Source organism: Lepisma saccharinum, chromosome 5 (assembly GCF_977018435.1).
Source record: "Lepisma saccharinum chromosome 5, izLepSacc3.1, whole genome shotgun sequence".
NCBI classification, from domain to species: Eukaryota; Metazoa; Arthropoda; class Insecta; order Zygentoma; family Lepismatidae; genus Lepisma; species Lepisma saccharinum.
The window spans coordinates 50888859-51033037 of NC_139233.1; the positions used below are offsets into that span (position 1 = coordinate 50888859).

General features: G+C 37.9%; 1 protein-coding gene across 4 annotated transcripts; it reads left to right on the forward strand.

Annotated features, from left to right (window-relative positions):
- Nucleotides 1-23253: 23253 nt before the first annotated feature.
- On the forward strand, nucleotides 23254-88100 carry LOC145987812 (protein decapentaplegic-like). Of its 4 annotated transcripts, none has more exons than XM_083122531.1 (3): nucleotides 23254-23953; nucleotides 82335-82712; nucleotides 85220-88100. In XM_083122531.1, exons 2-3 carry the CDS (start codon nucleotides 82349-82351, stop codon nucleotides 86068-86070), a joined length of 1215 nt encoding a protein of 404 aa, XP_082978657.1. In that variant the 5' UTR covers nucleotides 23254-23953; nucleotides 82335-82348; the 3' UTR covers nucleotides 86071-88100. The 4 variants fall into 4 exon arrangements, with proteins under 4 accessions (XP_082978657.1, XP_082978656.1, XP_082978658.1 ...); XM_083122530.1 differs by lacking the exon at nucleotides 23254-23953 and adding an exon at nucleotides 42266-42432; XM_083122532.1 differs by lacking the exon at nucleotides 23254-23953 and adding an exon at nucleotides 42266-42428.
- Nucleotides 88101-144179: the final 56079 nt, after the last annotated feature.

The following is a 144179-nucleotide window of genomic DNA, read 5'->3' on the forward strand; positions in this document are numbered from 1 at the left end:
TAGTGCCCCTGACATAACACTCGTGGCAGAGAATATAGTTGCCGATATTAACTGGAGAGTTCTGCAAAATCCAAATAATAGTAATCATCTTCCAATTTTGATATCATTTGATTCAAATATGGATACACCACTTACTTATATCTAGTAATCTTCCGGAAAGACCAACACGTCCATACTATACTAAAAATATTAACTGGAACGAATTTTCAATTTCTCTACTGAAAATTACCAACAACAAACTTTAGGGAAAGATTACGAAAACTATACTTCACTAATTAAAGAGGATTTGAACAGATCTACAATTAACCGTCAACGTGACTCGAAAAGAAGATTGCTCCGTGGTGGACGACAAACTGCCAGAAATTGATAAACGCTAGACAAAATGCATTCATCAAATATAAAGAAAACCCAACAATGAACCATTTCTTGAAGTACAAAGAAACGGAAGCCAAAACTCAAAGGTACTTACGGCAAATTAAGGCACAGTTTTGGAAAAAGTTTTTCCTCATTAACAAATGAATCATCCTTAACCACAACGTGGAAAGTTATTAACAGAATGTCTAATGCCAATAATATTAGTAGATATCATGGAGGCGACATAAGAAATGGATAACAGAATTTCATCAAACCCTAACACCAGAGTCAGCGACTGTGATTTTAACGCCATATTAAATTCAGTGAATGAATCCACTCCATCAACATTGGAATGTCCATATACCAGTGCAGAATTAAGAAAAGTTATAAGTGAAAGGAAACCTTCGTCGTCACCAGGAATGGATGGCATATCATATGAATATATACAAAACTTACCGCAACTGGGGATAGATAAATTATTAGAACTTTATAACGTGATATGGAATAGCGGACAAGTTCCCCTTCAATGGAAGGAAATTGTTATAATTTCAATCCTTAAACCAGGAAAAACACCAGGATGTTCTAAAAATTATCGGCCAATAGCATTAGCGTCATGCTTATCAAAAATTTATGAACATCTTAAATACTTAATAGAATTACTTGGTGGATTGAATATAACAATATATTACCAAAATATCAAATGGGATTCAGAAGAGGAATGGGGACAATAGATGTTTTGACTATACTTATTTTAGACATATGGTTGTCAATTGTTCGTCGCGAATTTTGTATAGTTGTTTTTCTGGTTCTTTCTAGTTCATATGATGCAGTCCTTATAGATTTGCTTGTTAAAAAACTAAAAAATCTCAATTTTCCTAAGCAATTTATTAAAAGTATAGTTGGATTATTACTACAGAGAAAAAAATATGTTATTTACGGTCATCAACTTTCGAATGCTCGCACAACTAATCAAGGACTTCCGCAAGGTGCGGTGTTAAGTCCAACATTATTTAATTTGTATACTTATGATCTTGGTAAACAAGTATTGAAGTATGCTAGATTATTGCAATATGCAGATGATATTGTTATATACAAAAGCAGCAAGAATCTATCTGATGGTAAAGAGAAAACACAACTGGGTTTAAACGAATTATATTATGCACATGGTGTGATAACAATGGCATAAACATTAACGTAGAAAAATCATCTGTAATTGTGTTCCATACAAGAAGATTACAAACTCCAGTTGTGTTAGACATTAATGGATCACATATAAAACAAACTAGGACATACAAATTTCTTGGCATTATGTTGGATGATAAATTGAAATGGAAAGCCCATGTAGAACACATGGAAGAAAAGACGCTTAAGACGTTTAACATTATAAAATGTCTCAGAGTCAAGAAAAAGTGGGGAGCAGATCCTAGACTACTCCACATTGTTTACAAGCAAATGCTTAACTCAAGATTAGAACATGGCTCATTCTTGATTAACAATAATCTAAATTGGGCATTTAGGAAAATATCTTCAATACAATATCATAGTTTATGTAGAATCTTTGGTCTATGGAAAGGAACACCGAAACAGGCTACGTTTGTTGAAGTAGGAGAACCACAATTTCAGCTACGGGCACAATATCTTGCGAGAAAATTCTTAATGAAAAAGATGTCTTCCATATCCAGTCCGATAATACCAAAATTATCACTTTTACAAGCCTTAATGTTATCAAACCGTACAGCTAAATATAAATTAAATCTTCCAATCTTATTCACAGCATACAAGTCGATTAAGAATTTCATACCGAAAGTTATTAGATTTTCAACGTCTCCGTGCTTTACGACAGACTATTTTAAATTAGCAACAATACTACCCGTTCACTTTCCTCCATATCCAGATAAAGATACACGAACGTCAATGCCAAGTATGGTGAATAAGATATTCATGGAATATGTACACTCTGTAGTGCATGAAGATTTTTATATAGTGTATACAGACGCATCAAAGTCCTCAGCTGGTAACACTGGAGCTGCAATATATTGCAATAATCTAATGGAATACAAAATCTACTCATTACCAGCAGAATTTTCAATATTCACGGAGGAAGCGTTTGCTATTCGTCAAGCATTATTGTATATACAGGAGAAAAACCTCAAGAGGGTAGTGATCGCCACTGATACAGCATCAGTCTTACACTCCCTGGGATTGACAACAGCTGATTACTGTGTAGACTGGTACATTGTTAACATAAAAATTTTGTATCACAAACTAACCAACTCAGGATACAGTATTTATTTTGTCTGGACTCCTGGGCATACATCCATAGAAGGGAACCACATAGCAGACGCATTAGCCAAGTACGCAGCTGAAGAATCAAGTCACCGATCGCTTCGGATTAAATTTTCTGCAAAAGCGCTTGAGTCGCATTCTAAAACAGAATTGTTGGAAAGTTGTCAGAAACAATGGACAATTACAGGGAAGACTAATGGGAAAAAATATTATTCAATTCAACCAATTATACCTAAAGAACCTTGGTATCAAGACATTAACCTTTCAAGAAACTCTTTAACAAGTCTTCTTAGATGTCGACTAAATTACACCCTAGCCCCTAAAGATTTGTACACTAGGAAGATTGTACAATCCCCAATCTGTCAGTGTGGTTCACCTGAAGGAACACCTGATCATATTATATTTGAATGTCATCTTAATGCAACCACGAGTGATTATTTCTTAAGAGATCTAAAAGAAGCAGTGCCATACGCCTTGTCAACACTTTTGAGGAACTCAACTAAGAAAATAATATATGTACTTACCAACTACATTCTGAGAGAAAATACTGTATTATAAAATTATGAAATTGTAAAATTATGAAATGTAAAACAAATGTAACTGGTGCATAGCAGAAAAGCTACAACCAAATATACATTTATAAAAAAATTAAAAATAAAATAGAAGATATTCACGAAATTTATTGTGTGCGAAAATGAATAAGTATACCCCACAACAACGTGGAAAAATTGTAACAATATTTTTAAGGAATGATCTATCTGTAATCTTGACACAACGAGATTTTAGACGACATTTTCCAATTTGACCGCTCCAGATTTTTTCCTTTGGGATATTTGAAGTCATTGGTTTATGTGAATAGAAGTCAGAGACGTTACAGCAACTATAGGAAAATATTCAGCATGAAATTGAAAACATTTGCCTGTTGATTCTTTCCAACACCATGAAAAACGCAAAAGAAAAGAATAAGAGTCCAGATTTGCATCAATTTGAATGCTGGTCATTTATTGGATGTTATCTTTGAAAATTGAGGACATGAAACTTACAAGTATCAATAAAAGTTTAACACAAAAAAACCTACTTTGTTTAATTTAAAACCGAAGCTATAGGTTAAGAAAATCAGGTGATGACTTTTGCGCCACCTTGTACGTACATGTACACACACACTCATACATAGGTCTACTATATACACAACAAATATTTATTAAACATGTTTTATTTATAATTACTTGACCAAAACAAAAAATCGAACCAGGAATAAGAGTATGTAGCAACACTCCATAAAACTTTCTCTTAATCTTCGCTTGAAGATACCTATTGAATTTGATTTTCTCATTTCATGTGCGAGTGCATTCCAGTCCCTAACCACTGATACAGTAAAAGAGTTACTAAAAAATTCAGTTTTGTAAGTTTTAATTGTTAAAAGATTAGAACTTTGAGATCTTGTGTATGATAACTCTGGATTTTGTAAAGGAAGCAATCTGTCAGTGAGATACAAAGAACTTCCTGTATGAAGTAACTTATAACTATAGCAAGACTAGTTTCCTGTACCAGGGTCTTTCTTTCATTTTAATCCAGCCTAATTTATTATAATATTCAGTTAAATGGTCATACCTCTTAAGGTTAAATATATATCTTATGCATGAGTTCTGAATTTTTTGAATTTTCACTATAGCAGTAGTCAAGATGTGAGAGGACCAAAGCTTGTACAAGTCGCTCTTTAATAACAGGCGGAAGACTTTTTTATTTGTATAATACATGTAAGGAGGCATAGGCCTTCTTACATATATTATTAATGTGTTCAGACCAGATCTGGTTTGTATCTATTTTCACCCCTAGATTATTTACAGATTTAGAAAATGGTATACCTACGAGGGGCGATCAGGTTGCTCCGACCCTAACATAGAAGGAATGACGTCACGATTGATTTTTTATTTTGTTATTGTTTAGTGATCCTTTATATGCATTCAATCTGAATTGCAAGTCTAAGTAACGCACAGTTTTCTTTTTACAGGGGTTTAACTGAGTGAAGTTGTGTCAATGTGCCAGAATGGAGAAAACTGAGGTGAGAGCGGTGATCAAATATTTTGTGAAGAAGAAGTGGACGGTATCCAAAATTCATGAGGACTTGGTGGATACATTAGGGGACAGTGCTCCTTCATACAGTATGGTGAAGAGATTGTGTCGTGAGTTTCATTGTGGGAGAGAGTCGTATGAGGAGGAACATGCAGGTGGAGCGCCAAAAACTGTCATGACGACCGAAAACATTAACAAAGTCCACAATATCGTGCTGAAGGATCGTCGAGTCACTGTCCGTCATGTTGCTGAGATGTGTGGCCTGTCATATGGCACTGTGCAACACATAATTACCCAGGAATTGCAAATGAAAAAAATTGCTGCAAGATGGGTCCCTCGAAACCTCACCCCAGATCAGAAGCGCACCCGAGTGCTCATCAGTCAAGAACTTCTTGACAAGTTTCGTGCTGATATTGACGATTTCCTTGTCCGATTTGTAACTATGGATGAAACATGGGTCCATCACTTCGACCCAGAAACAAAATCACAGAGCATGGAGTGGAAACACCCACATTCTCCACCAACGAAGAAGTTCTAGGTGCAAACGTTAGCCTAGAAGGTAATGGCCTCAATTTTCTCGGACTGCAAGTGTGTCCTTCTTCTGGACTATCTACAAAGAGGCCAAACCATCACTGGCACATACTACAGTGACCTAATCAAGAAATTACGTGATTCAATCACGAAAAAGAGGCGTGGGATGTTGACCCGTGGTGTGCTTCTTCACCAGGACAATGCACCTGTCCACACTCACGCATTGCGAGGGCCGCTATCGCAGATGCATCGTTCGAATTGCTGCCCCACCCACCCTATTCCCCAGATTTGGCCCCCAGTGATTTCCATTTGTTCAAACATTTGAAGAATGACATTCGTGGGCAAAAAAAAATCTGATGATTCTGAGGTGATAAGGGCTGTGGACTCATGGTTGGAGGAACAGTCAAAATATTTTTTTTTTGCAAGGTATCCAGGCGTTGGAGCACCGATGGGAGAAGTGCATTGGAGTTGCAGGGGAGTATGTTGAAAAATAAAATAAAAATTGAAACCCTATTGCCGCTCTTTCTATGTTAGGGGCAGAGCAAACTGATCGCCCCTCGTACACCGTTTAGTTGTACAGTAGGCATATTAGCCGAATTTATACGTGCTAAAAGCTGATGTGATCCAATTCCCTTTGTACACAATCAAAACCTCTTCATAAAGGATGGAAAAACACACTCTATTCTTATACAATTCGTAGTTAGAAAGACCCTTCACAGAGCTATCCGATAACATCTTGACCTCAGTTTGGCTAAAAATGGACAAAGCACGTTCTTTCCCTCTGGTCTTCATTTGAGATGCATCGCGCTCCCCCCCCCCTTCTCTCTCTCTCTCTCTCTCTCCCTCTCTCTCTCTCTCTCTCTCTCTCTCTCTCACACTCGTTTTTCCAAGTGGATAATAAAATTTATCAGCGCTGATACGATATAATAATAACCCGTGGTTCTACAGCCCGTAAGGGCCTTGACCTACCTCCCTACTGCCAGCCTCCCTTCCACAATCCTACCTAGAGGTGTGGAGATCTTTAACCAGTAATGGGAGTGACGTGGGGTCAGCACGTCGAACCCCCAGCCGTTATAGGAGAAATCCGTGACCGGGTTACGCCACTCACTCGCAGCTTCCCAATTTCCTCACGATGGTGGGTTGCACAGGCCGAAAACCCAGATACTGAACCCAGGCGGACTCGAACCCATGCCGTCCCGCAGTCGGGGCCCAAAGCACAGCGCCTTAGAACGCACGGCCACGGTCTCTGAAAGGCAGTCTTAAGTATGTTTTTAAAAAAGTATGCCGTTGTCGGTTGATTGATTGATTGGTATTGGTTGGTTTGCTTTATTTTACTTCGCTTCTTGTGCCACTTTTGGCTAATTTGCGAAGATGGGGATGAGTAATGACATTATAAAATTGATGAATGGACACTCACAAACATCCATGCCCACGCCGGAATTCGAACCCGGGACCCCTGGCGTCGTAGCGCGGGGGCCGTTATCGAGTTAACTCCGGACGGGTGAATCAATTGCGGCCCCAGCTGGCAATCACCTGGAAAGACCTTACGTTCGGGGTTTACGGAAGTAACCCCTGTTTCGCTGAGGTATTTTGCGCGAAAATTTTAAATTTGTACACTTATTTCGAAAAAACGTTATAACTTGTAGACTATTGGACCAATCTGCTTCGGGTAAGTTTTGTTTTCAAGCTAAGATACCAGGGCATGCAACTGTGTACAATTAAGAACGCCAAAATGAAAAGACGGGGTAATGTGGGCCGTGTCCCCAAATTTCCATGAAAAAATAATAAACATCTGGACTTCGCCCCATCTTTCCCCACTCCTATGGGAAAAGGAAGCAAACTTTAGCTTTATTTTATAGTAATAGACCTTTCGCATTGAAATGAAAGTTGTTTCATGTTCCTAGCTGGCACACAAAATGTAATATGAGCCGATATGTTGAAGTCTGCATGCACAGTTCGAAAAACAAGGTTAACATGGACTCGAACACGTGACCTGGGCGTGTTGAAAGGGGGAAAAATTGCTCCAACCTTGACGAAAGCTTTTCCCAGAAAGCCTATTAGTGTTTCCACCACAATATAGAAGTATCAAGGTGCAAATAGCGTGAGAATTTTACCTAATTCGTCTTGACACACATATGTGACAAGAGCCTTATTTTGCGTGACACACACATGTGACAACGGCGGTTTAAAGGCGGTTGCGTCTTTCTCGAGTTTGGGTCCGAAGGGTGAAGCAATTTGCAGTGGCGGAACATTTTAAGTTTCAAATATATCCATTAGCGATTAGCCTATTTGTGCTAAACTTTTTATTTGTATTGTTTGATATCCTGAAGAAAAATATTGTTGAAGAAGAATATTATTCAAGAAAAATATTATTGAAGAAATCTATTTTATGCATGTAGAACATTTCTTGTTCCTTGTTCCTTGTCATCACTTTTCATAATAGGCAGTCATGGCTTTTGGAGGGAGCACGTGCCCCTGTGTTCCTCTACTAAATCCACCAATGGTAATTTCTAACATTGTATAAATATTATCCAATAGTGTATAGTAATACATGTGAAAAATTTCTATGAATGAATGAGATCGTAAAAATAATTTTAAATTTCTGATGGTGGAGAACTGCTACTTGTTGGAATGTCTTCCTGTCTGGGAAGCAGAAAGAAAGCACTTTCAGACCAATTTGCTGTCGGAGCTACTGAAATTCTATGCATTTTCGGTCTCCATATTTTAAAGTAATAACTTTATGTTTTTAACATTATGTATAATTTGTATTCATTAACTGATTGTAAATACATATTACTATTAAAATTGTTCTGGAATCCTGGATGTAGGATTCAATAGAACATCGATTATTTTTTTTAATGCAGTGTATCCATATTATAAGATTATCTGTAACGATATTGATCGGTGAAGTTGTTAACACTATTCATAAAGAAGGCTACTTGCAGGCACCAAATGTCTCAGAAATAATAATAATAATAACAATCGAATGTTTAAATTGGAATAATTATCTTATAAAATAAAATTAAAATAATATTAATTAAAATATGTAGATTAATTAATATTGGTTGTTATTATTACATGAGGTAATAGAAACAATAGGTAAAATACAGTATGCCTAGTTAAGATCTCCAAAATGTGTATATAAAAAAACTGCTGTCAAGGAAATTAATGTTAAATGGATAAAGAATTGAATATTTATTGAATTTGAATTTGAATTTAAAATTTTGGGTACGTCAGCACTTAGGCTATTTTGCACCCGTCGCATTATACGGGGTTCAGCCCCTTACCGAAACTAAAATAACAGAACTGTAATGTCTTATAACTAAAATATTCTGACTTCGGTTAGAAGCTGAGGCTGTAAAGGAGCACTCAGCACACATAAGGGCAAAACTCAGGATAACGCACACACAGTCCTACGAAAATTATACTGGCCGTTTGTCCAGACGCCAAAGCCTCGTTAGTCTGCAAAATACAGTCCAGGGTGTACTACGTAAAAGATGAGGTTGACAATTGGGTGTACTACGTGGAAGGTTCACCCCTTACACTCCTAATATGTATTGAATAACGAAATAGATGCGAGATCCAGTTGACGATAAGTAAAGTTCTTGATTAATATTAAACCATTGATCATACAAGAAATATTAAACAAGTATATTTTTATTATGTAATTTTAGTACTTGATAAGTACCAATACGTTCTTGGCCACTTCTTTTCAGACAAGTTATTCTAGCATCTGGACTACTTTGTTCGGCTTATATGAAAACGTGCCATTTGATTATATGTCTCCATTTTGTATTTTTTTCAACACTGACATGTTTAGTGTAAATTTAATCCACAATTCAATGAACATTTCATTAAAAAAAAAAACAAGATCGACACTTGTTTGCTAAGAATTCCAACATTAACATTTTATGAATTCTAAGGCAATGCTTGATATACAGTATCAGTAAATGCATGATGCACAAAGTAAATATTAGAGTAACATCATGCCCATACACATCACCAGCTTTAAGTTATAGGAATTTGCGTTCATTATAATTCCATGCCTGTTCGACTGCTTTGAGCAATTTCACAACTAATTAGAATTTTTATTTTAAGAAAATACGAGCATTCATATGCACAATACAGAATAAATTAGTTATCTTAATTTCATTAGTTGGTAGTGTATTGTTAAAAGAAAACTGCTATAGAAGAGTTTCAAACTCGCGCCCCTCAGAGTGGTGGGCAGTTATACAAGGATTGGACTACCCCGCCAAGCTTTTATCATGCTTCTGCCCATTTAATTTCTTGAAACCATATTATGCCATATAATGTGTTATTAGGAGAATATTATTATAGATTGTAAAGTCCTTTGCGTATTAAAATTAAATTGGTGTTTTTCGAAACTAGGAAACATTATATATTTTTGTGAGTTCTTCACATTGAAAACGAGTGAGTCTGAGAATTCAGCCACAGGTGAGGTAACGTATCTCGTGTGATTTAAAAATCTGCCCAGATGCAAAAGGCTGTGAACTTGCGCAGATCTACGGTTGGCATGTCCACCTGTGGAAAGTAGCTCAATAGCTCAGTGAGTTTGGAGACCTCTGGGTTAAGACAACAGACAAACTGTAAAACCATTCATCATTAAAGTGTTTATTTAACCTATCGGCAAACAACCAGCACAACACACACTAAACAGCGTCTAAAATAAGATGGGTAACAAAACCAAAATATCTATTTTCTGTCAGGTTTTAGTGCTAGCGTAATAATAATAATAATAATAATAATAATAACACTGGTCTACAAAAAAAATATTTGTGAATGTTACAAGAACAAAACAAGCTGTTTCTAGAAGTTGCTGAGCCCCTGAATGCAGATCTGATTTCAGAATTTCTCCATCGGGCTCAGATTTCCTGTAAAAATGTTTTTTGTATTTTCCTACCTCAGCCTATGTTCTATATGTATTGGTCGAAAGGACTCGCTTTCACAAAAGTGCTACAAACGTAAAAGGTAATAAATCTGTTTCAGTATACAAAGGAATGAAGTAAATGATTAACATGAAAGTGTATAAACGTACCTAAAAATGTTTCCTTCCCGATTTCCTACGAAACTTTGCCTCAGGAACATCTCTTCGTAAGATCCAGCAGTAGTAGGACAGCATTGCGGCACTCCATTTGCCTTGATACCGCTTTTCCATTAGAGCAATGTCTTGGTGAAACTGTACACCGTGTTCGTCACTAACAGCACCAAGGTTAGTTGGGAAGAAGTCCAGGTGATCATTCAATAAATGTAATTTTAGAGACATGTTGCATCCCATACGTTGGTATGATCTAATTAGTCCATGTACAATATCACGATACTTCTCTGATTTATGGTTGCCTAAAAAGTTTTTACATACCCTTGTAAAATACAACCATGCCATTTTTTCAACATCTGTTAATTGTTGAATGAAATTCTCGTCATTCATCAATTCCCTTATTTGAGGCCCTACAAATATTCCTATCTTTAATTTTGGCATCGCTGATTCTTGGGAATTTCTGTTGCAAGTACATGGATCCACGTGAAGTTCTGTCCATGGCTTTCACGAAGTTTTTAATTAGTGCCAATTTTATGTGCAGAGGAGGGAGATACACATTTTTGGGGTCAACAAGAGGAGTGTTCGCCGCATTCTTCTGTCCAGGAACTAATTCACTACGAAGAGGCCATTTTTCCCCACAATAGTGATTTTTTTCTGTCTCTGCTGTCCCACTCGCATAAGAAGCAGCAATGCTTTGTGTACCCAAGCTGCATGCCAAGCAGAATTGCAATTACCTTCAGATCTCCGCATATATTCCATTTGTATTTCTCATATTGGATATTTGTCAGAAGCTGTTTCAAGTTCTCATACGTCTCCTTCATTTTAACAGCATGAGCAATTGGTACTGATGGGAATTTGTTTCCATTATGGAGAAGTACAGCTTTCATACTAACTTTGCTGGAATCGATGAAAAGACACCAATCGTGTGAACTGTATTCATGGCCAAGACAATTCATAACGGATGAGATGTCATTACAAAAAAACATGTCTCCTTCGTGGGAGAAATATTCTGAGAAAATTATATGGCGGTCACGAAAAAAAAAAAACACTTTTGTATCGCAAGCGAGGAGATTCCAACCTTTCAGTTGCGATGCTAAAAGTTCAGACTGTTGCTTAGACAAATTTAAATCCCGCGTAAGGTTGATCAGATCCCCTTGTGACAATAAGTGTGGCTCCATTGATGAACTGGACACTTTAAATGTTGGGTCGGCAGATTCTTCACCTCTTGCACTTTCTTCCCCGTGTTGGTCACGACAATCATTTTCACTCACAGTCACATTCTCAGGAGGTTTTGGTACCGGCAATTCTTGATTGTGACATACAGGTCTCATGGCTGATAGTAAATTTGGGTACTGCACAGTGTTCCTTGTTTTCGACGTGTTCGGGCATGACTCATCGACAGTGTTGCCATGCCTCTCTCTTATTCACAATTTGGTTTGTTGCAATTGGAAGAAGGTCCCTGGCCTTAGGAACGTGCTGGCCATTCTATGGTCATATAATGACTGTTATTCAACAATATCTGTAGAGTAAATATAGGTTAAGCCACAGCCCAATAGGCAGAATTTTCATGAATTGCATTAGGTACAGGTTAGTGTATAACAAGAAAACTGAGCCCGATAGGAAAAAACTGATTTCATTTTTGAATTCAGCACCATCGACTTACCATAGAACACCATTCACAGTCCTTGTAACAAATTTCATGTTGACCAGTGTAATCGGAGGTGAAAGATTTCTTACTCACCGGGTCTTTCGGGAAAGGTGTTTCTATGGTTTACTTGGTTTGGATGATAAAATTGAAGCTTTAACTTTTCTGCTAGTATACCTCATTATGTAAATACAAACCAATATCGGTATTCACAAGCATTTGTGTCTGCCTCGGTTTTTAAGTCGGCGTCAAGAATAATCATCTAGGGGTGCTAAGGGGGTGAGGAGAGATAAAAGTAAGAGTTGCCAGCGCATTTTCTTCACTGTCGTCTACTCTTCCGCAACGTAATCAATGACTTGAACTATTCAGCTAACGAAGGTTTTCTTCTAACCTGATAATTTACTTTCTGCTTTTCTAGTGATAAACATTTTCTGTTTGCAGTTGTAGGGCATATAACATAATATGTTTCGTTGAAATATATTTTAATGCCGAAAGGAAAACTTTTGTGAACTATCGGTATTTCGTAATTTATCATTCCTACTGCGCCCCCCTCCCCCGCACCGCGGAGGTTGCGGGGGTGCTATTTACGCCACTGTACTTATGTTTATCCAACAACATTGTTAATTGGCGGAATATTAAGAATATAAATAATAATAAGCAGCTAATGAAATTATAGGTGATTATCAATGTGGATTTAAACGTAACAGATCAACTACAGATCAAATTTTTCACATCAGACAGGCACTTGAAAAAAAATGGGAATATAATCAAAATGTCCATCAGCTATTCATTGATTAAAAAAAGCATATGATTCGGTCAAAAGAGATAAATTATATAATATATTAGTAGAGTTTGGAATACCTAAGAAGCTTGTTAGTATGATAAACGTATGCACCAGTGAAACAGAAAGTAAAATTCGTGTGGGTATTAATGTGTCTGACAAATGTACAATTCATGATGGGTTAAAACAAGGAGATGAATTATCTCCATTGCTCTTTAAGTTTGCCTTAGAATATGCTGTTAGGAAGGTAAAAGAAACTAAAGAAGGGCTAAAATTAAATGGTGTGACTCAGTTGTTAGCATATGCAGATGATGTAGACTTATTAGAGGATGATATAAATACAATTAAGAATAATGCTAAAATATTTTTCAAAACTGCTAAAGAGATAGGTTTGGAAGTTAACAAAGAGAAAACTAAATATATGCTTACAGGCCGAAACCAAGTGTTAGGTAATAATCAAAATCTAATTATTGATAACAACTCGTTTGAACCAGTTTCCAAATTCAAATACTTAGGAGTAATATTAACAAATGAAAATTATATTAAAGATGAAATAAAAAGTAGGCTTAATTCAGGAAATGCATGTTACTTCTCTCTTCATAAACTTTTATGTTCTCGTTTAATATCTAAGAAACTAAAAGTTAAAATATACAAAACAGTAATTTTGCCTGTAGTATTATATGGGTGTGAAACTTGGTCCCTTACATTGAAAGAGGAACATTAATTGAGAGTATTTAAAAATAAGATCCTTGGGAAAATATTTGGACCTAAAAGGGATGAGGATACAGGTGAGTGTAGAAGATTACATAATTTAGAACTACATAATTTGTATTCATGTCCAGATATTATTAGAATGATTAAATCAAGAAGACTTTTGTGGGCAGGCCATGTGGCACGAATGGGAGAGGAAAGAGGAGTTTACAGGATTCTTGTTGGGAAACCTGATGGTAAGAGACCTGTAGGAAGGTCAAGACGAAGATGGAGGGACAACGTTGAGATGGTACTAAAGGAAATCGGTAGGGATAGAAAAGAGTATATAGATCTTGCTCAAGATAGGGACAGATGGAAGGCCTGTGTAGCTGCAGCCATGAACCTTCGGGGTTAAGAAGGCTGGAGAGTTAGTTAGTTAGTTAGTTTAGCCCATCACACACAGTGGAGCATCTCTCTCCGTAATCATGATCGACATTGAATCCGGAAACTGTTGTGACAGTTTCTCAGTTTTACTCTGTGCTGTAATTATGGTTATTTCATTAATTACTTTAAACGCATGTGACGTAAAATGGCGAGGTAATTTTTTGGTTGCGAAAAAAATTTGCTTCCTAACAAAATAAAGAAAAACAAACTTAGAATTCCTCAGAAATAGGGCAGCAAATTTCCTCGTTTGTTGAAATGGAAGTCTTTTCGGGGCATTTGAAACGAGGGGGGGGGATGTAATGTTAATTAAAATTTTTCACGGTTTCTCATTTATTCGATGTTTACAGCAGTTGACTCAAGGGTAGAAAGTAAAGAAGCAATGATAGGAGGAATGATACAGATTTCAACAGGATAGTAGAAAAAAATGGAGTCCACTGAACTATATGTGCCTGCAGTAGCGTTGTATGGATTTCGAGACGTGTATTTTATATATCTACGTATATGAATTTATGCATGTATGCATTGTGTTTATAAATACGTAGTTGGACAATACAAACACTTTTGAAGCAACAATGTTCATGTATATATGAATGCATATTGAGAGAGAATGAGAGAGTGGTGTATTGAATACTGTTATCGAGTTTGAACCCAAAATATGTAAATCTACCAAGTGAATTACACTATCAGCTTTTCGGGATGTAAGGTGTGACTTTCCGTAACCACTCAAATGTCAATTTTTCAGGTAGTACACAACGGACTGCATTCTCGAGAACTAACGAGGCTCTGGCATCCTCTGTGGAGCTCCTTTTGTGTCCTGTTCATGTGTGTTTGTGATTGTCCTTCATCAATTTCATCTTATCACCATTCTTCCTCATCTTCACGATTAGCGAAAGGAGCAGAAAAGGGAATTGAAATAAAACAAATTAAAGCTATCGACCTTTCAATTACTATCAGAAAAAATGGATCGATATTTCTTGATCATTTGCTGATTAATCAACTTTTGTTTGCAAATATGCCGAAAATTGTCTCTTTATCCAAGGTCTGGACCGCACACCTCCATATCAAACATGAAATTACCATACACGTGCGGCGAGGACCGTATGGTTGGCAACACTGCTGCAGATAAGTGAAAGGCTGCGTGTAGCTCCAGCATTTCTCGCCTCTATTGCAGCTCCAGAACTGTATAGTGCCAGTGTTGTGTACACAAGATAGTAGAATCAGACGTCTCTTAACAGTAATAATAATCCCTTCCGCCTGGGTTAATGAGTATGAATGTATGAGTGTAGTAATAACAACTTTTTGTTTCAAGACCAGAGTTATATGCAACACTTCTCTCCGGTTTATATTAGGTAACCAAGAAAGTTCTATCGAAGTTCACACACTCCTTATACTGCAAAGTTTCAAGGCTAGACGAACAAGATGATAATCAGTTGTTGGTGAGCATATACACGTTCCACGAGCAGGTAAAAGCCAGTGCAGTTCAAAGTAAACATCAGTGACGACAGGTGAAGCATGGGTACTCCAAACAGTGTGATAAAAGCTGTAAGAGTTTAAACTTGGAACAAATTCGACAGCAGGGCGAAAGAAAATATGTAAGGTTTCGACGGTGATGTACTGAATGAGCGGACTTCGCAACGGCGGTTTCAAAAATTGAAGGACGGCGATGAACTCCTAGAAGATGCTCCACATGCTGGAAGACCAACAGCCGTAGACGCCGGCGCTCTGAAGATGGCTACTGTGGCGAACAATGGTCTAACACAGTGGTTTCCAACTTCAAAAGGTCCGAGGGCCAAAATTATATCTAACAGTTGATTGGCGGGCCGCATTTTTTTGGGGGGGGGATTAAAAATTACAAAAATTGTAAGTACTGAACTGAGAATGTAGTACTTATTTTCGCATGACCTAAATTTCTAAAATCAGGCATTAAAAACAATGGAATCACAAATCAAAATTTTATAATTACAATTTATTTCATAAAAACCCAATACTTATGGATGAGTTGAAAGAAATTAAAAACACACCATACAAATAAGAATCCTTCATACTAAGTGTTCAATATGAAAATTGACTTGGAATATTCACTTCAATTTCTGTATTTGAAAGTCTCAGAAGGTGAAGCAGTGAAGAATCTACCAATCGACTTCTGTAGCGGTTCTTGACGAACTTCATTGAAGAAGAAACCCTTTCACACGTGTATGTGCTGCCGAACATCCATGTCATTCTTTGTCCAAAACTACGAAGGTTTGGAAAGCGTTTGTTTGAAAGGTGTTTGAGAAACTTTGGCCCCTTTTCTTGGCCAGTTTGAAGGAACACGTCGCCTTGCAAATCACACAATTCAAGTTGGAGAGAAGCTTCTTGTTCTTCGATGTTAACGCCAAGAGGATTGCTAAATAGCTGGATGCTGCTTTAAGTTCTTCAAAATCCTTAATCTGGAGTCAAACTCATCCATTATTCCTTTAATATTTGCACTGAATTAAAAAATGTCCAGTGTTTCTTCATCATCTGCTAGCCGCCGACAGCTTGGAAAATGGACCAGGTTATTCCTCTCCAAAGTAACGTTGAAAATCTTCTGTTTATTACGAAACCCATTTATGTTTCCCATTAAATCTGACACCAGCTGGTTTCTTTGCTGCAGCTTCAAGTTCAGTTCGTTCAGATGACCTGTGATATCTGTTATAAACGCCAGTTGTTTAAGGAAGTCCTTACTCTGAAACTGTTCCTTCAGTAAAAATAGAACGTATTTTAATAAAAACACATAAACTTAATGTATTTTCCAAACTGGCTTCGCGGGCCGCAAAAAAAGGCATCGCGGGCCGCCAGTTGGAAACCCCTGGTCTAACATGTGGCGACTTGCGAGAAGAATTCCATATCAGTGAAGAAACCATCCGACAACACCTCCATCAACTTTGAATAAGGTGGATCGATAGCCACACGTGGCTAAGGCCATCCATGACGTGACACCATTCTCTGCCTTGATTGGGGAACACTGCTAGTGTTGCCCACGAGACGAGACTTCGGCCTATCTCGTCTCGTGGAAATGCTGTGAAATGCTGTTTCGTCTCGAAAATATTCGTTTGTCTCGGGACACATGATCAATCTCGTCTCGTCTCGAATTTTTAAAAGCCTGTCCCGTCTCGTCCCGTGGGCAACACTAAACACTGCATCCACCTTATTTCCCAGACATCGCCCCATTCGATTACTATCCGTTCCGCCGTTGACAACCACCTTAGAGGACGACGGTTCCGAAACCAAGACGAGGTGCACACCGATTACTTATTTGGTCCACGTTCCGCAGAGTTCTACCACAGTGGGTGTCATGTCTTCCAGAACGTTGGAGACAGGTCATTGATGCTGATGGGGACTATGTTTGGCCTGCCAGATCCGTTACACGTCCCTTTTTGGCGTTTGAAGGTATCGGGTGCAAATCCAACAGAACTTTATTGGTTACCTAATAAATCCTCTTTACCAATCTTAGGTTTTCTATTCAAGGTAGATCGTAAGTCGGGTAGAATAGCTTCTACTAACACTATTTTGTTACACGATCTTCAGGCTTGAATTACCTTACTTTCCCATCCCGACCCTCCCTGGCGTTATGGCTTCGTTAAGGTTAGGAACCGATAGAAGGTGTGTTTTTCCCCACCCTTCCCCGTGGGGTATTTCACACATCAGCATGCTAGTGGTGTCCCAGCCGAGGTTTACATGCTTGCTTGGTTTGCCCTCTGAACTTCCCTGCTATTGTGTTCTTGTAGTCTTCTTTTTATATTCTTAGTGCGTTGATTGATGGTTGACTTGGTTTATTTTACTTTGCTTTTCTGCCAATTTTGGCTAATCGCGAAGATGAGGATGAAGAGACATACACTGAAGAGAATTACACTGGCTGTGACTGCAGACGCCAGACCCTCGTTAGTCGGCAAACATGCAGTTGAGGGTGTACCTTGAACAGGGGTTGGCATTTAGGTGTCTTCACTAAGGGACATCTCTTACACCTCTTTCTATTACGATTATGAAACCTGTTAAAATTCCCTACCAGTAGACACAACATAAGCTGTGAGTGTTCATCTCTTACTTGCATTTTCAGACAATGAATCAGAGAGAGACTGCTGGACGTGGACATAGACAGACAAGAAATACTAGCCGACTGTCAGACGTAGATTTCAATAAGTGATCAATTGAAAACAAAGGAATGGGGGAAAGCAAGATACATAAATTTGGTAGGCAAAAAAGAAAGGGGAGGGTTAGCGTGGTTCACACTAGGGGGTTGGAAACAAGTAAAAATGCCGAATGAAGCAGGGGAAACGATATGCTCTTTATGCTGGGGGAGAGACTGACGAGCATCTATCTGCCTGCCCCTCTACGCGTGATTTGCGAGACAAGTGGGTTAAGAACGTAATAGGGAGGGAAATAATGGAAGTGGTAGAAGATAGAAGAGGAATCAAAAGTGAAACAGTGCAACGAGTGGGAAGGTATTGGTGGGAAGTGAGGGATCGACGAGGAAAGGCGATAGCGGACAGCAATAAGAACGAAGAAACTGCACAAAGTGACCCCGAGCTTATAATACGTGTAATGTGGAATCCGTATGTACAATATATATGTGGGGTTTTTCCCTTTCTTATTCATACATGTATCAAAAGAGACAATGGTTGTAAAATATACCAATGTGTGTCAATATGTAGTGCGTACAGCTCACTGCTCGCACAAGGAAATACAAATAAATACAAAATGCAAGAATACACAACATAAGCCTATAATATCCAATCCCATGCATCAATGTGACTATAGTGGGACCATAGGCAAAAAGACCTGCGCAGAACCGCGTGTGTTGTGCATCGTACTCGCGCGTGGAGGGGAGGGCTAGAGTGGAGCAGGCATCCTTATGGCCCTCTTTGAGAACGAAGGAAGGGCAAGATGCGCGAAGGATTTTGGCCCAAGATTATTTTGTTTGTGAACACTCTATAATGCATGCTTGCATTATTGGAAGGGAGGGTCCCTCTGAAAGTTTCGTATACTCCAAGATATTATGAGGGGGAATGGGTTTAACTCTGCAGGGTAACCTACCGCTCTATGCGTTGGGCTTCTGGAGGCTGCCTTTTCACTATTTTTCTTCTTGCTACATTCTCTCTATTCCCCCTTCAGGATTATATATATACACGTAAAATATAAAGTTCAGATATGTCGTATTCTGAAAATATGATATCCTTAACATATATGGAGAGATATAAAAGAGATAAAGTTATAAAAATACAAAAATCGGGTACTTTCTGAACAGAGTCGGACTGCGAGAACAAATAGGAACATCATCAGTACAAAAATATTCCGCTCCCTACAAAGAAAGTTAGTCGATCAGCAATGGTTAGGGCCTGTTCACAGGGAGCAGTAAATGATTTGTTTGTAGATCATTTCTGGACCGCCTGTGACACGTGTGGTAAGCATACATTTGTGGAGACAATCACGCTCAATAGACGCTGGACGAATGCACCACTTAGTGGAACTCAAAGTAACTAGATTGGCTACGTGCGAAATCATTCTTTCAGTTGCAAATCTGGTTTGACGGCTGGTGTAATCGTCACTTCCGCTTGTGACATATCGCAAGATGTCCCTCAGTTTATATTACAAAACTATACTAAAATCCATTGTAGAAATCAACGCTAAATATAGCAGAATTGTGAGAGAGATAATTTATATATTCGCTGAACACTTGAAAAAGATCGATGCAGTGATCTATTTTCACAAGGTGTCGTTTAGTAGCGTCATCTGTGACCTCAGGATCCGGTTTAGGCCAAACTTCATACACTAGTGTACAGTCTGATGCGTAAGTATTAATGGGCAAAGTGTTCCACGTCATTTTCATTCACTTTGTTTTACGCAATGCGAGGTTCAAGAAATGAAATAAATCTCCATCAAAGCAGTTGGCAACCTCTGCAGTCTGCACTATAGTATTGGTATTTGGTACAATCCCAGTCCTTAAAAACACATAGGATTAAGAGAAAATTGAATGAAAAATATCGGTGGACAATTTGTCTGGCAATTATTCTGTATCTCACTGTACACGGGCAAAAAGCGGCAGACCAAACAATACCATGCAAATAAGTGTGGTCGGTCGGTCACAATGGCACAGAGGTGAGAACGACCGTGTTTCACCGACTACCCAATGAAAGGAAATCTTTTTTCTTCTTGGTCGAACGTGTGGTTCCATGCAGTCTTTATTCTTGACGTCTTGCCTTGTTTACGTGACAATAATGGACAATAAAATGTTTATTTACTTGATTTACGAACGTAAACCATTAGATACACATCAATCGAAAATTATCACAATCGTGAGCCAGGAAAACGTCGTGTATTTTTTTTCTTTAATAAAAATACGGACATTATTAAAAATCTTTCAAAATCTCATTAAGTCATTCCGATAATATTTTCAATAAGGGTTCTCCAACATAAACATGAGCGTCCGAAAGGGAGCAACGGGGCAAGGCCATCCCTAGAATATTAATGTCAACCTAAAATTATATATTTAACACATATAATTTTATTTCACTCACAGGATAGTTTATAGATTATAAGGGCTTTGTAGGAACATGATGTGTATGTGTGAGCGGGATGTATACCTCGTTTGCTTGCATCCATCCCTGGAAAAAAAAATCCTGCGCTCATCAATGAACAGTAACATTTTATCGGTCATTTCCATACAGTCTGAACATGAACTCTACCCGCACAATGACGATTTTCCTAATGCAATGTGACCACCACATCACCAAAATGACCGTTAGTCGAACACGCAGTTCGGCCGAAACAGGATCCAATGTGACCACGAGGTAAGTTTTTTGATACTATGTGACTTATGGCGCCACACACCCTTGGTGGACGGAGTGAATCTACCTTACCAATTTTGTGTGTAATTTGGCTCAACCGAGCATCTATATTGGTAATAGGTAGAGTCACATATTTTTGATAAGTAAAAAAGCAAAATTTCGGTACATAAACAGAGTCAATTTCGAGTAAATAAACAAAAATTTTGGTGTTATGGCGGTGAAAACTCGGATCAAAGCGGTATATATAAAATTACATTTTGGATTTAAAATTGTGAATATTATCCTAAAAACTGCACTTATTACACAAAATCAACATATCCCTTCTAATAGCACATTTATGTAGTTACCGGTGCCGCAACCGAATTGCGCACAAATCTCACTGACCTGTTTTGCGCACAGATTTTGATCCAACGTTGCCACTTTGATAGCTTTAAAGTCTGTGCGCAAAACTGTTTTTTCCTTTAGACAAGAAGAGAGAGAGAAATTAGAAATAAAATAGTAAATCTCTTAAGGATTAAATAAAGAATATAATTTGACCAGTAAATGTAGCAAGTCAAGATACAATTTTCATACCAATTTACTCAAACTCAAGAGTTAGGTTAGGTTAGGTTAGGTTAATGACTGCACAACAAACACTTCTGTCAATCAAAGCTCGTGACCTTCGGTATAAATACGGAGATACACCGACCATTACATTCTAGCCCACCAATCAGGTTCATCCTCAATGCCTATCTAATGCTATCCTTCCAGCAAAAATACGTGTAAGTCCACACACACACACAAACAAACACAACAGAAGTGAGAACGCCTTGAGAACATTTTACATCTGACAACATCGCCTCATTTTTTTGTGCGCAATCCTGTACATTGTGACAACTTGTCAACGGCTTATCAGATAGCACTGATAAAACCGGAAAAGTGTGCCAATCCGGCTGTAGCCAGTTACCAGATTATTAACTTTATTCCTGTATAAAGGGGTCCACTTTTGCTTCTCAAATATTTACAGCAGAATTTTATCAATTTTCCATGTGCATAACTCGCAGCATAATTCAAACTTCAGAAAGTGTCGCGTCGGTAAATAAACTTTAAATTTTGTGTTTGAGTCTCATTTTGAAGTTCATTTCGCATCATTTCGTGACAAAAAAGGGTAGGAAAATGCACCTTTCAGAAACATGAAAAATTAACATTATAATGTGTTATTTCACATTTCGTGCTTTCGTCAAAAACGAAATATGCATACCTTTAGTAATAGGGTATAATTCCAGGATAGATGCCACATATTTTGTATTTTTAGATACAATTTCCTCCAGAACATGTGAATTCGGTTGAAATTTCAGGCACTAAAAATTCATTATATTAATACTTATTAGTAATTTAGAAGTCAAATCGGAATAATAATGCTGGCGGCAATTTCATTGGGTGACGAAATGAAGTTGTAAATGCAACGTGTGAGAGATACGAATTGGTTTATTTTACTTCGTTTTTCTGCCACCATCGGATAATTGCGAAGATTTGAAGAGATAAAATTCCTGTCCCACAAAGTTGGCCGCACTGCGATATTAAATTACTGCAAATTAACCATTCACTTCAGATTTCTTCAAACATTTGATCTGAAGATTGTATATACTATCAGAACATACCTAATTTGAAACATGTTACAAGAAAATGGGCGTCTTTCACATACTTTTACTAAGAATGAAAAGAAACACTATAACAAATTAGAAATATTAGACTACATCGATATCAATTGGTGCAAGAAAGAAATGTATTGCAAACACGATAGTGAGTAGTCCTGTGCGAAAGGATCCTTAGTAAGCAAAGTTGGTTGCTTTGGAGTAAATTTAGCCCAGTTATAAATACGGAAAATACAAACCAAGTGTAGAGGGTATTTTGTTCTGTTTAAGTCCAGGTAGGCAATAAGATTACTCTTAGTAATTTCTATTTCTTCACATAATTATAACTATTGAACTAACGGTCGACATACAGAGATTACTGAGCATTCCGTTGTCTTAGAACTTTCTTTATGAATTTGTAGCGATGTTGTACATTTGAGGGGTTCAAATTAAACTTTCAATTAATATTAACTACTTTAATTATTCATTCAAAATTTTTCTTGTGTCACTTGAACTCAATTATTCTGCATAAAATAAGTAGATATAATATGTGATCAACTTTTTAACTTAACGTGATTTTTGCAAATAATAAAATTAATAAACGTACGTTCCATCTGTGAACGAATAATACAAGCTATTTCAAGGTGAATTTCATTGGAATTAAGAGTGTGTCTATAATTTACGTGTCAAAGATATACTGTTCTTACAGCACGGCACCATTCTCAGAGGATTTTTGCCTAGGATCCGGGTGGGACAATCAGACCCTGATTGTGCATCAGTTAGTAAAATTCACGCTGATAATGATGTTATCTCTATTATTTTTCATTTGACAGTCCACAAAAATAAATCGAGTAGCGGGAAATAATAAAGTGGAAAAACGGGAATTTTTCTAAGGTTGGAGTTGGCAACAGTGTATCGACTGGGGGTAAAGCCTGTTCCAGGAGCGGAGAGCAGATTTGAGGAGCATGTTGCGGGAATTCGCGGACGTCAATGTAATTCTCGTTGTCCGCTTCGTGGCGTGAGGAGTGTTTTTCCAAGGATTTTTGCTGTACCAGCGGAATAAGTAGGAGTGTGTGGCCGTGTTTGGGGAAAGATTTTCGCGGTGTCTTTCACAAAGGTACCGGTCGAGAGTGCGCAGTCGGCAGGGGTTGACAAGAACACAAACCTTGATGGACTGTCATTGTCCGCGCTTGCCGCTTTTGCTGTCTTTTGTCCGTTCCAGGTCTTCTGGGAACCCGGCAGCCATCAAAACGGAGTGTTATTGAGGAATTGGGAAAACGACCACGCCGGAAATTCCTCCAGTGACGTCATGACAAGAAGGAAAGGCAACACTTTGGCGGGGTGAACCTTTTTTTTTTCCTTTTTTTTTTTAGTTTCCCAGTTTTGTGTTGTGTTGAGAGGTCGCTGCAGTGGTGGTGCGCGCCGTGGCGAGTTATGTCACTGCAAGAGGATACAAGAACTTACTATCTGCGGGAGTGTGTATCCCGATTCACCGATTCTGGCGTCTCCTGTTGAAAAAGCGAACCTACCCGCCTGTTGTAATGCCTGATTGCAGGCGCATGGCCAACATTCGTGTGCTTCTGCCAACTTACGTGAGAAATAGCATCCAACCGTCTTATGCATTGGTTTCGACAGCGTGCCTGGGAAGCTCCGAGGACCACAAAAAAGAGACAGGTCAGTTATTTACCATTATCATTATATTTGACACTGCACCATTCCGTTACATTCGTTCTCGTGTACTTGTAAATCCTAGTACGCCAAAGGCGGTTGCCTTATTTGGAACCTTGACGACAATCCTAGTTGTTGCGTTCTAGCAGGATTTTATCCAGAGGGTGGGTGTAATGGTAAATTAAGAGCCATGACCATAAATTTTGCCTTTGTGACAAAATGTAGAGTGTGTTCAGCAAATTGTGGAAGCTCTGTGGGCAGTCACTGCGTTCTATCAATACTCAATTCAATGTTACTCCAGTATCTCATCCGTGACAATCATTATGCTACTACATCTGTGACTTACTTTCTTTACAATCGAAGTTAGGTTTTTGCTTGGCTCAACTATATAGCTGTAGGTGTAGCGGACCTCCATGGAGGAGTGATGAGCAGAGCACACTACGCCGCCAGGGTTTGGATCCTGGGTTCCTTCAACAAATTCATCTTAACCATCGCTCATCCTCATCTTCGCGATTAGCCAAAAGTGACAGAAGAGCAAAGCATAATAAACCATATCAATTAATGAACTATATACTTGAATTGGTGTTCGAAATTAGTGTTAGTTTGGCGCCTGTCCTTTTAGGTCGCCAATTCTAAACCACTTTTATTGATTTGAGATAATTGGCAATTTTATTTATATTCCAAGGACAACCGATTTGTGTTTTGGTAATTTTGTGTTGCTTTCTTGTCTCTCCAGTTTGTTTTGTTGTAGACAACGAGGGCAGAGTAGATGAAATGCAGCAACAACAGCAAAAATTCGCGACTTCTTGTTTCGCAATAAGGCTGCCAAATTTGACAAAGACAGTTTACAAGACAACAACAAAAAAGTGAAGAATATCTTTGACTTACTCTCCTGTGCTGCGTCTCCTAAAAAGAACAGAACTATATAGCTGATTTATGCTTTTCGTATAGGATTATTTAGTTTTGACTTTTGACATTTCTTTATTAAACCAGATGGCACTTAAAGATCGAAGCCCAGTTTCGAATATTTTACGTCATTGGACTCGCAGGCATACGTCTCTAACATCAACAGCTTATTGCAAATTACAATGCATCTTGCACGTAAGAATCAGGATAATATTCTAATTTCTTTAAGTTAGATCTGTACTGACTTTCCCCTATACCACTCGGGATAATCTTAATACGTAATATGTTGCCTTTGCTATGTGTTTCAACGGAATGTCAGCGAGGCTCTTTGCAAACGACTATTTTCCCCCTTCAAATTGTCGTTATTAACATAGGTCCAAAATCTATGAGTCTACAACGTGCATGGCCAGTTAAATAGTTATACCTCCTATCATCAGAAAACATAGCATTAACCTTTGTACTAACAAAACTGCAATATTTTAATTTTTCTTCTCTTCCAAGCAATGTTATCACTGATTTGCCATAGTTCCCCGTTTCCATTGCTTAGTCATTATCGTGTCACAATGCGAATTATAGAGAAGTCGAAATAAAATATTTACATTTTTACAATTTGTTTCATAGTTTCATTTTGTACCTGGAGTTTTACTTAAAAATTAAAAGCAAATTTGGCATTTTAAGTGCACGTTTTGCAATTTTCCGAACATAATAATAAATACTTGTATTTTAAGTACCCTCCCTTTTTTGTTTCAAAAACAATCCTCCCCATGAATACTTGATTCGTCTTGTAATCAAGGTGTCCCGGGTTCGACATCTCACTTTAAACTGTAGGTCCAGTCCCGATTAGCCTTACTGTGCATAAAGTGGACTTAAAACACCAAATCAATAAATACAAAACTATTGAATACTTGATCATAACCACGTAACCACTTTAAACTGTAGGTCCAGTCTCGATTAGCCTTACTGTGCATAAAGTGGACTTAGGTCCAGTCCCGATTAGCCTTATTGTGCATAAAGTGGACTAAAATCACCAAATCAGTAAATAAGCAACTATTGAATACTTGATCATAACCACGTAACATATAGTGTTTGTTGTAACACTTGCAAGTAGAACTATCAGAAAGTTATTCAACCCTTAATCCTCTTAGGAAATTTTCCCTTCTAGTAAATCAAATCATCTTACAAGTAGGCAAGAAACATTCAAGAATAACGTTTTATCAATGCTTGGACATTTTCTTTCTTTTTTAATAAGACACAACTAATTATCTATTATATAATTAGTTACACAAATGTAATTAAATTGCTTGAATCACACAAGAACGATTTCATTAATCTTTTTTTAAACAAGATATATTTACGTTCACCTATCAAAAATTATTATTCAAATAATTTGTTACACAAACGTAACTAAATTGCTCCAACACAATAATTCAAGGATTTCCGATGATGACACTTTTAATTTTATTGCAAAGCTCAACAAGTCAACCGTAACACTATAAAGTGAATAACGATGTGATAAATTTATAATCAATTCTCTAATTAATATAAATAGATAGACGAACACGTATCTATCGTGACATCTATCTTACCCGAAATTTTACAAACCTTTAAAAAATATATGTTGCAAAATAATTTAAAATAAATATGTGTCAAAAGAGCTTTAAGATATATATAAAACAATGTGAGAATTATGAGCATGAAATCAATTTTGGAGTTTTAGTCATAAGTTGAAAAAACGTCGAAATTTTGTAATCTCGCAATGTTTTGAATTTTTTTAGAAACAATGATATGTAATACAACTAAACGACGAAACGGTGGTTTCCTCTCATTTGTATAATGCTAATACTGTGAGATTTACTCTTTTGAAAATTCATATCTGTGTCATTTTGTTATTTAAACTTTGAGCTGTGTAGCAATTAGGACTGACTGTTTGGTACGGACTACAGATATAGATATTTTGTAATTTATTTATTTTTTGCCTTTGCGAGCCGTTGGCTGCAAATACTGCATCATTTTTAAACTCCCTCCTTGTAACTGTATTATCATAATTATTGCATGTATATTCATATATTCGATATTTCTTGCATAGTAACGACGCATTGTTAAATTAGATTTGATAGGTAGATTCTCTAACATGTAGGAACTCTAAATAAAACTACAGGGAAATGTTATATAAAACTATTTTTATATAGGTCTCTTATTCAATTCTGCGGGGGCCTGAGTCCAGTATGACCGCTGCTGAATGTGAATAAGGTTTTCATCAAATTATGTAACTCCCTCCTCCCCCAGCGAGCTAAATGAGAACCATCGATAGTGACATCACACTACTTAATTTATACGGAAAAGGAGCCTTTATATGGTTCATGAACTGGTCAAGCAAGTAATAACAATAACGGAAATGAATTTTCACAAAGTGTGCCATTTGTCACACAATATGCAAGACGTTTTACACTCAAGTAACACACATCGAAGTGCTGGTTATGCACTTGTGACCATCATAGTAAAATTTGCCTCAAGAGAAATGATGTCATTGTAATCAAAGCGTCATGAGTTCAGTACCCGGAGGAGGTACGTATATTGATTCGGATCCGACTTTCAACTATCGGCCCATTCCCGATTGGGCTAAAGGAGACTGAGCGAACTTCAGATACTGTAGAAACAAATCGATAATAAACGCACCTATAGATGGCGCTATTTTGCTTTGTGCAGGTAGTCCAACCATAATCAACTGCAAGTTACCAAAATTACATTATTTAACTACTCGGAATGGTGCATCCAAAATCTATCTTTGTGCTTTGATGCGCATTTTTAGTTCTGTGATCGTCAAATAGTCGCTTATCTGACGATAAAACGTAAAGAGCAATGCCAATTTTTGGCTATTGCTGTATTTCAATTTGTGTCCTAACCATTATTGTCAGGTTATTTGCCTTTTGACAGAACATTGTTATTTTTCCAATTACGTTTTGTACGTTTACAAAGTAAATAAAATTTTAGGTTACTAAAAATATAAATAAAATATGATATATGTAATGTAATCTGTGTGTGTTACGAGCAAATGTTTTGCGTCGCGTAATTAATTTTTTTAATTATAAGGATACACTTTGAATTTTCATAATGTTATATTTCCATATTTACACTTATGATTTTATTGTAATTTAATAAAAATTAATGTTAATTTTAATGTCCATTAGTAAAGAAAAGACCAGTCCACTCGCAGTCCCTTATTCCATTCATGCAACAAGTTATAACTTATCTACGTGTAGAAGGCTGAGACACAATTCGGCAAGAGTAACTGTAACTCTAACTCAGTTATTTTCCGGAAATAACTTTCCCAATACTGGAATAGAGCTGGAAAATCTCTCTGGGTGACATGCACTGCAGGTGGACCATCACTCGGACTTCCACTCTCAGAAACTGGTTCAGAAATCACAATTAAAAGTCATTAAATTTTGACGAAGATTTTATTCTTTGTATCAATATAACGATTTGTTGATTTTTGTTATTTAGCGTTTTTCAACTTTTGGCTAATCGCGACGATGTGTGATCATATGATGAAACTGATGAAGGGAAACTTACAAAAAACACCGATGCTCCTGGATTCAAACCCGGAACCCCTGGCGTCGTAACGCGCCGCGCTAACCACTCCGCCACCGGGGTCGGCCATATCAATAGAAAGATTAGAACTGTGTAGAATGAACGGATATTTTATTATTTACGATGTTGATGTATTTTTAGATTGTGACGTAAATTAATTAAATTAGCACATAAACTTAGTTGGGGAAAAAAAGGTCTCGAGACTTGTATGTATAACATGTGTCACATAAATGTCATGCCGGTAGCTAATTGAGGAAATATGTCTTCGCTGAAGTAGAAAAGTATAACAGTGCAATAATTGGGTAATACCTGTAACGGAATGAGAAGAAAGAGAGAAAACAGATTACTGTAAAATAGAGAATGACAACCGTTTATTTGTAAGAGCTTGCCAGAAATTTTTGTTGGAACAATCAGGTAGTTGATATAAAATTGAAATGTTGCAATAATAATTATTAAAATAAATTCATTATTATAAACAAATAATTTGATTACTAAATTATTCTAACTATGCCCTTAGAGCGACTGTTCGACTCGATCCATCAACACAATTATTTTTATTTATTTTTTCAAGTTAATATACTGAAAGGGTTGCTGTACTATCTTGAAATTAAATTTTACTTTACTTTTTCAAGATTAGGTTAGTCGTAAACATTATGTTGTGTAACGCCTCATATAAAAATCATTGTTGGAATTTTGAAAAACAATTTATTCTTTGGATTAAATGAATGCATACGGTGGCGGCGATTGGGTTCCAAAACCAGGGGGCAAGGTGCCAAAAGTGGGAGGCAAAGACAGTATATTTCCCTTTTTAGATAAGGTTTAGCATAGTGCGAGAACATAAGTGGCGAAAAGTGGGGGGATGCCCCCCCCCTAATCGCCGTCACTGAATACATATTAAGTATGAAAATATAAAATTCTAACCAGGTTCCTGCATTTTACACTTAATCTTTCGAGAGACCGACCCTATCTGTTGGAGTAATAATTATCTGAACTTTATTATTGCTATGGAATATCAAAGCAATATGATATTTTTTTCTCTATTTTGAAATGAAAGAATCCAGTCCTCGATGGGGAAATAGACACACAGTTTGCAACACTCATGATTATTTGTATTTGAAATATTTGTTGTTATTTTCTTATAGGCAGAGAGAAAATTAAATGAATGCAAGAATAATGAGATGGGGGAAGGAATTATATACGTTGGGATATTATAAGAATGATGTATAATGGACATATAGGCACGGATTGTGTTAATTGCATTGGAGAAATATTAAGTCAAATTATTGTATTTGTTTTAGAAGAGAAAGTGTGATGTATATTCACATTCAGCAGCGGCCATACTGGACTCGGGCTCTCGCAGAATTGAATAAGAGCCCATATAAAAATAGTTTTTTGTAACATTTCCCTGTAGTTTCCTGTAGAGTTCCTACATGTCAAAAAATCTACCTATCAAATCTAATTTAAAAATGCGTCGATAGTATGCAAGAAATATCGAATAAATGAAATAATAATATTAATCATTATTAAATGGCTATATCTCACGTACACTGTGATGAATACTACAGAACTAGTAAGGTAGAATTTATTTTTACTTAATATATTTGTCTCGGACTCGACTTCGTATCCTACTTACTATTGAAGAGAGGTTCTGAGGACACCAATACATGCATTGCACTGGCCAATTGTTAGAAAAATGTCAATATTTTTATTCGTCCAAAACGTTTGACACAAAATAACAGCCCCGTAATTAATGTATTTCAGGCTTGAGCAACTTTCGCCTACGGTCACCGACAATAAAAATGGGACAGCTAGATCCTGAAATACTCGCTTCCCTGCAAGGCAGTGGTAGAGGTTGCCATCGAAAAATTACTCTTAAAATCCACTTATCGCCGTAGAGTTAGGCAACACACATAATGCGTTGCAGGGAAGCTAGTATTTCAGGATCTAGCTGTCCCATTTTTATTGCCGGTGAGTGTACTTGTGGAGGGGCAACGAGTGATCCGAAAAATGCGAGCATTGAGCGGTAAAAATACTGCGGAGAAGCTATAGGACTGAAAAAGTTTTTTTATAGCTAAACAATAGCAAAAATATTCTGGATATGAATGGAAATTTTTTTAAATATTCTCTACCCTGTAAAATAAATATCGATTCTAAGGATGATATCGAGATGAGATATCTCGGTCTCTTCTCGAATCTCGTAATATGTGGTAGTATAAACAACGTATAAACTAAAGTAAACAAAACTCCGTGGCGCAACAGACCTCGAGGGGCGAGGGCCTGCCAGAGCAGCTTTTCATTGGTTGACGCGTGGTCAGCGCATCAGAACCCATCGCCGATGTTTTTCTGGCTTTCGTCACCGGAGCCCTTCTTAAAGTAGCTTCCAAATTGTCCTCACGACACTGGGTCAACGCCGAAATTTTGGGGGCACCCACCGGGACCGGTCGCACCAAAGGCGATAGCGCTAACCACTTTTTTTCTTCTTATTATTATTAAAAGGAAAGCCCCTAAGCGGAAGCCTCCCCCATCACACTTCATTTACTCATATCATTTCACTCAATCTCTATTTCAGGACTTTCAGGACAGACAGAGCCCATAAACAACGTATACAGTGTGTCAACCACTGAAGCCATTAAGAGGCCAATTAGATAAACAAGTTTTCTTGATAATGATAACGTTTCTTTGTTTGACACCTCATTTTGACGATACAAGCCCTATAAGAACTTCCCGGTTTGGTGGCCGAGGGTGTCGAACACGCAACTATGTTCCTGAATTTTCATCTCGGCCTGGCCCTTCATCAATTCCATTTAATCATCACTCTTGCTCATCGTCGTGATTAGCCAAAAGTGACGCTTAATAACAAAAATACGATATACCTCGGAAAATCTTACCTTTATCCTGAATCTCGTATATGCAACCACGCAGCACAGGCTCACAATTGTCGCTAATAGATTGCTGTAACCTAATGTGTGACTTATCTAGGCAAAATCGTGGAGATATCCGCTTGGTATGTATGAAGAATCACCTGGGTAAGTCAATTTTTTGACTTCGGTAATTTTCCCAGTCTCAGACACTATGCTTTGGTCTAGTCTCGTCTCGGTAAGTTTCACGCTTCGATTGCCCAGCGCGTTGATTGGTCGACTCTCGATGTCGCCACCGCAGCCTTTGGGTTCGAATCCCAGTTCCTTTCTTAATGTTCTCTCAGTAATTTCATCTAATCATTATTGAAGTGGAGAATACCTCCCAGTTAAGAATATTTGCGACAGTGCGCCCTACCCACTATAGATAAGCGAGAAATTGGCTCAGAGGGATTTTTCTTTCTGTTTTTATTTTTCAGGTATCAGGTATCAAATAAAGTGAAAAAATGCCTAGTAATTGTTACATTTCGTCATAAAAGCGTCAAGTTCTGATGTTTCATTCAAAGTTTCTAGATAACTGAGCTATTTGGATGGTAGTCGCTCTCATCCACTTTTATAAAGTTTCAGTCTTTTGGAAGTTGTTGCTTGTAACGATCATCATAATGTTCTATATTTACTAATCATTCAACACCTAAACTTTTACGTCCTTGCCTTAGTCTTTTCTCAATTCTGTAATTTACTTCCTTACATTAGAGACGTCAGAGTTAAACTCCAATTATAATCTAGATTAAAGTCACATGACCTGGCCACCCCTCATTTTATCTAATCAAATTACTATATATGCTACATTTAGTATTTGAAAAAAAATCACGATACAGAGATACGTATTCAGCCGAATAAATGAACTTATCTAATATCAAGTTTCCTGCAGTTTATATTGGGGATTAGGTAGGGTTACCATTCGTCCGTATTTAATAAGGACAGTTTGTATTTTGACCATAGCGTTAAAATACAAACTGCAAAAGATGTTAACACGTCCGTACTTTTCCGAAGGATGTTATAGAGGATGTATAAAATGTATAAGATTTGTTCTGTGAAGTATATTCGTTCTGAGTTCCTTTTTCGGTGTACTGGCAATCCTGAATTGTGATTACTGATTTTGAATTTGAAATGGTTTATTCCGTCACCGTTTCCATTGTTGTTCACGCCACACGATCTGACGGTTACTCGCTTTGGCTTTGTCTTACTTCAGTCAGTACAGTGGTTACTTGTTATGTGGATGTGCCGTAAACCGGTGATCGGTAGTTCTGCTTTTCTGCAACATTGAAAACTGTAGTTTTATATTGTGTGCGAAAACATTGTACGGCATATATTTATATTTAATTCTATATAGACTATATAGGTTTTCAAAATTTCGGTTGTCCGTATTTTCACTTCCCAATTTATGGCAACCCTATTAGGGGAAATGAAAATTATTGAAAAAATAATCAACAACTATACTTCAGCTTAACGGTTTGTTTCTGTAATAAATTATTTGGTCGTATATCTTGTTAAATTTATCTTACATGTTTTCTTGTTGTCATAAACTCCAAATAATACGCACAAAACGCCATGACATGCCGAAATGTAGCAAAACACTTCAAGTGTGATAGCCATTTGAAGCATGTAGTGTTAGCATGTTCCAAAATTCCAAAAAGGTGAGAATTTAGCAAGTCAGATCCCGGTTGGGTGTCAATGGACCTAAAAACACCCCACACTAAGTTTTGGACGCGAGCGAAATTTTCCGGCCGTGCCTCACGCGTTCCGGAGAATGTTGCTCGGGTCTCAAATTTCGTGTTGGGTATTTTAGGTCAATTGACACCCAACTGGAGGAGGACTTGCTTTACCCTTAAAAAAAGGGGTATTACAAATTTGAAGTGTTGGCACCCAAAATTGCCACCATGAACGATACTTGTTGTCCAGATCATTCAGTTGCAATGAAGATGACTCTTTTACGCAGGTGTTGAGTGTGCATATTTTGGTTGAATATCAATAAAGGTTGAAGCACCAACCTGTATGTAACAACCATAGAGTACGCAGGTGTTACGTTTGCCCAGGCCAATCTCTTTTGTTATGTGGGACATCGTTTTCCAATCTCTTTATTTACGAACTGCTCAAAGCCTTCCCATGGACATCACTTTTTTTATTCTCATGAACTGTCTACGAGGAAAATCAATTACCGTGAAATATGGCGAGAAAATATCTACACTTGTATCTTTTGGCAAGTAGAAAGATTTGAGAATAGACATAAAATATTGCCAGTGGATTTTTTGTTTAATGTTTGCATCCGAGGTCAATGTTCTTGTAAATGTCTTTTGGTCATACGTACTTGCCTGAACAACTAGCATATAATATATAGTAGGGTCAGTTCGCGGACGGATAGTTGGGTTTTATGACTTCTTTCACAACAGTGAATTTGTGTGTTTTGATGAGTTATATCCATAGGGTGATGATACAAGTCATATAATATCTCCCAGTCCATGCAGGTGTACCTAGCACTACAGTACGTATACGGAATGCAAAACACATTTTGACAAATTCGTTTCGACTTTACATTTTTACCTACAGAAGCAGATGTATCGAATTTCTGAAACTCCTAGAATGAAAAGTGAAAGCTCAAGATTCATAATTGTTTCTGATTTTTTACAGCTATAGAGTATACTGTACAAAGAAAGCAGTCAAATGAACGAAGTTGTAACTAACAAACTTCTTCACAGATAAAATACATCAATCAGTCAGAATTTTCTAAGGGGTTAATGTGAACTGAAATAAAAGAAATAATTCTAATAAGAAAGTCTAATCCGTTAACATTTTACACAAATTTTTCGAGTTAATTCATTTTTCCTTCGGGGGAAGGGATAATAATTAACTGAGTTTTATTTCTGTTATGGAATATAAAATATTAAGTTTTCATTTTTTTTTAAAAAAAATTGAATTCGACGGGATCAGTTCGGTCCCCTTGGACGCCCATGGCTATGTTGCTTACTCTGACAAGTTTTCCTTCCAAATGGAGATTTCACAATGTAGAGGAGGTATCTATCTGTCTATTTATATAAAGTGCAACTAATGCCACTACCATTGTCTCGAAGCTAAATATTTTTTCTAGGCCTGAGCCGATACCACTTTGAACCGATACCGATACGATAACCACACTTGAAAATTGTAATAATTTAAAGCTGTTCAAAATATTGATCAATATTGATGTGTAAATTCTCTTCTCCAATTATATGCATAAATTTACCAAACATTTTCCTTTAAAATATTCCACAAAATCCATTTTTTTTTACGTCAAATCGATGAAGAATAAAAAGTAAGTTCGAATTTTGAATAATTTCCAGGATACTACGAAAGTGTCTTGCAGCATTTTTGTAGACCCCATGAAAGACCAAAATGCCGCAAAAGTATCGGCTCTTATCGCTAAAATAAATTCCAACCGATTGATAATAATGATATCGGCAGACACATCGGTATCGGCTCAGTCCTAAATTTTTCCCCCATCGTGATATGAATGTCGTCTAAAACGTTGGTTAGTCAACAACCTTGTTCGTGTGACCGAAAGTATGGCGTAAATAAAGCAATTAGCTTCACTTTTGACGAATACTTTGCTGTAAAGACGTTACTCCCATGTCAATCGATATGTGCAGTGGCGCAACCACCAGGAAGGCGGCATTGCCCCCCCCCCTCAACCTTCCACGGAAGTCAATTCGGGGGGGGGGAAGGTGTGAGCAAATATTGACGGCCAAGGGCACCTACAGGGGGGCACAAAGGAGCAATTGCCCCCTATTTTTTTTTATTTAAGGCAAATAAAAATACATTTCGTACAATTTTCTTGCTCGCTTCGCTCGCAATGCCTGCTTTTCTCAGTGTCGTCAAGTTCAGAGCCGTAGCTAGGAGGCGGCGGGAGTCGGCCATGGATACCAAGTGATCTAAATGGGAAAAAAATGTAAAATAGAGAATGCCATGTCGCCCCGTGAAATTATTTGCGCCCTATTAAATCAATATAGTTTTTAGTTGCAAAAATTGGACCTAAAAATGTTCTTGCTTGCTTCGCTCGCAATATGATTGTTTTCTTTAATGTTTTTAAATAATATGTGTTGTATATATGTATTAAATAAACTTTGAATACGTACACAATTTAGTGTTAGCATGTTGCATATGTATTTTTCTTATTTTATGTCGCTCCATGTTGCATATCTGAAGATAAAAGTTATACATGTTATGTACAAAAAGAATTATCTTCGAAATGCATTCATCATTCATTTTCTGCTTTTAAAAAATACACTTTGTGTGCTTGTTTTCCATTATTAGCTAATGTGAAATTTAACGTGTTGACAAAATAATTCAAATCGTTTGTTCCAAACAAATGCTTTAGCACCGACTTCTACCCCTTTTTGCGTAATTTATGAGGATAATCACGTCTTTGATACTATTACTACCACTAATAATAATAATAATAATAATAATGTCATTATTATTATTATTATTATTATTATTATTATTATTATTATTATTGGTACGTTTATACTGGTACTTGCCCCCCCCTTCCAGACAGAAATTCGTGGTTGCGCCTCTGCTTGTGTGTCAGTGTGTGCATTTTATTTTTTCTAAAATGCTTTTTGGTATGTACTGCAGCACAAATTCAGCAAACTCCGAACAAAAGTGAGCATATTGGCCCATCGCCCTATTCTGATTCTTTTTTTTAGTATCTGTTTGCAATAATCACAGTTCCGATTTTGAACTAATCCGGTCTGATACTAGTTGTCTGTGATAATAAAGAATACAAACGTCTCGAACCGAACCTTTTTAATCTAGCCTATTCGCTGAAACTTCATTTCATTATTTACAAGTGGAATATTTTACATAAAACTACACACAGACTAAAACAAAACATCCGAAACTGTGAAAACGAAATCGGAGCACTGTCAAAAGCTTCAAGTATTTCAAGAAAATGAATGAAATTTTTCGCTATGTATAGCGCAAAGATTGGCAAATGTAACACAATCTATACAGAATGCTATGAAATAGGTTTATCAAGCCTACTTTTCTATCTTAGGGTCCCATGAGTTTCGTAGTTGGGAACGAGCGAAGTGGCAATTTCGCACAGAACTTTGTCACTTTGTTCGTAATCAAAGGTTTTGACTCCACTAGGTACCTTTTACTGATACAGTTTTGTTATAAAAGATAACACAAGAGTCAAAAAATATTTGTGTTCCCAAACTTCACGGTTGGGTGGAAACGATATCCTCATTATAGAACTAGAGTAGCCTATATGCTATTTGTCTTGTCCCCATTGTAAAGAAAATGTGGATATGCAATTTCTATTAAGTTTCCAAATGAGAAAAAGCCAATTATCATGTACAGGGGTAGAAAAAACTAAAACTAATTCAGATGGTGCCAGTCCCTTTTTCTCAGGAGACAGCTTTTTTTTTTCAAATTAAGATAAAGCTACATGTTTTGCAATATATCTTAAAACATTTAATTTATTAATTAATACAAGATTCGATTGAAAATAATTCTTACGCGGGGGTGGCCTTCCTAAAGGAGGCTTAACTAGTAACAGCATGAATAACTATGAAATACATTCTAATATATGACCGACTGTACCATATCGCCGAAGATTTTAAAATTCGGGTAGCAACAGTGAAAAAATGTGTAATGGATTGTTTATTATTCTGATGTAATGATACAAGTTATAGAGAAAACACACAAACATTAAAAAAAAACATTCTGTACTCATTATTTTAAAGAAAGGTAATGGACATTTCCATAAGCAAACTCGTAATATTAGAAAAATATATTGTTTTAGCGCTGAAATTGAAAATTCAAACGCCATGGCGACAGGGCCCTCTGAAATTTTCTACCCCTGATAATGTATCAATTCTGCGTAAAGGGCTCAACATTTATAGGCTCTTTGGGCAAACCTAGTTGCTAGGAATACAAACATTTCTGATTCTATATGGGCTTACTCATGTACGGTGGGATGCATAAGTATTGTCAAGCAAATTGTCCATTACTGTGTTCATGTACTTTATTTTTACCAAATGAGAGCTTCAAGAATTTAAACCAAATGCCAAATAAGCATCTGACAACACCAGCATACCTGAACATCTATTCTTTAAAAAACACAGAATAAAAAAGAAACATTGATAAATATAGCCATGGACTGCCGAGCAATACTTGTACATCCCACTGTACACCGATGGTAATAAGTTGCTTTGTCTTGGGTCAGGTTATGTTATGCTCATATTAATATTCATAACATGACTCTTGGGTGATGACTTCACTGGCGAGCGATTGATCAAGACAGAATACGTTCCTAAAAGTTGTCTTGTAGAGCCTGGTTTCAGATGATTTAACGGGAATTTGGACAAGTGAACATCGCACGACTTCGCGCCAACGCATTGGAATTGCTTTACACCCGGACTCTGTGTGCATAACTTGCGGCGCGTTAAAATTTGCTTTCGCTCGCGTATCGAATTGCAAATTGACGTTCCCGATGTCTAAGTGTCAGTGTAAATATACACTTGTCACCTCATACGCGCACATGTTTGAACAATCTTGTGGTTTCGATTTGCATTTGATTTTTTTTTTTTAGTTTAATTGATGTGTTGAATTTTATCCTATTTTCCCCTCATAGTGAAAGATTTTTTTAAAATTTTATTTTACTTCGCGTTTTGTGCCTCTTGGCTAATTTGCGAAGATGGGGATGAGTGATGAAATGATGAAATTCATGAATGGACATTCAGAAACTACAATGCCCGAGTGGGATTCGAACCCGGGACCCTTGGCGTCGCAGCGCGATGTGCTAACCACTCAGCCACAGGGTCCGGCTCCATAGTGAAAGAAAATATTCTCTGACCTAGTTTTGTTCCAAGCTTTTCTAACATAGCACTGTTAAAAATTACACGATATATAGTAAAGAAAAGTAAAGTGCTCTCCTGTGCTTTGCACTTGCACCACACTATGAAGGCATGTAGAGGGGTGTGGAGTTAGGACCCCACACTTTCTCGATCACGGCCGAAGGTGAGGGTGATGTGGTCAGCACCACGCCCCTGGCCGCCTTTACCCCCCAGAGTTTCCTCTAGGCACTCACTTTATACGACGCTGGGTGGGCGCCGGAACAGGTGGACAAAATCCCGGATCTCTCCAGCCGGGGATCGAATCCGGGTCTCGCATGGTAGTCAAACGCCCTTAACGACTTTTTATTTTATTTAAAAGGAATGCCCCTAAGCGGTAGTATATCCCGTTATTCACTTTTCCTTAATTGTCAATTTTTACTACATTCTCATTTTTTCTCATTTTTGGGACAAACACGAACATCCATGTCCGAAGCAGGATTCGAATCCGTAACTCCCTGTTTCGTAGCGCGCTGCGATGACCACTCCGCTACCGAGGCCGACAAACGACCGAGCTACCATTTGACATACCGAGCAACGAATTTTTACAAATATGCATCAAATATTATACTTTTGTTTCTATTGTTGTAATAATGTAATAATTTTAATCGACTTTTGCATTATTAGGCAGATTTAAAGAAATTGCTAAAAAAGTACCATATTACAAGTTACTTGATTTTTCTTCTAAAGTTAACACATCACTTTGTAATGCAATATAGACAGAAATTTCAGATAATTAATTTATATGCACCGTATTACCTCAACACACATCAAATACCGAGCAGGTCATGGGCAATCCATTACACACACACTGTTCCGTAACACGGACAAGCCAATACAAGCATTAGAATTCTACATTATATTTCCCAAAGGTTTCTCAACCTGGAAATGTTGGTGATGATGATGATGAATTAGGGCTCGGAAGTTGATGAAAAATCATTTTTTTCTGAGCCCTGAAAACAATGCTAAACCTGATATCAGTTCAGTTAGAACCAGAAAACATTGTTTTTATTTTGCATTTAAAAGAAAAAAATTGCTTTTTTGGGTTTTGTAGGTCATTTTTAAGTATATTTTGCCGGTTTTGTTGCATTTTTCTTCATTTTTTGGGTTTATTTTTCTCCTCCTCTGTTGTTTAGTGAATTTTAAATGCATTTGCTAGCATATCTTACATATTTTTATCAAGTTCGTCATTGATCGAAAATACGGTCAATGAAAAAGCACAATGTTATTTTTAACTGAAATATTTGGCAATGGATTAAAAAATAATTGACGTAAATTTATTTTTCCTCCAGCAAACTTAAAATACTTTGTATGAAGCCTACTTTGAGGTTCTCTTCCAAGCAACTACTATCGCTTTAATCTGTGTTTTTAAAGTGAACTTAGTCACACATAAAGAAAAAAAATATTATCTGATGCACGCGAAACACAATTGTATTTTCAGATGCTGACCGACTACTGTATCGTGCAAGTTCCACTCTGTCTACGTAACTAATCTTTTGTAATTTGGAAAAATCGAGCTTTCATTTTAAGGTCATTCTATGGGTCACTTTTCGAGATTTTTTAGGTCATCAACTTCCGAGCCCCCGCAAGCATGAAAACATTACACCCGCCTCAGACACCAATTCAGATAACATAACAGTGCTTCTAGTCTCCAAACGCTGGCAACTCGTAGTTTGTTACATTTTCATACACGGGCAAAGACCACGCCCCTAAAAGTCAGCAACAGGTAACCATTGTTGCCAGTCTACTGTTTTTCTATCATCTACCTGGTAGAATTTACATATAACAGAGCTATCGGTGGGGGAGGTGGTTGTAATGTTGTTAGAAACAGAAAAAGGGACCCTAAAAAACTCTTAAATCAAACTATGTATAAGTTCCTGCCTATGGGAGAGAACGTGAAGCAACGGTTCAATAACAATAAGCAACGGTTTAATAACAATAAACATTCGTCGATGTGGCTACACGTGAAACTATACAGGGACAAATTTTACAATTAAGCATTGCATATTTCCTGTATAATGATATAAAATTGTCATTTGACTGTGAATATATTTATATAAATGCATTTAGTTAGTCACAATGGACGATTGGATCAAATAAGAATCACTACTATGCTACTGGCAACATTGCATCCAAGCCACTGTGTTCGGAGGAGAAGTAGAAAGAACGGAGAGACCCAAGGTGGGGGAGGGGTAGTGGCTTGACCTTGAGCCGTCTATACTCACGTAACCCGGTATAACCGTCCCCATCGTTGAAGTCCTGACCCGATCCTGATGACACGTGACGGGGTTGTGTAGATTAATTCACTCATCTCTGTTATACAGTCGTGTAAAGAAATACTTCCCCCATAAGACTACTGGTATTAAGGCTCTTTGGGGGAAGTATATTTTTCCATGACTACATCCAACGGCAAAAGTAATAGTAGGTAAATTGTCAGCATGTAATATTAATTGGGCATTATACAGTGTTTGGTGCTTTATTCTATTCTTATTCCAAAACTACGTTTCGAGAGAACATCTCTTTCAGGTGCTCCCCAGAAACGCAGTGTTATAGCCTGACAAGTTAAGTCCCGATATGCGCAGATCGCTGCGGAGCACTTCCTATTGCGTCATCCTCCCCACCACTCTTCTACTCACTGGTCTGGCGTTGAGAGTACCAGTGGTGCCAACTCAGCAAAATTAAGCTAAAAAAAATAACAAACAATCTTCACTGTTTAGCGTGACGGTGCATGCAGGCTCCTATTATATCAGTGGTTCATTTTATTTAATCCGGCCTTTGAAAATGCGTGCGGTGCGCCGATCGTAAACTGTAGTATTATGCACATGCGTTAAGGTTTATAACGAAGAGAAACTACAGGGCGAATTACTTCATTTTCTGAATGCGACATCGAGCAGTGGCCGGTTTTTTTTTATTTATTTATTTATAAACTAGTGGGGTGGTGGTTCGTTTGTTTATCGTACAACAATCACTACGAGAATGCAATCTGATAACACGCTTGCCTGTGCTCTTTTCTAAAGCATTGAATGTCCATGCTCTTTACTCTTGGCTGCAAGATTCTTACTTTGAAAGAGATGGACTTATGGACGAGCGTGTAGATGAACTGAATTAGACTTGGTGAAGCCGATTCAGACACGGACACAGATTCATCGTTTAGAATTTAGCGTAATCAATAGGTAGCGTAGGTGACGGGATACTTATTCATGCCTTTCACATTCAAATTTCGTTGAAAATTCTCAGACAATTCCGCTCCTCCAGGTTGCAACACTGCGAACGAACGTCGCCGTAGACAATGGAGTGGGGAAATGTGATGTGAGGTGCGCAAACAATGGATTGCAGCGTCTTGTTTTTAAACTTGTCAAGTTATAGTAGATCTAGATAAAAGACAATGAATAATGTCCAATTAACATTGCATGCTAATAAAGAAACATTGCCACTAACATTCAGAGAATTATCAGGCGAATTGTCCATCATTTTCCTCTAGTCTGTTTTCCACAATATGATGACTATGAATTAAAATAAAAACGTCAAAAAGCAGAGGACAACATCTGCTTCGCATCAACATACTATCATTCATTAAAACAACGCAGGATGTAGAATAAAAAAGAATGAAAATAGTGATGGACAATTTACTTTATCTTTGACGTTGTCCGTACTAATTGTGAACCTGCTCTAAAACGTGTGGCTAAACTGTAATTGAATTATCATTCATTCTCAGCGTCGCGATTAAACTAGAGCAGAAGATGAGGTACCATTTTAAATATATGGAAATGGAAATGCAAGAATTCTGGTCCTTTTCCCATTATATTTTTGTTCAGTTTGAATTTGAACACTGCTTTGCACGCGGTGAAGTACACGTTTTTGGCTGAAGGTAACGCTGAAAGGACATCTGGTGTCTGATATTCTAAGCAAGGTAGAGGAAGGAAGAAGACTGATTGGAAATCGGTTGTAAATATTGTCCTTGACAGGCCTCCCCTCCCTCCCCCTTCCGCAACTCACCACCTGAGGAGTTTTGAGGGCCTGTGGACTGATGTTGACGTTATGCATTTCCAGGAAATGCAAAGGCCATCAGGGTTAGGAATGTGTCAAGAGCGATCAGGTCGTTCTTGCAAGAGCTTGCGATCATGCCTGTGTATTGAGTGTGGTTCTTCATAATGTGTGTTCTCTTTAGTCGAAGGTTGTGGAGTTTTGTGAAACGTGGGTACGTAAATCTTTCAATTGTGGTGTTCAGTAGTTTGTTGTTTCATATTGACAAGTGTTTGTGCGTACATTGAGCTGGTTTCTGCATGATTCTGTGTGTGCTTGTCTTGTGAAACCAGTGCTATATTTCTAAACGTGTACTCACACTGATAAAGAAGGTCATGTTATTCTGGCAGAAGTGGTGGTCGTATAGTTTTGTACAACAGAATCACGAGATTCTTAAACTCTGCTCTAACATCATATTTATTAAAGCTGTTTGGACCAATTTCGCGTTGACAAGGAAAACTTATTCGTCTGTGCAGTAGTGTTGCTTTATGCACAGCTTATACGTATAATAAATCGCACAGAAATGCTTGTTCCTTGATGATCACTATCTTTCTTTGTTATAACTAAACTAATAAACCCAGTAGAGTTTCTCAATTAATATAATTCACGTTTTTCGTGTTGTGCATTACGTGTGTTTCGAGGTAACAGCTGTTTCTCGTGTATTTAGGCGTTTATCTCCATACTGAAACATTGTTTCACAATTCGTTACTAACCTCATATGCATATCACGTAAGGTTGCCTTATTTCTGTACGTTAACAAACAGTAGTGATATATTATATGTATATTCTAATACACACAGTACATAGAAACAGATTGTAGAATACAGGACGTTCTCAAAAACTAAAAATCGTAAGACTACCTCTGGTCTCACAACTTCATTAGTTTTGTGCACTACAGCAGACTATGTGCACATGAACAAATAAAACTCAGACTTACGTAGTCTATTGTATGAAGGGAGAATTGGATATATTTCATTGTATTTTTTCATATACAAAATTATATAATGATTAATTTATAATGATAGCTAAATGCCCATAATCTTTGTTATAGATCAAGTTTATTTTCCACTCGTGCGTGTTAGAACTCAGTTGATTGGCACTTTTGTTTTCAGATTAGTGAGCAAGGGCGGACGCAGAAATTGGTATCGTATCAGAGGTGCGCGGCCACTAGAGGTTTCCATTTGTCTTGTTGTGGTAGTGTGAGAATGGCTCACATTTTTGTTTATTTCCACATGATGGATGAAATTTCCGATGAAGACACCACATTCAATTATTTTCAAATTAAAACTTGCAGTATCATGTGGATTTTTTCATTCTGAAATATTCAGTGTAAAATGAATATTATCGGAATATTTGTTAGAGAATGGGAGTAATTTCACTTACGCCGGGAATCGAAGCCGAAACCCCTTGATTGCAAGGCAATAGCGTTACCATTGGTTTCTTTTATGTAATTCGTACATTGATTCGTAAACAACAAACGCACATGACTGAGAATTAAAGACGTCATTTTTAATTTATTTGAAAATATATAAAACTATAACATATTGTGATAAAGTAAAATATATTTTTTATTTCTTAAATTTAACCTAGATAATATTGAAATACAATTTCAGCATTATTGAGATATGCCTCTGTTCCACCCGTCACTTTATCTACAGTTATATGCGACCATGCTGTTTCAGCGGTTCACGTTTCATTTTATTTTCTCATGTTCAACATTTGAAAACTATTTGGAATTTTATGGTGTTTGATGGTTCAAAAATTTAGTATTTTTTACATCATCATAGAAAGTAATGCTTATTTCTAGAATGCAGAGGGCAAATTATGATGCGATGAACTCAAACCCAGGATAAGGAGTGCTTATTGAATTTAACCGAATTTACTTTATTGCTGCACTAGGTTCAGCTGTTGCTTGTCTAACACTTAAAGACTTAACGCCCCGAAAAAGTACACATTTATAAGTAAAAAATTAAAGATTGCAAATAAATTAAAGGACTAACACTACAATATGAGTAAAATGATAAGACAATAGAAACAATACGAGCAGTCAATTAGAAGCTGAAAAAAAGTTGATATGAACATATTTTCTGACAACTCATAGGAAATTTAAGTTAGTCATGTTTGAATTTATCGTGCTTCTGATCGTTGATCAGCGAATCACGGAGCATTTTGCGATTCATTGTTTGATTTGGTTTATTTTGTTTCGCTTTTCTGCCATTTTTGGCTAGTCGCGAAAATGAGGATTAGTGATGATATTATGAAGGGACCCACAAAGAACACCCAGGCTGGGATTCGAAACAGAGATCTCTGGCTTAGTAGAGCACTGTGCTCACCACTCCACCAAGGAGGTCAGAAAGCCCCTTTATCAATTTCATCTAATGATACGATAATTCGTTCTCATCGTTGCAAATGGCCTCAATTGGAAGGAAATCAATGTAAAATAGAAGAAAAAAAAGTACAAATTACATTTGGCTTCAAGGTGTTTTTTTGTTATTTTAAAATTTAAACTTAATCCTACGTTAATTACAATAAACAGCTAGCAACTAAAGTGATACATACAGTCCAGAAAAGTACCACGCTCTGAAATGCCTGAAACACAAACTTGAATCGCACGTTACCTCTGGGTTATATATATATATATATATATATATATATATATATATATATATATATATATATATATATATATATATATATATATATATATATATATATATTGTTTTAATGATTTCATAACAACGCGAATTTTTCCATACTGTAGGCCTGCAACACATCGACAAGTTCATGCTTTACTCTGGATTCGAACCTTGAGACTTAGGTACTGCGTGTTAACCAGAGATAGTACAGAGTGTAATTGACGCATGTTTTCACACGAATCTTGCGTAAGGCAAGGTGCTAAGGGCGACCATTAGAGGGCATTTACATCGTGCTTTCAGTGCCACTTGCGGTTTTCGCGTGACATCGACTGTACTTTCGCAACACCCTGTTGCAAGCGGCAAAGACCCGGGCGATTTTCAACTGTTGGATTTTTCTTTGTCCTCCTTTTGTCTTGGGAGCTGTTCTAGTCAGACAATTTGCCGCCAAGACGTCCCCCTCCCAAAGACGAGAAAAGCAGAGGTCGGGTGTTCCGTTGGTGTTTGGGTTGCTGGACAACGTTTCGAAAGATGGCGTGATTCTCGGAAGCAAACAAAGTTGGCAAAGCATTTTACCTGTTGAAAACATGGGCTTTTTAGAACGCACCGAAATTACTATACTTGAAGAGCACGTTTTTGAAGGTTAACCAACACCGGTGTCTGTTGCAAAATTTACATGCACATTTCAATTTCAAGGACGTCCACAGGATTTTCTCTGTTAGAGAGAGTGGGAAAACAAGGTATTCTCCTCCCCCTCCCACAACTAGGACTGCCGTATTTTCAGAATGTGAAATCAGGACATTTTATTTTGGATATTCAAAAACGGTAAATGACTAGAGTACTGGAAGCAAGGCGTTACTCTGGAAGCAACAGTTACTTTCTAGTAATTATGAGTTAGTTACTTTTTCGTGTAAGACTTAACAATTTATTTACGAACGAAAGAAACAGGCATGCATCAAATAATATAAGTATTGTCACACACTCTATAGTTAACTAGAACTAGAGTAATAAAGGCACAAAAAAGTTCCTGTTTAACACATATTTGTTCCACTATACATTGATGTTTTAGTTTTTATCAATTCAAGTCTAGAGTGTTGAACACATCTTTCCGGTATGTGGTATATTTTATTTTGTTACAGTGAAGTAGACACCAGTGGGGAGTGTCTTAGAGTTAGGTACACGTAGTGTAGGCTATCTGTTGGAGTATGTTTTGCATCTGAATATCTTATTTTCCATAGAAAGTAGAGTCGTTTTATATTATTTTCTTGCAGAGAGAAACGAGATTTTGAAGTTTTAAGCAGGGTTGTTGAAGGTCCAGGAATTTTACATAAATTCAATTCCGGTCCAGGAGAGAAAATCAGCAAGCGTAAATTGGTTCTGGACCGTAAAGAACCTTTTTATCTGTAAAGTATTTCAATTCGGTCCAGGAACCTTTTTTCCGGGTCAATTTAAATTCGGCCCAGGAACCTCTTTTCAATGAAACGATACGCAACTTGTACCAAATTTAAATTGTGTGAGGAAAAGGGTTCCAGTCATGCAGCGGAACGCATTAGAATTTATGGGCTCTTGGACCTTTAAGGACCCTGGTTTTAAGAAGGAAGTGTGCGATTCATGTTAAATGATATGATCTAGTTTCCGATGCTTATTCTGTTTTTGTTCTGACGAATGAATCAAATATTGTTTTCATTATTTTCTTACTTGTAAAATCATAACCAGGTCTGATTCAAGAATTCTGCTACTTCGCTTACGATTCCTTTCTTCAAGGTGCGTTAAAAATGTAATTTCTGTGTTAATTTGATATTTGAATTCAATTAGTTTTTTCATTACGCCAGTATGTAATACAGGTATGATATTCCAAAACCTGAAAAATTCCAATCTTTCTAAGATATTCTCAATAGCCTCGCAGCTACGTATATCTATTAAAGTATTGAATGTATCTAGACAACAGAGAAAGCAAACCACACGAACATTCGCGTGAATGATGTATTTGTAATTTTTCAGAATTTGGAATAGCCTATCATATAGGTTTTTTCGAAAACAGCTTTCCTGGTGTCGACCAATGGTCCACCTGAGCCTTAATATTAAAATCGTTTAGTCGACGCAACTTTATTAGCGCATTAATCTAATTTTGTAAAGTTTTACCATCGTCAGTACTTTTCTGTACGTTCAACACAAATGAACAAAATTATGGTTTGCTAAAAAAGTTGAAAAATTCTAGTCTTCATATGTAATCTGTTGCGAGCAAATATTTTGCGTCTTGTGATTTTTAAAAGTATAACTGAGTAACTTTTACAGTTACTATATTCTACATAAAATGCAAATCGTAAAACATGTTTCATGCAGGAATTATAAGCAGATCTTTTTTTTTACACTAAAGACATAAACAAAGTTATATTTATTATCTTCATTACATTCTAATTCATTACACTATTTTTTTAAAATATAAAAATATAGACGTAATAAATTCTAAAATGAACACATATATTTCATGATGAATAAGACCCGGATTTTTATGTACATAAGTAAATATTAACGAAAAATAGACTTCTGTCATTTCCTTCATTCTTGTGCTTTATTTAGATTCTAGTGTATTTCTCAGAAATTCCTCCTGGACACCATCTCAACGGCTTCAGTCGGATTGCGCACACTTTTCCCGTTTTATCAGTGATATCTGATAAGCCGTTGACAAGCTTTCAGAATGTACAGGATTGCTCACAAAAAAATGAGGCGATGTCAGATGTAAAATGTTCTGAAGCCGTTCTCACTTCTGTTCTCTTTGTTTGTGTGTGTGGACTTACACGTGTTTTTGCAGTCATTAACCTAACCTAACCTAATTTTTGAGTTTGAGTATATTGGTATGATTTACTATTTTATTTCTAATTTCTCTCTCTCTTCTTGTCTAAAGAAAAAAAAAAAACAGTTTTGCGCACTGACTTTAAAGCTATCAAAGTGGCAACGTTCGATCAAAATCTGTGCGCAAAACAGGTCAGTGAGATTTGTGTGCAATCCTGGATCTAAAGTGTGCGCAATTCGGTTGCGGCGATCTGAACTTGTGATCTGCTGTCACTCTTCACAGAGTCATCTGAGGTAATTTGCGAAATGCGGCAGAAGTGAAAAATAAAGTACAGACGGAGCTTTGATTTTTGCAGTGTGACTTTCATGACTTAAAAAAATACTAGGTAAAGCAAGGTGGCGGCCCTGTCACGATAAGATAAAAGATTACGTTTTCTTTTAGACAAATTATATTTTGAATGTTTGTTCCCCAAATATGTATGTCTTACTGAATGTAAATTATAGAAATGGTGCAAATACCACATTTTTATGTAAAAATGTGTACTACTCTAAATCAGTGTTTCTCAAAAGCCTTGCCGAGGTCCGGTACCGGGCCCTTGCATCAGTTATACAGGTCGGAAGAGGTTCTCCTGAAATTCGTTATTTCCGTTTGCGCAGCAACTTTCATTCGCAAATAATAATAGCAATCGATTTCCCAATTAGTTCTAATTGTAATTTTTCGGGGTTCAAAATGAAACATGCCAAAATCAGCACTCACCAAATTAATTCACCTGAGGAAACTACAAAATTTTATTACATCCAGTGGTTGACAACTAATTTCACCATAATTTTATATTTTCCAACAAGCTTAATCGAACTATTACCCTTTATGGTTATGTCACCGGTGGCAACCCACCATCGTGAGGAAATTGGGGAGCTACGAGTAACCCGGTCACGGATATCTCCTATAACGGCTGGGGGTTCGACGTGCTGACTCCACGTCACCCCATTACTGGTTCAAGATCTCCACACCTCTAGGTAGGATTGTGGAAGGGAGGCTGGCAGTCGGGAGATAGGCCAAGGCCCTTCCAGGCTGTAGAGCCACGTGTTATTATGTTATATTATTATAATTAAGCTCATGTACTGTTGAATTTGTGATTATTGTCTCATATGTTCTAGGTCTTATAAAGAGAGATTTCACACAAGAGCGACAAGCGACACATGCAACTTGTCAACGAGCAAATGAACAGCAACATTGCACACCGTATCGGCATGACAGGCGCATAAGCCTGCGTTCGATTGGCGTAATCTCTCTAATATAAACACACCTTGGGGCACAGTGTCGATTATAGCGATAAAGGTACATTTTTTTATCACAATTTTAATATTCATCAACTTGCCCTAACTGTGTGTGTCTAGTCAGTGAGCCAACCAACATTGGAGAGCGTTAGGAAGAGGATTAGCGATTTGTGCTGGGCGAGATGTCGTTACCAGCTCGCTTCCTGATAGGTGGTTTCGGGAGTTATGACTCGCTCCCAAGCTGCAAATGCAGAAAAGTAAGGAGGATGTTAAGATAATCTCACTCGGTTACTTGAAAAGTTAGCTCAATATAGTTACTAATCCCGGGACAAAAAATAATTAAAAAGTTTCTTCTTACTTATTTCCATGAGATGAGTTGGTAACATTATCTGGTTCAGTGTACAAGGTGGACGGTAATTTTTTTTTTCTTTTTCCAAAAATCTTCCTCAAATGTGAAACAATATTGTTAGTCAATCCAGGCAAGCAACAATGTGGAATGAAACAATGATGCATCCTCTGACTGTTGGTGGGCGAGATAGCCCTCTCTCTTCGCAAGCAGGTGTGTTAAAGTCCACCGAACGTGACTCCAATCTCAAATGGGTCCCGTCATCCTCCATGACTCTCGTTTTTGGGGGGAACTCGGAGCTTAGAAGAAGTCCACAAACAATCGCTACACACGCTGGTGTGCGCGTGTTGGAATGCCATGGCACCACAGGACCATTGAGGTCTCCAGAGATGAAGATGGAATGCTTTTGGTCATCGGTGGGAAGATGGTGGCCAACATTAGCTGTCTTTAAGTATCGGATTATTATTATTTTCATTCTGCACCGTGTATGCAAAAATATAGTCTTCTCCTCTTTTCGAAGATCTATATTGGAAATGTGTTCCGATTCCAAGAACTTTAGTGATGTTCTGTATGCTGTAAGTCCGTAGACTTATAGGAGTTATAACGCCGTATTGTCTACGTCTACATGTTGTCATCACGTAGATTTCATTCCTTTATAGTTTACATCAGGGTTTATCCAGACTTTTTTCATACGAGGAAGGGTACAAGGGTAAATTTATGGCCAAAATGACCATAAATTGGGCCTTTGTAACAAATTTTAAGGAGTGTTCAGGAACGGGAGCATGGCCATATATAAGGGTAGGGTTTAACGGATCCAAATTCTTCCCATTGGTTTAGTAAATATTTTGCATTAATTACATACTGAAATCAACAATCATTTCATTGTATTACTTGGAAGAATTTTGAAAAAATATTTATAGTGGCTAGTCATTATTCTTCAATTACAATAATGTTATTTTCATATGTTTCAGAATTTGTTATGGAATAATTATACTGTAACTGGCATTAATTAAGTGTCTCAAAAGTGAAAGTTCAGACATATTTTGATATATTTCTTAGTTGAAAATACAAATATGAATGTACTCCTACAATAAACATAATTAAGACTAATAATGTTGCTGTTAATAGATGCGCACTTGGTATATACAATGAGAGTGTTTAAAAGAGAAAATATTATGGATTAATTTAAACTTTTTCATTAACATCATGCAATAGCTATTACTTTTATTGGTAGTGGTTTATAACTATTAAAATGTTATTATCCTTGGGCTGCTGAAAGTTGAACACATCTCATTATTTAGGCCTCCCGATGGTGCAGTGGTAGCGTCGTCGCTTTGTAATCAAGGGGTCTCGGGTTCGATACCCGGTGAAGGTACATAGTGGTTCGGATCCCACTTTAAACTGTAAGTCCAGTCCCGATTAGCCTTACTGTGCATAAAGTGGACTTAAAACACCAAATCAATCAAAACCTCTTATTATTTCTCTATGTACGGCCATGGGCGGGGATATTAGGGGAGTGTTAAGAGTGTATGTATAAATAACAGGCTTACACAATGCAAGTACATACCTAGCAATAAAATGCAGTCCAGGGAGGTGGAATGAAGGGAGGTTGACATTTGGGTCTATTCCCAAAGAGTCACCCCTTACACCCCGGGACAAGGATATATCTAGATTGGCCTGGTTCAGATCGAGGGATGGACACAATTCAAACGCAAACAGGACGGCAGCGCAGAGCGTCCGTTATGCTGGATAGAAGAGACTTTTAGAGTGCAAGAAACGGGAAAGGCAAGATAAAAATTTATCAAGGTATAAAAATACAGTAGAAAGGAGGGAGGGGGCCGATGAGAGAAAATTAGCAAATAGGAATGTGGGAACTATCTTACTTTGTGTCTGAACAAAGAGGGGGGGTGGAAGTTGAGAAGGTAGTGAGAAAATGAATGAAAAACACTAAGAACAATTATTTAATATATTAATGATAATGCTAAAATAGTAGTGAAAGCATGAAACGGAAAAGATGGTACAGCTGACCGCTCAGGAGAAGATCCCGACGGAAGCGAATTGTAGCGACAGGCGATTGCACCCTGAGTCGGAAACACATGCTGGCCTCGCTGTAACAGGTGCGGGGACGCAAGTCATTGCCGTATATTCTTTTTGGGCTTTTTGAAATACAGGCTAAATAATGTACAGGATAAGCAATTCAAAACTATGCTGGACACTGGGGAGGGGGGGGGGAGCAGCAAGTTGTTGCCGCAGCGATGTGTATTTGACACAAATCGACTCCTACGCACTTCTAAAAGGACACTGGCCGCAGCGGAAGACTTTCTGCTACCCCGAAAATCTGCAAATGAATCGGTCCTTCCCTTTACCCCCGCACACCGTCGCCCCTCGTTTGGGGATCTTCTCGTGAGCTGACTGCTGTAGTTCTGGTCTCGTAATAAGCGAAAAAGTGGAACGGGTCAAATAGAAAGAGCAGATGTAGAAATTTGTACTATTCAGTGCCGGCGATTAGGGAGGCATGGGGGGTATGGTCCCCTTCCCACCCACCTTTTGTCATTTTTTGTCTACCTAGAGAAAGTAAACTGTCCTTGCTCCATATCCCAGTTTTGGCACCCAATCGCCGCCACTGGTACTATTACTGTATGATATGTACAGCTGTAAAGACTCATACTTGAAATACATTTTATTCTATATTATAATCCTGTGATACACTTTTCTCGCACACCACACAGATGCAGTGTGTTTGGTAAGTCGCTGGACATCCACTTCTTCCTCTGACAGGCGCTGACAAAGAATGGATATACATGCGTGTGTTGCACAGATTCAAGTCAGTGGGTTGTACTTTCGAAATCTCGCGGCTTACATGAAAGGATACTGGTCTTATCCCAGTGACAAACCATAATTACAGGTTTCTGGAAGAAGAAACAAAACACCGACACAATATTTCAACCAAGTGGAAGCGGTGAGGCCTTCGTTTTTTTCTTCTCCTCTGGACTCCTCATCAATGACGGGGAAGGGGGGAACGAACATGAACGCCTGTTCTTCCCAGATTCCTCCAGAAACAAACAAAAAGCGGCAAGCTAGACGTGTAATTTGCACAGGCAAGTGGGCGGGGCTTAGAATAATCCCGCTAGAAAACATAAAAAAAAGATGGCCGTTGAAAGACATACGAGACACTTGCAGCTAAGCCTCACATCGGACAATGATTATTGCATGACGGTCGGTTCTCTCTGCTACACCCATTCACTGTGATTATCTCGACCAGAGCAGGTCTCGAATCCTTCCATTGAATCGTAATAAATACCAGAGGATCTGGGAAGGAATGCAGCTTATGAAAGAGGCTTGCCACCCTCGCAAGATGGCGATGCTATTACTGGAAATAGTCCTATAAAAAGCACCTGCTCGTCACGGCAAAGAAAAAAAAAGGAGCACGGCCATTTTTATATGTGATTACTGGGCACTATATTAGAAGGACGGGCAAATGCAGCTTTGGCCTTCATACAAATCATGGTGTTGAATCGACATTCGAATTAGGTGCCATTCAACTATGTTGCAGTTCAGAGCTTCAACTAACGCGTTAATAGTCTTCATTGTTAGTAGTTGCCGTAAAATTTACAATATTCTACCGTTAAAATTTAACAGTCTGGCTGTTAGTTTACAAAAACTGGACGCGACTGTTTTTTTCTTTCTGAGCTCATGCGTATTCATGTCGTCACCTGTGACTACAGAGCAACCACAAACAAAATAACTTTTGACCAGAAGCATTCGCACATCTTCCCCTCCATCCGTTCAGCTCGGCCTACGGTAAAGCCTGCTCCACTCTCCCCCTCCCCTACCTGTGCGAGTTCGATGCACACGACACACGGTTCTGCGCATGCTCTTTTGCTTTTGTTTCCACTATAGAATGATAATCAAACATGGCGTCGGTAACAGACTCTACTTGTTATAGGCCTGTAGTACAGCATTAACACAGAAGAAAAACTTTCAAATTTAAATTTTACATGAATAATGATTATAAATTGAAGTTCCTAACAGGCACAAAAAGTAATTCTCTACACAGAGAAAAAGTGTGTTTGAAAAAAATATATAGTCTCTCGTTAGTTTAAATAGGCAATAAACCATTTATTTTGTTTACAGTTATCAAGGGATTTTTTTAACTGATTTCCTAACTCTACAAGACAGCTTTTGTCGTACATATTACATAGAAGTGTTATGCTATCTAATTATACTAATAATTTATATGCGTAGTAGTTAGCACAATGCGCTAAGACGCCAGAGGGGACCCAGGTTCGAATCCAGGCCTAGGTGTTGGTGTTCAACACTTCCAAAAGTGGCACAAAAGCGAAACTAAATAACAAAAATAAGATAAAATATAATAAATCATCCAATAAAGAAAATGAAAAACAATAGAAATTAAATAGTTTCGCAACTAGCATATGGGAGAGAGGCACATGAGCATGCTTTTAACGCCCGTCAGGGATCTCGTATGTGAAGTCATGCATATGCATACGTCGGGTGGACTCTTCATACATATGCGTGTGCGAAAATTTACGCACCTTCACTCGCGTGGCGGCTATAAAATTTCAATCCCGAATCTTCTGTGCATCATTAATCACGCCAGCAAAGTATCCTCCGGACGCACGTAAGGGTGAGACCCGGTTTGGTTGATTGCTTTAAATCAGAAGCCTCCGCCCCGCATGAAATATTGCCCCGGCCTAAAGAGGCCCTACTCATTTCATATTCCCCGCTCGCTTCAAGGGAGCGCGTAAATCAACACGTAAACTATTTCTCGGTATTGCCCTGCACTGCCGGAAGATACCCATTTCAACAGGTTTCTGCTTCCAGATCACAACAGTCCTTGTACAGAGAGGGAACTGTGTTGTACAAAGGCCTGAATACCTACGATGCCATGCCCAGAAAATTAAGCGTTTGGTTAAGCTTCTTTTCGTCACTTTCAACACAGATAGCAGTACGTATTTACTAAATTTGATCACGTCAACCAAATTATTTGGTAATTCTAAACAAATGTGAACGATTACTGAAAGAATTTTTGTTCTGGTGTAACAATAATTTGTTTGTCGCTTTTTAAAGCAAAGGTTTGGTTGCCAGAAACTTTTCTTTTTGTTATTCCAAACTTGTTTCTGTGCGTGGCACCAACAATGCATCACTATTTTTTTTTTACATAGAGATATCAGTGTCCCTAGATGAGTTTCATTATATCATCACTCATTCGCATTTTCGCGATTAGCCAAGAGTGGAAGGAAAATAACCTGAACCAACCAGTCATTCAAAACTGTCGCATGTGTGTTCAGTTGTGTGCTGTAGTTCTGAAAGTGCACAAAAGTGTCAACGTTGGAGCTTCTTCACAAACTTTACATACGTATTTGAAATACTTATGATACTTCTTTTTCGTTTAATTTTTAACTGTCGGAAATTGATTTAGTATTACGCTCTTTTAACTTTATCTAACATGTACTAACCAAAACAAGTTTGGTTTGGTAACCATTTGGTAATTTTGACTACAATTTTAGTAACTAATCAACGATTATTAGAAGCATTTGGTTCTGGTCATCAATCGTTTGTTTGTATCTTATTGAAATTAAGGTTTATTTGCCAAAAACAATTTTTTGGTTATTCGAAACAAACATTTTTATCTTGGTATTTTTACTGCATAGAAAATGTGTTTGACATAGAAGGTTGCTGTAAATTTTAATCACATTTCTTGATATTCTTGAGAACAATTCATAGGTGTAACTAGAAGAGGTTCCATTTACAGTCCGACCCCTGGAATTTCTCATTGGACATAAGAATTCCTCAATTAACATACACGTAATTATTTTGTACATAAGAATTGATATCAACATTGACCCCCACCCGTATATAAACACATTGTAACCCTTATGGAATAAATAAAGTATTATCATTTCTTTCTATATGTGTATGTAAATTAGGTGGCACGGGGCCACTCAAGTGTCTGTCTTTTGGGGCAGAATCAGCGTTACTTGTCAAAAGTAACAAATTTACAGTTACTTTGCCCAAATAGTAACTCGGTTCCATTTGCAGTTATTCTTTCGCGAAAGTACCTTGGTTAGTCGTACTTTAAAAATAACTAAGTTGGTTTTACTGTTATTGTATTCTAGATAATATGCTGTATATATTGTTTGATGTGTAGACTGACAGATTGTTCATTAAAAAACCGGAACACTTCTGTTTTTATAATTTGCGTCGGCACTTACTGTTCATTGATTTCCATGCAGCTGCTGCAAAACCAGACCAAGAACAAAATAGGTTTAGAAACTTTAATATTTAAACAATAGAAATGTATCAAAGCATTTAGAAATGTAAAATAATATTTAATTGATAATGTGAGAGTAAAATATAATAGCTTGCATTTTTTAATCATGTTAAATACAACGGAAGTAGTCTACAGTTAGTTCTAATCTTACACGAAAACTACTTGATCATACGATTTGTTATATTTATCAACTTATGACAATGATAATGTCACATAGCTCAGAAAATATTACTGTTAAGCTTGGATTAAGAACCTGGGCAATTAAGCGTTCCCATATACAGCAAGTAATGTCTGATTTGTTGTAATAAGTATTTTCACACGTTTGTGCCATTTCGAGACGAGATCGAGCGTTTCTCTTCGAGTTTGGCGTTTAGATTCCAGACCGCGGTCATATCTCAAGTCATGTGCGATTTTCATGATCTCACTCGACCATCTTCCAAGCTGCAGGCTTTGGTCTGTGACACCCAAGTGAAAGTGTGGCAAGCGGAAACCATTGGACGTCGTTGTCATGTTCTCTCGCTGCACTAGCCTTACCACCAAAACATCTTGATTCAAAATGGGGAATTCAAAGAAGACGAAGAACAAAAAGAAAAGGATTCCTCCGAAAGAAGAAGACAGACTTTGCAACTTCCAAGAGTCAGACTATCCAGGCCTTGAAGCTACCATGAATCCGAATTCCACGGTGTGCTAAGCCTTTGACCTGGTACATACCTTTCTACCCCAGCTGGCGAAAGATCTCAGATGCTAGTTTTTCCTGTTTCACTCCTTGTCAACGCAGAACAACTGGTCTTCTGGTAGTGGAGGAGGGGGCATCGCAGTGTTCCATGGATTTTTTTCTAAAAAAAGAAGAATCCCGATTTCTGTGATAAAAATTCCCGCTTTTGTCTTAAAATTTCCCGCTACCAAAGCTGCATCAATACGTACTTGCGTTGCTTTTATTTTACGTCGCTTTAGACATCGTGATGATGAGGATGAAATTGATGAAGAGATGCATGCAAAGTTACACCTGAAACTGGGACTCGAACCCGGAAACCTTGGATAGCGAGGTTATGATTCCATCAATCGACAGACATACTCTGCCACCGATGAGGGGTACGTTTATGGAACGTGCGCTACGATGACATTGTTAATAAATTCACTGTGGCAAGAAAGACTATGTTTGGAACACTTTCCCACAATCCACTTTTCCGTTACTTCCGTGCCTACTTCCGTGGCGGCATGCTTAGTACAGCGCACTACAACGTCAGGGGTCGCGGGTTCGAATCCCCGCCTGGCATGGATGTTCTTTGTGAGTGTCCCTTCATGAGTTTCATCATATCATCACTCATCCTCGTCGTCGCGATATCAAAAGTGGGAGATAAGAGGCGTAAAATAACCCCACTCAATCAAAACCTTCGCTTGATTGTTCACTTGCTGTTCACGTGTTAGTGTTCTGAAAGTGCACAAAAGTGTTAACGTTGGAGCTTCACAAAATGTTCATACGTATTTGGAATACTTTTTTCGATCGCCCGAATCTTCTTACTTAATTGATATACATGGGGACTCATAAGTCAGTTGACACTAGCATTTATGCATCTTGTCTTGACTAGCTTCGTAACAACTTGAATAGAGCAGTAGCTATTTGCGGTTATGTTGCTTTTATGGGTGTTAATCTCAAATAGCTACTTGCTACTGCAATGATTCTTGCTTCATAACATTTGGGAAATATTTTGTTACAAATGGCGAATATTATTTATTGGGGGACGATAAAGTTAATCCTATCAGTGATACTTAGGTCTATTACTGTAACATTTTATGCTGACATACATATCCCAGCTAAGATCACCATTCTTCGGAATCGAACCCAGATATTTCGTGTAGTAGTCAGACGCCTTACTGCTGCATAGTCACTTCATTCAATCCAATCTTTAGACTATAGTTAATTCGTTATCTGTATTCGTACGCGCATGCAAAGGTCTACCAAGAACTAACTCCAATTTATATGAAACTCACAAACCCAGGGGAATCGAACTCTGAACGTTCGTTGGTGAGATCGTAAGACGATCGCAGTTCTTCGAGACTCTGTGGAACCCTATCTCAACACCCCTTCCCCCACAAACACACACAAAGCATGCGCAGGTACAGATTTACCTTTTATTCATTCAACGTCATCCAGAATTTCCCGTTTCCCGCACATTCTGAAGATCGTCCTTTTGGCGGGAACTTTTCCCGCCGTCAGCGAACACACTGCACTCGTTGAAAAAGGGAAGAAAAGCTTCAACTTCGTGTGCTTTCTGGCATACTTCAGTGCACTCAGAAGAACTTTTCAACGACCATTGTCCAAGATCTTCCTTTGAAGAAACCTTTTCTTTAATCAGATTAACGACAATTAGTGTAGTGAAAATGTTTTAATACGCGTGGAATAGCGATTTCGATACGTAGGACGGGTAGCTACCAAGAGGGAACTATGACGAAATAGACACTGCCACTTTTGACTCATTGCGAAGATGAGGATGAATGGTGATAAGATGAAAGAGATGAAGGGACAGTCACAAACATACATCGACAGCACGTTATACTGGCCATGGGTGCAGACGCCATGGTCTCGCTAGTCTGCAAACTGGAGTCCAAGGTGTACTGCGTGGAAGGGAGGTTGATATTTTGGTATCATCATTTTGGTCACCTCTTACACCTTCTCATTGTCGGTCTTGACTCGACTTTCGAAATAGAGTGGAACATTGATAACTCGAACCTCTACATCTCGAATTCCTTGATAAGTCGAATTTTTTGTAATCCCCTTGAATTGTCCATAACACTCAATACTAATTTTACCTCAACAACTCGAATAAAACCTTGATAAGAATTTTTTTACAGTTTATGGGATGCCGTTCGAGCTCAATAACTCGAAGGCAGAGTACGAAAAACCTCTATGAGTCGAAGTTAAATTCTAATCACCTCTATAACTCGAAGTTTTAGTCGCACGGACCTCAATAAGTCGAAGTGTAGGGTGCGTACGTAGTACAATATCAGGTGATCAACAACCGTGTCGGAACTTGAACTCCCCCACCCTGCCTTGTATGTAACCATCATTGTTAATGTGCTTAGTGTGCGTTCTAGAAGTGTTGATACTTACGTAACGTACATAAAAGTTGCAGGTTATGATGTCGGTGAAACAAAGTTGTATGACATCAAGTGCTGAAGAGAATCGGAAGCATTTGAAAGCGGTTGACGAAGGCATTAAGAAAAAGTGTGAAATTGCGAAAGATTTTAAAATTCCACCGAATACTTTATCGACAATTCTTAGAAACAGAGCTAAGTACGAAGACGGGAGCGGGCTATACAAATTATGCAAGAGAGTAAAAGGTGGCGATTTTGAGGATGTTGACAATTGTGTGTTAAAGTGATTGAAGCAGTGCGGGATAAAAACATCTCTATTAGCGAGCCTATTCTTCAAGAAAAAGCTGTTGAATTTGCTGAAATGTTCGTGCTTCCAACGGGTTATAGACTTCTATAACTCGAAGTCGGTGATTTTGGCACTCAATAACTCGAACCTTGTTACCTCGATTTTTTTCTTTCCCCCTCAAGTTCGAGTTATCAAGGTTCCACTGTAATAAATACAATTGATATGTTTGCTTTTAAGAACAAACTAAAATCATAAGTGTTTACACACTAAGCAACACACACCTACGTATGTAACCACAGTGCACTAATTACACTTTTATTTTTGGAGGGATGGCCGCGGTGGCTCAGTCGGTAATGCGTCTGACTACCATGCTCAAGGTCCCGGGTTCGATCCCCGGCCGGTTCAAATCCGGGAACTTTTCTAACGGTGGAAGCGGCCCCGGCGCCCACCCAGCGTCGAATAACATGGGTACCTGGGGGAAACCCTGGGGGGGTAAAGGCGGTCAGGGGCGTGATGCTGATCACATCACCCCCACTCACGACCGGATCAAGAAAGTGTGGGGCGTTACCCTCACACCCCCTATACGCCTTCATGGCGTGGTGCTATGCACAGGGGAACACTTTACCTTTTTTACCTTTTTTTTTTTGGAGGGATGCCAGGAATAATAATTCAATAGCAATACATTACAAGATCACAATCTCGATTATTTGAGAAAGTCATGTGGTCAGCACTATGCTCCGGCTACCTTTACTCCCCAGGATATAACCCATTGGCAATTTATTAAATGCGGAGTGAACTTCAGAGCTGATGCTTGCAGAGATATTGCTGGAAAAATTCTCACCTGAAATCACGCACTCCAGAAATCTAGCTCTTCCCGCGTGGCAGTCAGACGCCCTATTGGCTGGACCAACTCCATTATAACTATTACGAGAATAACACCTTACAGTATTATAAAAACCACGCGTTCATATCCTCACATAAACATCTTATCGATCAAAACTCCAAGTATTGCGTTAATTATTATAAGATTTATTGTTGATATTGGAAAAAGGGGTATTTAATTAATAATTCCAACCAGGATTCGTCCACTAAATTATAAATACGTGTGATTTATTTTGATATGTTTACATTGTAATGACAACCATAGTTTTGTAGTATTTCAGAAATTAAGAGTATCAAGAAGAATGCAAAATCAAGAACGTGATGAACGTGCTTTTAAGAACAAACTTTAAACGGGAGAATAGAGTAACGTCTCTAATTATAGATGGCGTTAAAGAACTTTTCCGAACCTGGGGATCTCATATTTCTTACATATCCTCTTTATGCCTGTGCTGGAGTTATGTTCCTAAAGATTTCTGCCATTTTGGGCGCGACCTCGTGACTGGGGTAACGAGAATCGGGTGTACTTCCGTGTAACGGTCCAGGAAACTCTATGACGTATTCTCTACGTCACACACAAACCCAATTCTTTAATTTTTCTCGGAATACCCCACACCCAAATATATTCATCTTTCTTTCTCCAGTGGTGCATTAACGTATAGATTTCAAGACATAGGCATGTATAATGCTGTGTTGCTGGATGTTTTATCTCGTCTTGATCGTTGTAATGTCACTTTTACACTTCAAAATGCCATTGCAGAATAACGAAGATTTGGCGGCTGTCTTGAATTTTAATGTATTTGCTCCAAGCGTCCTTTTCAGGGTTTGCTACAGTATCAAGACCATGGTGAAGCCTATTCTTTAAGTTCATTTTATGCTCAGGTACTTTTTCGAGACGAGACAAATTTCTTCAGACATAACAAGTGTGCTACCTGTTTATTTATAGATATGTCATATAGTGTATTTACAGTAATCAGTCCACAAAATGAATCAATTAATGGCAATTCTGATTCTGTGTTGCGTGGTTCCATATATTCAATATAAAAATAGTGTTTTTTCCGATGTTTTATAGCGTCGAAACGATACATTTAACATATGAACACGATTAGGAAAAGTTATTTACCTTAATAACCTCTCTACACTGAAAATATGCATGGTGACACGAGACTGATGCTTATCAATCGAGAATGCCAAGTTTCATCTCGATACCATCCGTGCTCTATACTCATCTCTGGCAGTATAATTTGCGAGCATTTGTACAATTTGCTCTCCATGAACTTGTCAAAAAGTTACCTTGAGGAATAGGAATGACTCAAGGTGAATTAAAACTGCAAGTCGTTCGCATCGTGTACATTTTGCTGTTATCACACCAGCAACCAAAGATTCTGCAAATATGCTCTATAAGAAATTGATAAATATCCCAGAGTTGTCGAGCTACTTCCCTTCTTTGCACACGTATGGCGAGCTATCAAGTGTGCATTGCATTTTGTATGATAACTCCTTGATTCATACAAACTCTAAGATGTAATGAAATTATTATAACAAGTTATACTTGCGAGAACATTCATTACCTTTTAAAAAAATAGTTTCTTAAATATTGCCAGATCACTTTAAATTGATCGTTTCATCTCACTTGCAAACAGTCAGGTCGATCGAATTAATTTGCATTGCATTGGGATAGGTGTTTGAGTCTACCACAATTTATCTTTATAGCCCTGGTAGTTACCGAGATACCGATAATTGACACAGACAAACATGATCGATTTAGGTTCAGTTGGATGCACAAGTATTGCTCGGCAAATCATCCATGACTAATTTCATTTATTTTTCTCTTGCATCCTTCGTGTTTTTAAGGAATATTTTTTTACGTATGACGTTACAGAGGTTTGTCAGCAGCTTGTCTGGAGGTTTGTTTCAATTCTTGAAGCTCTCGCTGGATGGAATAAAGAGAAGGAACGTGGCGATGGACAATTTGCTTGGTAATACTTTTGCATCCCACTGTATTTATTTTAGCTTTGGTGATTACTACACTAACAATTCGTCATTTTTATTGGTGCGCGCATGCCACTGAGATTGATTCGAGCGTATTAGAGAACTACTGTTGTAATATTATATATTATTTTAACGTAATATTTATGCAACGTATATATTTATTGTATAAAAGCTGTATTTATTTTCATTCGCGCTCACTGTGTGTTGTGTATTGGCAAGAGAGTAGTATGGCATCGCTAGAGTATTGAAAACAGTATAGCCATTAAAAGAATCTTTCAAAACAACTTTCTTTTTGCACAGGAGAAATAGCTCCATTTAAAATCAATACTAGTTGTTCGTAGAAGTAATTGTTATGACTTATTGTCTGCCATCTATCGGGCAGTTCCAAACGGAAGACTTTCGCACGGCCAAGAATCTCGAGTTTTACATCGATATTGTTCCGTGGTGCGGGCTCCAAGGAAAGAAAGATGTTTCTTGAGTAGAACAGTAACAATTTAGTTCCCGAGATGGCCGCGGGTCCGCAGTAGGGCGCTGCATAGATTGCCTTGACTTGTCAACCGAGAGAGAAAAGTCACTTCGTGTTTTAATTTGTAGAGTTGTCCACTGTTCAGCCTTTCTGTTCCAAGAACTACAAGGCGTAGTGATGTCACCATGTGGATGTTTTTGCGAAAGGACGGTACCCAACGTGATCTATGTTATGCTTGGTGGAAACATACGAGTTGGGTGCGATACAAGCTTTGTGTTGATTTTGTATTCCGTAAGCTTTTGGTTTTGTTAGGGTTTTATTCTCAGACTTAAAATGGGTTTTGATGTTATACACTCGTATTTTGACAGACGACAATATACTGTAGTCAACATAATGCCTGCAAGTGCATAGTTTTAGTATCTTAGCGTGGTTTCAAAGAACGCCCCTTTTCTGTCCTTACATTTCCCAGTTACGGAATGTTTCGAGACGAGAATTGGCAGTGTGTCGGTTTCGCCTCGATTTGGAAATGCCCGTCTCGTCTCGAGCTATGTCTAGTATAAATAACATATTCCATGTGTAACCACACAAACTTTCACAGCGTATAGAGGTCATTAAGACAAACAACTTTTCATAATAAATGTTTCTTGTTTGACGCCTCGTTTCGACGCTACGAGTCCTCCAAAGCCGAATTTTATCTTCAATGCATTAAAATATGCAACCACACAGCACGAGTTCACAATTGGTTGACTGTGATTTACGTATATGGTGAAAGTAGAGCAATAGAACTATTGGGGAGATGTTTAGGTAAATTTATACATGATATTTGAAGTTTTCTTGCGCGATTTTTTGCACAAATCTATTATGGCCTTACTTACAACTGCTATGTCAAGTTATGTCATGATGAAAAGTTCCTCATTTTTATTGTATCCAGTATCCAATTTTTTAAAAATTGTGTGGTCTACCGGGTGGAGGACCATTTGTAGATGGAAATCGGTAGCTGAAACCCCTTTCCTCAAGCATCCCTCTTAAAACCAGGACATTCCATATTGTCGTCAGTGGGTATCTGGAAGGCGCTAATGACGGTTAGAACCTTGGTTCCGATTACGCCACCTTCTCTATAGCCAATCGAGAATGTGTCGAGCCCTACATCACTTTAGAAAAAATGTATACATTCTTTTTAAACTTTATTGCCAAGAAAATCTGTAAGAGTATACTTTTGTCAGTTGCCCCCGTTCTGTATGTGACTTCATGGCTCGGTATAGTACAATGCACAACTGCGTTGAGTAATGATTTTTTTCCTCCATGCTCCTTGCACGTGACAGATCTTGAGTGTCTGGTTCACTACTGTTGAACAAACAATTAATATTCCCTCTCGCTTGGAGTGGATGGATGAACAGTTTTAAGTACTCGAGGTCCATAAGCTCACGAACGGGTTTTTGTTGTCATTTTTTTCCTGTAAAGTGCAGAAGACTTGGTTAGGCCTACATATAGGAACTGTGTTCTCAGCGAAGATACAAAATCGAATCGATTGATGAAGGATCCCATTAAGGCTTTCGGTTCTAGATCTTGCTGTTGTAAATAAATACTATAAATCAACACTCAGTGAACGGAAAATTTAACGACGCAAATGTAAAAAAAACAGAGCAAACCCTTGGTAAAAATTTAAATGGGACGTTAAATGTCTTTACAAAGATAATAATAAAAAAGTTGTCCATTGTTATTTTCAGTCTTTTTTTATTCTACAAACTGCGTTGTTGAAAGGAATGGAATACCATTCTTCGTGTGTGAGGGGAAATTGAACCTTTGTCTCCCTTGAACACGGTCGTATAGCCCATAATTATTGCTTATAGAATATAATAATGGGCGTCCGACTAGCTTTCGAACCCGAAAAAAACGTTATAATTTCCGAACAAACATACATAGGAAAATGAAATTCACAATATACGTACCTTGTTTCATGCTGAACACGAGGCAGGGTTGAAAATAAAAGCTTGCGTCAAAACAAAGACGGCAGAGCCAGGGGAAGTGATGCGTGTGGGTTAGTTAGTGTGATGCGCGAGTCCCTGCATCGCGAGGATGGATCGGTACACCATACCAGAACGCGTTTTCATTGTAAAGAAATATTGGATATCGGGATCGTATCAGACCGTTCAACGTGAATTTGGACGCCGTAAAGGACCATTGAAGGTGGGATTTTTGTGTGCAATTTCCCGACAGCGTATCATTGCACCCATCTTCTTTGAAGATACAGTAAACACACAAGTTTACTTACACATCTTCAGTGAATTTGTGAATCAGCTGGATGATGAATAACTGCGTCGCGGTTATTTCCAACAAGACGGAGCGACAGGCCATACTTCCAACGTCTCCGTGGCAGAAATTGAGTCCTTTTTTGGTGACAGAATCATCTCCAAAGGATTGTGGCCGCCAAGATCCCCAGATTTGTCTCCTCCAGATATCTTTTTATGGGGTTTCCTTAAAGGTTGTGTCTCCAGGAACAAACCACGATCACTGCAAGAGTTGCGAAACAACATCAAGAATGCGATTCACGAGATCACACCGGAGACTCTACATCAGACTTTTCCCAATATGGAACGCTGTGTATAAACATGTCTGGACGTCCAGGGAAGACACTTGCAGCATCTGCAGTGACGATCATGTATTCAGCATGAAACAAGGTATAAGTATTGTGAATTTCATTTTCCTATGTATGTTCGTTCGGAAATTATGACTTTTTTGGGGGTTCGAAAACTAGTGGGACACCCTGTATAATGCAAATGAACGAAAATAATGAACAGTCATGAATAAACTTTGTGACATGTGCACACTATGAGTTTTTAATCTATGAACTTGCTGGAGTGAAAAATCCGTGCGACCAAATACTTGGGTTTCGGAAATTTCGTTAGAAGTTGTGAAGGTAGAATAAATTATAGGGACCTGCTCTAAGACTAACCTTCCAACAAAGGTCATAGTTTGAAAGGTCCAATCGTTAATATGAATGTGCTAAACATATCGAAAAGTCGTTTTTGCCAGTTATCGAAGACAGTCGAATGCGTGTGTGTGCATGCATATATATATATGTGTGTGTGTGTGTGTGTGTGTGTGTGTGTGCCAATTAGTATATCTCTAATACAGACTCGACGCTTAGAACGAAGTTAATGTAAAAGCACGCGATAGTTCCTTTCTTATGTATTTAGTCTGGTGTTATTTTATCCATGAATATATTGGTCATAGCCAGTAGCAGCGATTGGGTGCCAAAACTGGGGGGCGGGGCGGAGTTTACTTTCTCTTGGTAGACAAGGGCATATATCGGACAAAAAGGTGGGGGGTAACTCCACTAATCGCCGCCACGTCGTATCTGTACAGCTCATAATATCAGAAGGTCCCACAACTTTAATGCAGCACTTACGTTAAGCCCAATGTTCCTGCACAGTTGACATTGGGGTAACCAATAAGATATCTCGCAAGCCACATGTAATTGTTTACATTAACTACGATCTTACAATGTACAGAGAATAATATCAATAGAATATAGTCAGCGTATCTTAGCACAATATACTTCCAAATAACATGGGAAGATAGAGAATAAAATAATTCAGAGGAATTCTCTAGGAAAGGGTCAGGCTGAGTCAACAATTTCAAACATTTAAATACGGGATAATAACATTTCATGAGGTCTTTTGTCACCACGGAACGCCTTAAACAAAAACGGGACGTTTCCGTACTTTACCGTAGGTCAATAGAAACCTAGACAAAGATTCCACGTAAGAAAGGGCAGTTTTGCAGTTTGACTATTCCTAATTTTTCCTGGTTCGGGCCTGGAGCTCCCCTCCGCCCGCCCCCCGGCACGCCCTCGTTCTAGGATATTCAGGAAGGACTCAACCGTGATAACCACTGAGTCCATTAGTGCCTAATGTGAACTTGAAAATAATTTGCGTCAAGCTTAGATCTGAAACAGAGATGGCGTTTGCGTCAACGTGCAGAAGTGTGTTTTTACCTGCAATGTCCATGTAACAATTTCCATTTTTGCATCCTTGAAAGAAAATTTGGCGATTTACCTCTTTCCGATTCTGTCGCACACGCAGGAGATTGATTTGTTCAAAAGCCCACTCAATGTTTTCCAGTGCTTTTTCAGCCAATTGTAAATTGCTTCGCAAACAGTGGCCGGGGTGAAATACTCGTTCCTGTTTTCCGTAAACGTCCACGAGAAAAGAAGAAGAAGAAGCCAAGAGCCATATTATTTGAGCAGGTGTGAACGTCAGGCTGAGTTGAGTGTACCGAGACTTCCGAACCTTGCTGAAGTGTTTGCTTTTGCGGGCATTCGGCCCGGTGGATGAAGTTCAACGCAAACGGGGGGAAGGGGGGACGACACCAGCACCATCTGCTGGGACCTGTATTATAAAAAAAATAATAAAAAAAAACCTTATGGGATGGTATTTAAACAGCAATTCGAAGCGACAAGCACGAAGCATGCTTACGAGTTCCGACACGCGTGATTCAGTTACCGTATGCGTTCACTGAGCATGTGCGTACATGGCTCCTACTCCGTGGATACCGCTCGTTGTGAATATTGTTCTGGAACGAATCGTGCAAAAACTATCCGCGGTATCTAATTCATTTTTTTCTTATATTGCGATGCTTTTTGTGCACTTTTGGCTAATCGTGACGATGCGGACGATGGGAATTTTACTTCCTAAAGATGCAAAACAAAATACTTATATCCTAAAATTTCCAGATTTGCTCCCAAAAATATGCCCTAACAACAATTTAGCATATTGTCTTCTATTTGTGTTATTTTACGTCACTTTTCTACCACTTGGGAAAATCACTACAATATGAATGAATGATGAACTGATAACACGGATGATGATTTGATCCTGGGACCTTTGGCTTTGTACCACGCTGCGTTAACCACTCAGCCATTATAAATTTCTAATAAACAAATTATGCTCATTATTTACGTCAGAATTTAAAAAGAAAAACATAAGAGAGGCAATTACAATGTATGATATAAGAAAGTAAATGGCTTATTCATGTTATTACAAATATGAATGCCATATACTGGGATAATAGACTAACTGCAGTCTCCTTACCGTACTTCATTCCAGTTGACATTTCGCAGAGCTTAGAATACATACTTTTAAGAAATTCAAGAACTCGAGTAGAATTTTAGTCCACTTCGGAAATAGCTAAGCTTTTATGCTTTGAATAAGCTAGAATATGCCGAATATGAGCGAAACATGATTAAAATCGTATGTTCAAACTTGAAGTGTATGTACATACCAGACGTCTTAGAGAAGGACATTAATTTGTGTTTTTAAGATATGAATTACTATATAAGGTATATAAGTAAGTAAAGGGTGTATCATAAAGTGCGCAGTTTTTGAAAATGCAATAACTCAGCCAAAATTGCATGAAAGTTGACAATTTGTTTTTTTCATTATTTTACATATTCACTACGATTTAATAATGTTAAAAATGAAAAGTGTCCGGCATATGCCCGTATGCGATTTAAGAGTGAAAAATTATGTCTGGCATATGTCCACCTCCGTTTTGCAAGCAGGCAGTAATGCGATCTGTGAAGTTCACCATGACTCTTGTGCAGACGTCTCTGTCGATTGAACCAATTAAATGTTGGATTTCCCTCTTCAATTCGGGGATTGTTTGAAGTTTGTTCATATACACTTGTGACTTCACATAACCCCATAAAAAGAAATCACATGGGGTGAGGTCACAAGACCTCGGAGGTCACTCCTGGTCACCACGAAGTGAGATCAAGCGGCCAGGAAACTTTTATTGCAGTAAGGTTATTGTCTCGTTGGATGTGTGACAGGTAGCCCCGTCCTGCTGAAACCACATACTCATGGTATACAGTTCATCCAGAGCAGGCCACACAAAATTTCTGATCATGTCCCGATAACGAGGACCGTTTACCGTAACTGCATTTTCTTTCCCATCTTCAAAAAGAAGGGGCCAATCACACCTCCTGACCAAAATCTCAAATAATCCCCGAATTGAAGAGGGAAATCCAACGTTTAATTGGTTCAATCGACAGAGACGTCTGCACAAGTGCCATGGTGAACTTCACTGATCGAGTTACTGCCTGCTTACAAAACTGAGGTGAACATATGCCAGACATCATTTTACACTTTTAAATCGCATACGGGCATATGCCGGACACTTTTCACTTTTAAATTATTAAATCGTAGTGAATATGTAAAATAATAAAAAAACAAAATGTCAACTTTCATGCAATTTTGGCTGAGTTATTGCATTTTCAAAAACTGCGCACTTTATGAAACACCCTTTATATGTGGTGCGTGGTACAGTGGGATCCTTGAGTATTACCGTGCAAATTGTCCATGACTATTTTCATTAATTTTTCTCTTACATGCGATGCGTTTTTAAGCGATGGATTTGTATGTATGCTGGTGCAGAAGTTGTCAACAGCTTGTGTTGAGTTTTCTTTTAATTCTTAAAGCTATTACTGGGTCAAATAAAGTGCATGAACATGGTGATGGACAATTTGCACGGTAATACTCATGGATCCCACTGTACCATATGTACCATTTATGAATATTATGACACGTCAAAACCCCTAGCGATTTTTTTCTGTGCACGCCTCTGACTCACATCATCTTATTGTTGTTATTATACCGTGTAACTCTTTATAAACTGTAAAACAATAATGGAATTAAATAATTCATAGTTTAGGATGGGGATACGCTAAGCTTACAATTTTGCTTTTTGCATGTGTTTACGTTAAATCAACTTGCCGATGTGAAACTCATCCACACACTGGTTAGCTCTTCACCTGCAATGTTTTCCATGTACGGTGGTCACATTAACCGCACCAAGAGAACTGCAGGGTTAACGTTCTCGAGCTTGCTTATGTCTATGGAGAGTTTCTAACGAGAACACCTGGACAAATTAGAGGAACAGATGTTCAGAAGATCTTATCGCGTTGGGATTCCATTGAAAACAGAATTTAAAATGTACTCCAAAGAATCGTATAAATATCCACTGCGTATTTCAAAACAAGGTACTGAACGAAACTAGGTAGTCGGTTTTATACGAGGAGTATTTACAGCCGTAGTTATGTGTGTCAGAGTTGCGTAATTTGTTCACAAAAGTAACTCCTTAGTATCACTTTATCATAAGAGGATGTAACTGTTTACACAAGTATCACACGTGTTCTCTCCTGCGCAGTATTTTTACAACATAACGTTAATAACTTTACATGCACAAATTTAAAACAAGACAACAGCACATGTTTCGTCCTGCCAAAAAAGGGGCCATGCCCCACTCCCCTCGAACCATGAAATATTTAATGCGAACCTATGAAACTTACAAAAACAACGTGGGCGATTTTTTTCAGATTTTGCAAGAATTTAGATTTTCATCTTGCAAAAATGAATGGGTTGTTCCTGGAGAGAGGCAGGCTCCAGAAGTCTGCAGTCTACTTACTATATTTAGTAATTTTGGTTTTGTATAACCAAAGCTACCAGATGCCCCAATCTGATCGGGGCAGTTCACTATTTTTAATCGCTGTCCTGATGTTTTTTTTGGAACTGCAGTCTTGATGAGAAAATATCCTTTTTTTGTTAGTTTTCATTCAAACATGTTCTTCATTACAAGAATCATTCCTTCGTATCATTTAACTTATAAATATATTATTTTCTAAATATAGATTATCATTATTATATATCAAATGAAATCAAATCATGGCTTTTCAGTGGTGCTCGCATAACACAACTAAAGGAAAATTTAAAACATTGTTAATTTGGGAATACTGTACGGTTCGAATACTTTTGAAATTGAATGTAAGCAATAAACACCAAACAGTACACCGTGTGACACGCTTTCTCTGCAAGCGACTGTTGATTGTCCGGTCAGGGAGAAGGGGGAATGGGCTATCGCTGATTTGAATTTCTTCCCGTTACTTTGGCCCATAATATTGCAAGTCTGCAATTGTACGTCCATCTGCAATACTACCATAGCGTTGCTGGTCACATCCAGGGTAAGAAATCCCATGGGGGAGGGGATCTTCCACCTTCCCACCAACGATCTTGTACTAAGATCCCCCCCCATCAAATTTTCCGAGGGGAAGAGTTTGTCTTGTAACAACAAAAAATAGCAATTAGTTTTTACTGAAATCTCTAGCTACAGCTCTGATAAGGAAATATTTCCTTTCGAGAGACAATTAACAGATTTACACCATTACAGAAACATATACGCGATAAAAGTATGAAATTTTGTTGATCATTTTTATAAATAAAATCTAACACTTATTAAAAACATTTCACCTACCTTCTAATTTCTTGACATTTTGAACCAGTTGTTAAAGGAATTAATTTGCTAGTTTACAAATGTTGCAAATTCTTGTTTTATATATATTTAATGATATTATTTAATTATTTAATAATTGACACATTTCATGACAATAATAATAATAATATATATATATCGATCCCACTCAAAAAAATCCTGGGTACGGGCCTGGTATCTACCATAGACTAAAGCGTGAAGAACAGACGAAATGCAAGGCGAATGCTCACCAATATGGCAGCTGCGAGCTCTCTGACGTCACGTGAAACCCCAAAATAGTTACGTCCCTTGTATGCATATTGGGGTCTATTACAAGACTGCAACTGTAACCACTATGCTATCGAAGATTTCCATCTCTCCGAAAGACTGTACAATCACTGTCCAAGTAATTTCAAGGATGCAGGTTTTTCTCAATGTTCTGCAATTGATTTATAAGATATTTTTACATTTTTATGTACTTTTCCCGTGAGCTGCTAGAGTTGAATTTCTTGAATTGAATAAGCATTGAACGTGTAGTGGGTGGGGCTGTAATGTAGAATAAATTCAATGATTATTAAATATCACATCCAACATTTAAGCTTCAATCCCACCATTGCGACTGACTCAGTGACATAAATGTTCTCCATGAAGAAAGCCGCGGAGGCCAAAAATACTCCATTATGACCAATCCCCCTCGTCGAAATTGTCTGGAAACACCGAGAAAGTTAAATACAGGACAACACATACACAGCCCTACATAGGATTATAATGGCCGTACGTTCAGACGCCAGAGCCTCGTTAGTCTGCACAATGCGGTCCAGGGTGTACTACGTGGAAACAGTGACGAAGAGGAAGATTCAGTCCAGATATCTAGCCGAGCATGAATATTTCGCTGAAATTTCTAGAGTATTATTAGAGCAATCTTAAAAATATATATATATATATATATATATATATATATATATATATATATATCGCACACCACTATAGCTAGGAAAGAACACCACAAACAGACAATAGTGTGTCAATAGTGAGAAAAAATAGTACCTTTCCCAATTACGAGAATATCTCATAGCCTACCTATATTCTGTTTGACTATTAGCAGAAAATTGTAATTGTAAAGAAGAGTGAAAGGTAGTTTTGATATTTGAACAGCTCAAAGGTAGTATTCAGTTTCATTTCTACAGCATCTCCTGTCATGTTTGCATAGTCTACATTGTTTACATGTATGTGTAAGTAGTTGTACTGAAACAGATCTCTAGAAGCGTTCCCGTTCTAACTGAATCTCTACAACATCCACGAAATTCAACGGAGAGTCAGTCCACTGGCCTGCCGGAGCGTTCCAACAGGTTTGGGCTGCGGAAAGAAGGGGGGGATAGTCTGGTCACGAATGACATTTTGAAGTATAATCTTACTTGTATGTCAAGTGCGTGTCGAAGTAGGTGTCTTTGTGCAGGAAAAAGGTGCTTATCTACGCGGGTGCCCCGAGGCAAAGTGGGAGTGCATTCTTTGGGAGAGCTGGCATGTCAGACTGCTTGCCTCCGAGTTCCCACTCTCCAGTAGATTCAGGTCCTTCAAGAATGCACCTGTCGCTTTGTTACGTACCTGCCGACCAGCGTATTGTGTGGGGCGTCACTAGGGTTGTCCGCTCGCTAAGCCTTCCTGCGGGGAGCTCGGCTCACAGGAGTGACTCGAGGGGGGGAAATCCTCCGATCTTATCTCCTCGTTCGCATTTTGGAAGCTTTGTGGGGGTTTATGGGAATCGCGAGGCTTCGTCGTTTCGCTAACCTTTGACCTCCCCCTCCTCGCCCCCCCCCCTACCTCGCAGCTACTCTGTAAGCTTTGCACGTGTACAGCTACGAAGCATGGTTTCTCTGGAACGGGCGCTTATTTTTGCACAAAATCCCGATCCCCGCTGACCTGTCATTGGCAGAGGAGTCCAGGAGATTTTCGAGTGATGTACAAACGGCTTCTGCCTCTTGTCGAGGGTGTTGTGACCGAGTGTGTGTGTGCAGTGGTGTATTTTGTGAAAGCGCCGGAGTGGGAGACTGGAATCTACGAAGGCAGACAGCGCGGGACCAGCGCACGTGTGTATCTTGGCTTCAACAGAGGTGAGCTCCTCGACCTTTTATAATCTGTGGAATTTCCTGGTACGCGCCCGCAACAGCACACGAGTTTTGCAGGCAATATAACCCACCTGTTAGCGTAATAGTTTACACATATGTTGTAAAGTCAGCACGTAACGAGATAGTAACGGTAAAGAGTAACGACATTGTGTTCCTTATTAACGTGGATTTGGCCGCCAGCAACTTCTTTTATAACAAATAAGTTTATATTCAGGCTTACCAGGATTGGACTTATTGACACAGGGACCGCCGAAAAGTGCCTAATTCGGGAATCGAACCAAGGACTCGTCAATTTACAAAGCGACAGCTTTGACCCCTATCGGGGAGGTCCACAGTTTCTATTCTCTAGCCAGAAAAAAAACGAATTTATACTTTTGCTAATTTAATATTGGGCTTCCTTATTGTGTAGCCGTCCCTTTGTAATGAAGGGGTTCCGAAAATTGCAGTGCTTCGGACCTCACTTTAAACTGTAGGTCCAGTCCCGATTAGGCTATCTGTGCATAAAGTGGAGTTAAACAACAATAATTTAATATTAAAAACAGTTATCCGTTAGCGTTAACTTTCATGCAAAGTTGAAAACTACAAGGTGCGCACAGGAATATCTCGATAAACTTTCGAGGAATAAATTTCATTGGGATCATTGAGGATCCCAGCTCGATTCACGGTGGGGGTGGGTCATATTTCATAGGTTGAGATCTCACTTATAACTGTAGGTACTGTCCCGCTGAACTTTGAAATTTGTAAAGCGATAGTCGCCACAAGGCAGTATGTGTACTTTCTCAAGTTTCCTTCACCCGCGGCAGATAGAATGAAAAGTCCATGTTCAAGATGAGTATCGTTTCGTCGATAGCTTGTTTTATAAAGTAAACATATCCACGCAATTTGTATATTGAATATTTCGTGTATCTGTATTTAATAACAAAGCAAAGTAACGTGTACTGTTATCAACCTCGAAATATTTTTATACGATTAATGAACGCTATTGCTAACAACACTTCGTAAATGATGTATACTCGATTGAATATATTTTACATAAAAGTGCTGTGAAAGATAGCTAACATGTTCGCAATTTCGTCACATGCAAGCGAAATTCCAAACAGAAACCATTGACAATCTATAAAAATAACAAAAGTATGTACATCACTAATAAGAGCTGTAATACGTTCACAAACCAATAATTTAATCACAAAAGATTGCGACAATACCAATTCTCCTACGATTTGTTAGCTAACCTCTTTTTTTGTAACCCACGACGTTGTTTTCTGGCCGGTTGGAGCGCCACCGAGAGGTCATTTGCTGTGTTTTGTAAATTAAAGGAATCTGAATGTTTTGGTTATGCAACTTTCCCCACACGCACGTGAATGTTAATTTGATCAATTCCGGGCATCCGGCTTGGCATAATGATAACATCGTCGCCTTGTAATCTTCAATTCTCGAAGAACGAAACTGTTATAACTTAAATAGATTTGTTTATAGCAAATTGGCGTGTCACAACAATGTATCGAATGGTTGACTATGTCCCATATAATTCACGTTAATTCATCCTCCGTAGTTGACTTGACACATCTCTTATTCAGTTTCTGCTTTAGTCTATGTTTAAAGCTGAACTTATTGTGGAGTAAAGCAATGATGCTTTACACGAGTTGTAAAACTCTGTTCTGTGCCCGTGAACAGAGTTTTCCCTCTCGAAGGTTAGTACGCCGAGGTCTCGTGCTCAATTAGGAAGTTTTCATTGGCTGATGGCGATTGGAGTTGGGGTGAATGTAAGCACATCAAAATATCCACCAGGATTCATTATGTCGTTATGGTTGTGCCTTTGTCGGCGGTAACTGCGTTGTGCTACCCGAGTAACAACAGTATGCATTTTACCTGTCTCACACAATTGATATTCGGAATCAACATCACTCCTTTTTCTAATTTATGCGTAAATTTTGATTCTGAAAAGTATTTTTAAACAGTTACGTAGCCAGAGGGGGACAGGGGGCGGATGCCCCCTCCCCCCAGCGAAGAAGAAAATCTAGAGAAATAAATGCTCTGTAGTGGTATATTAAATGTGGCTGCGCCCCCAGAAAATATGATGCACTACCTTAAAGGTTTTAGTGTATAGAATGTTTTTTGTTATGTCAATTCTTTGACGCAAAGTTTGCAGTGTGTGTCCCGTTTCTACCGGGAATCGACCTCGGGATTCCTTGAATACAAGATCACAGCGTTAGTCACTAGGGAGGCCCAATTTATACCTCAAGTCAATGGGAATTTGTATTTGAATTTTTTGTTAATTTACGTCACATTTCTACCACGGTTTCTTTTTGTCTGTTTCCAAGAATCAGCAAAATGAAGAAACCGATAGCTTGGCTTCCAGATGCTTTTTTGTCCACCCACATTTGTCATACGAGCGATCTAACGGAAACGTGGTGTGGTGCCCACACAGAGGTTCACGAAGTTTGTACGAATGTGTGCAGTCATTCAAAAATATACTACAAATTTTCCCACATGCACCATATATTTTACCGTGACTGTCAAACCTAAGTGCATTCAATCTTCAAGGCCAAACCTCATCAAGGAATGAGGAATGTATATACTTGGGACCTAACTTTTGGAGCAGTATCAAAATTGGAGCTTAACTGGGGGGGGGGGGGCAGATTCAAAACTTTTTCAAGCATATAAAAATATCATCCAGGACTATTTTGATAACATTTGCAAAATCATAGAAAATGACTCATTACTGTGCTTCGCAGGTTCCAAGAGGTTAACAAAGCACCATTAACTTGTAAATTTTCTTGAACCTGAACATTTTGAGGGGTCAAGTACCCCTTGAGTACAGGGAGTAGCGTGGGATGAAATTTTGTAATGGAAAGTTTGGGACCGTAATTGAGGTATAAGAATTGTTTTGAGGCTAATAAGTACATATTTTCACTATCTGATCATTAATTAATTTTTACAATTTTTTTGACCAGTAGGGGGATATAACCCCATCAATCCTGTTCATACATCCGAACTTACATAAGGCCACGCGTGAAATAATTTCCGACGCTCCTATCACCCTTACAATGAAAGAGGAGAGGTGGGAAATGAACGATTAAGTAAAGTTGGCATACACTTTCATCTACTCTCCGCCACAACGTTGTTATAATATTATTTCGCTGAATATTCATACCTCAGTTAACATTGGGTGTTTCGGGCGCTTATACCATGGCGGACGGTTTAAATTTTCTTCAGACGGGAGAGGCCTTCCGCCACTCTATTCACATATTCTAACTCGTTGGTCAAATGTCTTAAACCATCAATAGTATCTACTTTTTATTTACAATATCTTTGATTTGACCATTATTCTGTGACTCGGACAGTGATGTGCCGTAGACTATAAGTTTACGTCTACATGCGTTGTCTACACGTAATCTACGCGTAGATTACATTGGGTTGTAGTTTACATAGGCTACGTAGACAAACTAAAGTGCATTAATATTAATTTTCAAGGCTTTCAAGAAGGGAAAGTGACATTTTCAACTATATTGGTTCCTAACGAAATGAAAAGAATCCTATTTACAACAAAATTTATCTTCTGTTCTATCATCAACTATGGAAGAAGATAAATAGTATCCAAAAAACAACAACAGATGGCAGTCGTGAGGCAAGAGTGGTCTTTTCCCAATAAAACACTAGAATATTTCCTATATTAGGTTTCTTCCTAGGTGAGAAATTGTTCGAATTTGGAAGAAAGAGTATGAAGTTCTCTTCACACATCAGCAACTGATACGCAGTATAATTTTATTTTAATTCCACGGTGCTCTTTGTTAAGTTATCACCTTTTGCCATGTTGTTTACATAGATTACCTAATCTACGTGTATAAAATAGTCTACGTGTAGAATGTAGACTATCGTTGTTTACGCGTAGACGCACATCACTGGACTCGGAGTACGAGCGTAGAGAAATCCAATTTTGCTGTGCTTAGACTTACAAAGTATCAAGAAGCACCAGTGCTGCCTGTCTATCTCGTGTTTATTGACAAGATCTTTGACGCTTACGCTACTACTGGTTGCGTTAAGTAGGGCGGCAGGATAACCGAAATCTACAGTTGAATGACGACAACATAGATGACTCACACTAGGAAGACCAGTCAACTTCACTTGCCTCTCTGATATATGATCGCTAGTTTGAAGTGAGTGTTCCTTTCAATCACTTTGGGAGGCGGGTTCAGTAGGAATGCTGAGGACAAGGTTCATTATCAAAGTGCGATTTGTATTCAGCCTCAAGGAGTCCGCATTCTGGAGCAACTGCTTTTTGTTTCCGTGCTTTTCCTTCGATGCAGGTGAAGAGCTTCGTACAGTTCGTTCACGTAGCAAGCAACCAAGACGGTTGCCGGTTTCGAAAATTTAAATGTATGGACTGTGTTGGGGCAAAGCGATTCCAATTTGAATTTCGGCTACTTTTTTTTTTATTGCTTTCTCCACCTTTTACCCTCCCACAGGGAAGCCAACGCACTCCTCTGCCTTTGAATATCTAAAGTGGAGGCAGATCAGGTAACAATTTTATTTAAAACTGATAGAGGGGAGTTGTGTATCAAAATCGTGTACATAAATACAGTAGCCTAGATAATTACAATGGCGTTACGTCCAGAGTTCTTAGCTGTTGATTAGAATATAATACCACGGGGCGGGATTTCATCTCAAGACATTAGTAAGCGAAAAAGACAGTCTTTCAGAGAATGTATTTTAATGCAAGTTTCTCACGGAAAATAGTGTCTTCAATGAGTTTTCTGTTTTTTACATAAATATCCATGCTTGCTAACGTATTTGAAGAGACTGGAAAAATCTGAACATCCAAGTGTAACGGGTTCGATTCTCGTCTAAATATAAGATAGCTATTGTTTCTTTTGATTCATGTTATGTCCATTGTTACACCATGTTATTTATAAGCAAATCCTACAGGAATTGTCCTTGCCTTGCCACCTTATCCAAACAAAAAGTAATTGCATTCATTAGCCCCAGATAGAAATATTTGGGGATGCAGAGGAGGGCGAGCTATTTTCTGAGGGGCAATTACGCTCAATATACTCCTAAATACCAAACAAAAGTGCATATTTGTGATATTTTCTGTGGCGGTGGGCGACTGTCCTTCTCGTTCCCCTCGGCCACTGCTTGCATTCCAGTATCAGGTAACATTATTCAGTTTGGATTACTATTACCAATACATAGTATTTTTTTTCTGGTTGTACGCAACGGTACACCGTACCACGAAACGTGTGAGAATAAGGGGGGGGGGAATTACGATGAGCAAATTTTCGACAATGCAATGTCGTTGACTGTATTATTAATACAACATATTTTGTTTTATTGGGTCTGACATCCTTCAAATATCACATGTTAGGATTATTAGAATATTTTTTTTAAAATGTTGGATTCTCTACCATCAAAATGTACGCTTTTTCAATCTCTTCAATACGGGTTAGCCTTTCCATACCGCTCCTACATATGACGTCATTTTCACTTTTTTACAGTCAGCTTATGGTCGTTTTTTGTACAGGAGAGAGAGAGAGAGAGAAAGGAATTTCATACAACTGAACCATGTATTACATACAAATCCATTTTACGGAAGTGATGCCCATTCAAGAGGCTAAGGGTCACTAGAAACTCGTTCTAGATCCGGTTAATTTCCACCAGCTACATCTAAGCTCTCGGTTTAAGGCTCCATTAAAAAGAAACGAACCTGTCTGCGTAATATATGACACTTTTTCTCCCTTTAGAATTTCGTTCTTTATGCTCTATCATGGTTAAGTGCCTACGGTGCCTGACAACGCTGGCCAAATAGACTCTGGCTGCTCGGTGTAGGCCATATCGTACGGTTGTTGCTGATTGGTTAGCGTTAAAATCGTAACTGGTGGATTGCGAGACAGGTATTTATTGCGACTGTTAGACAATGAGTTTTTATTGTACCAATTTCTCTCGTTTTTTTCTGAGCTTGCTTCTTCCATGTTGTTTTCTGTGCATATGTCCTTGTCCTTGCAGTTCTTATGACGCAAATTGTGGCCAATCCTGTTATATATTCTTCTCCTCTTTTTCGTTACCACTTTTTTTTTTATCTGCGTCACAATCACACACAATACGTAAGGGAGGGGAGGGTGCATTTTTACATGCCTATTATTGACCGGTCCTACGACTTTGTATCTTCACGTGTGTTACTTGATGTATTCTTCTTTTCGCGGCGGCAACACTATACTTGAAATTTGACCTTAGTTGTAGGGATTATGCACAGCGACATGTCAAAAATGAATTTATGAACACCCTATTGTTTGCACAGCTGAAATCAGATTGCATTGGCCATAGTACAAATCTGATAGGTACGATTCTGGCTGTAACTCGGTTACTGCATTAATAGATAATGAACACTGGACAGTGAAAAAAAAAATACTTGTTGGTACAGTGGAAAGCACAAGTATCGGTCGGTAACGTGTCCATGACTATTCCATTAATTTTTCTCTTTCCTTCTACGTGCTTTTAAGGACTAGATTTTTACGTTTGGTGGTGCAGAATTTATCGACAGGTTGTTTCGCATTTTGTTTCAGTTCTTGCAGCTCTCATTGCGTGAAACAAAGAGAATAAATATGATGATGGACGATTTTCTTGGTAATACTTATACATCCTGTTCTACTATGTATTTGCTGAATTATACCCTATGAGAACATTGCTGTTGTTGGGACTGTGCCCAGCAGTTATAATAGGTCTTAACCCAACCATATTTTGATCAAATTCCTCTCAAGTCATGGTAATTTCTTTACACTTGATCTCCCCTTTATTTCAGCAGTGCATTCTGTATTGTGCGATTAGTTTTCTTTTATACAAACCCATTTCTAAGTTGAGTATTCAAAGGTTCGAAGTAGATCTATGTTTAGTGGCTGCAAGAGTAATTGAAAATCCTTATTGCTTACCAAAGACTCGTTCAAAGAAAATGCAATATCTAAACTGACCCAGACCGAAATTTTTACTAATATTTTCTACATTGTTAATATTATTGTAGTTTTACTACAATATTCATGCACTTATTTTAATGTTTTGTAAAATTAATTGGAAAACTTTTCACTTTCACTAAGAAGAATGAAAGATTAATTGCACAAAGTAATAGAAAATTCTACTTGAAAACAATCGAATAATGTCAGCTGAACTGCACCTTGGACAAAAATGTTGTATAAAGAGGTGATTTGCGACACTGTTAAATGAGGCGAAGACGAATGCACAAATCTTCGGAATTTGTGTTAATTGTCCTGCCCATGTATATTTACGATTATCCCTTCATCCAATCATCGTTCATCCTTATCGTCACAATTAACCAGAATTGCTTCAAACCGACAAAAAGCAAATAAATCTTCGAGCGGTTTTTGTATTTGGCAATTTTCAAATAGGCAGTGAAAAATGTTCTCAAAATCTCTAGACAGATGCAAATATCTTCAAGAGGTGTCAGATGTTAAATATAACAATAAAAAATGCAATTTTAGTTGTATGACTTCTTTATCGTGCCAATAAAGCACTTCGTAGAACAATGCAAAAACCGGCAGATTAGATATAAACTAATGTAGAGACAACGCTGTAGACATCTAGCGGCAGTTCATGAAACTATAGCGCGTACTTGAGGAGACTTGTTTCAAAGAAATGCCGGTAGATGGTAGCGCGATCGCTCGTCCTGTAAGTTGAATATGCAATGTGTTTCACTTTCAAATCTCCAGATTAAATGTCAGATTTACGTATTTCAACAACACTAGCGTACATACAATATTATATATATATATATATATATATATATTTATATATATATATATATATATATACACACACACACACACACACACATAAAATAACCCTCGAAAGGACCTGGGCCATCTCCCGACTGCCAGTCTCCCTCGCACAATCCTACCTAGAGGTGAGGAGTTCATCAACCGGTAAACAAAAGAATAAAATTAAAGATGTAGTAAAGAATAGCCATCTTCTAGTAATATTAACGAAACAAAATTTTTAGGAGTAACTATAAATGAAAATCTAAATTGATCAAACCATGTAAAAATACTCGTTAAAAAACTAAATTCCAAAATATTTGCACTGAGGATATTAAAACACACTTAATACAAATTCACTAATTCAGGTATATTATGCAATCATTCATTCACTAATAAATTATGCAATAGAATTCTGTGGAAACTCACCGGCAAGTTTAGAAGCATTTAGAAAACAAAAGCAGGAATAAAAACTAGGGAATCGTGCAAAACGTTGTTTAAGAAATACAAAATATTAACCCTCTCTTCACTGTACATATATGAAATGGCATTATATGCGAGAAAAAAAATATTACGCTACGAAGTTCAATAGAACATATAACACCCGAAACAAACTGCTTCTAAAGCCATACTTCACCAGGCTAACATTAGTTCAAGAAGGACCCGAACAGATGGCAATTAAAATATTCAACCATTTACCGAATGATATAAAACAATTTTTTTTAAAAAAAACTATTAGTTAATAAGGAATATTATAGCGTTAGTGAATATCTAGATTGCAAATTATAGAAATTTTGTAATTATATATTTTTTTACGAGCTGTACTGAACCCTCCAAATACCAATGTATATGGTTTATATGGAGTAATAAATTCAAGGGGGTTACGTGTGGTTAGCACGTCGAAACCCAGTCATTGTAGGAGATTTACGAGACCGGGTAACACTACTCACTCGTAGCTCCCCAATTTCCTCACGATGGTGTGTTGCCACCGGCCCTATACACAGGTAGAAAATTCCCGGACACTGAACCCGCGATCAAACCCAAACCTTGATATAATAGTTGATGAGGCCGTCCTCCGTGGCGGAGTGGTTACCACATCGTGCTACGACGCCAGGTGTCTCTGGTTTGAGTCCCGACATGGGCATGGATATTTGTGAGTGTCCAGTCATCAATTTAATCACATCATCACTCAACCCCATTTTCGACAATTAGCCAAAAGTGGCACAAAAAGCGAAGTAAAATAAATCAAATCTATCAATAGTTTATGTAATGATTTTGAGGACTGATTTTAAAGACAAAAATATTCCATTACCCCCAAAGAACGCATGGCGGCGCAGGCGCAGGTAAATCTGCATTTTCAGAGCCTCTACTGATTCTTTAACTGCGCCTTTTGTAGCTAATTTTACACAGTGGCGGCACCAGAAGGGAGTCTACAAGTCCACCGCCTACTTTTTGGATGGTATTTAGGGTATATAAAATGAGACTTCCCCCGAGAAAAGATTCCTAAATATTTAAAGGTAATTTGCATGATAGATATACCATATGAAAGCTCTGGATGGCTAGTCTTTTGTCATTACATTACTCGCCTCCTCCGAAAATATAGGTACTCTGAGCAAAAATGAAAATATGATTTTGTAAAGGGAAGACGATATATTTTTCATGTATCCAAAGAAAGCAATCACTTTTATCTTCATTGACAATTTATTGTTAATGTTAGCACCGGGAGACTGATCGCTTGTTTTAGATGTCTGCTTAGGCTAAATAAGACAACAAACATAATATGCTTAACTTTGAGACTTACCTATCTTCTTTTTTCTTTGCAGGAGTGTGATCGACCATGCGTGGACGCGATACTCTGGAGCTGTGCCTTCTACTACTAATAGTGTTAGCCTCTGCCGTGCGTCTATCATCGTCCGCCATATCCCCTGATTCTCCTGGTGCCAGGCAACAGACCTCCCAGAAGCGAGAAGCGAAGAACGCCCCTGCACGGAGAGACATTGTGAGGACGCTGGAATCGAGTCTTATCCAGCTGTTTGGATTCAGACATCGGCCGAGGCCCAACCTCAAGGATATAATCGTACCGGACGCCATGATGCAACTTTACAAGGAGCAGACGGGACTCGAAGTGGACACCATGGATCTTAACTTACCAGGAAGGCACTCGCGGTCTGCTAACACTGCCAGGAGCTTTACGCATATAGGTGAGTAAGCCTTCAAGGTTTTGTCATTTTTTTTTCGAGAGTCACTTTATGCAATCTTAAGGTCAACAATCGAATCATTCTACGCATATATATGGATTGCAGATCCAAACATATAATTTCGTGTGCCGGAATCCGTGGCGAAATGGTTAGCACAGCGCGGTACGAAGCCAGGGGTCCTGTGTTCGAATCCCGGCCCGAGCATGGGTGTTGTTTGGGTGTACCTTCATCAATTTCATCATATCATCACTCATCCTCATCTTCGCGATTACCCAAAAGTGGCACAAATGCGAAGTAAATTATACCAAATCAATCAATCAATTTAATTTCGGTAACTGAAAGAATACCAGGAGCTGGTATAGTGGCAAATATATTATTTCGATCGACCTATCTGTTAGGGGAAGGAAACAATTACCAGCAATCGACATTGCAGCAACATATGTGAAACCAATATATGAAATATATTTTGTGGGTGAAATGCCGGTAAGATAAAGAAATTAATAAGGCATAAGTTGCATCGATTTAGCTATTTCAGAAACCGCCTCTGTCCACAGGGAGTTAGTTTTCTCTTGTTCTCCTTATTTGGATACGTTGCTTCCTTGCATTTTTATCCTAATCGCGACAATTAGGATGGATGTTCATTAGGTGAATTTGATGGTTTCAAACACGGGACCTTCGGTGCGAGGTCGCTAGTCGATCAGTCGTCGCGCTCGATCACCGACACGGCTAATTATTGCTTTTGCATCTTTATAATTTTATTTGCCACACATCCCTGAACTTTTACTTTAATTTGATGCTTTCTCCCTCCTTTTTGTCTGGATCATTCAGTGTTGCATTCGGTGTTATCCGAATATTTGCACAGCGAACAGTCGGAACAAATACAACATTATTGAATTATCAGAGTTTCAGGACTATCAAAACACATGACTTGAACCGGTGAAACGTACTCTTTACAGACACTCAAAAATCAAACTCTTCTCTACATAGTGCATCCTGGATAACATTGTTGCAGGCTAACGAGGTTCTGGCGCATAGACCCGTAACCAGTATGATACTCTGTGGGACTTGTGTGTCCTGTCCATGTGGCCCTTCAGTAATTTAATTTTATCACCGGTCATTCTCAAGGGTGGGCCTATCCGATGGCGTAGTGGTAACGTTGTCGTCTTGTAACCAAGGGGTCCCGGGTTCGATACCTGGTGGAGCCACATAGCACAGTTGTTCGGGTCTCACTTTAAACTGTAGGTCCAAAACTGATTCGCCTTTCTGTACATAAAATGAACTTAAAACAACAAATCAATCAATCACTCTCAAGGTCACGATTAGCGAAAAAAGTGACAGGATGAAGTTCAAATTCAAATACAATACTGATATAATAAAGTATAGATTAAATAAATGTGCAATTAGATCATTCTAAAGTCACGATTAGTGAAAAAAAGTGGCAGAAAAGTGAAGAAAAACAAATTCGAATACAATACTGAGATATAATAAAGTACAGATTAAATATAATGTGTAATTGGAAACATCACAAATTATTTAATTACTAAAACTAGTAATATAACAACAAATTACTGTGGAACTTCGTCTGAAAATAATCGTCATATTTCTCCTACATAATCAAATCAACAATTAATGATTTCATTATGCTACTTGTAAGAATTTTAAAAATATATTTATGGGTGTTATTTATAATAAGTGGTCACATTTTCTTTACAATAATGGTATTTTACCATTACAATAATAATATTTTCTCATAACCTAAGCATCCTTCATAATTTGTTGTGGTAAAAATATACTGTAATTGAAAATAATTAGTTGTATGTAGTCTCACAAAGTGTAAATCCAAGCATAGTTTGATGGAATTTTTACAAAAATTGAGAATTGAAATATGAATGTAGGTACTCCTACAATGAGTATAACAAAAAAATGTTATTTTTAATAGGTGGATGTTGATATATACAATTAGATTATTTAATAATAATAATTAGTATCAGCCGGCCTCCGTGGCGAAGTAATAAGCAGAGCATGCTACGACGCCAGGGGTACCGGGTTCGAATCCAGGCCAGATGGGTGTTCTTTGTGTCTCTTCATCAATTTAGTCATATCGTCATTCATCCTCATCTTCGCGATTAGCCAAAAGTGGAAGAAATGCAAAGAAAAATCGACCAAATGAATCAATAATTAGTAACACTTTTTCAAGTGTTATAACATCAAGTAATATTTATTATTATTGTCTGTAAGAATTAAAATTTTACTATCCTTGGGGTTCTGTAAGCTAAACCCCTCTCATTATTGCTCTCTCTCTATATATATATACGGTCATGAGGGTATACTTACGAAGTAGGAGTTTCCAGAGCATATTTGGGTAAAATTCTGATGAAACTGCAAGTAATTACCATTTTCCCTCGTAGCTCTTCGAAAAAGATATTTCTTCTATTTCAATTGAACAAAATGTAGTTGCTGCGGATTAAAAATACAAACATCGTTACTTAAATTTGTTTCTTTCTTTCCAGAGAGCAGTGTAGATGCAACATTCCCCAGAAATCGATTTCGGTTGCTGTTCGACTTGAAGGGAATCCCAACCAACGAGCGGCTAATGGCGGCTGACATCCGACTCTCCCGCGCTCCAGTGGCGACGAAGGGCAAACGCAGGAGGAGCTTGCAGCAGATACTAGTTCACGATGTGGTGCGACCTGGACGTCGAGGTTCTAGGGAACCCATACTTCGGCTCATAGATACCAAAGTGGTGGACGTTAAAGACAGTGAGGACGTCACGATGGACGTGATGCCGGCCGTCCAGAGGTGGCTGGAGTACCCGAAGGAAAACTACGGACTTCTCGTCGAAGTGACTAAAGTGGACGGGTCGGTCGCGAGCACCGAGCACATTCGCTTGAAACGTAGTGCGGACTCTAGTGGCGATTCCGATGTGGAAACGCGAGAGCAGTGGGCGAAGAGTCAACCGCTGTTGTTCACGTACACGGACGACGGCAAAGCGAGGAGAAGAACGAAACGTTTTCCATCCAGGAAACACAGAAGAAAGGACGCCAGGGAAACGTGTCGTAGGCATAGTTTATATGTGGACTTTTCGGAGGTCGGTTGGGACGACTGGATAGTGGCTCCCCAGGGCTACGATGCCTTCTATTGTGACGGCGACTGTCCGTTTCCCCTGGCCGATCACTTGAACTCGACAAATCACGCGATAGTTCAGACTCTTATGAATTCAGTCAATCCCAGCACGGCCCCCAAAGCGTGTTGCATACCTACGGACCTCTCGCCAATATCGATGCTGTACCTCAACGAAGAGAACAAGGTGGTTCTTAAAAACTATCAGGACATGGTGGTGGAGGGGTGTGGCTGCAGGTAGGAGCTGCTCTTATGGTGATCTAACCATGGATAAGTCGAGAACGTAGCTCCTGGATCTTTTGAACAAGATCTGGGTTGATGCAAGCGAACGGAGGTTTGATGCCGTGGCCGTTTTATTGAAGACCTGCTTCCCGTCATGGGCGAGTTGGCAGTCCAAGATCCATCAGCATCCGCTTTTTAGCAAGAATTTTTCTATGACCACGACTATTGCATCATAGTCGAACATTTCTTTTTTTGAAAAAAAAAGTGAGGCATTTTTTTATAGCCAGTGGTATAATGGTAAGCAAACAAAATAAAGTTGAAACTAACTCAATGCTGTAACGTATATATGTATTCTGAGTTACATGATTCTCTCAAATGCCTAGTGTTGGCACACGATAAACGTCAGCACTATTTTGGTGCTATGGCTATGTTCAGTTATTGCTTAACAACAGACCACCTAGGAAGGACGACAATCCCTATTTTTTATGTGTAAAGACAACTGTAACAAATCTACCTCATCAACTCTTTATCTTTACTGATACTTTGATGTGAAATATTTTATCTTATTTTGGGCATTTGAATGTTTTATCTCCCGTTACATGAAGTAACATGAAAATCCAGATTAAAGAACCTCTAGAAAAGTACATTTCGAAAAGTTATGTACATATTTTTATACATTTCAATAGTTAGTCATTGCCCATCTGCTAGAAGAAATAAAACTAGAATAAAAAGTTTCGTTTCGTTTGTAGCATACACGTGAAACTAATCTTTTCTCCTGTCCTTTTTGTACATATTTTCGATTACCATACTTTTTTCTATATCGTACTTTGTGATTTCAGCAGGAAACTGAATGTACGTCTTATTACAATACGAGTTTACCAAAAAAAATCCGATGGGAAGCAATACATTGTTTTACGTTTTCTTCTTCCCCACGTGTGTGTGTGTGTGTGTGTGTGTGTGTGTGTGTGTGTGCGTGCGTTTTAAAACATTCTTTGTCCTTCCCTAGAGAGTGGTCTTGTTTTAACTGCATATTTAATTATGTGGATGATTGAGTGTGTGTGTTTACATATCAACATTGTCGCACTGACAACAATTTTAATGTTTTCTAAAAAAAATCATGCTCAAGCTTTAGTTAAAGAAATTGTATATTATTTTCCATTTTAAAGATTCTGTGAGGATTATATTTCCAGTGCAATAACCTTACTTGAAATATTGTTATGGCAATAACATGTTAGAACTACATTTTCTAGCAAAATATTTTTAGATTACCCTTAATGTTACTTACTCTTGTCTGCATAGTTGCATAATCTTATGAACTCTGTTACAATGATTAACATGCAATTTGACTATTACTAGTCAATGATCGTATCTAGCCAAAAGAGTTATCGAGATAGCGAACACAAATGCAATCGTAGAATAAAGTTTTATAAATATACCTATTTTTTACAAATTCGTATGTTCAAAAGTGCCTTTTTAAGTAAATATGTACCTGTGATTCTTACAACCAACAAATTATAGCATGTACAGTTTTTAGGAAAATTTGGTGTGACTACAAGAAATAAGAAGTAATTTTGCATTCTCCATAAAATTATAATAAAAACAATCATATTTCTTGTTTGTTGAAAAACTTATGAAAACCCCATGATTCATCTGTCATAAAATTAACATTTTATGGTTTGTTTGAAATATAGTTCAAACAGCAGAACGAAATGCCGATTTACTCTCAGATACAAAAATCTCTACTGAATTTTATATTCAAAATTGACATTTTATATGTACTAATATATATTTTGTTAAACTTCGTACTCAAGTTATATTTTGCCAAAAAATGCCAAGTTATGAATACTTTTGTAAAAATAATAACCTAAGAATAAACTCCCAACTCTTTCACTATGAACTCTGTACCTGGAAAGCGAAGATTTATTTATTTCTGTCTAGTTTGTACAGAATTGTATCTCTGTATGTAATGTAGCTGTGTCGATCTTGTGAATAAATTACCATTGTATATTTTGAATGTACAAAGTGTAAATATACAGATTATAAGGAAATAAAAAGTATTATACAGTATATAAAGCTGCCCTTTTCATTTCAATACAGAGGAAAAGTGATGCAGTTTCCTTATCTTATGATAAAAGATGTCATAATGCTATTGGTTCCCATTGGTCCCAAAAAAAAATTGGTTCTTTTGAAGGTTGAGCGTCAAGGTGAGATGACTATGATGATCGTTTCTATTTTGCTTACTTTACGTCATCTTTCTACCTCCCGGGTTAATCACGACGATGAATCTGATTGATGATTGATACACTCCTACCTGACCAGGGGTCTCTTGCTCTGCAGCGCTTTATACTGACAATTCCAACCATGATGACGTCTCAGATGCAATTCAGCTTGAGTAAATGGCGCTGACTTGGGGCGGCAAGGTACTTTCGGCCCCCCTCCCCCAAATTATCTTAAATTGGCGCCTCTGCGCACAAGGCGTGATTGAAGAAACGCCAGACCGTCACGTACACCTTGAGCTGTGTATAGTTCTTTCACAGACCTCAAGGTACCGGACAGGGACGTGGGTCAACTTGAGGTCTGTGAGTTTTTTACACTGGAATGTTCTGCAAATTAATTCTTAAGTTTAAATACTGCTCCCAAATAACGAAAATAATAAATACTACTCGAGAAGGTGGATATTCTTTCCATTGAAAGTGTTGGACAGGAAAAATATTCAAGGCACAAGTAAAATTATTCAAGACTACCATTATGGAACGCCAAGCGATGAGATCATATATTTCGAATAGAAAGTTACAAAAGAGTTTTAAAAATGTACATTATCTTCGGCTATTCAAGTCCAAAGTCAGAATCAAGGAAAGTAAGTCAGATAACGTCGGTAGTCATTGTTATGTTATATTACTCAATATTTACTTAAGTTACACGCACTGGAAATTCATCTAAAGTGTTGATTGTTATGATATAACATAATTTATAACGTAAGTAGTCTAGTAAGATTATTAACACAGACTCCTCTGAGGAACTGTAATATTTAAGAATTTATATAGGAGGTAGCTGACAAGACAAAAATCTGTGGTATCATTGAGATGTGTTCAATATAACGACGAAGGGGTATCGTTGTCTCCTTGTAATCAAGGGTAATAAAACTAAGCCTTCCTTCCATATTAAAAACACTAAGTTGCTGACCAAGGCAGTTTATTAAGATATAAAAACACTTAACATGTAACGTTTCAACCCTGTATCAGGGTCTTCCTCAGACGAAGATCTAAACTAAGTTAGTTTAGTTGAAACGTTACATGTTAATGTTTTTGTATCTTAATAAACTGGCTTCGTCATCAACTTAGTGTTTGTAATCAGGGGGTACCAGGTTCGATACCCAGTGGAGACCCATAGTTATTCGGATTCCACTCTAAACTGTAAGTCCAGTCCCGATTAACCTAGCTGTGCATAAAGTGGACTCAAAATAACAAAACGTAAACAGACAAAGGGGCAAATCTCACTCATTTTTTTTTCAAGTTTTCAACTGTAATTTACTTTTACAGTTACTTTATCCTAGATTTCATGTCTTGTTCCATACATAAACTGTAAGCATGCTATTCTGTTTTTTCAGTAGTGTAACCATCTAGAATTAACATTATTTTTCTAAATTATAATAAATCTCATAAGAAAATATAGAAGTAAGAAAATTCAATTTAAGAAAATTACGTGACTGAAACATTTGTTCATAACAAATGTATACAGGAAAGAAATATGCAATCGCAAACGAAAATAGATTACAGAATGATGACTTCCTAAATTATCATATTTGGACTCTAGACCTACCAGCCTGAGTTATAGCCACCTAAATGACCTTCTAAATATTTTTCAAAGTGTTTTTGTTTCTTCTCTGACCCCCTTTGTTTATGATGGCCCACCAGGCCTGTCCCCTAAATCCAGGCCTGGATAGAAGACTGCAAGTTCCACAAAGGCGTCTGTATTAGAAAAATAAGCATTCACTCGTTACTCAAAGGTTGGATAGCTCAAGTTGTCTCGTGGCCTCCTTCAGAAGGAAGGAAACTTTACATACAGTATGTGCTTATTTGTAATGGAGAAGTGTAATGTTTCGTTTACACAGTAAGAACGGGAAAATAATTTTGAATTTGCGTCATTCATATTAATACCGTACGTGCACATACAGAGTTTTCTTCCTGGGAAGAAAGATTTCGATACTTTTCGAGTTGGTTTGTTATTGTTATTGTGTTCATCATAAGAACTAATCAAAATGTTGTGGTATTTTCATAGATGTTCGTGCATCTATGTAGTAGTTACACACACACATATAAAATTATTTCGTTTAAATAAAATGTTATTACATTGATTCTCAACTATGAAAAAAAATATGCTGTGGTGTATTTTGCGTCGGAGTCTCCCACTTTCAACATTTCTGAAGTCTCGTGCACCGCCTCGTGTTAATCAAAATTAAATTTGCTTCTACTAATCAGTATGTAGTACAATTGCGTTTTTATCATTTTAATGTATTATAATTACTCATAAAATACTCAACTTATTGGCTTCCCGTAAGCACCCAAATGTTAACCTCTCTTCCACGTAGTCCAGTCCTTGGACTGAATTTTGCAGACTAACGTGGCTCTGGCGTCTGGACTCAGCCAATATAACCCTTTGTGGGGCTTGTGTGTTTGTGAGTGTCCTCTCATGAATTTCTCACCGTTTATCCTCGTCTTCGCGATGAGCCAAAAGTGGCAGATAGGAAGTAAAATAAAACAACCACATCAAATCTATCACTACATTTGGAAAAATTCTGGGGATTTCATTTTTTTTAAAACAGGATTTTTGACACATAGGAGGGAAATTCTACGATTACGTCATCGTACCACCTGAAAGAGGCACGCACGCGCGCCCGCCTTCACTGCACTGCGAGGAGCTGCATGTAGAAGAGGTGGGTGCGTCGTTTGTCTTCTTTCTAATCTGATCGAATGGCGTTTGGTGATCGAAGGTAGGCATTTCAACACTGTTCTTATTTTCCTTGTACCATTTACGTTGGCAGATGTAATAAACACGATAGTAAAAGATATTAACCTTACGTAACATCGGGCACATTTATCACAGATTCTGGTGGTTGGAACTTCATCACGTGCTCGAGACTTTATTTTACTGTTTTTTGTTCCCATACTTGATCGATGTACTGGCACATTAAATTGTAATACCAATTGAAGTAAGCTGGTAGAATAATTTCCACAGAAATTATGTCCATGAAGTTTGATCGGACATAATGTCTTAACATTAATACGCGGGGAATGCATTTGAGCGCTGCTGGTGTAAATCTGGAATGTGGGACGGTTTTCTGCGAGGACCCAGGTTTCCTGAACCAGTTGCTAAAATGTCAGTTTGGTATTTGCGTTACGGGCTATGCGTGTTTTGTATACATTTCACTTCGCTTTGATAATACTTCAATGTTGATTGTTTCGTTATGGCGTTTCACGTTATAGAAAGTGGTTGAATTTGATTTAATTCAGTCTCTTGTTGTCTTGTCCGACGATATTTCTCAGTTGTGTCAAACTACGTAGACCAGTCACTTTCAGTTTCTCTTCTATGAGCAAACGTTTTTCTATCTCTCTCTCTCTCTCTCTCTCTCTCTCTCTCTCTCTCTCTCTCTCTCTCTCTCTCTCTCTCTTTCTCTCTCTCTCCATTATTATTATTATCATCATCATCGACGATTGGCTGAACTACTTATTTACCTTCTTGGGGAAATATTGGATACCTCCATGTTAAAAGCGAAATTTTAATATATTTCATTCCAACGCCATCATCGGGAAATGGGTTGAACTACAGATTATTTACCTCCCTTTGAAGCAGATAGAAACCTCCATGTTAAAAGCGTGATTTAATATACTGCTTGACAAAAAAAACCGGACACTTTACAAGGACGTACAGAGTTGGTTCTTGTAGAGATGGGGCAATGGCAGCTCGCAGGTATATTACAGAATGTGTGGCAGATCATATAGTACCATATGCACCATTCATAGGCCCGGACATTGTTTTTATGCATGACAATGCGCGTCCTCACATTGCGAATATTGTCACGGAGTACTTGGATGAAGTTGCGATTACGCGATTAGAATGGCCACCACAAAGTCCGGACCTAAATCCGATAGAGCACGTCTGGGATCAACTGAAACGACATATCAGAAACCGCGCAATAGTTCCAGAAACGTGCTACTCAAGAAGAATGGCTGCAATTGGACCAAGAGTTGATTGCCAACCTTATTCGAAGTATGCCAAGGCGGTTACAAGCTGTAATTGATGGCAGGGGAGGTAACACCCGTTACTAGACAGCTTACATACCCCACCAGTAACAGTTAACAATATTTAAAAAAAAAAAAATTGCTAAGATTTTGTTTTCTAATTTTTTTGGTAGTTTTCTGTAACTTTCGTTTATGTTTTAATTTAACTTATTAACAATACATTTTAATTTGCTTTCTGTTGAATATATTCAGGTTTTCTTATTTCCAATAATTTCTGCAACATTTAGTTAGCCTTCGAATCAGAATTTATGCGTTATCACAAAAATGCAAGTGTCCGTTTTTTTTTGTCCAGCAGTGTATATTTGATTCCAGCGCCATCAACAGGAAACTGTTGAACTACACATTACTTGCCTCCCTTTGGAAAAGATTGGATACCTCCATGTTAAGAGCGTGATTTTAATATATTTGATTCCAGCGCCATCATCGGGAAACTGCTGAACTACAGTTTATTTACCTCCTTTCGAGAAAGATTGGATACCTCCATGTTGAAAGTGAAATTTTAATATATTCGATTCCAACGCCATCATCGGGAAATGGCTGAACTACAGATTATTTACGTCCCTTTGGCTACATGTTAAGAGCGAGATTTAATATATTTGATTCCAGCACCATCAGCGGGAAACTGCTGAACTACACATTACTTGCCTCCCTGTGGAAAAGATTGGATACCTCCATGTTAAGAACGTGATTTTAATACATTTGATTCCAGCACCATCAGCGGGAAACTGCTGAACTACAGATTGTTTACCTCCTTTGAGGAAAGATTGGATACCTTCATGTTAAAAGCGTGATTGTAATATATTTTATTCTAGCGTCATCATCGGGAAATGGCTGAACTACAGTTTACCTACCTCTGGGAAAGGACACATACCCCGAAAGAAGGTATAGTATATGATTTGTAGTTCTGCTGCTTCCCGATGATGGCGCTGAAATCAAATGTATGAAAATCTCGCTAAGATAAAGAATCCAATCTTTCCCAGAGGACGTAAGTGAACTGTAGTTCAGCCATTTCCCGATGACCCGATGATGGCGCTAAAATCAAACATATTAAATTCACGCTTTTAGAATGGAGGTATCAAATCTTTTCCCAAGGGAGGTAAATGATCAATCGTTGAGCCATTTCACGATGATGGCGCTGTAATCAACTATATTAAAATCATGCTTTCAACACGGAGGTATCCAATCTCTTCCCAAGGGAGGTTAATAATCTGTAGTTCAGCCATTTTACGATGATGGCGCTGAAATCAACTATATTAAAGACTAAAGTAAGACTTGAAGCTGTTCTGGCGACGAATGATGAACAGATTCTCACGGGCTATCGACCAGGTAGGCTTCACTTCTACCCTGAAGATGAGAGTGATGTTAGCTCTCGAAAGCTTGGAATCATTTCCACAATTCACCTGGTCCATAGCCCGAGATAATCTGAATCACGCTTTTAACACGGAGGTATCCAATCTTTTCCCAAAGGAGGTAAATAATCTGTGGTTTCAGCCATTTTACGACGATGGCGCTGAAATCAAATATATTAAAATCACGCTTTTATCACGGAGATATCCAATCTTTCCCAAAGAAGATAAAGAATCGGCAGTTCTACCATTTCCCAAAGATGGAAATGTCCCCAAAAATATTAAAAATAAGACAGTTGTGCTGGATAATCATTCATGTGGTGCTTCCAGTTGAAAAGTCTCATCTACGATATAATAATAATAATAGTGGAAATGATGATAAATTTTTAATCAGTTTGGTTTATTAGTTTATAATAATAATAATAATAATTATGAGCACACTGATAATACTACTACTACTACTAATAATAATAATAATTACATTTTCCTTTTCTTTCTCCCCTTCTTTTTCTCTTCCTCTTTTTGTTTCATTATCTTCGCTCCCTCGTTCTCTCCCTCTCCCAACTTGAAGATAGATGGAGAGAGAGAGAGAGAGAGACAGAAGAGCAATAGGGCTCTCTCATTATTATTATTATTATTAAAATTTTATCATAAAAGCAGCGGTAGCTCGGTCGTTAGGGCGTCTGACTACCATGAGAGGCATGAGAGAGATTCAGGTTCTATTCCGGCAGGGAAAACCGGGATTTTTTCCACCTGTTCAAGGAGCTCCGGCACCCACCCAGCGTCGTATAAAGTGAGTACCTGGAGGATACTCTGGGGACGCGGTGCAAATTACATCACCCCAACTTTGGCCGTGATCAAGAAAGTGTGGGGCCCTGACACACATCTATACGCCTTCATGGCGTGATGCAAAGCACAGGGGAGCACTTTAATTTTTTAAAAAGTTTTATCATTGAGCTGACCAATAAGAATTTCTGGCAACGGATCTAAAATTCTTAGCCCATCAGACAAAAATTGTGGTTGCCCCTCTCTTAGGGTTACCAGATCGCTATAAGAGAAATTTAGGATATAATGTTCCAAAATGTAGGACATTGAGTCAAAATGTAGGACACAAAACATTCGCAATAAATAATACATATTTCTATAGAACACGTTACAGAGTAATTTAAAATTGACACTTTTCAGTTAAAAAAGAAAGATTTCTTAATGAATTCTTTATTTCAAATTTTCCAAACTTGTAGTCATACTAAACAATGCACCTGTTTAACTGTACTTCTCAGAGGAGCCAATTTTTCCCAAAATTTCAGGTTTAGTCAAATATTTATGGGAGACAGGACACTCAAACTCTTCGATATTATATGGACCAGTACGTACCAAACCTCTTACAGACTTTATATATAAAAAAAAATTATCGTGAGTCCGTTGTGCTGATGGTAATGAAATTAATCTCTCAACCTTCGCATTATGACCTGTAATAGCAAACAAATATTCAGCAATTACCGTAATTGAAATGGTTCCAGAAGTTTCATCTTGGGTAGTTTTTAGTTAAATAACAGGGTGTCTACCAAAATAACAAATCCAAAGTTCTTGAGTTTTTCAGGACTTTTTCTTTACATTATTTGGAATACCGGCCTACAGATTGATTTGGTGTTTCAAGTCCACTTTATGCACAGTAAGGCTAATCGGGACTGGACCTAGAGTTTAAAGTGGGATCCGAACCACTTTGTGCGTGCACCGGGTATCGAACCCGGGACCCCCTTGATTACAAGGCTACGATGCAACCACTGCACCATCGGGAAACCCTGTTAAACCATAAAATATGTTAGGCACCCTACATTCTACTTAAAATCGAGTCCCCATTTGCTTCTAATCTTGTATTTTTTGTTATTTTATTTTAATTTTCATTACATTAGCCATCTGCTGTGATCTTAGCTCGCCTTAATTTGAAGAAAACCCTTAAAATTTTGCAACGCCATCTTTTGGTGGGGACTTGCGGACCTCCTGGAGAGAAATTGAAGCTAAGCGGGGCCTCCAAGATGCGTATACTTCGTGTATACTCCGTATACGACCGCAACCTGATGACGTCAAAGGACTGACGACGTCAAAAAATTAGTCGTGTGTTCTGGCGAAATAAATGTAGCCTATTTGAATGAGCGATTTGTACGATAAAGAGTTCCTGTAAATCTATTCATTTCAGAGGAAGAACAATAATTGTTATCGCAAACTAAACATAGTTGTCTCCTAAACAGTCCCAAGTAAATTTATGCGTTTGGATGTAGTACAACATTTTTTGGATGTAGTACAACATTTAATTAAATGTTAGTAAAAAAAAAAAGTGTGTGTTCAATCAGTGCGATTAGTGTTGCCCACGAGACGAGACTTTGGCCTGTCTCGTCTCGTGGAACTCTCGTGGAAATGCTGTCTCATCTCGAAAATATTCGTTTGTCTCATGACACATGGTCTATCTCGTCTCGTCTCGAATTTTTAAAAGCCTGTCCCGTCTCGTCCCGTGGACAACACTAAGTGCGATGTGTACGACATTTAGGAATTTGTGAACATAGCTGAATGGTAATATTAATTACATGAATGCCGACTTTGTAACTATTACATTACTTTATTTAACAAGAAGAAATGTTGATTGTTATTTATATGTCCGTTTTATTGCTCATACGTTGTCTGAAATTGTGCAAGAGTCATGTCTTTAACACATTTTTTTTCCAGTCACAGTAAAGGATATACTTCTTCATGCTATGTTCCAGTTTACAAGAATTATGTACTTGATACACATGACGTGAAAGAAATACAATGTACATCGATAGAATTTTACGACTTTGTAAAATTTTATTAGCATATTTCACAAATACATTGTGGATAATTTTGTACCTTTGTACTCGGTAATGGTTGTTATATTTTCGCTTTGTCAATTATTTCTGGCAAAAACAGGAAGTTCTTTTTGATTATTGCGATGTAGTTAACGAACTAATTATATAAAAACGTATACTTGTGTCACCAGCATTTAAGGTATTTGGAAATGTAGACAAGTTGCTAAAGTGAAACTTTACTATGTAAAGAATAGTCAGTCATTGTGATTTATTACATTTATGCTCTGTGGAAAAGTAGGAGAGCGAGATATTATCTCAACCTCTCAACCTGTTCTAAATATTACAAGCACAAGGGAAAAATTTAATTATCAACTTATATGTCAGCGAATATTTGCATGACACGATTTCAGTACATGTCCAGGTTCAGTTAGAAGTAAATTGTCGTTATTAGGGATGAATGATCCTGAAAAATAACTTGCCTAACTTGTGTCTTGGTTTTTACCATTATCTAGCATGCTTACCAAAAAGGAATATAATTATAAGGACTTTAGAATACGATATTCTTTTAACAATAATCTCCTGATAGAGCATGAGGTGTATTGTATTCTCTTGCTTTTTGCTTTGGGCTTCTTAATTAAAGTAAGTTGCTTGCATGTTGCATTAATATTCTCAACGAGTTTCATTTTCCGTGTGATCGTAAATCCCTTTTCATAGGCTTGACTTACAGTTAGATCAATTAAGATTGGTATTCTTAGCATTTAGGTATTGCGAATAGGTTAGGCTAGACGTTTGTTGCATTACCATTTGTACACTTTCTCTCTTTGCTTGCATGTTAAGATTTTGATGCGAAAAAAGATTTTTTAAAGAATGTAGCCTACAACCAAACCACGGGAACTTGTGCATCCAAATATTTACCAGATTTCTAGAAAATTAAACCTTTATTAAATTAGACACGGGAATTGAGTTTCGAAAGTTGGAGAGCTTATTTAATACGAAATTCTAATCTTACAAGCTCTTTCCTCAATCATCTGTACGTAAACTTTTACAAAATTATCTTGCATACATAACTTGGACAGTAAGTTCTCATTCCACAGCAATTTAATAGCAATTATATACTAACGACGATAATTCTTTACGAACTTAAAGTAAGTTCCAAATTGGATGAAATTTTATCTACTTGTATATCGCCTTTTTTCCATTGGTAATTTGAAAAGAAAGGTACTTTATGCAGAACGGTAAAGATTGGATTTTACTTTTATCAGTATTATTTACGTATTTCCCAATGTCATATAACATTTGAAACGTTCTTCAGGTGGAAGCAACGTTCTGAACGAATAAGAGAGGACTATCCACTCAGAAAACTAAATATTATACTCTTACAATGCACTTCGTTAAATGTAAATGGACTATACTTCACTAATCCTGTGACGTCACGAAAGCTGGTGTGAGGCCCGTACATAAGTATAAGTATCTCTCGGAGGTCCCAGTCCAACGCCAAATAGGGCATTCCTACTGGAAATATGTGAAGAAGAACATGGAAGGAGGGGGCCAGCGTTCAGGGTGAGGATAGCCTGTGGTTGATGGAAACTGAGCTGTTTGTGTAATATTGTGGTAATATTAATAGTTGTTAATTAAGTGAGTGCTGTTTATAAAGAGATAATTTTGTGACTGGAATTGAGTTAATCTCATATACTTATTTAAGTTGAAGTTTAAAACTACGGTAAAAGGAATTATACTCATTAATGTGATTTTCGTAAGGCAGTTCTTGTTAACGTCATGGCGGATGCCATAGGTTACATGGAACTTAATAATCAAGTAGAAATTATAACGAACTTGGTAGAAGACAATGATATTGTTATAGAAGATAACATTATAGAAGAAACATCTAGAAAACAAGCTAAAAGAGTCAGATCTTATGAAGATGATCAAGTTACAGCAAAAGCGGTAAGGATAGACAGGTTAGATAATAGAGATAAAGTACACACGTTTGGAGAAGGTCGAAGAGAAAATAATGTAGACAAGTGTAAAATGTATTATGATGCACATAATGGGCCATATTTAGTAATAATGACTAGTACTAAAGGTGCAGAAAAGAAATTTAACTCTATGAAAATAGGCAATGAATTGCGAAAGAAAGATATAAGGGTCAGATATATCCAACCAAGTGGCTTATATAGAGCAAAGATTTATTTTTACACCAGGAATGAAGCTAACAATTTCATGAAAAATATGCATTTTCATAAAGAAAATAATATTGATGTGTTCATCCCAGAATCCTTATTGATGAAGGAAGGATTGATATATGGTGTACCCACTGAATTTGAAGAGGAGGAAATTAAGGAAAGTATTGAAGACCCGACAGTAATATCAGTGGAAAGAATGAAAAAGAGAATTCGAAGAGATGATGGTTCATATTATTTTGTTCCTACTAAGCTAATATCAATCACGTTTAGATCTCAAGAAATGCCTAAACAGATTATAGTGGTTAGTCACATTTTCGATGTTACTCCTAAAGTTAGAAATGTGATGCAATGTAAGAAATGTTACAGGTTCGCACATTCAGCAGCCATATGCAAGGATAAAGCTAAGTGTGCTAGATGTGGAAGAGAGGAACATGAAAATTGTAATGAAACTCCGAAGTGTTTAAATTGCGGAGGAGAACATGTTGCTACTGATAAGTCATGTGTAAAATGGGAAATGGAAAGAGAAATCATGAGAGTTATGGCATATGATAATTTATCCCGGCAAGATGCAAGAGAGAAAGTAATAACAGGTAATGTTCCAAGCAATTATGTTGTTCAAGGCAACTCATATGCTGATCAAATAAAAAAACCATATAAACAAAAGTCAAATAAGTGAAATTAACACAAGAAAGACTGGTGTTGTAGGAAATAGCATAACAATACAAAACAGATTTGAAGCCTTAAGTGATTGGGGTGAAAGAAAATCAGATACATACTTGGAAAATGTTTCATGGAAAAGAGTTCCTCCAGAACATCATAGAGACTATTCCAAATTTGAAAATAAATATGGAAAAAATTTCAGACTAAATTCCTATTCACAAACAAAGAATTATAATGGAAATTCTGAAGGAGAATCAAGTAAAGGTTCTCTAAAGAAATTACAAAGTAATCAAAAACAATTAAATGGAAAGTCTACAGGAACTGTAATTAAGACAAGGAAAAATGAGGAAGATATGGATAGTACAAACAGAAGCATGCAGGAGGTGAGCACCGGAATCTACAACAATGAAGAACAGAAAAAAATCGTGTACTTTCCTCACATAACATCTCAGAAGGATCTTATGTATAATTTGTTACAATTAATGGCGAAACTTATGGCGACATTAACTAAAAATTCTGACTTATTAAATATAAAAGAAATACTAACAGAATGCTCACAAATAAATGGCCAGGTGCAGAAAATTATTGAGGATTTGGAAATTTTTGGAGAGACACCTTAGGGTGTGGAAGGAAAAATAATGGAAAACATTCGTGGGTGTACACTGGAATGTAAGATCACTGAAAGCAAGAAAGCAAAATCTGGTGAAATTAATAGATGAATATAGACCTGAACTTTTATGTTTATCGGAAATCTCTGTGAACCCATCAAACATAAATTATTTTAAAGTAAATCATTATCACATGATTTATGAAAAGATTAAAGATGATAGTAAAGGAGTTGCAATTATGATTCATGAAAGCATTCCATTTGAACCTATATCTTTTGATTATACATTGTCTATATACGACACATACAAAATTGAAGTCGTAGGAATTAAAATTGCTTTTATGAATCAAAAAGTTAGTATTATATCTATATATATTCCTACAGGTGCAGAGTCACAGAAATTAACGACGAATAGATTATCGCAAATGTTTCAATGCATAGAAAAGCCTTTTATTATAGCAGGAGATTTCAATTGCCATCACACAATATGGGGAGATCAGGATGAAGATAAGTTGGGGAAAGTGTTAGTAGAATGTATGGATTTGTACAACTTTACTGTAATTAATGACGGGTCTGCTACCTATATAGGAAGATTAGGTACTCGGCCAACAGCTATAGATTTAACGTTAATGTCAGATGATATATGTGGTCAATTTCAGTGGGAAACAGACAGTGATCAAAGAACCAGTGACCATTATCCATGTTTCTTTTATACTGATACTAATTCAGTGAGATCTTTCACTATTCCGCTCAGAAAATGGAAAGTTAATGAAGCTGATTGGAATAAATATTCTAAATTACTTACAATCTTATTTAAAAATACAGATTTAAATAATATTGATAAGAGTACATATGATTATTTTGTAGATTCTGTTAGTATTGTTATGGACAGATCATGTACAAGGGCAAAAGAGGAAGTTGTAAAAAAATATCCAATAGTACACTGGTGGAATAAAGATTGCCAAAATTTTAAAATACAGAGAATTGAAGCTACTAAAGTTTATAAAACAATACCAAATCAGGAAACTTGGATTAATTATAAGAAAGCAATAGCGCAGGCCAAGAAATGTTATATCAGTGCAAAAAGACAATCGTGGGAAAAGTATTGTGAAGACATAAATAACAAAGAGAGTATCAGTACTGTGTGGGCTAAATTTAAATCAATCCGCAAACCACATACCCCTCGATTAATACCACTCAAAGAAACCTGGAAAGATGAATTTATTATGAAGGTAACATGTAATAATAAACACGAACCTGCAGATGCCCCTGATGAAATTTTCTCTTTCAGTCCTAAAGATAGACATTCACAAGGATTATACACCAATATCATGATCGATGAAATAAGAGACATAATAATTAGAACCAAGGACACAACTCCAGGAAAAGATGGAATAACATACTCGATGATTCAAAATTTACCGGAATGTGGTATAATATATCTTTGTAACATCTACAATTATATAATGAATTCAGGAAATGTACCGCAATCGTGGTACACTCAAATGATTTTACCAATATTGAAACCTGGCAAAAGTCCACATAAAGGAGAATCTTATAGACCGATAGCTTTGTCTTCAGTACTGGGGAAAATTTTTGAAAAATTAATTCTAAAGAGAATAAGTTGGCATATAGAGGGACAGGAATTATTTTCAAGGCTTCAAGTTGGATTTAGGAAGGGTATGGGGTGTACAGATGCCTTGGCAATGTTATCATCAAAAATTTATGATACAATGAAAAGGAAAAGTAGTCTTATTGCTGCTTTCTTAGATATTAAAGGGGCATATGATAATGTAAATATAAATAAATTATTAAACATTCTACAAAATCTGAAAATACCTTATATGCATCTAAAAATAATTTGGAATCTATTAAAAAATCGTTGTTTATATTTTTACTTTCACAATAAAGTTGAGGGACCTAGATGGATAACAAGGGGACTTCCACAGGGAAGCCCTTTAAGTCCTTTACTTTTTAATATATATTTAATGGATGTTCAAAGAATATGTCCTGAGCCATTTGGATTTATACAATATGCAGATGATTTATGTATATATGAGAGTGTCAAGCAAGTAGATCAAGGAGTCACCAACATGGAAGCGAAAATAATAGAGATAAAGAAATTTCTTGAGAATAGGTCTATGAATATATCGTCAGAAAAATCAAAGTTGATTATATTTAGTAAAAACGGAGCTCCGAAAAATGTGAATCAATACACAAAAAAGTTACACATTCCCATAGAAAATTCAGTGAAATATTTAGGCGTTATATTTGATAGTAAATTAACATGGAAACCTCATGTAAAAATGTTAGTGAAAAAGGCAGAAGTAATTTACAATGTATTTCGTTCTATGGCTACAACAAAATGGGGAAGTCATCCTAGTACCATGATGAATTTTTACAAAAACTATTACAAACCAACAATAGAATACGGGATTATAGTCTTTAATACAATTTCAGAACGTGTATTTCGTCCATTGGAAGTAATGCAGAGGAAAGTTCTACGAAAGTGTCTAGGACTGATGAAGAGTACTCCTAATGTTGCTGTATACATGGAAGCATGCGAATGGAACTTAAGTTATAGGAAAAGGGAAATGTCTATTAAATATCTGTTAAAAACAATGTCAGAAGTTAATCATCCGTTTAACGACATTCTATTCGACTTGGTTGAATTATATGATACAGGCAAAATTAATAACTGCGAAGATATAGGATGGGTGCAATTATATAATGAGTACTATGAGGATCATCAAAAATTATTGAAAGTAAGGAGTAAGCCCATATATACTCTAGATTTTCCTGTTTGTGAATATAGAGATATTTATTTTCCTGAACAATATACCAAATATGATTACATGGAAAGATGGAAAGATTATTACTTTATATATACAGATGGTTCAAAAAGTAGTCAAAATGTAGGATGTGCTGTTTATGATGTACAGAAGAAGGAATCAATTATGATACATTTACCGGAAGATTTTTCTATTTTTACAGCTGAAGCTTATGCAATTTATCAAGCACTAATTTATACATATAAATTGCAAGAAAAAAATATATTAATATTAACGGATTCCAAAAGTGTATTATATTCAATTCAGTCCAATTATGATTTATTATTTAAATGCTCCCCATACATTATAAACTGTGTAAAAACTTTACAAAATTTAAGGAGCAGGGGAAAGATAATTCATTTAACCTGGGTTAAAGCACATTGTCAAAATTTAGGAAATGATATGGCAGATTTGTATGCAAAACAAGCTAGGGTAATTCAACCTGTACTGGAGTTGAAAACCTGGTACACAGACCTTCTACCGAGGGTGAAGAAAAAGTTGAAGGAAAACTGGACGGAATGGTGCAAAGGTGAATTTCAAAATGCAGGCAGCTTTTATCAGAGGATAGCTAATTTCAATAGAAAGAGGCCTTGGTTTACAAAGGTTCAAGGTTCACGGAATGTGATAGTATTACTAAATCGTATTAGGTCAGGACATACAACTACTAAAAGTCATTTACAAAAGATCCGGATTCTACAAAACCCAAACTGTACATGTGGCAACAAGGAAGATATACATCATATCCTATTTGAGTGTAATAGATACACACAAGAAAGAGAGACATTCTATAAAACTCTTATAAACTGTGAAATTCCGTTTCCTCAGTGTTTGGAATCTTTGATTTGTGAACCTAACCTTACAGTTGGATATATATTGTTATCTTTTTTTAGAAAATGTGACTTAACTATTTAATAGAAAAAAAAATTGTTCATAGTATCTTTTAATAATAATGCACTAAAAATGTAAGTTTATGTACAGTACATATATAGATATGGGAAAAACTGCTTAGCGGTAATCCCAAGTAAAATGTAAATAAATAAATAAACAGCGTTCAGGGTGAATGAATGAATGGATTAAGATTTTTTGATGCATCGGCATATATGGCCATTTTGCATCCTTCAATGTAGACGAGAAAAAATCCTCTTATTTAAAACGTTTAACTAAACAAAAAGTAAAGAGTGCATGGTTGTAAAGGGACCTACACAGGACATACACAACATATTAAAACGGTAAGGATAGACTAAAAACGTTTTAATCAGAAACAATGTAAGAAGCCCGCTCTTCGCGAAAAGGTAATTGTTAATTTAAAATGTAGGCTTAAGAACAGGGACCTGTAACGTAACGCAATTCATTGGTATTTGTCACCGTTCCGCGTTATTTCCGTACCGGGTACCGCGTACCGGTGTAACGGGGAATTTGGACTCCGTAGAAAAGTGACTGTACAGTCAATTTTCTACGCAGTCCAAATTCCCCGTTTTCGTGACGGGGAATTTGGACTCCGTAGAAAAATGACTGTACAGTCAATTTTCTACAGAGAAAAATGACTGCCCTTTTCAGTTCCCGTCAATTAAGCAGGGGGTAAAATATCCCCGTAGAAAAATGACTGCCTGTCAATTCCCACTTAAAAGAGGGGGTACAAATTCCCCGTAGAAAAGTGACTGCCCAATTAAATCCTGCTTATATTAGGAGGGGGTACAATTTCCCCGTAGAAAAGTGACTGCCCCCTTAAATCCTGCTTATATTAGGAGGGGGTATAATTTCCCCGTAGAAAAGTGACTGCCCGTTAAAATCCTGCTTATATTAGGAGGGAGTATAATTTCCCCGTAGAAAAGTGACTGCCCTATTAAATCCTGCTAATATGAGAAGGGGGTACAATTTCCCCGTAGAAAAGTGACTGCCCCCCTATATCCTGCTTATATTAGGAGGGGGTACAAATTCGCCGTAGAAAAGTGACTGCCCTATTAAACCCTGCTTATATTAGGAGGGGGTAAAATTTCCCCGTAGAAAAGTGACTGCCCCCTTAAATCCTGCTTATATTAGGAGGGGGTATAATTTCCCCGTAGACAAGTGACTGCCCTTTTAAATCCTGCTAATATGAGAAGGGGGTACAATTTCCCCGTAGAAAAGTGACTGCCCTATTAAATCCTGCTAATATGAGAAGGGGGTACAATTTCCCCGTAGAAAAGTGACTGCCCCCCTTATATCCTGCTTATATTAGGAGGGGGTACAAATTCCCCGTAGAAAAGTGACTGCCCCCTTAAATCCTGCTTATATTAGGAGGGGGTATAATTTCCCCGTAGAAAAGTGACTGCCCTTTAAATCCTGCTTATATTAGGAGGGGGTATATTTTCCCCGTAGAAAAGTGACTGCCCTATTAAATCCTGCTAATATGAGAAGGGGGTACAATTTCCCCGTAGAAAAGTGACTGCCCCCCTATATCCTGCTTATATTAGGAGGGGGTACAAATTCCCCGTAGAAAAGTGACTGCCCCCTTAAACCCTGCTTATATTAGGAGGGGTATAATTTCCCCGTAGAAAAGTGACTGCCCCTTTAAATCCTGCTTATATTAGGAGGGGGTATAATTTCCCCGTAGAAAAGTGACTGCCCTATTATATCCTGCTAATATGAGAAGGGGGTACAATTTCCCCGTAGAAAAGTGACTGCCCTATTAAATCCTCCTTATATTAGGAGGGGGTATAATTTCCCCGTAGAAAAGTGACTGCCCCTTTAAATCCTGCTTATATTAGGAGGGGGTATAATTTCCCCGTAGAAAAGTGACTGTCCTATTAAATCTTGCTAATATGAGAAGGGGGTACAATTTCCCCGTAGAAAAGTGACTGCCCTATTAAATCCTGCTTATATTAGGAGGGGGTACAATTTCCCCGTAGAAAAGTGACTGCCCCCTTATATCCTGCTTATATTAGGAGGGGGTACAAATTCCCCGTAGAAAAGTGACTGCCCCCTTAAATCCTGCTTATATTAGGAGGGGATATAATTTCCCCGTAGAAAAGTGACTGCCCTTTTAAATCCTCCTTATATTAGAAGGGGGTATAATTTCCCCGTAGAAAAGTGACTGCCCTATTAAATCCTCCTTATATTAGGAGGGGGTATAATTTCCCCGTAGAAAAGTGACTGCCCCTTTAAATCCTGCTTATATTAGTAGGGGGTATAGTTTCCCCGTAAAAAAGTGACCGTCCCCTTAAATCCTGCTTATATTAGGAGGGGGTATAATTTCCCCGTTGAAAAGTGACTGCCCCTTTAAATCCTGCTTATATTAGGAGGGGGTACAATTTCCCCGTAGAAAAGTGACTGCCCCCTTAAATCCTGCTTATATTAGGAGGGGGTACAATTTCCCCGTAGAAAAGTGACTGCCCCCTTAAATCCTGCTTATATTAGGAGGGGGTATAATTTCCCGTAGAAAAGTGACTGCCCCTTTAAATCCTGCTTATATTAGGAGGGGGTACAATTTCCCCGTAGAAAAGTGACTGCCCCCTTAACTCCTGCAAATATTAGGGGGGGGTACAATTTCCCCGTATAAAAGTGACTGCCCCTTAAACCCTGCTAATATTAGGAGGGGGTGCAAATTCCCCGTAGAAAAGTAACTGCCTCCTTAAATTCTGCTTATATTAGGAGGGGGTATAATTTCCCCGTAGAAAAGTGACTGCTCCCTAATATCCTGCTTATATTAGGAGGGGGTACAATTTCCCCGTAGAAAAGTGACTGCCCCCTTAAATCCTGCTTATATTAGGAGGGGGTATAATTTCCCCGTAGAAAAGTGACTGCCCCATTAAATCCTGCTAATATTAGAAGGGGGTACAATTTCCCCGTAGAAAAGTGACTGCCCCTTTTATCTTTAATATATATGGAGGTGGTACAAATTTCCCCTAGAAAAGTTACTGTTCTAATAATTAGTTCTTACATGAGAAATTGCATACAAAATGCTACGGAGAAAAGTTGCTGCTTACTTAATTTACTTCACAAAACAGTAGGGAAATTAGATGTACTATATTGTCGTATAAAGCCTTTATAACTCTGGTATCTGGCTCATCATTGACTTAATTATTACGTACAACTTTCTCATTTGAATGTTCATCAAAACATTTGAATGAGTCTACCATTTGAGTAGGGTGATAAAGGTGTCCTGGGTTCAATACCCGGTGGAGGCACATAGTAATTCGGATCCAACTTTAAACTGTGGGTCCATTCTTGATTAGACTTAGTGTGCATAAATTAAAAGGCTAACTCAATCAATCCATCAATCAAGACTTTTGAATTGCATTTTCTTGAAACATTTTGGACAACAAATTTGTACACAATGCGTGTGTGTACTGTCACAAATAAATAGGTTTCTCATCATAAAAATACTTCTTATATAATCTATGCATAACTAACAAAAAGTAAAACACTTTGTCCCTTGTGGTAATTATATTTATTTGAAAAGCACGACGAGAGCCCGTAGAAGCGATATTTTAACATGGAAATATTTTATAACTTGTAAAATATAATTGAAAGTGGTTGCTTCCACATATCCGTAGTAACTCTCGAATTTAAAAATTACATTGATGCATTTTATGATAGAATCTTTGATCAATTTTTAAAATAATCGAATACACACGTTATTCGTGTTATGAGGTTGATAAATCATAATTTTGTTACACAGAAACATATATTACATATAAACATACTTACACACACCAACATATTTATGTACACACTAATCATATTTTCATAGGAACAAATAACAAGATACATCTACACACAGACTATAGTTTTAATTGTAACATTTTGATCAGAATCAATACGATTCAGAAACACCAGGAGTACACAAGTCAAATAAAACAATTGTTTTAACTTCAAAAAAATTGAACAAAAAAATAATATACAATGCATATAGCATGAGAATTATGATTTATCACTTTTCACTAAATATGTATTTCAATAATGCTGTAGTGCATTTTAATATAATATGTGATGTATTTCAATTTATACAAAAACTTTATCAAATACAGACATTTATAATTTCGTTGTGGTTTGCAACTAACCTATTACATATTATTCACCATGTTTAACACATGAAGGAGTCAGTGGATGATATTCTTAAGCCACATGTTTGATTTTTATGTTGTTGTTGTTGAACATACCATCATGCACAATAAGCAACCCACTGTCCAAAAAGTGCGAGACATTGTCATTTTTCTTTTCGAATGGCAGTATAATATGTACATCACTGAAGTTTTTGGCTCTCCAACCAGGTGGTCATCTGTGTAGTGATATAGTCATAAGCCACACTTTCCCGCTACGTAGGCTGTACATGCACCGTTAGAAAACATGGATTTTGGAGACAATAATGAAGGAAGTGACGAGTCACATCTTTTTGATAGTAATAGTGGAAATTTCTGGCACCCGTCAGCTAGAAGTTCAGTGTGGAACTCATCCTTCTGTACGTGTAATTATGAAATAGAGTTGTGGTTATGTTCGCTGAGGCTTGTGACTATCCGTTGAAAGTTTATATGCTGCATAAAACATTGATTACTACAATCCTCTGATCACATTAACTAAATATAAAGTATATTTTCTTTCAAACTAGTAAATATCTATGTCAAACGTGATTAATTAAGGCAGACGTCCCATTAACTTGAGCCGACCAGCTGAAGCATTGCCACAAAAATCCACACTTTCAAGGAAAAGGCAGCTGAATCGCCCACGATAGAACAGAGAGAAAGCAAAATGGAGATGATATAGCGGATGCCAATAAGTACCCGATAAAACAAAGAGTACGGGACATGCTGTTAGTTTAAGACATTCCTTCGCTTGTTCCAAGAAATGTACGACAAAATGCTGAGAGAGTATGTAATATCTGCATTCATCTTGAGACCTGACTTTTTGTTAGTTATGTATAGATTATATAAGAAGTATTTTTATGATGAGAAACCTATTTATTTGTGACAGTACACACACGCATTGTGTACAAATTTGTTGTCCAAAATGTTTCAAGAAAATGCAATTCAAATGTCTTGATTGATGGATTGATTGAGTTAGCGTTTTAATTTATGCACACTAAGTCTAATCAAGAATGGACCCACAGTTTAAAGTTGGATCCGAATTACTATGTGCCTCCACCGGGTATTGAACCCAGGACACCTTTATCACCCTACTCAAATGGTAGACTCATTCAAATGTTTTGATGAACATTCAAATGAGAAAGTTGTACGTAATAATTAAGTCAATGATGAGCCAGATACCAGAGTTATAAAGGCTTTATACGACAATATAGTACATCTAATTTCCCTACTGTTTTGTGAAGTAAATTAAGTAAGCAGCAACTTTTCTCCGTAGCATTTTGTATGCAATTTCTCATGTAAGAACTAATTATTAGAACAGTAACTTTTCTAGGGGAAATTTGTACCACCTCCATATATATTAAAGATAAAAGGGGCAGTCACTTTTCTACGGGGAAATTGTACCCCCTTCTAATATTAGCAGGATTTAATGGGGCAGTCACTTTTCTACGGGGAAATTATACCCCCTCCTAATATAAGCAGGATTTAAGGGGGCAGTCACTTTTCTACGGGGAAATTGTACCCCCTCCTAATATAAGCAGGATATTAGGGAGCAGTCACTTTTCTACGGGGAAATTATACCCCCTCCTAATATAAGCAGAATTTAAGGAGGCAGTTACTTTTCTACGGGGAATTTGCACCCCCTCCTAATATTAGCAGGGTTTAAGGGGCAGTCACTTTTATACGGGGAAATTGTACCCCCCCCTAATATTTGCAGGAGTTAAGGGGGCAGTCACTTTTCTACGGGGAAATTGTACCCCCTCCTAATATAAGCAGGATATTAGGGGGCAGTCACTTTTCTACGGGGAAATTGTACCCCCTTCTAATTTTAGCAGGATTTAATAGGGCAGTCACTTTTCTACGGGGAAATTATACCCCCTCCTAATATAAGCAGGATTTAATTGGGCAGTCACTTTTCTACGGGGAAATTATACCCCCTCCTAATATAAGCTGGATTTAAGGGGGCAGTCACTTTTCTACGGGGAAATTATACCCCCTCCTAATATAAGCTGGATTTAAGGGGGCAGTCACTTTTCTACGGGGAATTTGTACCCCCTCCTAATATAAGCAGGATATAAGGGGGCAGTCACTTTTCTACGGGGAAATTATACCCCCTCCTAATATAAGCAGGATTTAAAGGGGCAGTCACTTTTCTACGGGGAAATTGTACGCCGTTCTCATATTAGCAGGATTTAATAGGGCAGTCACTTTTCTACGGGGAAATTATACCCCCTCCTAATATAAGCTGGATTTAAGGGGGCAGTCACTTTTCTACGGGGAATTTGTACCCCCTCCTAATATAAGCAGGATATAAGGGGGCAGTCACTTTTCTACGGGGAAATTATACCCCCTCCTAATATAAGCAGGATTTAAAGGGGCAGTCACTTTTCTACGGGGAAATTGTACGCCCTTCTGATATTAGCAGGATTTAATAGGGCAGTCACTTTTCTACGGGGAAATTATACCCCCTCCTAATATAAGCTGGATTTAAGGGGGCAGTCACTTTTCTACGGGGAATTTGTACCCCCTCCTAATATAAGCAGGATATAAGGGGGCAGTCACTTTTCTACGGGGAAATTATACCCCCTCCTAATATAAGCAGGATTTAAAGGGGCAGTCACTTTTCTACGGGGAAATTGTACGCCCTTCTCATATTAGCAGGATTTAATAGGGCAGTCACTTTTCTACGGGGAAATTATACCCCCTCCTAATATAAGCAGGATTTAATTGGGCAGTCACTTTTCTACGGGGAAATTATACCCCCTCCTAATATAAGCTGGATTTAAGGGGGCAGTCACTTTTCTACGGGGAATTTGTACCTACTCCTAATATAAGCAGGATATAAGGGGGCATTCACTTTTCTACGGGGAAATTGTACCCCCTCCTAATATAAGCAGGATTTAATAGGGCAGTCACTTTTCTACGGGGAAATTGTACCCCCTTCTTATATTAGCAGGATTTAATAGGGCAGTCACTTTTCTACGGGGAAATTATACCCCCTCCTAATATAAGCAGGATTTAAAGGGGCAGTCACTTTTCTACGGGGAATTTGTACCCCCTCCTAATATAAGCAGGATATAAGGGGGCAGTCACTTTTCTACGGGGAAATTGTACCCCCTTCTCATATTAGCAGAATTTAAAAGGGCAGTCACTTTTCTACGGGGAAATTATACCCCCTCCTAATATAAGCAGGATTTAAAGGGGCAGTCACTTTTCTACGGGGAAATTGTACCCCCTCCTAATATAAGCAGGGTTTAAGGGGGCAGTCACTTTTCTACGGGGAATTTGTACCCCCTTCTAATATAAGCAGGATATAAGGGGGCAGTCACTTTTCTACGGGGAAATTGTACCCCCTTCTCATATTAGTAGGATTTAATAGGGCAGTCACTTTTCTACGGGGAAATTATACCCCCTCCTAATATAAGAAGGATTTTAACGGGCAGTCACTTTTCTGCGGGGAAATTATACCCCCTCGTAATATAAGCAGGATTTAAGGGGGCAGTCACTTTTCTACGGGGAATTTGTACCCCCTTCTAATATAAGCAGGATATAAGGGGGCAGTCACTTTTCTACGGGGAAATTGTACCCCCTTCTCATATTAGCAGGATTTAATAGGGCAGTCACTTTTCTATGGGGAAATTGTACCCCCTTCTCATATTAGCAGGATTTAATAGGGCAGTCACTTTTCTACGGGGAAATTATACCCCCTACTAATATAAGCAGGATTTAAAGGGGCAGTCACTTTTCTACGGGGAAATTATACCCCCTCCTAATATAAGCAGGAATAAAGGGGGCAGTCACTTTTCTACGGAGAATTTGTACCCCCTCCTAATATAAGCAGGATATAAGGGGGCAGTCACTTTTCTACGGGGAAATTGTACCCCCTTCTAATATTAGCAGGATTTAATAGGGCAGTCACTTTTCTACGGGGAAATTATACCCCCTCCTAATGTAAGCAGGATTTAAAAGGGCAGTCACTTTTCTACGGGGAAATTTTACCCCCTCCTAATATAAGCAGGATTTAAGGGGGCAGTCACTTTTCTACGGGGAATTTGTACCCCCTCCTAATATAAGCAGGATATAAGGGGGCAGTCACTTTTCTACGGGGAAATTGTACCCCCTTCTAATATTAGCAGGATTTAATAGGGCAGTCACTTTTCTGCGGGGAAATTGTACCCCCTCCTAATATAAGCAGGATATAAGGGGGCAGTCACTTTTCTACGGGGAATTTGTACCCCCTCCTAATATAAGCAGGATATAAGGGGGCAGTCACTTTTCTACGGGGAAATTGTACCCCCTCCTAATATAAGCAGGATTTAAAGGGGCAGTCACTTTTCTACGGGGAAATTGTACCCCCTCCTAATATAAGCAGGATTTAATAGGGCAGTCACTTTTCTGCGGGGAAATTGTACCCCCTCCTAATATAAGCAGGATATAAGGGGGCAGTCACTTTTCTACGGGGAATTTGTACCCCCTCCTAATATAAGCAGGATATAAGGGGGCAGTCACTTTTCTACGGGGAATTTGTACCCCCTCCTAATATAAGCAGGATATAAGGGGGCAGTCACTTTTCTACGGGGAAATTGTACCCCCTCCTAATATAAGCAGGATTTAATTGGGCAGTCACTTTTCTACGGGGAATTTGTACCCCCTCTTTTAAGTGGGAATTGACAGGCAGTCATTTTTCAACTTGGATATTTTACCCCCTGCTTAATTGACGGGAACTGAAATGGGCAGTCATTTTTCTCTGTAGAAAATTGACTGTACAGTCATTTTTCTACGGAGTCCAAATTCCCCGTCACGAAAACGGGGAATTTGGACTGCGTAGAAAATTGACTGTACAGTCACTTTTCTACGGAGTCCAAATTCCCCGTTACACCGGCCCAAGTGCTGTGGACCGTTCCAAGGAAAATACCAGAACCTCTTGGTAAGGCGAACAGTAACGCTTCTGCTATACCGTTCCGTTCGTACCCGAGAGTGCTTCGGGGACGACAGCTTTGGGTACACAGAGTGGAACGTTAAAATACCCGTACCAGAAAGCATGGAACTTGTTCCTTATCTGAATGCCGGTTCCGTTACGGTACGTACCTCTCCTTAGAATCATACCGGTACAAATTCATGATGGGTATATCTGAACTTTAGGATCGGGTACAATTGTAACAAAACCTATTTTCAGCAAATCAAATGGGTATTGAATGGATCAGAAAATATATGTCACGTAACTCTTCATTTTAAAACTTTCATTGTTGAATTCTTGAAAAATCGATAAGAACTAATATTAATTGAGGTTGTAGGCAATAAAATATAAATTGTATATATATAAATAAATATGGAATCGTGAGATTTGTTATTAATAATGTTACTTTTATATAACCAATACACGTAATATTGGGTGCAAGGTGAACATATTTAAAAAAAATATTTTCAAGCAAGATATTGAAAGTTCGACATGATGATAGTTTATGTAATTAGAATATTACCAACTAATAATACATGTGGAAAAAAGGGAAAGTTAATGTACGTCATATTGAGTAATGTTACCATCTAAGTTACAGATCTGAAATTCGGGTTGACCTGCCATTGCCAATCAAAATTATTTTGGTAAAACTGGAAATTAGACGCCATATTGAAAAATGTCACTTCTTAAGATAGAGAAGTGAAATTCGGTTTGGTGGTAGATCTTGCTAATTAGTGCATGTTAAATCAACATGATTGTTGAAAACCGGAAGTTGATGGACGCCATATTGAAAAATGTTACTTCTTAAGATATAGAAGTGAAATTCGGTTTGACGGTAGCTTATCTGAATTAGAGCATGGAAAATAGACATGATTGTGGAAAACCGGAAGTTCATGGACGCCATATTGAAAAATGTTACTTCTTAAGATATAGAAGTGAAATTCGATTTGGGGGTAGATCTTGCTAATTAGTGCATGTTAAATCAACATGATTGTTGAAAACCGGAAGTTGATGGACGCCATATTGAAAAATGTTACTTCTTAAGATATAGAAGTGAAATTCGGTTTGACGGTAGCTTATGTGAATTAGAGCATGGAAAATAGACATGATTGTGGAAAACCGGAAGTTCATGGACGCCATATTGAAAAACGTTACTTCTTAAGATAGAGAAGAGAAATTCGATTTGGTGGTAGATCTTGCTAATTAGTGCATGTTAAATCAACATGATTGTGGAAAACCGGAAGTTGATGGACGCCATATTGAAAAACGTTACTTCTTAAGATAGAGAAGTGAAATTCGATTTGGTGGTAGCATATGCTAATTCGTGTAGGGCAAATCAACATGATTGTGGAAAACCGGAAGTTGATGGACGCCATATTGAAAAATGCTATTCCTTAAGATATACAAGTGAAATTCGGCTTAATGGTAACTTATGGTAATTAGTACATGGCAAATAAACATGATTGTGGCAAACCGGAAGTTGGTGGACGCCATATTGAAAAATGTGAAATTTGGTTTGATGGTAGATTATGGAAATTACAGCATGGAAAATCAACATGATTGTGGAAAACCGGAATTTGGTGGACGCCATATTGAAAAACGTTACTTCTTAAGACAGAGGAGTGAAATTTGGTTTGATGGTAGCTTATGGGAATTAGAGCTTGACAAATGAACATGATTCTGGAAAACCTGAGTTTGATGGAATTCGTATTTAATTTTTAATAAATAAAAACTGAATCGACACTCAAATGTATTTCTTTTTCAACATGGCGTCTATCAACTTCCAGTTTTACAGACAGCATATGCATTGTCCATGTTCGAATTAGTAAGCGCAATAATCTAATCGAATTTCACTTCTTCATCTTAATAAATTGCATTTTTCATTATGCCGTCCATCGACTTTCGGTTTTATAATATCATATAAATTTACCATGTTCTAATTAACATAAGCAATCACCAAAGGAAAGAGGAATATTAAAGTAAATTTTTCCGTTAACGTCCGGTTTTCCCTAATCATGTTGATTTCCAATGCAGTAATATCCATGATATCATAAAACCGAATTTCACTCCTCTATCTTAAGAATTAACGTATTTCAATATGGCGTCCACCAACTTCCGGTTTTCCGGAATCACGTTGATTTGCCATGCCCTAATTCCCATAAGCTACCTTCAAGCCGAATTTCACTTCTCTATCTTAAGAAGTAACATTTTTCAATATGGCGTCCACCAACTTCCGGTTTTCCGGAATCACGTTGATTTGCCATGCTCTAATTCCCATAAGCTACCTTCAAGCCGAATTTCACTTCTCTATCTTAAGAAGTAACATTTTTCAATATGGCGTCCACCAACTTCCGGTTTTCCGGAATCACGTTGATTTGCCATGCTCTAATTCCCATAAGCTACCTTCAAGCCGAATTTCACTTCTCTATCTTAAGAAGTAACATTTTTCAATATGGCGTCCACCAACTTCCGGTTTTCCGGAATCACGTTGATTTGCCATGCTCTAATTCCCATAAGCTACCTTCAAGCCGAATTTCACTTCTCTATCTTAAGAAGTAACATTTTTCAATATGGCGTCCACCAACTTTCGGTTTTCCGGAATCACGTTGATTTGCCATGCCCTAATTCCCATAAGCTACCTTCAAGCCGAATTTCACTTCTCTATCTTAAGAAGTAACATTTTTCAATATGGCGTCCACCAACTTCCGGTTTTCCGGAATCACGTTGATTTGCCATGCTCTAATTCCCATAAGCTACCTTCAAGCCGAATTTCACTTCTCTATCTTAAGAAGTAACATTTTTCAATATGGCGTCCACCAACTTCCGGTTTTCCGGAATCACGTTGATTTGCCATGCTCTAATTCCCATAAGCTACCTTCAAGCCGAATTTCACTTCTCTATCTTAAGAAGTAACATTTTTCAATATGGCGTCCACCAACTTCCGGTTTTCCGGAATCACGTTGATTTGCCATGCTCTAATTCCCATAAGCTACCTTCAAGCCGAATTTCACTTCTCTATCTTAAGAAGTAACATTTTTCAATATGGCGTCCACCAACTTTCGGTTTTCCGGAATCACGTTGATTTGCCATGCTCTAATTCCCATAAGCTACCTTCAAGCCGAATTTCACTTCTCTATCTTAAGAAGTAACATTTTTCAATATGGCGTCCACCAACTTCCGGTTTTCCGGAATCACGTTGATTTGCCATGCTCTAATTCCCATAAGCTACCTTCAAGCCGAATTTCACTTCTCTATCTTAAGAAGTAACATTTTTCAATATGGCGTCCACCAACTTCCGGTTTTCCGGAATCACGTTGATTTGCCATGCTCTAATTCCCATAAGCTACCTTCAAGCCGAATTTCACTTCTCTATCTTAAGAAGTAACATTTTTCAATATGGCGTCCATCAACTTCCGGTTTTCCACAATCATGTTGATTTAGCCGTGCTCTAATTAGCATAATCTACCTTCAAACTCAATTTCACTTCTCTACCTATTTTAAAAGTAATGGGGCCTACTGCACATGCCTCCTAGTAACAGGTTGCCTGAATGACGAATATCGACCTTCTGCGCAGGTCGTTGTAATTAGTATAATATACATGAGCTTGTTGAAACTAATTGTTTCTATTGTTAAAAGTTTGCCAGAGTGACGGTCTTCAAAATTTTTGCATAGCTGATACCATTATTAACAAATTAATGAAAGATAAACTAGATAGCATTTATACATATTTTTCGGATAAATAAAATCCAGAAAGATCACGAATTACTTTTTTCTAAAGTTATTATAATTAGTTTTAAACAAAGAAGTGTATATTTATCGGTATTCCATTTGCTGCTGTGGAATGTTGATTGACAGTAAACTGTTATGATACGTACTGTAAGTTCCTGTTACAAATGTTACCCGCTTCATCCATTCCGGTATTTTAATAACAAGCGCTGGTCATTGTGCTTCAATACCGGTTACCAACTTGTGGTTCCATTTCGTACCCGGTAGCTACCTTTCAGGTACAGTATGTACGGGTACGATCGTACCCGTTCCATCCGAGACCCGTTCCACTCAGTACCTGAAGCGAATGGGTCGTTGAGTAACGGTACGCCTAATTTACCCAGGTTGTAGGTAGGTCCAATCTGTCCGGTACTGTGTGGAACGCCAATGCCATTGTAACGCATATCGATAGTTCCGTTCGTAACTTGACAGCGTTAGAAGTTGGGTTACGTTACAGGTCCCTGCTTAAGAACATAAAAATAATAGGATTTTCTAAATTCCTATAAATCATGCATATTTTTAAAGACCTTAACTTTTAAGAAATATAATTCTATCATCTCAACTCGGTCTTTGTGACGTGAAGTTGAGAACCATTTCTGTAGTCTAAAGATGCACAATGTTGAGTCTGTATTTTTATTTGAATGTATACATACAAATTTATTCACACACAATTTACATACACATGAGGTATCTATCCAAAGAAGTATGTATAAAGGAATCTAAGAATACCGAACTTTCTTTGCTGTGCATTACACATTCTCGTCATAAAGCTATCATGACTTTGCTCGTTCGTCAAAGAATCCTGCACAAACTGGAGGAAGTACGATTTTCTTCCCGCGGAACGTCTTTCAGGATCTGGTAACACTGCCGGAATCGCCACGCTGGCAATTGTAGTCAAAATGGCCACGACGAAGAAGATGAACTGTCCCAACAGATTCTGCTTCGCAACGTCGGTGTAGTGGTGATCATCCCTGGGAAACGTGAACGAAAACAGAGGGACCGTGAACGCCACTGAAGTGTTATAGATGTGATTGTTACGCAGGTAGTTGCTCAAATCTCCCAGCTCGAGTCTGTCCGGATTCCTGCTGGGTTTGTCGGAGTTTTCGTCCACGCTGTCTTGCTTGTCGTATTGGAACGTGCTGATAATCGGCCTTCCCGCCATCACCAAACACATTAGCACTGGCAGATGTCTCTTCCACATCATTGTGCCACCTGCAATAAAGGTAAATTCAATGTAATCATTCGTTTTGGAAGTATGAAGTGTGTTGCAAGCTACAGGCAAGAAAAATATCGGCGGCAACAGTAAATTTGTGATAGAAGTTTAGAAAAATACATTTTACCAAGGGGTCGTAGCGTTGAAATGTCACCTCAACGAAGAAAACTTGACTGCTTTCCATCCACTATAAGACTGAAGTTATACAGTAAACAAAACCACGTGGATTTTGGGAAATAGTTTAGTTAATTTCCTATGTGTAAAATCTGATGTATGTGCAGCCGATAATATTGTGTCCCACAATTTCAATGTAAGAGCTACGTTGAGTGAAATTGCTTTATCCTACGGGCAAGATTCCTGCACAGTTATCATACAAACAACCAATAGGATTCTTTAGAAGCCACTTGCATTTGTTTACATTGCCTTCGTTCTTACATATAACAGAGTATAACTTCCCCCTGGGCACACCAATGTCTGTGGTTGAAAAGATTTTAATCTTCGTATATGATTTTGGACACTATCGGTTTGACTGAATTCTTTAAGAAGCGCTATGAAATTAGTCTCATTGTGATTACCTGGCCTTTCAAAATATCCTAAGATGTTCAATATTTTCAAATCACAAGAACAAAAAATATAAGGAACATAGTTACTCGATAATAAACATTTCGTTGACTGTGAATTTGGTCAGTATCCCAGGAAACCACATATTCTGGGCACGTTGACATCATTGTTGAGGGAGTGACAATGAGAGGAAAAAGTGGGTGAGCAGGTAGAACGGATATAATATTTCGTAGGGAACAGTCAACTGACATTAAATTCCAGTCTATAAATCCAGGTAACAGCGGTTGGAACTAGACGTGTTAATCAAAAAGCTGTTTGGTAGGCATTGGTCCTCAAAGAGCTGTTGTTAATAACTTGGGCTACAGCACTAAAGCGGCGAAGATATTCATGATAATATTTGAGAGAATATAAGTAAGTCGCAGGTACTTGTCGTTGTAGTTGAGTAGTAGGATTGGTACGAGGTGAGACGAGACTTTGCTCGCTGAGTCTCGTCTCTTCTCGTATGCGAAGTCTGTCTGGTTATGGGACTCGCTTCGACTTGTGATCGTCTTTCTTGTATCGAGATATCGATTATAAAGATCAGGTGCAGAGTGTAACCGCACAAACTTTCATGTCGGCTTTTCTTCATAACTGTGACTTTTTTTTTAATTGGTGCTGCTTCTTCTCTTCTCTTCTACTAACACTTGGAATTTGCAATTAATAATAAAAAAATACGACGGTATTTCCAAAAGTGATCACTTTCAAAGTATTTCATAAAGCGAACACCCCAGGCATTTCAAACTTCCGCGCAAAGAAGATACATTCCTAGAGAAGGTGCTGATAATACCCAATAGATGACATGCTCTCACAGACCTGCAACAACGGAGACTGAGATTTCATATCTTACAATATCCTCTATAGCTACAGCCCCGATCTTCCTCCCTGAATGGCGAAGATCTGGGAGGTCAAAAAAGAGGTCATTCCTGGATGATGGCCTAACATTTTTTACCCTTATGGAATAATGAAGTTGGTGCAACGGCGTGACAAGTGTATTGAAGAGGAGGGTGATTACTAATGATGTGGGAAAATTGCATATTGCATGTATCTCGAATTGAATTCAATATTCAATTTGCAATTACTTTTTGAAACGCCCTCATGTATGACATATCTATAAATAATCAGGCAAGTATCTGCTTAATATGTCTGAATAAGTCTCATAGTAAGTAATTTTGGATTTTAAATACCAGTACCCATCGCTATTTTTATTATTTTCTATTCTACATCCTGCGCTGTTTTAAGGAATAGAATTCAGCTGAAACGAACGATATATCGTTCTCTGTTTATTGACGTTTGATTGATTGATTTAGTTTATTTTACTTCGCGTTTTGTGCCTCTTGGCTAATTTGCGAAGATGGGGATGAGTGATGAAATGATGAAATTGATGAATGGACATTCACAAACAACCAAGCCCGACCGGGATTCGAACCCGGGACCCTTGGCGTCGCAGCGCGATGTGCTAACCACTTTTTTTTTTTTTTTTTTAAAGGAAAGCCCCTATGCGGAAGCTTCCCCCATCACACTTCATTCACTCATATCATTTCATTCATATTTCAATTTCAAGACTTTTCAGGACAGACAATCACAAACATCCATGGCCGAGCCGGGAATCGAACCCGGGACCCCTGGCGTCGTAGCGCGATGTGCTAACCACTCCGCCACAGGGGCCGCCCACCACTCGGTCACAGGGTCGGGCTATTGACGTTCGAATTCCAATTCATGATCATCACATTGTGGAACACAGACTACAGGAAAATGGTGATGGACAATTCACCTACTTCTCTTGCTTTTGCGAGTACCATACCTATTAGGGAATATCGTGCTTAGAAATTGCACCCCGCCGCTTTTTGTTTAGAAAATCTGAGGTACCTAATAAGGGAGGGAGAAGATAAATCTGAAAAGAAGATAAACTGAAACAGGCCCGTAGCTAGAGGGGGTCAGGTGGGTCAACTGCCCCCCTGAAAGCCTGCTTTGCCCCCGTGTGAAAAATACAGAACACATTCCTACCTGGAATTCTCACTAATCTTTACAAATATATCATGTGTTACTCTAGCAACATTACAAAGACACTTATTGATTTTGTTATTTACTAAGGTGTGTGTGGGATTCCGTATAATGTCGTATCAGGATTGGGGGGGGGGGCAAATTCCCTTCTAGATTCAGACTTCGGGAAATTATTTCTCAATTTTCAGTATCTAGAACATTGTGACATTTTGAGTAGTATTGTATTAAAGGTGCCTAATGTGTTTGGATGTTTTTTTTTTAATGTGTTGCTATGAACTTTGAACTGCTTAAATCTTTGTTTCCCCAAGTCTACCTTTTGGTAATAGCGATTCATGTGATAGAGAGAGGGAGTGGATATTTGATTTTTGTTACTTAGCGTTGCTTTTCTCCCACTTCTAGCTAATCGCAACAATGATTGATAACGTGAAATTGATGATGAAACACTCACAAACAGTGCCGCAACCACAGGGGGCAGAGGCATTGTCCCCCCCCCCCCAATCTTTGACTGAAGTCCATTCTGAGGGAAGCAAACATTGAAGTAGAAAAACAAGACTAGGAGAATCTAAGAATAGCAGGAAAATTGGATACTCAAGATAGAATTAGTTTTCACGTGTTCCCTGCATTTTTCTTCCAGACGGCCAAGGGCACTTGCAGGGGGCACAGAGGGCAATTGCCCCCTCCATTTCAAATTTTATACAAATGAAAATACTTTTAGTAAAATTTTCTTGCTCGCTTCGCTCGCAATATCTCCTATTCTTATAGTCCAAGTTCAGAGCCATAGCTATGGGGCGTCGGGAGTCGGCCCTGGGAGCCAAACGATCTATGTGAAAAACAAATGTTAAAGAGAATGCCATGGCCCCTCGTAAAACTTGCGCTATATTAAATCAACTTCTCTCTATGAAACTTAATATGAAATATTAATGATGACACTGTAATCCAAGAAGTCAATGATCAGTAGAGAGGCAGCACTTCGTTCCTACGCGTCCGCAAAAATTTGATGCGACTGATGTTATGTTACATCCGGTCGTAGCGGGCCACGAGCGGTTTTATTGTTGAGTCAGCAGAACGTGTCTGATCACGTTGAAGACATCGGAAGCGGTGGGGGGAGGGGGTCAATGGATTTGTCACGTTGTTTCTTGATGTATGCTAACCTAACACGTGCATATGTTTGTGTGTGTGTGTGTGTGTGTGTGTGTGTGTGTGGAGGAAATGCGCGCGCAACCATTGCGTATGATGGAAAGACATGAAGAAATGATTTAAAGATCGCGCCGAAGGTGCTGTACCCCCCGAAAGCTTAGCGGCTAAGGTTATTGCTCTGTAAAACAAGAGGCGTCGAGGGTTCGATTCCTGGTAGAGTCAATATTGATTGATTGATAGATTGAGTTAGTTTTTTTAAAGTCCGTTTTATGCGCGGCAAAACTAATCAGGATTGGAGCTACAGTTGAAAAGTGGTGATTCGGACCACTATGTGCCTCCATCGAGTATCGAACCTGTGACCCTTTGATTACAAGGCGACGATGTCAATATTGAATGGTCTCGATTAGCCTGTGTGTAAATAAAGGCAACAAAATGGTTGAGTTCGAAAATCGAGTTGGGTTAGTGGTTAATGTTGTCACCTGGCAATGAAGAGGTCGCGGGTTCGATTCTCTAGGTAGTTAAATTAGGCCAATGGTTTAGTCCCGCCATTATAGGTCACCGATTAGTCCATCTGTGCATAAATAGTGTTTGAATGAAATCAATATGGCGGCCTTGGGTTAGTGGTTATTGTTGTCGCCTGGTAATGAAGAGGTCGCGGGTTCGATTTTCTAGGTAGTTAAATGAGGCCAATTGTTTTGTCCCGCCATTATAGGTCCCGATTAGTCCATCTGTGCATAAATAGTATTTCAATAAAATCAAAATGGCGGCCGCGTTTTGTGTTTAGCGGCGGCGGCGACCGGGGCGCGGCGCGGCGCGGGGGGTGTTTTTTATTCCGCGAGATGTTTTAACCAAGTGGTTGAGGGTTCGATTCTCAATGTTGGTGAAAATTGGATATTCAATTGTATTTGTTTAAAAGTTCCGATTAGCTTTTTGTGCACAAAGAGAAAATGAACTAATTGGAAATAGGATGTTTATGCTGTAATGAAAAGGTCACCGGGTTCGATTCACAATGTCAAATTGGTTGATAATGATGTTGTTTTTAAAATAAAATAAAAAGAAGTGTGGTGAGTCCCCATTAGTATTTATGCAGGAACAGATATTAAAAATCAAAACAAAATGCCTTTTGATTACAACGCAAAGACTTTACCGCTAATGTATAAAGATAAATTAGAATCTGTTGTTTTGCCGTGTGGGGCCCCCCAGTACCGATTAGCTTAAATGCATAAAGAGTAGGTAAAATAAGCAAGATGGCCGTCACTATTGTTTTGTGATCAAAGAGGAGTCACAGGTTCGATTCAATCAAAGGAGGCAACATTCTATGTTTCAATTCCATGTAAAAGTCTAAAGTTATGTTTCGATTAACCTCAATGCATAGAGAGGAATTAAACAAAAAACAAAGCAAAATGGCGACAGATGTGATAAAAGAAAAATTGAATTAGTTTTTTTTATATAGTGACAAGAAAAAATAGCGAATCACTGTTAGAAATAGAATAAAAATAAAGATACTTGCCTTTGCGTGTCCAGCGCTGTGCAGAAAAGCTCTCATGCTTTATCTCCGACAAGTCCACAATACACAATTTTTTTTTATTGTATAGTTAATTATTAATGTTGTTATTAACACAGATTCTTACCAGTGTGAAGGAAAGCTCTCATGCTTTATCTCCGACAAGTCCACAATACACACTTTTTCATTATATAGTTAATTATTAATGTTGTTATTAACACCGATTTTTACCAGTGTGAAGAAAAGCTCTCATGCTTTATCTTCGACAAGTCCACAATACACACTTTTTCATTATATAGTTAATTATTAATGTTGTTATTAACGATTGTTACCAGTAAAAATATAAACCATGAGGATTTTTAAAGGGGTGATAAGTGAAAAAAAAAGCCAAGACATATATTTTATCCCTGTTTATTACCAATATTTACAAAATTCAAAAGAGCCGCACACACACACATACATATGTAAAATGTTTATATTGTGTCACCAGTTTATCAGCATGTTATTTAACAAGTTTTTATTCTTCAAGTTTGTTCACTCACCCACATAAGGAATTGTGTCACTATCATATCCATTTTCTGCTGCAACCACTGAATTAAAATGTTTCACTATTTTTTCCACAAGCATGTTCTCGCAAAAAACAAACACTTCTTTGGAAAGTCTTTTTCCGTCGATGTTTTGTATAGACAAAGGCTCAGGTTTTGTACATCCATGTAGATGGGAAAGCACAAACTTCTCCTTATTACATGCATGGACAGGGGAAATATCTGTGCAACCGAAACATTGTTCGCGAAAGTCGAGAATGCAAGATTCCACACAGTTTCCAAAATATGATTTCAGATGCGGCGACACTGTTTCACACATAACTTTCGCATGCTCGATGCACACAAATATCTTCATAAAGTTCCGCCACGAACTTTCTGCGATGAACACTATCTCCAGGGAACCGTAAGCTGATTTCTTCCTTATAATGATCTGACGGCGATTGTACAGTGTGGTTATCAGCAATTCATGTTGCTCACTTAGTGGGTAGGAAACACGAGGCTGCTCACCTGGAATAGCGATGTAATTGTCGATTACTGGAAACAATTCCTGAAGAGCGAGCCACTCCTGCAACTGTAGTTCAACACCGGCCGCCCCGCTTCTGTGTAGCCTGACCACAGGTTGGAAATCCAGATGAGAGGAAAGTCCGATTGAGATAACCTTTGTTTTCGAAGCTTTCAAATAGTAGACGTGATCAAATAATATCGACTGGCGTATAAGACTAGTTACTTGTTTTTGTTCTTCAGGTAAATGCTGATCGCTCTCTTTCTGAAGAACCCCCTTGAAATTAGTGTACGGTTGAAATTTTTTTTTCAGCGGCATCGAAATAGAGGATTCCATGACTAAGAACTGCGAGATACTGCATGTCGCAGCGTGCAGGTATACATTTCAAGAAATGCGTGGGTGTGTTTTTGAGACGCATGCGTGCGTAGCAAACCAAGAGCATGTGCTGGACAAAAAAGGTGGAGGGGGCGGGGCCTTACAAAGATCAATGGTGAGAGAAAAATCAGCAGAATATCATAAACGTCATATTGAGGAAATATTGGATAACAAATATTAATTAATTTAATTAAAGCATCAACCGCATTGTCGATCTGAAATTAGGTTTATAGACAGGGGGCAAAATGGAAAATATCGACGATGTTCTACTATTGGATTGTTTCTGTATTTCCATCGGTATAATCCTCCACCACATTTGAAGCATACTGTTTTATCCTCTTTTTGAATGTAAAATAATCCTGCTTCGGACAGAGCTTCTACAAACGGGAATTCTTTTGATTGCCAGTTTCTGAAAGAGGACAATCTAGCATTGAAAGATCCCATCTCTGGATATTGCGTCATTGTTCTGTAAAGACACAAAACAAGATAAATATTATAAGTAAGCTGTTGTAAACTGTAACGCTACAAAATTATTAATATACTATTAGGACTATATGTAACTTGTATAAAATTTCAAACAGTATTTACTGTCAACATTTTCTAGTATACGTACCGAGTATTATAAATTTAATTTACGAGTCAGCAAATAAGTTGTTATAATATTGTCGTTTTTTATCGGTACTGGGAATAAAATTTGAAATTTATGCATGGGTTTACCAGAGGCTCTATGGAATAAATACAGAAAACAGTAATGCCCACAGTACACAGACCCGTAACTTTGTATCTGATGAGTGTTGTACGTATAGAATTTAGAGTTACTTTCCAAAAATCGCAAATGGTTATGCACATGTGGAGGTTTTCCGTAACTATCAAAAAATTCCCCCCGGGAGTTACTGTCTATGTAAATTGCTACCCAGTGCTTCCCGGGGCTATCTTTGGGATCTGTATTTACAATCAACGCTGCTGGTAGTTCCACATGTACAGGTAATTCATTAGCTGCGAAAACCCCAACATGATGATTGTCAAAGGCTCTATTTGATATTAACCCGTGAAGCAAATTTAAAGTCGACAGCATTGCTGGACACTAAATAGTAATATTGTGCAACTCACCTTTTTATACTTCAAAGTAGACGGTACACGGCACAGTAGATTCCAGAACCAATTTGATCTGGACCACCAAGCTGTTTATCGTTGTTGAAACAATGGAGAGCTATCTAACACAAGGCTGATGCTCGGAATATGTAGGCGGGGTTTTACAAACGCGCATGCGTACAGTGTTAGTGCTACCTGGCATTTGTTGTGCTGTTGTAAAGTGAATTCTGTACTATAAGAAAATTGTCTGTATGTGTGTGTGTGTGTGTGTGTGTATATATATATATATATATATATATATATATATATATATATATATATATATACAGACACACACACATATTTATTTATTGATGAAGTATATATATATATATATATATTACAATACAATATAATATATATATATATGTAATTTGAAGATACAACATATCAGTAAAATCTAACAACTAGAAAAATATTCATAACATTCGACTTTTATATTATATGTAATTTAAAACATTCTTCACAGTTTGAGAAATGGAGTGCTTGTGGAAACACCCGTTCTCTGCAATATTGGCTGGTCCATCAGGATGCGGAAAGACATATTTTGTGAAGCATTTTCTCCAGTGTTTACCCCAAATGGTAAATGTAAAATTCAACAATTTTTTGGTGTGCTACGGGGAATGGCAATCTGCATACAATGATTTCCCTGGTTTTGTACAATTTCGGGAAGGAATGCCTAATATTGACCAATTTGTGCCAAATTCTGGACCTCATCTTATTATTATCGATGATCAGATGAGGGAATGCGATCAAAGAGTCACAGATTTATTCACAAAAGGGTGTCATCATCGTGATATTAGTCTTTTCTTTATCACTCAAAATCTATTCCACCAGGGAAAAGGGAATAGGGATATATCTTTAAATAGTCATTATATTGTATGCTTCAAAAATCCAAGAGACAGAGCCCAAATTAATTATTTACCTAGACAAGTATACCCGGAGAATCCAAATTTTATAAAAGATGCATATTACAATGCCACCGCTGAACCCCATGGATATTTGCTGTTTGATCTGAAGCAGAACACTCCGGAAGAAGTACGTTTTCGGTCGCGGATATTTCCCGACGATGATATCAATCATGTATATATTCCTACAAAAAAGCAAGCATAATCACTAGTCGTTTATTCTGTCATCATGGCTCCAAGAGTGAAACACGCTAAAGTGCTCCAAGTTTTGTCGGATGCTAAACCAGCTCTTCGCACAGCGATATTACAAGCTGCTGATTCTTCCTTAGTTAATTCAATCTGTGAGTGTTGTTACAATGTTCTAAAAGGGAATGTTCCTCTTTCAACACCTCAAAAAACAAGATTGAGCCGGTACAAGAAGGTGATACGTAATCTCTCTGCCAAAGGACACTCTACAAAGCAGAAGAAACAGATACTAGTGCAACACGGAGGATTTGTACCTGCGTTATTAGCCCCTTTAATAGGAGGTGTGTTATCAAGTTTATTTAAGTGAAAAAAAATCTGAACATGGAGCATGCCAAAAAAATGGTTATAATACCTCAAGAATTTATGGATAACATGAGACATCCTGTTATGTCTGCACCGTCTACATCCTTATCGCAATTGGATCAGGATATGCAAGTAATTTTGAATCTCAAAGGTCTTTCGGATGATGAAAAATGGAATCGTTACAGCATTGTGCTCCAAAAATTTCTGTCTATTACTCGAAAACAAAGAGAACCTGTGTCGCTACCGATTACAGAATCTACTGAGAAGTTGACTGATATGAAAGAAGAAATTCTAGCTGCCACACCTAGCATGTATCGTAGAAAAGCCGAACTGTTGTATGAACGTCTTTTACATAATAGTAATATTGATTGGGATAAATATGGGGCAGTTTTTATTAACAATAATAAAATTGAAGGCTCAAATATTGTCGATCTAGTATCGGATATAATTCGACCACGAAAAACAAGCAATCCTGTTGGGTGGCAACTGTTCAATAGAGCTCTGGCGTTATCTAATATTCCTCAAGAATATATTGGAAACCCCCGGAGACAGGAGTTTATTCAACAGATTGTTTTTGGCAACCCCGGACGCCATGTTCCGCTGTCCGGAGCTAACCAAGAAGAGGCACAAGAATTAACAGAAGCAGAAGAAGAAGAAGAAAAGGAACCAATTTCTTTTGTATCATCATTTCCAGGGCACAAACGTAAACGTACTGTTCCAGTTTGGTCAAGATACAAACCATGAGCGAAAAAATATTAGAGAATATCTGGTACAATCCATCTCATCCAGCATCCTATTCTACAGCTTCAACACTATGGAAAGCTGTAAAAAAAATCCATACCATTGTCAACAATCAAACATTGGTTGACAAAGCAAACTGCATACACTTTGCATAGACCTGTAAAGCGTCGATTTCCGAGAAACTTTTATTTTGTGCATAATATCGATGACCAATGGCAGGCTGACTTGAATGACATGCAGAGTTTGCGGAATCACAACAAAGGGTACAGATATATACTCACAGTTATCGATATTTTTAGCAGGCATGCTTGGGCTGTCCCTGTAAAAAATAAAACTGGTGTATGTATAAAAAAGGCTTTCCAGCAAATTTTCAAACAAAGCAAAAGAAAACCTTTGAAATAACAAACTGACAAAGGGCGTGAGTTTACCAACAGTATTGTGCAGGAATATCTCAAAAAACAAAATGTAATTTATTTTACAACAAAGAATCCTGATATTAAAGCTAGTATTGTTGAAAGATTCAACAGAACTTTAAAGGAACGCATGTGGAAGTATTTTACTAAGCAAAGAACCAGCTGTTATGTTAATGTACTCCCAAAGCTTTTGAAAGCTTGTAATCATAAAATTCACTCGAGTATTAAAATGGCACCAGCAGATGTTACTCCTGAGAAGGTTTTGAAAGTATGGCACAATATGTATGACAAAAAACTCAAATCTGATTCATCTCCACTATTGTCATTGAAGATGCCATTCAAAATAGGAGATACAGTGAGAATAACAAAAACAAAAAAAACGCTTTGACAAAGGTTACATGGAAAATTGGACAAGAGAAATATTTGTAGTGGAACGTATATTGAAAAGAAATCCTCAAGTGTATGAATTAAAAGATCTACAAGGACATAAAATCGATGGAACATTTTATACGGAAGAGTTGCAACTGGTCCGCTTACCGGATATGCATGAAATTGATAAAATCCTTGCGACCAAAGGTAAAGGAGCCAGTAAAAAGTTGTTAGTTCATTGGAAAGGTTACTCCAGATTATTTGACAGTTGGATTAGCGCATCGTTTTTGGAGTCAAAAAAAGAGAGAGAGAGGCATAAATTTTTGTAGGTATTCTCATCAATGGTACAAATAACCTTCATAACACATCATGAGAAAAGCAAACGCTTTCTACCTTACTTTGCCTAGTAACAGTTCCATGAAATATTTCCCAAGTAATACTCTAACTAATTACACCACAAAGCTTCAGAACCGTGTGGAGTTGGACACCAACAAATGGGAGATGGCATTGGTAGAAGTGCATTATCCTTATTCAATACTAAACATTACAAGATTTAACAACTATATTCAATATAAATCTATGGATGATGTCAAATGGAACGAACTTCGAATATCCGAAGGCTATTACGCATCTATAAACAGCATTGTTGCAGAAATCAATAAATATTCTGAAACATTAAATTTTAGTCTCCGAAATCATCCTGCGTACAAACATGTGACTGTTGATATATCTACCAAGCAGAGAAACATAAATGTACGATTGTCACCTCAACTGGCACGGATATTAGGTTTTAAACCGACCGATGATCTATCAGAAGTAAAAATTGGACGCTCACCTCCAAATGTTGTGAGAGATTCCTTCCCAGATGTATATTTACACAGATATTGTGGAATCACATATGGTGGGAGATGCTATCGCCCCTCTATTACGTATTATAAACATTAATCCTATGGAACATACTTTTGGAAGTGATGGTGTGCAAATTTTCGATTCACCACATTACATCCCAGTGCAGAAACATAATTTCGATCAAATAGAAATTGACTTAAGGGACAGCACTGGTGCACACATCCCATTCTCCTTCGGACTAGTGTGTTTGAAACTTCATTTTAGATGTTGTGGTGAAAAGCTCTGATTATGAATGACCCATATTTTCAATACTACCATCAACAAGCTGGATCTGGTGTGGGTAACATATATTACGGTGCTGCCTATCAAAAAGGACATGGCATTGGAAGTTTTCTTGGAGGACTTTTTCGCTCAGCTTTGCCTCTTATCAAGAAAGGAGCGAAAGCTGTAGGGAAAGAAATGTTAAAAAGAGGGGTAAATGTGTTAGGTGATGTTGTAGACAAAACACCCCTAAAACAGTCACTACAATCCAGAATTTCGGATGCCAGATCAAATCTTAAAAGAAAAGCTGAAACAAAGCTAAAGGAAATGATTGGCTCAGGTTATCAGGGGCATAAACATTCCAAAAGGACACTCTGCTTCGGGACAGCGAACTGGAAGGACCGCTCAGAGAAAGAAGAGATCCAGTGCCAATACAAACACCAAGAAAACAACCAAACGCAACCGTAAGAAAATTCAAATAACATCAGATATTTTTGATTAGATATGGCGCTAATTAGGGAGAAATCATGTGAGTGTTTTAAAAGTGAATTGGATATTTTCTCGGTAAAACCTACTCAGACAAGCATCTTAGAACACCACACCATCGGATACAAACCTGTTAGTTCTCTGGCAGATAATGCCCCCACCGAGTTTGTAATACCTGGACATGGTGATGATTATATGGATTTAGCACACACAATGTTGAATATAGATGCCAGAATTGTAAAAGCGAATGGTCAGTTATTGCTACCCACAGATAAAACAATTGGGCCTGTCAATGATTTTCTCAATGCAATGTTCAGCGAAGTACAAATCTACTTAAATAACAAACTCATCTCGTTTCCATCTCACATGCACCCATACAGGTCTTATTTTGAAAAAGCACTGAACTATGACATATCTGCAAAATCATCTCATCTCCAAAGTGCATTGTGGTACAAGGATACAGCAGGCGCTTTTGATAACGTTTCGGAAGACAACAAAGGCTTTACAAAACGTAACCAACTAACAAAACAGAGTAAAACATTTGATATGTTTGGTTACTTGCATTCGAATATTTTCAATCAAGAGAAATTTTTGATCAATGGAGTGGAAATGCGAATAAAACTGATTCCTTCGAAAAACACTTTCTGCTTGATGGGATTAGATGACAGTGAAGGCAAAGTGGAAATTCTGGATGCTACACTATATGTGAGAAAAGTATCGGTTAGTTCATCCATCAAACTTAGTCACAATCGCATATTGCAAAAACATACAGCAAAATACCCTCTAACAACAGTACAACTTAAAGCTGTAACTATTCCAAAAGATATTGTTTCAAAAACAATTGACAATGTGACACTTGGACGTCTTCCGAAACGATTAGTTGTGGGGTTTGTTACCAACGATGCATTCAACGGCACTCTGTCTACAAACCCACTCAATTTTCAACATTTCAATTACAACTTCTTTACTTTATATGTTGATGGAGTCCAAATTCCCGGCAAACCACTTCAACCAGACTTTGAAAACAACAAGTACATAACAGCATATCACACATTATTCTCTGGAACAGGGATACACTATATGGATGAAGGAAACAATATATCGCGTGAGGAATACCCCCAGGGATACGCATTACTTGTTTTCGATATAACACCAGACGCAGATGCAAGTGCCATATCCCACTGCAGTCTTCAACGGCAAGGGGCTGTTAGCTTGGAAGTCCACTTCAAATCGGCTTTGGAATCTACTGTGACTTGTGTTATCTACTCTGAATTTGACGCTCTCATGGAAATTAATAATCAAAGAGATATTCATCTGGATTAATTGTATAACAAGGTGAGTTGCACAATATTACTATTTAGTGTCCAGCAATGCTGTCGACTTTAAATTTGCTTCACGGGTTAATATCAAATAGAGCCTTTGACAATCATCATGTTGGGGTTTTCGCAGCTAATGAATTACCTGTACATGTGGAACTACCAGCAGCGTTGATTGTAAATACAGATCCCAAAGATAGCCCCGGGAAGCACTGGGTAGCAATTTACATAGACAGTAACTCCCGGGGGGAATTTTTTGATAGTTACGGAAAACCTCCACATGTGCATAACCATTTGCGATTTTTGGAAAGTAACTCTAAATTCTATACGTACAACACTCATCAGATACAAAGTTACGGGTCTGTGTACTGTGGGCATTACTGTTTTCTGTATTTATTCCATAGAGCCTCTGGTAAACCCATGCATAAATTTCAAATTTTATTCCCAGTACCGATAAAAAAAGACAATATTATAACAACTTATTTGCTGACTCGTAAATTAAATTTATAATACTCGGTACGTATACTAGAAAATGTTGACAGTAAATACTGTTTGAAATTTTATACAAGTTACATATAGTCCTAATAGTATATTAATAATTTTGTAGCGTTACAGTTTACAACAGCTTACTTATAATATTTATCTTGTTTTGTGTCTTTACAGAACAATGACGCAATATCCAGAGATGGGATCTTTCAATGCTAGATTGTCCTCTTTCAGAAACTGGCAATCAAAAGAATTCCCGTTTGTAGAAGCTCTGTCCGAAGCAGGATTATTTTACATTCAAAAAGAGGATAAAACAGTATGCTTCAAATGTGGTGGAGGATTATACCGATGGAAATACAGAAACAATCCAATAGTAGAACATCGTCGATATTTTCCATTTTGCCCCCTGTCTATAAACCTAATTTCAGATCGACAATGCGGTTGATGCTTTAATTAAATTAATTAATATTTGTTATCCAATATTTCCTCAATATGACGTTTATGATATTCTGCTGATTTTTCTCTCACCATTGATCTTTGTAAGGCCCCGCCCCCTCCACCTTTTTTGTCCAGCACGTGCTCTTGGTTTGCTACGCACGCATGCGTCTCAAAAACACACCCACGCATTTCTTGAAATGTATACCTGCACGCTGCGACATGCAGTATCTCGCAGTTCTTAGTCATGGAATCCTCTATTTCGATGCCGCTGAAAAAAAAAATTTCAACCGTACACTAATTTCAAGGGGGTTCTTCAGAAAGAGAGCGATCAGCATTTACCTGAAGAACAAAAACAAGTAACTAGTCTTATACGCCAGTCGATATTATTTGATCACGTCTACTATTTGAAAGCTTCGAAAACAAAGGTTATCTCAATCGGACTTTCCTCTCATCTGGATTTCCAACCTGTGGTCAGGCTACACAGAAGCGGGGCGGCCGGTGTTGAACTACAGTTGCAGGAGTGGCTCGCTCTTCAGGAATTGTTTCCAGTAATCGACAATTACATCGCTATTCCAGGTGAGCAGCCTCGTGTTTCCTACCCACTAAGTGAGCAACATGAATTGCTGATAACCACACTGTACAATCGCCGTCAGATCATTATAAGGAAGAAACCAGCTTACGGTTCCCTGGAGATAGTGTTCATCGCAGAAAGTTCGTGGCGGAACTTTATGAAGATATTTGTGTGCATCGAGCATGCGAAAGTTATGTGTGAAACAGTGTCGCCGTATCTGAAATCATATTTTGGAAACTGTGTGGAATCTTGCATTCTCGACCTTCGCGAACAATGTTTCGGTTGCACAGATATTTCCCCTGTCCATGCATGTAATAAGGAGAAGTTTGTGCTTTCCCATCTACATGGATGTACAAAACCTGAGCCTTTGTCTATACAAAACATCGACGGAAAAAGACTTTCCAAAGAAGTGTTTGTTTCTTGCGAGAACATGCTTGTGGAAAAAATAGTGAAACATTTTAATTCAGTGGTTGCAGCAGAAAATGGATATGATAGTGACACAATTCCTTATGTGGGTGAATGAACAAACTTGAAGAATAAAAACTTGTTAAATAACATGCTGATAAACTGGTGACACAATATAAACATTTTACATATGTATGTGTGTGTGTGCGGCTCTTTTGAATTTTGTAAATATTGGTAATAAACAGGGATAAAATATATGTCTTGGCTTTTTTTTCACTTATCACCCCTTTAAAAATCCTCATGGTTTATATTTTTACTGGTAACAATCGTTAATAACAACATTAATAATTAACTATATAATGAAAAAGTGTGTATTGTGGACTTGTCGAAGATAAAGCATGAGAGCTTTTCTTCACACTGGTAAAAATCGGTGTTAATAACAACATTAATAATTAACTATATAATGAAAAAGTGTGTATTGTGGACTTGTCGGAGATAAAGCATGAGAGCTTTCCTTCACACTGGTAAGAATCTGTGTTAATAACAACATTAATAATTAACTATACAATAAAAAAAAATTGTGTATTGTGGACTTGTCGGAGATAAAGCATGAGAGCTTTTCTGCACAGCGCTGGACACGCAAAGGCAAGTATCTTTATTTTTATTCTATTTCTAACAGTGATTCGCTATTTTTTCTTGTCACTATATAAAAAAAACTAATTCAATTTTTCTTTTATCACATCTGTCGCCATTTTGCTTTGTTTTTTGTTTAATTCCTCTCTATGCATTGAGGTTAATCGAAACATAACTTTAGACTTTTACATGGAATTGAAACATAGAATGTTGCCTCCTTTGATTGAATCGAACCTGTGACTCCTCTTTGATCACAAAACAATAGTGACGGCCATCTTGCTTATTTTACCTACTCTTTATGCATTTAAGCTAATCGGTACTGGGGGGCCCCACACGGCAAAACAACAGATTCTAATTTATCTTTATACATTAGCGGTAAAGTCTTTGCGTTGTAATCAAAAGGCATTTTGTTTTGATTTTTAATATCTGTTCCTGCATAAATACTAATGGGGACTCACCACACTTCTTTTTTTTTATTTTAAAAACAACATCATTATCAACCAATTTGACATTGTGAATCGAACCCGGTGACCTTTTCATTACAGCATAAACATCCTATTTCCAATTAGTTCATTTTCTCTTTGTGCACAAAAAGCTAATCGGAACTTTTAAACAAATACAATTGAATATCCAATTTTCACCAACATTGAGAATCGAACCCTCAACCACTTGGTTAAAACATCTCGCGGAATAAAAAAACACCCCCCGCGCCGCGCCGCCCCGCGCCGCGCCCCGGTCGCCGCCGCCGCTAAACACAAAACGCGGCCGCCATTTTGATTTTATTGAAATACTATTTATGCACAGATGGACTAATCGGGACCTATAATGGCGGGACAAAACAATTGGCCTCATTTAACTACCTAGAAAATCGAACCCGCGACCTCTTCATTACCAGGCGACAACAATAACCACTAACCCAAGGCCGCCATATTGATTTCATTCAAACACTATTTATGCACAGATGGACTAATCGGTGACCTATAATGGCGGGACTAAACCATTGGCCTAATTTAACTACCTAGAGAATCGAACCCGCGACCTCTTCATTGCCAGGTGACAACATTAACCACTAACCCAACTCGATTTTCGAACTCAACCATTTTGTTGCCTTTATTTACACACAGGCTAATCGAGACCATTCAATATTGACATCGTCGCCTTGTAATCAAAGGGTCACAGGTTCGATACTCGATGGAGGCACATAGTGGTCCGAATCACCACTCTTCAACTGTAGCTCCAATCCTGATTAGTTTTGCCGTGCATGAAACGGACTTTAAAAAAACTAACTCAATCTATCAATCAATCAATATTGACTCTACCAGGAATCGAACCCTCGACGCCTCTTGTTTTACAGAGCAATAACCTTAGCCGCTAAGCTTTCGGGGGGTACAGCACCTTCGGCGCCATCTTTAAATCATTTCTTCATGTCTTTCCATCATACGCAATGGTTGCGCGCGCATTACCTCCACACACACACACACACACACACACACACACACACACACACACACAAACATATGCACGTTTTAGGTTAGCATACATCAAGAAACAACGTGACAAATCCATTGACCCCCTCCCCCCACCGCTTCCGATGTCTTCAACGTGATCAGACACGTTCTGCTGACTCAACAATAAAACCGCTCGTGGCCCGCTACGACCGGATGTAACATAACACCAGTCGCATCAAATTTTTGCTGACGCGTAGGAACGAAGTGCTGCCTCTCTACTTGATCAATCAAGGGATTCCTATTTGTTTGTCGGGTGTCAAACACATGTATTTCAACTATAATATAATACAATTCACAAAATATTTTGCAACATGGTTAACGTAACCAGTAGGCAAACATTGTAGTGATGCAAGTCTCTTCCCTTTGAAGGAAATAGAATCCGTGGTGGACTAAGGGACCCATGTTTTAATGTTTTAGCAAGTACAAAAAAATGTATTACAAATTTTTACACAATTCATCAGAGCGTAGATAATAAGGCATCAAGCCTATATTCAAGAGAGCAAATAACGATAGCCAAGGGACAAAACCTGAAGCTTGGTACTGTTGTTGCCTATACCTCATTTAAATAATCAAAATGCGATTAGTAATTACACTGAGTTTATGATTTTGATTATGGCAGTAACATTACGAAAATATGTAACCATTATTATTAAATTAATTCGATTTTTCTTGCATAACACAACACAATGGTTTTGTTGGATTCTCGTTAGATTCCTTTGTGCGTAAAAATCTTGCATGCTGGAAACTAGAGGGAATCATTATGAAGCATGATTTATAAAGGGCTCCCTTAATCAGTTTTGCAGAGAGGCCCAAAGCTGTTGGTACATATGAATCGTCTATTAACATTATCGACCTGTAGGCTAAATATCAAGTAGATACAGTCCCAATTTGCCTATTCATGTTAAACTTTATCTTTATATTCTTTGGCAATCCGGAAAGGTCATTATCGAAATATTGTTATTTGATGTTGCTCGAAGTTATTTTTGTTCGTTGGAGTTTCAAGATATCATCCCTTTTCTGTTACTTATCTCTTTTGTGGGAGGGGGTCAAGTGCCTCTGTGTACCCTGCTATATCTGCCAATGCGACACAACATATTAAAAATTTGCCCCCTCTAGGATTGACTCCCCCCCCAAAGAATTCCTGGCTACGGGCCTGAACTGAAATCAGTCTTCTTCCAAGACAATTTAATTTAGAGCAACACCTGGTTGGTTGATATAGGAAGGACAAGTAGTAAATGCAGCAGACGAATGATCTACGAGGAAGTATTTGCACTATACTAGCGGAAACGAAATGAGGTTGCTAGAATGGAGTTCGCTGGTGTCATATGTAGGGAAAGCAAAGCGAATGGAGGCCATGAATATCTGGTTCGCACACGTGATGTGGCAACTTTCGCATGCAGCGTTGCCCGATCCACGCGTCAACCCACCCTCCAAAGGAAGATAGCCTGTTGCCTGTGATCTTCCCAGCAAATATTGAGGTCGATTTTCTATCATGTATATTACAAAGACAGAGTGATAACGAGAACGTACTTGATAGAAAAAGCGAGAACAAATGCAGTTATTTTGAACACGATGTGGCAACAGCGCAAATTCTATTACCAACCTAGTTGCTTTTCTGCCACTTTTGGCTAATCGCGAAGATGAAGATGAGTGATGATATGATGAAATTTATGAAGAGACACTCTCAAAGAACATCCATGCCCAGGCCGGGATTCAAACCCCACAACTAACCACTACGCCACGGAAGCCGGTCCATCTAGTCCCTGACTAGTTACGTGTACTGTAGGGATATTTATCCTAATTCGAATTTAGTATTTTCTAATGTGCATGCTTACTCACAAACTGCAAACCTTTACCAAATAAATTTCACGAAATTCTACTGTTCATTCGTTCCTTTCGAGTTTGTGTTTTAAGTCCACTTCGTGCACAGATTGGCTAATCGGAACTGGGCTTGCAGTTTAAAGTGGGATCCGAACCACTATGCGCCTCCACCAGGTATCGAATTCAGGACTTCTTGATTACAAGGCGACGACGTTACCATTATGCTATTTGGGTCCTCGTTCGTTTTGAGAAAGGGTGCAGCAACAGCGCTGCCGTCAAGCATGCTCTTGGCGCCAATCATGAAACGTTGCTGTGCGGCTTCTTGCAAATTTTACGATTTTTTTTCTTTTTGTGAAGTTTAAGCAAGAAAAGGTGCACATATGTATAGGAGTAATCCTCTTTCCTCTATTAGCTATCAGCATTAAGTAGTAGATATTATACCTCCTCTCAAGAACACCTTTCTAAAGCCACCAGTCTTCTCGTCTTGCAGTGCACTAGAGCAGGCCTAGTCAACCTGCTGTATTTGTGGAAGAGCGCTTTCCTAAACACGCGTGGATTGCAGAGTGAGCAGCGGTACTGTAGCGTTGTTAAGAGTGGCGCAAAGGAGGGACTTGGCCAACCCCGAGTTGGCCATTACTTCGTTGTTTTATATTATTATTTAACGAATATTATATAATGGCTAGTATATATATTATATATATATATATACATACACATATATATACATATATATGTTCATAAATATTATATTAATGTCTTCAACCAAATTTCCCAATATGGCAGCCTTTATAATCGTTAACTTTATATACTGATATATCTAGAAGTATATGTATCGCCAAGTTTAAGCAATTTTTATATTTCTGCCAGTGGCGGTTCGTGGTTCAGAATGTTGGTGGTTGCAGCAAATATATATATAATATATTTATATAACTTTAATTTGTAGATATTTATAATGTAATTATATGTATTTATAATTTTATATGTGACTGACACGTGACTCTTTCGAGGAGTACAATTAATAATAATCATACAAAATTTGAAGTTTCCATTTATTCGGCAGCATGCAGAATTGTGTTATTTGTGATTACATAAGAAGTACTTTAATGTTCGGATCCCACTTTAAACTGTAGGTCCAGTCCCGATTAGTCTTTCTGTGCATCTTTCTGTGCATAAAGTGGACTTAAAAACAATAAATCAAATCAAATTGTTACAACACGGGACAGTGAGAACTTGGCTGCTGTTCGAACGCTGCTGCTCTCTAACGGTGTATGAAAGAATTAGCAATCAAGCGTTTGTTGTTGGTCCGTCCTCTTCTTCCCTCACCCACCGGGGGATCCAAAACGGGTCGACTGACTTTGCTGTGTTGTAAACCCATTCCAACGACCAAGCCGACTGAAGCAGGGGATAGGAAGAACAGCGTCGAGTACTCATCGCTGTAGAGATCAGGCCGTTGTTCTGGCTTTGCAACGCTTACCTGTGCGTCTACTCATACACTGTGAAATCTCGCAGGTTGCCTCCTTTGTTTTAATAGATCATAATGGAATTTGCTTTATGAAGCAATGAAGGGCAAGATTGTTTATGTTAAATATTTTTAATAGGAAAACAAATGAAAAATATACTAACAAAAAGTATGAAATTTTGTTGTAAAATATCCAGTCGTTGTGCAACACTGCAACAATATCGGTAACCGCCCCTGATTTCTGCCCGAACCCTGGGATGTTGCCAGCATGCTCTGCTGAGGTAGTAAGGTAAGTTGTACCCGTGAAGTGCAGCGCTACGAGGTTTGTAGCAAGTGAAACTGCAGTGTGGCATTGTAATATGGCAGGAGAAACGGGAAGTGATTCCGTGAAAAGGAGGGAGCCTTCCCCCGAAGTATTTTTTACCTTTCAACGTAAGCGGCTCTCCTACTCCTCCTTCGCTGTGTTCACTGGCCTTGAGGTGCAGTGTGCAGGCGGGGAGCTCGCACCCTCCGGAGCGCTGGATGACCTCCACAAGTGAACAAGAGTTTCTCAAAAGTGCAATACAGCATGGTGTAAATAAGCATCACGTGCCAACAGCAGCAAGTAGGATTGATTGAAAGAAAACAATGAACAAGCCAAAATAATCTTGGCAGGAAACAACAAATATACATATAATTCTTGTAATTAGCACACTAACAAAGTTACCTAGTTATTTATTTATTTTATTTATTTATTATATATCAATTCTTGATGGGAGGTCATTGTATTGTGTGGCAAGTCTGTAAAAGAGGGATCTTGTTTTTTTAATTTGTAGTCTAGATTTCTTTGTATAAAATAATCTTGTGTTGCGAGTTGTGCGCATAGGTACTCGAAAGTGGAATTAGTCAAGGAGCGTGTTGCAGCGGATTTTGCTATTCACAATTTTGTATGAATAACTGAAATCATTCTGCAAACGTCGCTGATAAGCAGTTTGTAGGTTTAGAAAAGACAAGAGATGCGTAGATGAAAAATTGCGTAATGAGGGAACCCTGTATCGAACTATAGCTAGGATGAAGTGAAAAACTGAATCGATTCTAGAAAGTTGAGTGGAACACGCCATGGACCAGACAGGAGAGCAGTATTCTATTATTGGGGAAATGAATGATTTGAAGTATAAGGTAAGGGCTGAGATTTCAGTAATTTCAGTGAAACGATGCAGTAAACCTAAGAGACGCATGGCCTTTTTTGTTTTGCCTGTTATATGTTCTTCAAATGTGAGTTTTTGGTCGAAAACAATGCTCAGGTCTTTGTGAGAGGATACTGCTTGGATGTTATTGCCAGACACGGAATAACAGGTTCTTCATGAGAGAGATGGTGAGAGTGGTACACTTTTCAGGATGTAATGTACAATAAGGTCCCATGTTAGACACCAGGAAGTAAATGTTGTTATGCATGGGCGTATTTAAGGGGAGTTCAACGGGTCCAAACCCCCTCCCCCTTATGGTTCAATAAAATTACCAAATTACCTGTTTTATCCGCTTGTTCATTAAAATTTCTTCGGACTTATTTTATTCTCCTCAATTCGAGACGTATAGAACGGGATACGGATGGGAAGAAAATTACGTAATTTCACACACTAGGTGGGACTGTAGACCAAATGTTTGCAATTTCCTGATGATTTCGGAATTTCTGCAATAAGAAACTGCTTTGGGACTGTCAAATCAGGTATATTTTTTTTCCTTCGAGTTTTCTTAAAGGAATTTGGTTTTTAAAAACGCAGTGTAAGAAAGCCAGGTAAACATCGTAACATTCTCACGTTGTTTGACACCAGATGAAGAGAAAAGCATCAATACTAAGTAGCGTGGCTTGTGGAATTGTATTCACATATACAATTTACTTACAATATTTACTAGTAGAAGAGAAATATCTCAGCAAGCTCTTCAGTTTCTTCACTGTGTAACCTGTGGGGAGTTTGAAACACCTTCACTTGTTCTAGCCAATTTGTTTTCATGTAGTGCAAGATTATGTTGGGCACCTCAAAAGGGGTACTGTGAACATGCAAGTATTCTAAACGAGATATTAAAAAAAATTGCTCCCCAAACCAATCATGGACGTCCGTAGATTTTTTTTCCACGGAGGGACTAGCAAGGTATTTTTCCATGGGGCATATTACCCTGATAATAGTGTTCCTCCCTCAAAACACACCACTTGAATTTGAAATTATCGCATTCCCGCATCCCCATTATAATAATTAATGTAAATTACTGTAACTGAAATCAAATTATACGTGTGAAATATATACTTTTAGATTGGCATTCGTTTTCTAAGGGGGAAGTGTGACCATCCTTGTCCCCCTTTCAGATGTCCATTCCTCTGTATTATACTTTCACCTAGAAATTTAGTGTAGAGGAATCTTATTGCCGTTATTAAGCGATATTATATTTTCAAGCTGATGAAAGTTGAAAGCAACTACGGGGAAAGGGGGTGCAGTAGAAGGAAATCAATTCTGGGTGAGGGGGCAAACATTTAAGTAAAAGGAAGCAAGTCTAGCCGAATCTAAGAGTATCAGGACAAAAGGACACTCAAGATGGTATTAGTTTTTACGTCTTTCTTGGCATTATTTCTTCCAGAAAGCCAAGAGAACCTGCAGTGGAGCACAGAGGGGTAATTGCCCACTCAATTTAAAATTTTATCGGGAGTTGCCCCTCGGCGCCAAACAGTCTAAATGAAAAAAAATGTAAAGAGAATGCCATGGCGTCCCATGATTTTCTTTGTGCCCTATTAAATCAATATTGTTTTCAGTTTGCAATAATTTAGAACACAAATTTTTCTTGCTCGCTTCGCTCGCATTTTGCTTCTTTTCTGTACTGCATTGTAAATTACTAGAAAGAGAGAGAGAGAGAGAGATAGAGAGAAACAACTAAGAAGTTCAGACTGTTTCTGCTAAACAGTTTTTCTTAAATGCAGGAACAATTGTTTGGAGGCCGCCCCCCGTGGTGGAGTGGTTACACATCACGCTACGACGCCAGGGGTCCTAGCATGGGCATGGATGTTTGTGAGTGTCCATTCATCAATTTCATCATATCATCACTCATTCCCATCTTCGCAAATTAGCCAAAAGTGACACAAAAAGCGAAGTAAAATAAAGCAAATCAATCAATCAATTGTTCGGAGGTAAAGGTCCGCGCACATTTCAGAGACTATTTTTATCGATTTTGCTGTTGATTTGTTATGGGGAGGACACACACCCTCATTGCAATAAAACTGAAAGAGTGACATAAAATGAGATTTTTCTTTCCAGACTGAACTTTCATCATGGCTTTTGTCCCCCCCTAATCAGAGGGTCTGCGCACGCCTATATCAATGATATACTTCGAAATAGATTTCTGTTTCCTTTTAAGAAGTGTAAAGAATATGCTAATGGATATGTACATACACACAATGTCGGATCCAGCACCTCCCCCCCCCCCCTTTCGCTCTCCAACAAACTTCAGGTCAGCTGTGTCCCGGATTTTCACTTATGAAATATAGCAATCGTAATCATACCAAAAGTTGAACCACCCCCCTTTACGTGAACTATATATACGCCCATGTTGTTATGTCATTCTGAAGAAGATGAGTATCGTCGGAAGTGGAGATTTATCTGAAAAATTTCAGTTGTGACTGCTTACTTGAATAAGGATGAAATTAGGGAATTAATGACGTAAAGAAGAGCGTATTTAATTTGCACATTCTGAACAGATTGAACAGTAACAGGGAAATAAACAGTTTCAACTTATCTACGTTTTGAATTAGCACTTTCATTTTTTTTCCTACTTTTATAACGTTCATCATGATTGGCATTGTCATTTTTATGTTGTTTTTTTCATCAAATCGCTGTGAATATTATGTACAGTCATCCGCAAAAAAAGGGACTTATATCCTGTAATACTTGCTTCCTTCAATGGGGTTGTGGGTTTGCCCAACTGTACGACGTTAGCCGAAATTGCTATAGAGTTAGGCAACATGTATAAAGTCTACAGGGAAGCTTTTGTATGTTTGAGCTTATTTTTAAGTCAACTATATGCACTGAAAGGCTTATTGGGACTAATTGGCATCCGAAACACTGTATGTCATCACTCACCAGGTATCGAACCCTATATTCCTTCATTACAAATCAAGGACGTTACAACTACGCCATCTGGGAGGCGTTATAATCATGCACAAAGTTCACATGAGCATAAGTAAACTCACAGATTACCTAAACAGAGCACTAAAGAATACATGTTGCGGCAAAATAATTATTTGATCACAGTATCATTACATATAATAATCATAAGTTTTCTTCAGCATGTTTTGTAATGATGATAGTTGATAAGGCAACAAATACTAATTTATTATTCCGGATTTTAAACTCTTTAATATGAATAATTAATTACTAATTTCAGTTGGCGGCACGTTGTCTAAGGAAATATCTCTATCTCTCCTATTCTCCTCCTCTTTTGAGCGTATTCCTCACACCTTCCTCCACGCGGCACGCCCAGAAAACTCAGTGATAGAGGCTAACGAGGCTCTGGCGTCTGGACCCGTACAAATTGATTGATTTAGGTTAATTTACTTCGCTTCTCAGCCAATTTTGGTTAATCGCGAAGATGAAGATGAATGGACATAAGATGAAAGAGATGAATGAACAATTACAAACACATGTGGACAACACACAAGTCCCATAGATGATTATAATGGTCATGGGTCCAGACGCCAGGTGTCTTACACCCCTGACCAGTACAAAGAATAATCCTCTGCGTGGTTTTGTCCGTATGTATGCTGAGTGTCCCTATACAATATCTCTTATCATAGTTATGGGAATTTTTTATAATGAAGTTACTAGTTTTGATTATAAATTATTTTACGAAGATGAAATTCTCAACCAGAACAATATATTAATTGATTTGTTGTTTTTTTTACTTCGAATTTCTACCACTTTTGGCTAATCGCGAAGATGAGGATGAGTGATGATGTGATGAAATTGATGAAGGCTTTGAAGGGTCATACAAACAACACCCGTACCCAGGCCTGGATTCAAACCCGGAATCTCTGGCGTCGTAGTTCGGTGTGCTAACCACTCTGCCACGGAGGCCGGCAGTACATTATAGAATACACCTAACAAATAAAATCACTACTACGTCATTGATGACAGCTGAGAACAAAATATGGCATTCAGCAAGAGACAACCCACAATTCGAGAAGATTATACTAGCTGTAAGTCCAGACGTCACACCCTCGTTAGCCTGCAAGTATGGAGTTTCCAGAGTGTACTGCGTGGAAGAAAGGTTAACTTTTGAGTGTCATCCCGAAGGTTAATTATTATTATTATTATATTATTTCTCTATTTAGTATATGATTAAAAAACATGTTTAG

What these genes read in the sequence shown, in the direction of transcription:
- LOC145987812 (XM_083122531.1), top strand. Translation starts at nt 82,349, where the DNA reads ATGCGTGGACGCGATACTCTGGAGCTGTGCCTTCTACTACTAATAGTG. An exon ending in CAGGAGCTTTACGCATATAG is followed by an intron (nt 82,713 to 85,219) that starts GTGAGTAAGCCT and finishes CTTTCTTTCCAG; the next exon opens with AGAGCAGTGTAGATGCAACA.